We start from the raw sequence: 143,668 nt of genomic DNA, 5'->3' as shown, positions 1-143,668 counted from the left end.
GTTTCAGGGTATATCTATCATTGGGTAAGAAAGGCTTTATCTTAGGGTTAGCCTCTTAAGTGTACACTATATGCTGGGTTAGACGATTTTGACCACTAAAGGTTCTCAAATTATTTCTTACATCATCGTCCATCACAGACTAGTAAGGCAATCCAAACCTCACCCATCACAGGCTACTAACAAAAATGATTAAATTTGAGTGAGAGTATTTTGCTAGCCACTGTGAAAGCATTAAAACCTCATGAAAGCATAGGTACTTTACTCCCTCACAGAGGGACGAAACTTGAGAATAGAGCTCATGTTATGCATATGTATATGAATGACATAGTTTGTAACATAAATAAATAAAATGAATGGAAAACAAAGAAAAAAATCCTTACAAAGAATTTAATTTTATTAAGCTTTTTTAGATAACACAAATTTATTTGCTGGCCTGACTTTCAATTTTTTTCAGTGGAGTCGTCAAACTGTCATAACGTCTAGATCTGTGGACCCATTGCTAGATATTAACTTGAAGAGTCACCACCAATCTTTTTTTATTTGTGTGATTGGCCACCTAACTGAATTTATCCATTTTAAAGAAGATTCCTAAGTTCGACTTAAGTATCTTTAAAAGGTAAATTCAATGTCTGTGAAATCATAACTAGGTTTGAGAGTACGATTACGTGTGAGAAATATTATAGCACCTTCACAACGCCCATTAAAATATGGTACCAACTCGATTTCGTGTTATCCATTAAGCCTTAAAGATTTTATCAAGTACTTAATTATTGAAAATTATTCTTAATTAACTCCAATACTTTTGGTAAAAATTTAAAAAAATTCTATCATCTCAAGAGCATGCAAGAAAACTACTATTTCTCTTGCATAGGCTCCGTCGTCAGATTATTTAACATTAAAAAAAATTCGAGAAAGGAAGAAAAGGAATGATGATTCAACTTTTGATAAAAATATTTTTATTATATTGTTTTATAAAAAGGAAAACTCATGCTTTTATACAAGGAAAAATGGATACTTTTAACTTTTTCTTAAAGCATTTTAAGGTTTTATTTTTCAAGAAAAATTGATACTTTCAATTTTTTCTTAAAAATATTTTTTTATTATTTTAAAAAAATTATTTTATATTATTTTATATATTATTTTAAATTTATTCATGCAAAAATACTCTTAAAAAATAAACAAACACATAAATAAAAAAATATTAAAAAAATCAAAACGGCTCGACTGAAAGATTGGCACGACTCGACTTCAGACACAGAAAACGGCTCGAAGGCTCGGCTCGGGGAAAATCAGCTTAGCTCGGCTCGACTCGACGTAGTAGCAAAGTTTGCGAAAATGGGTTAAAACGGGTTACGCTAGGGGTCGGGTCACCCAATGTGGAAACACGTGGTTCCTGAACTGTTTAAAGGCCAAAATGATGTCGTTTTGGGCAGGTATAAAAGGCTAAAACTGATTTTTTTTCTTTAGATTTCCCTTCTTTTCTGTTTCTCTTCCCTTTTTTTCTCTCATCTTCTCTCTACAAACCCAGAATCTGGTTGAATATTCAACCAAAAATTAGGAAAAGTTGCCAGAAATTGGAGAATGTTGTCAAAAATTTTAAGTTTTGCCGAAAATTTCGTCGGAATCTAGAAAATTTTCAAAAATTTTCTAGAAAAAAAATCTTGAAAAATCTTGAAAATTTTTTAACGCCTTTAACTACTGTTACATGCCTTTTTCTATGATTTTTTGTGCTTTTTCTTTTTCTTTATGTGTGTTTCTAATCTATCTGTTCTATTTTTTCCCCCGTATCTTTGCTCTGTGTGATTGATGATTTATAGGACTAGATCAGAAGAGTTTCTGATCAGATAGAAGTCTCCCTTTGATTGAGTTTTCATATTATCAAAAACTTTAAGATTTATCCCACTTCAAATTAGAACTTACAGGAACTCTACAACCACCAATTCACGGCCAAAGATATTTTTTATTTTTATTTTTATTAAATCTGTTAAAAACTAATGATAAATCTAATAAAAAATAGATAAATCAACTAAAAAAAATAAAGATAGATAAAAAAAATAATAAAATAAAATAAAAATTAAAAGAATTAAAAAAAGGCCAATTGGGCCTACTAACTGGATCTTATTGAGTCAAGCCTCATTAATTTAGGCTTAGGCCTGGACCTTATTGAACTACGCCTAAATGGGCTTGGGCCTAGATCGATTAGAGTGTCTACAAGGAGCTGTGACAAGAACATAAGAGGTTGCATGTACAGGTGCAAGCCAAAGAAATAAACAACATATATCTGGCTCATAAGAATGAAAAGTTGAAAAAAAGTGTACCCAAATGGAAGATGACTTTGTAGAGGTTGAAAATGAGAATTAAATGCTTGCATATTACATTTTGACTCTAACAATGAAGTTGAATGAACAAAAAAATCATGTCAGAACCCTTATCGAAAGACATAGAGAGTTATCCTATCAGGTTTAGTGCGACAAAAGAAAAGGATTGAAAAGATAAAGATACATAGAGCACCTTACAGCTCAGATAAACAAGGCCATGATCAAAACATATGAGATGGCAAAAAGACTAAGGCACTAAAAGCTTTGGTTACACTAGTAGGGAAGCATCAACAGAGGCTGCTAAACTTCTTTAAGAGGTTAAAGATCAGTATGAGCAAGTTAAATACTTTTATAAAGGGACAATATTAGATTTGATGTAAAACAAACTCTTGTGGAATAAATGAAAATTTTCTTTTATTAAATTTTTTTACAGGGGCAAATATTTTCGTTTCTTTTTTTTTTTTTATGCATTTGCATCACACTCATTCATTATCATAACATCATCATTGGATCTTCAATTGTGGTACTAAGGTGTAAAAATAGCTACACATCCATATAATATCCGTGCTTGAGCTAAAAAGATGGAACAAGACAATATAAGTCACCTTGAAAGGATAGAAAAAGCTCAAAAAGCATTAAAAATAAAGTTAAGCAAGATTCTAGAAGCCTTAGAAAAAGTAAATAAAAGAAAATCAATGGAAAAAAAATACTTCACAAAAAGTTACTGAATCAGTATATCCTCCAGGCTTCGATCGATAACAAACTCAAACTGGCCTAATATTCCAACCTCAACAGGCAGTTTTTTCAAAATACAATTATTCGAGAATGACTTATGCACCCAGTCATGAAAATATCCAGAGTTATGATAATCCTATTTTCATCGAAAAGACAACTGAGCCCATTCAGCTCCCTACTTTGAATGATGCAAAGGAGAAAAAAAAGCTACAGATAGCTATGCTTTTGAAGAATTCTAAGACTGATCAGGCAATGAATAAGCTGGAAGAAAAATTAAGGGCTGTAGAAGAAATTGACTTTTATAGATCCATGGATACAGTGGGACTTTGCTTAGTACCAGACGTGGTGAGGCCACCTAAGTTTAAAGTATAAGAGTTTGAGAAGAATGATGATACTAAGTGTCTTATCACACATATCACCATGTACTATCATAAAATAACGATACATGCTAGTAATGAGAAGCTATTTATGCATATGTATCAAAACAGCTTAACTGGATCTATAACAAAGTGGTATGTTCAGTTAGATAAGACTCGCATAAAGACATAGAAGGATTCGACTTGATCTTTTATTAATCAATATCATCATATCATTGACACGGGCTTCGATTATCTTTTTCTACAAACAATGAAAGAGAAGGCATCTGAATCTTTAAAGTAATATGTCCAAAAGTGGCGAGATGTAGCTACCCACGTATAACTTTTTTTAACAGAAAAAGAAACTATGTTATTATTTGTGAGCACTCTAAAGTCACCCTATTATGAGAGAATGATAAAAAATATGACTAAAAATTTTACTGATATGATGATTTTGGGAAAGATCATCAAAAATGTCATAAAAAATGGTAAGCTTGAAGGAGGTGAATCTTTCAAAAGAGCACATAAGAAAAAAAATAATGAGTCATAACTAAAAATGAAAGATGTTACACTCTGGCAACTTTGAAAAAAAAAAAATTGAATCGTAGACTCCAAAAAAAGATACCTCAAAGTTCGTGCCTAAAAAAAAGGCCTGCAAGTTTTTTAAGTTAGTTAAGCACAGTGAATATTCTATGATAGAGCAACTAAATAAGATACCAACTAGAATTTCTTTACTATCACTACTCTTAAACTCTGAACCACATCACAATACCTTATTAAAAGTATTAAATCAGGCTTATGTAGCCCATAATGTATATATGAAGTATGTGAATCACTTGGCAAAGAGTCTAATGGTGCCACATCATATTTTTTTTTTTGCGATGATGAGATTCTACTTAAGCGTAGAAATAACACCAAGGTGTTGCACATCACTGTTAAATGTAAATATCACATAGTAGCTAAGATCTTTATTGATAATGGATCAACTATTAATGTCATGCCTGTGTCCACTTTAGCCAAGTTACCATTTGATATGTCTAGTATCCGAAATAGTCAGATGGTGGTTCAAGCATTTAACAAGACTAGACGAGAGGTCTTGAGAGATGTTAAGTTACCTATATAGATTGGATTGTGTGTATTCATCATAAAATTTTAAGTCATGAATATCTTTACATCATATAGTTGTTTATTAAAAAGACCATGGATCCATAAAGTATGTGCTGTCTCTTCTTCATTGGTGATTGTGGCTAGAAAAAAAAATTTATTGGTGACTCAACCCATAAATGTCCCATATGTGAAAGCAACAAAAAAATCATTGGAATGCTTTTACCTATCTTTTAAACCTACCAAAGCAGTGGGATAAGAACTTAAATTCAATCAGATTGTGATCAATCAGATGGTTAACAAGGGTTGAAGTATCAGGTTCAGCTTAGGTAAAAGCCTTTAAAGGATAATAGAGCTTCCTAAGATAGAGGATCACAGCTACATATCAGGATTGGGTTATGAGATAGATGAGTGGCAGAACAACAATAGAAAGGTAAATAACGAACCAATGATTTTTTCTCATTTGAATAAAACTTTCATTCTTTGAGGATACATGCACCATGAAGCTGAAGAGGACACAAAAAAAGAATCAAAATGGGATAAAGCTTTCCCCGAGCTATCCATTCATATGGTGGATAATGAAAGTTGAAATGAGAAAGCTTTGGTTTTCTCTTTCCCGTCGAGATATGAATTATGAATTAGAGGGTCATCCAGATACCCATTATTTTTTATTTTTTTCAATGTAATCACATCTCCTAACTACTTATGCCTAAAAGCATTGGGATAAACTCTTATGTTTGGGCCTTTTATTTTTCATTACATCAATAAAAGTAGGAGCATGTATTTTGTTCATTTCTTCCATTCCATTCATTACCCCATCAAAGTTTTTTGCCAATATTTCCTATTCTATTAACTTTTAGGTCCCTAAATGAATGCGAAGATAATCATGACAATGATTCGATGTTTAACTTTAAAAATTCAATTAATAGTGATGAATTTGATATTGAAGAAGATTATAAGAAATACACTTTATTTTTGGATTTAATGAGGCTAATTGAATAGAAAGATAAATCCATTGAGCCTCATCAAAAAGTTATTGAATTGATCAATTTGGGTGATACCGAAAATAAAAAAGAAGTCAAGATTGGTACTTCATTCTCAGTGGTTGATCGACAACGGTTCGAAGATTTGTTCTGAGAGTTTATGGATATATTTGTCTGGTCTTACCAAGATATGCCTGAACTCAGCACTGAAATAGTGGAGATAAACTACCATTAAAACTATAATACAAATCGGTACAACAAAAATTAAGAAGAATGAAATTGGATATGCTGTTAAAAATCAAAGAGAAAGTTTAAAAGTAATTTGATGCAGGCTTTCTGCAAGTGGCTAATTATCCTGAATGGGTAGCTAATATAGTATATATTTTTAAGAATAATAAAAAGATACGAATGTGTGTAGACTATCAAGATTTGAACAAAGCTAGTTCAAAAGATAATTTTTCTCTGCTTCACATAAATACACTAGTGGACAATATAACCTGGCATTCAGTGTTCTCTTTTATGAATGGTTTTTTGGTTTTAATTAGATAAAGATAGCCTGAGATGATATGGAAAAGACCACATTTATCACTATATGGAAAATATTTTGCTACAAGGTCATGCCTTCGGATTGAAAAAATTAGAGCAACCTATCAAAGAACTATGGTAACCCTTTTCCACCATATAATGTATAAAGAGATTGAAATGTATGTGGATGACATGATTACCAAGTCTTGAAAAAAAAAAGATTATGTGATTAACCTTAAAAAATTATTTGAGAGGTTGAGAAAGTTTTAGCTCAAATTGAATCTGGTTAAATGTACATTTGAAAGCTAGGTCAGAAAAGTTAGTGGGATTTATAGTCAGTAAAAGAGGGATAAAACCTGACTCGAATAAAAGTTGAACCATTTAAAATTTATCTCCTTTAAGCACACGAAGAGAGGTTCGAGGCTTCTTAGGCAGATTAAACTATATTTTTCGATTCATTTCTTAACTCAGTCTTAAATGCAACCCCATTTTCAAACTCCTTTGAAAGAATAATCCTAAGAAGTGGAATGAACAATGTCAAGAAGCTTTCGACAAGATTAAACAGTACTTATCAAACCCTCAAATATTAGCACCCATGTTCTGAGAAAGCCATTGATTCTATATATAGTGATACATGAGGGATCAATGGGATGTGTGCTGTGCTAACAAGATAAATTCGCTAAGAAAGAGAAAGCTATTTATTACCAAAGTAAGAAATTTATAGAGTATGAGTACAAGTATTCATCACTAGAGAAAATGTGTTGTGCTTTGGCTTGGACAGCTAAAAAACTCAAGCAATATATGCTTTACCATACGACTTGGCTCATAGCTAAACTGGATCCCATCAAATACATCTTTGAAAAACCATTATTATCAACAAGAATTACAAGATGGTAGGTGATACTTTCTGAATATGACATAGTATATGTAAGTCAAAAAATAATCACAGGAAGTGTCATTGCTAAATTTTTGACAGATAGGATCACTGATGATTATGAGCCCATAAAGTTTATTTTTTAGATGAGGAACTAATGACCATCTTAGAGTTAGAAGAAGATGATGATGAGGAAGAGATATGAAGGATATATTTTGATGGGATTGCCACTATCATGGGACATAGGATTGGAGCAATTTTAATATCTTTAATAGAACATTATTATCCTATTATAACAAGATTGAATTTCAATTACATCAATAATGTAGCTAAATATGAGCCTTGTGTTATGAGGCTACATCCTGTTTTGGAAAGAAAAATTAAAACATTAAGGGTGTTTGGGGATTCAGCTATAGTCATTTATCAACTAAAAAGTAAATGAGAAACAAGGGATTCCAAACTCATCTTTTACCACAAATACATCTTAGAGCTGTGTAAACAATTCCCAGTAATTCAATTTGAACACTTGTCTCGTGAAAAAAATTAGATTGCAGATGCCTTGGCTACCTTAGCCTTAATGGTACAGATTAGTGATACTACTAAAATTTAGCCTATCAAATTAGATATCAAGGATATGCCAGTCCATTGTGCTAACTTGGAAAAAGAAAAAGATGGCTGCCCTTGGTACCATGATATTATCGAGATCTAAAGAATCAACAGTACCCACTTCTAACAATAGAAAATAATAAGAGAATCTTGAGAAAGTTGGCTATGATATTTTTTTGGATAGAGAAATTATGTACAAACAAGGTAAGGATCAAGTATTATTACATTATGTATGTGCCTTTTAGGCCAAAAAGATTATTGAAGAAGTTCACAATGATATATGTAGAGTACATACAAATAAACATATGATGACAAGACAGGTCATGTGAGCTTGATATTACTGGTTGACAATGAAAAAAGATTGTACTAATTATACTCGAAAATATCATAAATACCATATTTATGCTAATAAGATCTATGCTTCACCCAATGTTTTACATATTATAGTGCCACCTTAGCCCTTTTCTATGTGGATGATGGATGTCATTGGTCTCATCACGCCAAAAACCTCAAACAAGAATAGATTCATTTTTGTGATGATTGACTACTTCACTAAATAGGTCGAAGCTGCCTCATTCACAACTGTGACAAGGTCAATGGTTTACAAATTCATCAAAAGAAAAATAATTTAAAAATATGAGCTCTCGAAAAAAATCATCTCAGATAATGCAAATAATTTAAATAGTAAGATGATGCAAGAAGTATGTGTTTAATTTAAGATCGAACACTACAACTCAGCTCCATATCGCCCAAAAATGAATGAAGCAGTGAAAGCTACAAACAAGAACATCAAAAACATTCTGGAGAATATGATTGAGACATATAAGGACTGGTACAAAAAATTACCTTTCGCTCTACATACGTATCAAACTTTCATACACACATCTACTGGGGTAACTTTTTTTTCCTAGTTTATGGAATAAAAGCTATACTACTAGTAAAAGTAGAAATTTCATTGCTAAAAGTCTTAAAAGAAGTGGGATTAGAATAAGCTGAATGGATTCAGGAGTGCTATAAGCAATTAAACTTCATTGATAAAAAGAGATTAATGACACTCTGTCATGACCAATTATACCAAAAGAGAATGATGAAAGCTCATGAAAAAAATGTCAGACCTCATTAATTTTGAGAAAGAGAGTTGGTATCGAAAAGAATTCTTTCAAGTCAGTATGATGATAGGGAAAAATGGACTTCAAATTGGAAGGACCATATGTGGTTAAAAGAGCTTTGTAGGATGAGCTTTAATCTTGGCAAAAATGAATGGAGATGAACTTCTTAATTCTGTTAATTTTGATGCCATGAAAAAATACTTTGCTTAACCTAAAAAAAATAAAAAAGGAAAAAGTTCAAGTTGAAAACCAAAAAAGACGACCGGACCCAAAAAAAAGTTTAAGTTGAAAACTCGAAAGGGCAGCTTGGATCCAAAGAAAAGAGTTCAGGTTAATAACCTTAAAAGGTAGCTGGAATTAAATGAAAGCAAATAGAATATGGCATCACTTAAGGAGGTATACCAGGGATAGTGAATTTCAAAGAGCTTTGAAGTGTTGGGGTATCGTATTTTGATTGAGTTTTTAGAAGAGATCCAAGATTTGTTGTCATGGTTATTTAATCATTTGTTTCGGGGCATTGCTACCCCAAATAATCACTCCTGAATATTCTCTTTTTATCTCTATACCATCATTTGTAATTTATTGATTATCTCATTAAATGAAAATCATCTTATTGTGCTCTTTTAGTTTTATACATTGCCAATATATTTGTCATTTCTCTTCTACCTTGCCATAAATGGAAGAAGTGCATAACTTGCATCCCACACTTTGAAATTGAAATAATGATTAATAATTGAATAAAGTTATAAGAAGTGTGTGTTACTTTAAAGGATTAAAGGAGATAAAGATTGAAGATAAACTCCTTCAAAATAAGAGCAAAATAGCTTCCATAGTATTTTTGGGGATAAAGATAAATATTCAGGCTAATGAAAGATGGTTTCTTTGCTAAAGGCGTGCATTCAGATTGATAAAATATGGTTTTTTTGCTAAAGATGTGCATTCAGGTTAATTAAGGATGGTTTTTTCGCTAAAATGTATGGTAAAGATAAATATTCAAGGTAATGAAAGATGGTTTCTTTGCTAAAGATGTACAAAAATGGAATGCAGAAGCCTTAGTACCACAATTAATATTTCATTTACATTCTAGATAGGACATGCACTTGCATTATCCACTTATCTAATCTTGGCTCAGTTCAGATCATTTTTTATGATTCATGATTTTACTCTAATCATTTATTTTTGACCTCGACTCAGTTCTGGTCATTTTATTTTGACTCTTGATTTTATCCCAGTCACTTGATCTTAGCTCAATTCAGATTATTTCTTATAATGGCTTTGTCCCGATCATTTATTGTTGACCTTGACTCAGTCTTAGTTGTTTTATTTTGACTCGTGATTTTATCCTGATCACTTGATCTTTTTTTAGTTCAGATTATTTCTTATGATTCGTGGTTTCATCCTGATTATTTACTTTCAACCTCAACTCGATCTTGTCGCTCATTTTTGACTCGTGGTTTCATCTTAATCACTCGATCTTGACTCAGTCTAGATCATTTCATATGATTTATAGTTTTATCCTGGTCATTTATTATTGACCTTGACTAGGTCCTAGTCACTTCATCTTGACTTATGGTTTCGTCTCGGTCACCTAATCTTGGCTTAGTCCAGGTTATTTTTTAGATTCACAGATTGTACCTGATTCGACTTGAATAGAGTGGGTGTTTAGATCTTTGCAACATCCCTATCTAACAAAGATGTGTAAAGAGGGATAATTGTAAATACCCATTTGTATTCAAGCCCAACTAGGCCCAATTAGGCCCATTTGTGTCTAGGCCCAATTAGGTCCATTTGTGTCCGGGCCTAATTAGGTCAGTCTTTTTTATATTTTGTTATTATAGTATATATATATATATATATTATAATATAGTATACTATTATTAATACTATTATTTGTTATTTATTATTATATTATTATTTTTTCCATTTTTTTCTTTACTTTTTTGTTCCATTTTGCACGTGGATGGAAAAAAGGAATTGGGATCAAACTCTCTTGATCAAACATATAATCATATCAATGTGATCAGTTGGAATTTTGGATCCAAAGATCACGCTAGACAGAATACAATCCTAGGATTCAAGCCTGGGATTGATTCTGTCCATTTTCTAAAATTATTCTTAAGCCCGCCTATAAATTAGATTGATTATACAAAGAACGGATACACAAAAAATTTTTAAGAGAAAAGCTTGGAAAATTTTGGACAGTAGGGATATTCTGGAAATTTTAGGATTTTGGGTTCAATTTGGAGCTTTTAGGTTTGATTTTAGGTTGATTGAAGTTTTGAATTAGGATTCTGAGAGGTTCTGGGAATAATTTGAGTAAGTTTATGAGGAATCTAAGAAAATTTGAAGAAATATGGGTTTTTTTTCTAGAATTTTTGGGTTTTTTTGGTTTTTTTTTTTTAAGAACATGAGTTTTTTTATGAAGTTTTTGACGACTAGTTGAATTTTTTGATCCAATTTCGACCAATTTTTTAGAAACCGATGGGATTTCTAATTTTCGGTTGTATTTTTTTGTGACTTTTCCAGAAACCAATGGAATTCCCAGTTTTCGGTTGAAGTCTCTGATTGATTTCTTAGTAGTTTTAGAGAGAAGGTAGATAAAAGCTGGGGTAGAGAGAGAGGAAGCAGAAGGCATCTAAAGAAAAATGTTGAAAAGTGCTATTTATACCGACTCAGAATGACGCTGTTTTGGAAAACCTTGAACTAAGGGTGACTTGACAATGATCCGCACGTTGACCATGGTTCTGACCTGACCCGATCACAGGTTTTTCTTTTTTCATTTTATTTTTATTTTTTGATTTGATTTGATTTTATTTTATTTTTAACCCATTTTATTTCCTTTATTTTTTATATATTATTTCTTTCTGATTTTTTTAAAAAGTTATTTCTGCCAATTTATTTCTGAAAGTAAAAAAGAAAAAAATAATTCTACAAAAAAATATTAATAATAAAAAAAATCATTTCAATAAAAATAAAAAATCATTTTCAAATAAATAAAAAATAATTTTTATCATCTAAACTATTGGAGGATTGCTTTGAAATTAGTTCTATCAAACTATTAGAAGGCTTTACTAATTTTTTTGAATAAAAGTACATTAATAAATCCCACGATGGAACCTCTTTAAAGTGGGACACTAGTCTTCATGAATACTCTTGAGGTGAAAAAATTATCTTAAATTACTATCAAATTATTGGGATAATTTTAAGATTAATTTTCAATATTAAATTATTTGGTAAATAATAAAATGATCAAAGCTTGGATAATTTGAAATTAAACTAGTATCATTCTTTGATGGACATTGTGAGGTTGCTATAACTTTCTTCATGTATAATCGACTCTCGAACCTAATAACTATTTTCGTAAACTAAAATATGTTTCAGGTGATAAATCATATCTAAATAAAAAAATTGATGATAACTTCTTTAATTTATATCTAATGATAAATTTATGAATTTATAAATTGATGACAATTCTTCTAATTCATATCTAATGATAAATTCATAAATTGATACGTTATGACAATAATAATCTAATCTCTCAAAAAAGCAAAGGGTCCAAATCCGTGCCTGTTTTTTTTTGTGGATAAATAGTTTTACAAATAGTATAAAGATATTGATTTCACTGGCAAAAGATTGATAAATTATGAAAACAGTAAACACCAATTATTTCTCCCCATCCACAATTATTTATCACTGGTAGAAAACAAACAAAATAACTAGGGCAAGTCACATGGGCAATAAAGAACGCTAACTGCAAATCTGCAATAGTCTGTACATGTCAACTAATGGGATCAAACTGATAGAAAGGATTGGACAAATGGAATTAATGTTAATGAAAACACTGATTTGGGACAAAGGTTTTTAATTAATTCTGACAAAAATCTTACAAGCATTAACTGATGTGTTTGGTTAATTGCAGAAGAAGGGAACCAGCCATCTTAATCATATCAAAGTTATGCTGATAGAATCTCAGGCTTTGATTAGTCTAAGATTATCACTTTTTTCACTCAACTTTTTCATAGTTTCATAGCTAAAATATTAAAAAAAATTCTTAAACTATTCTACTTTTATTTTAAATAAAATTTTATATTATTATTGTATTCAAATAAATTTTTATATTTTAATTATTTTTATTTCAAGTAAAATAATGATTTATGTTAAAAGTTTATCTAAATACATATTAAAAATTAAAATTTATTTGGATATAAATTAAAGATTAAAATTTTACTTGGGTGTTAATTAAAATTTAAGGGTTTATTTGAGTGTAATAAAATTATAAAAATTTATCTTAAAAAAGGATAAAATTTAAAAGCTTTTTTTGATTATTTTAGTCTAGTTTTATATAGTAATACCTCTTAGTATGATAGCCGATGCTGGAACATTATCTTAGATTGTTAGTTTGCATTATTTGAGCATTTTATCTGCGAGATTTCTGGGATATGTTACACTCACGAATTGGCATATAGATTAGATGTTGTGAAGAAGCTATTTCAACAACTAGACAAATGGGAAAATTCATGATAATCTATGTCTAAGTTTAATATTATTATTCCGGTTGAAATAAGTTTAATTTGAGAAAATTGCGTTTAAAAAGTACGATTAAAAATTATGTGTTTGATATTATTATGAAAAAGTATAGTTAGTAATTGAAATGTTTAAATAATATTTATAAAATAATAAAATATCAAAAATATAAAAATAATATAACAATTTTTTTATTTTAAACATATTTTTTTCATTGTAAAAATATCTTTAATAAGTTTTTTTGTTTGAGTTAGAAAAATCAAGTTTTGAAACTAAAAAATAATATTTTTTTATTATTTAGCATTGAAATTGAATCAAAAGTATCTTTTAAATGTAAACTCTACTTTCAACAACAATACTAAATTAAGCCTAAATAAATTCACTTAGCAAACCGGCTAATTAGTACAATTAATTTCCTTATCCATTAGATCGTGTACTAAGCTAAGCTAAATAGTAACTGGCCAAAAAAAATACTAAGCTAATTAGTACAATTAGTCTGCTGGATTAGGTTAGTGATGTGATGCCCTCACCTTTTTCTTCTTATACTAGTAGTACTATTATTGCAAATAAATTTCAGGGGGGAAAACACAAAATTTTATAGGCCCCATAGAATACATAATTTCATCCTGGCCAAAAGCTTGTTTTGTTAGGGTTTTTCAAGCAATCGCATCATCTGTGAACAAATAGTTTGATAATAAATGATGAATAATTCATTAGTTCCTTTGTTGTCAGCCCGACAAATATAATTCCTCAATCTCTCTGTCTCCTTTATACAATTTCATACATATACTTCGTACAGGTGACATAATATAGTATATAATTAATAAGATATTTATGCTCCTGCTCAAACAGATTACTAAAAACTATAAACAGTTGACAAACCACTAGAAAGAAAAGAAATAATTAAATTAAATTAAATTATTATATGTAGTTGCATCTCAACTCAGTTTGAGCACTCTCAAGTGGTCCTAGAAACTTAAAATAAAGCATCCAATTATCAGACCAATCCTTTTAACTTATCAACGAAGAAATTAACAAGAAAAAAAACTTTGTTATCATGATTAACAAGTAGGCAATTCAAATTAATTAATGAGATTGAAGCTGAATTGTTCCATGCATATCCAAACAACGGGCAGTCATGGTGTTTTGTTTCATGTTATTGGATTTCTTTGCCGGTCACAGTCTGTTTCTGAAGATAAGAGGGCGAGGGAAGGGGTTGGAGAGGGTCTCTTGCGGCTATGGTTGACGCTATCTTTCACATTGTTTAATTAGGTTATCGAAACCGGTAGGGAGTCGTTATCAGGTTCATCAAGAGAAAGGTTTGAGTTATTTATCATCAGATCGCTGTCATTGGCTCCATATGTTCTTCTCAACCGTCTTAATTGCCACGACCCAAATGGGCGACAGCAACTTATCAGGATTGTACACATAAGATTTTGTTGTTGAACTTTCTTTTATTGTCGGCGATTTCCTCATGTTTTGAGTATCCCATCTGACCCCTAAAAGCAAAAGAAAATTCATAAGCCCTAGGCGACTGAAATGCACCAAGTTTAGATATTTCCCTTAACCAAAAGATGATGCCCCACTTTTCTGGCATATATTAATCAGGCCCTGTAATTTTGGTATGTCAGGAAAATTACTTTTGTTTAATTAACTATAATTATCATTTCTCTTCTAACTCTTTTCACTCTGGATGATTAGAAAATGGCCAAACAGTTGTGATCAGACTGATATTAATTTCTCCCCTCCGATAGAAATGATTCCAAGATAGTCATAAGTTGGGTATTTTTAAATTTTTTTAAATTTCAATTTGGATTTGCTCCGTTGAGGAAGATGATGATTTTTTTAGCTTGCAAGCAGTCAAGAAAAATGAGTAGGATGATGTGATGCAGGCAGAGATATCTGCTATATTTAAATGTTTTCTGGTTTAGTTTTAGGAAAATTTGCATCCACAAGAAACCAAAGATGAAAAGGAACCAAATCCATTATTTTCTTTGCACTAATTACTCTACCCATTAAAACCATCAATGACTCATACCAAACCTATAGCCTTTTAAATGGTGATGTAATAGCCATATTGTTATCAACAAATTTTAATCATGTTTTTGACTCAACAATCTGTCATTTGAACACTTGTACTCTTTCGACTAAATTGTGTCAATGTTTATTGATTATCATCACAGTAACTCAAGGTTTGTTTTATGATAAAGTCAACATTACCAATGTAATATAAGACGGTTGATTTTGACATCCGCCGCTAATGTAAGAGATCTTAATCATGAAGAGTTCATCTTGCAGTAATTTACAAATACTTAAAAACTTATATTTCTATTCTCTTATATATGTTGATGGTATCAGTTATGACTGAGAAAAAGGGAGATATTACTTTGATATTTTGTTCACTATATTAAATATATTAGGTTAATTTTGGATTCGATGAAAGTAGATTTTGTTAAAAGTTAAGTTGAAGATTTTATCAATTTTATTAGATATAAAAAGATCAGGAAATATGAAAATTAAGATTTTGAAATACATTCTGATCTCAAATTAGTAAAATATTTAAAATAAAAAAAAAACGAATTAAAAAAAGATTAGAGTAATTTACATATCATTCTTACCAACTCTTTTTTATATTTTATAAGGTGACGTAATTATTTATACAAGTGATTTATTTATCTCAAAATCATATTTAAATTATATATAAATGTTGATAACGTGACCATCAAGATATGATAGAGGTTAAGAAGTAAAGCCTAAAAAGAGCAAATTTTAGATGGTACCATTATGCTTAACTTGATCATTTTTTTTTATAGTCTAAAAATTAGGGGATATATATGATTAAAAAAGAAATATAGAGTAATATTTGAGACCGGCTTTGTACTTAAAGAAAATTGTTTATTTGGGGGCTAAATAATAACTTATGTAAATATATATATATATACTAATGAGTATTAGCTACTTAAATCACGCATCCATCACATGATGTAATTTTCTTTATATTTTCAACTAAATAAACAAAGTTAATCTTGCCTCTCTGTCCTGTCCTATCAAGCAGTTAAATGGGGAAAGATTTTGTTGTGGTCCAAAAGATTCTAGGCATGAACTGGGAAAGCCCCTTCTAGGGTCAGGTTGGAATGGCTCCAGATAAAAATTGATTATGTAAAATAAATTTTAAAAAAATTATAGATTATATGATCCAATTTTTCATGGTTCTCAACTCAAGAATGTGAATATTTCCAAGTTATATAATAGCTTGTAACACCAAATGATCTTATGAAGAAAAACTATTTATTTATTAATATAAAAAGGAAATTTTGGGGACAAACTATAAACATTGATATCTCCTTCACCATCATCTGATGATGGGGATTAAAAATGTCATTTCGATGTTCATCTTCTTTCCTAAAAAGTTAGAACATGATATTTAATGTTTTGGATTCTTACCGGAGACCAGCCACCATGGCTGGGCCCTTTAGAGTTCACAAACGTGCTGGGTTTTAGCAAGCTGGATTACACTACTGTTGACGCTCATCCACAGGCTGTCTGTTGGAATTTAATCCCAGGAATAGCCAAAGTGATTACTGATTACAGGAGCTAACTTACATGATATATGAGGTAAACTCTTGTCTCTTGGGCGCTTATTTTCAACTTCAAGTTTGGTTTTTTTAGTATCTCATCTTAATGCTTCACCCACCTTCCTCACAGGGCACCTGACTCCCGAGACCCGTGAAAATTTCTGCTAAAACAGCTCTCTTTCCCTTCAAATTTTGGCCTAATAAAGCAAAAAGCACTATCTTATATTAATTTTACAGATACGTCGTTCAACTATATGATTTCTCTTTTTTTTTTTTTTCTTTTTCACGCTAAATCGAATGCCATGCTAGTATTTATTATTAATACTACAATGAAAACAAAAGGGAAATAAGGCTAAATGAAGGCATGTGATAGAAGATTTCTGAAAGCGAAAAAGAGAATGCATAGATCTGCACAAAAGTTCAAACAAAAATGGTATATTTCGATACCATACGCCAAGATTTTATCACGATGCATTCGGTCTTGGATTTGTTCAGATTTTTAATCAATAATGAGGACAGCTCTAAAATGTGATGACCGTTTGTCTTTTCTAATTTTATTACTTATTTTTTTCTTAAATCTTTTGATAATATTACAAGAAAATGGCCTAGACAGAGCAATATAGTACTCTCAGATAGCTTCAACTCTGCTTCATTTCAGCTTCAGGTCGAATTTTTGAAAAACCAATTCAGGTTTTGCAAATAAAACTAGTTTCACAACGAATATTATGTTGTCACTTCAAAATTTATTCTTCCATGACAGGGACTCCAAGTCCTTATATCTTAGTGATATTCGCGTAACAATTTTCATTTTAATTATATAGAAAATTTTATTGAGATTCTCCAAATACACTCAAGAGTAAATGAGCATAGCCCATAGTAGCAAAAATATTGTCATTTAATAACATCAATTCCAAAATATTTGTTAAGATTTTCGTATATCAATATCAAGTATTGAAATTTTCAAATTTGAAACCATATCTATAGATACCTGTCAATTTATTGAAAATACCAGTAATATAATATTATTATTAGCAAATGCTATCTTTTATAAGCAATTAAATGGTTTTGGCATTGTGAATATTTGCTTGTGAAAGTATAAAAAAAAACTTGATCCATTGAACTTGTACTTAATCAAAATTTAATCTTTACCATATACTATAACAATAAGCACAACAAACATTTTTTTGCACTTGAGGTTAATTATCATATATTAAACTTTGATAATTAAAATTAAAATTTTAATATTTTATTAACATATTATAAAACTGATGACACCCACAACAAAAATTTTATCATTAATTAGTTTCAACTCTCCTTCTTCATTGATCTATGCATTTTTTAGCCATTTTCACGAAAGATTGGAGAGTGGCAAATGTTAAGCATAATTAGTTGTCTAAAAACCATGCAAAAGGCGCATTAATAATTAATTCATTCAATATAATAGTAAAAATAGATTATTAACAACGCATTAAAAAGGGGGGGGGGGGGGGGGGGGATAGAAGGAGGAGAGTAATAATACTGGGGAACTAGAGTTACTCTCTCACCGTATTTACAGCGTTTAAAACAACTAAAAACCTGACACTCTAAGAGACACGACCAAGATAACATTATCAAAGGTTTAGATTTTCAGACCCCCTTGCATAAAACTACTACTATTCCATATTCGCTTTCTTAATCTCATTTTCCTATGTGACAATGGTAGCAGTGACCCTAGTGAGATAGGCTTCACCTACGCCTGGGGCGAACTTTAACACTCAAAGGATTGGCCATCTCACAAGACAGCCTTAGAACCTCGGATAAGTCAACAGTATTCTGATCGGACGGTAGCCATTCGAACTCGTGCAACAGGGATGCAACCCAGAAGGTGACGGTGGTCAACCCCAAGTTCTTGCCCGGGCATGTCCGCCTGCCCGAACCGAATGGAGCGAGCCTAAGGTCCGAACCAAGAACAGAAAACTCCACCTCAACCTCTCTAGTCACAAATCTGTCGGGCATAAATTCAAGTGGGTCCGCCCACACTTTGGGGTCCCTTGTGATGGCCCACATGTTCACCATTGCGGTGGTCCCCTCTGACACGTGATACCCATCAATAGTTGTATCAGTGATAGCTAGGCGGGCCCAGGAGAGTAATGGGCCCGGTGGATGAAGCCTCAGAACCTCCTTGATCACAGCCGGAAGATAAATCAAGTTCATTACATCAGACTCATCGACGGCTCTTGATCTGCCAACAACCTTGTCCAGCTCATCATGGACCGTTGACTGGACATCAGGATGAAGCACAATCCTGGCTAGTATCCACTCGATCAGGACCGCAACGGTATCAGTTCCCCTGAATATCATTTCCTACACAAAAATAAATTATCAATAAACAAATGACAGTATTTAGTACCCCCAAACTCAGTAACAGAAATACTATTATTTGATTTGTCATACAGTAGACTTCATTTCTTTTACACCTTTCTTAAACGAGAAACATTTTTGGACTAAAAAATATTAAACATTTGAGCCACAGTAATTATAAGAACAAAAGTACAATTGGATAGCTTACCCACAAAACGGCGATTATATCGGAGTCTGATAATTTATCGGCACCTTGGAGAGAAAGTAAAACGTCAACGAAATCTTGAGTTTTCCCGTTTGTTTGAGCCTTGTGTTCGGATATAATTCGGGTGACAAAGCAGTTAACTTTAGGTACAAGGTTTGAGCATCTAACTCTGATTTTTTGAGGGTCAAAATATGATAGCCAAGGAAGATGGTCAGACCAATTTAATGTTCCCAGTAAATCGTATCCTTCATCAACTAAAGCTCGAAGCTCTTCAACTTCATTATTGGTGGAATCCAACTTATACTTTCGTCCGAATATTGAGACCATCATGTTGTTTAGAGAAGCTCGTTTGAGCACTTCGCGTACGTGAAAGCTTTGGTTATGGTGAACAAACAAGGTGAACATTTCAGAGGCAATCACGCGTCTCTGATCTTCTGCACCTTTGATTTGCTTAGGACAGAAAAGGTGTGCAGCCGCGATCCTCCTAAGGGTTCTCCAGTAAACTCCATAAGGAGCGAAACCAATTGCTCTGTTGAACATCAAGCTATAAGCCGACTCTTTCACTGGACGATCAGCAAATACAGAGCTGTTAAGAATCTCTCTTGCTACATCTGGATTGCACGTGACAATAACACGAGTATCACCAAGGCTAAAGGCCATGAGCCTCTTGGCTTTGCATGTTTCAGCAGCGGCTGCAATCCTGTGGTGAGAAAGGGGGCTGGCCATGAGGTTCATGCTGCCAATTAGAGGCAAACCTCTTGGCCCTGGAATTCGCTTGTTAGCGACAGAAAGAGAGGAATACTTTTTGAAGCTATATTTGCCCCAAGCCGGACCACCGGGGTGAGCCCAGTAGACTAGGGTCATAACTAGCCAGGCAAGAGTAATGATCAAAATGGACCATGCAATGTTTTCTTGAGAAAAAGCTTGGCATTTGGATGCAAGGGCAAAGACCCAGACACCCTCTATGTCACTCCTCATGTGTTGGGTAGCTAGCTAGTACTTTGAGAATTGAAAGAAGCTCGCACACCAAAGCACAGGGCAAAATGAAAAAGGTTTCGGGCTTTTTAATTTTGTGGCGTAAAAAGTATGAGTCTGTCTGCTATTTATATAGGGGCGGAAGAGCTTCGGCAGCGAGAAAATTAAATAACCGTTATAGTAAGAAATAGGACCTTATAACTGAAATTCTTTATTTATATATTTATGTAAGAATTCTGCACATAGAATTTTTTTTCTTATGGTACTTGCGCCGCCTGCAAACACGCTCTAATTCCCTGGGATCGTGCATTCGTGTGCTTACTCGCTGACGATTTTTGTCGGGATCAATGCTGCACAAAACGAACAAGACAGTGCTTAAAAATTGGGTTGACCTAGTTCTAGCCTATGCAAGTAAACCCTCGATGACGATATTATTTCTTTATTAAAGCCCAATTTGGAGTGTGAACTGATAAAAATTTCTCAACGTGAGGATGACATTTCAAGAGCACAAAATATTTGTGAAATATATAAATGAGTAATTCATAGATTTAAAAAGAATTTGCAAGAAGAATGTTCACTTGTTGACCTCATTTGATTGAGTGAAGTAATGAACAAAAATGATGCTAGTTCTTCTATCATTATTAACGTTTTTATTACTAGTTTTATGTCACTTTCAAAAAATTTCTATAAGCCTTTTCATTTTCATTCCCAACCAAGAAATGTTCCAAGGAATATCCTTTTTATATGTAAATTTCATTTAATCTACATTTGAGGTTGTTAGAAAATAAATAAATGATCAATCATTAGCATGCCTGCCAACTCTAAGGAGATAAAATTAAACCGCACACACCAAAAAATTGAGAAATTTCAGGTTGAGCTACCAGCCTGTGAGGTTACTCGGTAGTTGGGAGGGAGGAGCGTGAAAAATTGAGAAATTTTCGTGTGGACGGATGGTGTCGGGTGGCTTTGCAGCGGTTGCACATGAGACCCATGCACCCATGCCTTCCCCCCCCACCCCCCTCCCTACACTGCTTTTAGGCTTAAAAATGCGTTAGATAAAACAACACCCAGCATGGCTTAAATCCGCCGTATCTAAACCCCTTTGGAAAACACCAAAACGTATATGAACCATCGCCTGTCGTCTCGACACGTTTCCGTTTCATGCAATGTCTATGTAGATGATGGAGACAACTCTTTCTCCTTGCGTACCGAAGTGTCTGGCTCTTTTTGATACGTATCCGTCACACGTGGCCTTTCATTGGGGTTTAAAAGAATGATGTAACGCCCTCTTTTGACACCATTAATATCGCATTCCCTTTAATGCCCATACTTTGTTTGCAATTATGGGTCTATGAGGGCTAGAAAACATGGGTATAATTGTCAACTAAAATTTAGACCGTCACACATGAAATGATATGCTGTGGCCTCGGATAGCGTAAACGGGAAGCTAATTGAATGAGGACCCACATCTGTCGGTACCCGTTGAACGGCCTGAATTGCGAAGTTGCAGTATGATTAATCCCTGACCGTTGATCTTGTTGGCCTTGAAGCAACCAGGTAGTCAAAATTTTGGAGTTTTTAGAATTATCAGTTGGCAAGAAAGGACAAGGCCAAGACCGAGAGGAAGACCAAATCTTGGTCAATAATAATGTAATCTTCATTTATAATGCGTTTTTTTCAAGAAAATGGACAAAGCTTTCTGAGTCGACCATCAATGTTGGTAATTAGTTGAATTATTAATATTTAATTTATAATAAAGTTACTTTTTTTAAAATAAAGTTATTTGAAATGTTAAGTTTACAAAAGGAAAAATCAGAGACTAAGTGTAGAAAATTTTAAATATTATTGTCTTAATTATTGTTTATTACTTATTGTCAATTGAACATATTAAAAATTTGAATCTTACTCTTATGTAATTTGGATTCAGCACTTCTAATTTAAAATTAACACTTGAAGGCAAGACGTTGGTTAATATTATCAATAATATATAGATATTAATATATCGAGAATCAAAATTTTATTTTTAAGAAACGCGTTTAAAGTATAATATCATATCGTGAAATATGAAATATAGCTTTAAAATTAAGTATAAATAACATATATATATATATAATAAACTAAAAATAATAATATGCATATTAATAGGATTGAATAATTATGTGACATAAATAAAAAATTTGGTTATTTTTCAAACTTTTAACATGTTCATTAACAGTATAGATTTTTAATAAAAAAATTTCTTGTATTTTTCATATTAATTTAGTAACTAAAAGTATGAAAATTTTGTTTTATTTAAATTAAAAACCTTTAGAAGATGCGTTTACAAAATTTTTATCAACAAATTATTCAAATTATATTTTTTTATAATTGAAATGATTAAATTTTAATTGGGTCTAACTCAAATTTATTGCAAGTGCATTAAAATTTATCATATGTATTATTCGATATACATTGATTTGCTTGCATATCAACAGATATATTATCGATTTATGACAAAATCGATTCGTCATATAAATATATATTGATTGAATTATACCGTGTGATATATCTGAGTATCGTATGATATTAACAGCTAACAATGATTAACAATAGAATTATGTTGCGACAACCAAATTTCTTATCATGGAAGTAAGTCGTAGAATAGCATTTTTTAATACAATTTAATTAGCTAACCACTACATAAATGACATCTTGGTCAATTTTCATAAATATGATAATGGAAGAAAATCCAATATAAAACCGAAGAGAAGTAAGACAGAGTAAATTATACTCTTACTATATGAAAAAATATATAAATTGACACTTAAAATATAAATAATTTGTATTTTGAACTTTTAAAATAATATATTATTTTAATTCAAATTTTAATATTATTAATTTAATTGTTTATATGGTATTTAATTAGTATAATTTTGTTGGATGCATATTATTTGTTAAATAAAAGTGTTAAATCTTTTGTAAAATATTATGTGGATATTACATAACAAATAATAATTGATTGATCCCCTAGATAATTTTTTTTGATTTAGGTAAAAAATATTTTTTAGATCCTTTTTATTAAAAAATGTTTATAATATATGTGATGAATAAATAATTTAATAATATTTGTAAAATACCATATATAAGTTGATATAGTTAACAGGATTAAAATTTAGGTTAACATGATATATAATTTAAAAGTTTATAATACAAATTGTACATTTTATGAAAATTTAGAATGCAAATTATATAATTTTTCAAAATTTAAATACAAAAATATAATTAATTGTAAGACAACATAGGGCTCCAATATATGAAATGTAGGGGTTTTAATTTTAAGAACTTTTGTAATTTATCTTTGATGCAATAACTCATCATTGACTTAGATTTCAAATTCAAATCTTGAAATCAAGTGATAAAATTAACATAAGATGTAGGAAAAAATCTCTCACAATGTAATATTTTAAGTTTCAATATACCTTTTTATGTCAAAAATAATAATTAAAAAAAAGTATTTATAAGAAGCATTTCTTCATAAATAGTATGACCAAAAGAGAAGCTCTAGTCTTGGCATTTAGTAAAATGTTATGCAAGGTGAAAATATGCTTACCATCAATTGGTTAACCTTAATTTTCTTTGGTCCTTATCCTATCTTTATTTTATATCAATTTAGGTTAACATGATATATAATTTAAAATATTAAAATATAAATTAATTATATATTTTACGAAAGTTTTTATCTAAGTAATCTTATATCGATTTTAATTAACATAATACATAATTTAAAATTTTTTATCTAAATAATCAAATTCGAATGATTCTTATGTTTTCTCGAAGTTCGTGTAGTTTAGGCGAAGCACCAGATTCATGGGGTCACCAAAAAGAAAAAGGAAAAGAGGAAATTCTTGGAATTTTTTTTTCTTTTCTTGAATAGGGAGTAATATAAACACTCTTAAAAAATCACTTCAAAGCAAATTACACTGGTTTTGGAGGACCCCTGCCGATCGAATCATTCGATTACTTAGATAAGAACTACAGATTGCGCAATCATCCAATTTGATATAGCTGTAAAGACCCATATAAATTATACTATTAGTACATTAATCCCTCTTCAATGTTACGCAAGTTGTGTAGTTTGTAACTTTCAAAAATAAATAAAAGAAACTTAAACATGGGAATATATATTAAGAAATTATCACAGTTGTCTTAAATTTTACTATCAGCATTAGCAAAACAATACATATTTTTTAGAATATATTAAAAAGAAAAAAGATATGTGATAATTTTTTAACTAATTTGTAAAATTAAAAAATATATATATGTAAGAATGATTAAGATGAAGCACAATTCTAAATCAGAAAAATTAAGCTTCATGTCTCCCACGAAAGCTCCTTTGAATATATTAAAGCGATTATCATAAACCTAATCATATATACCTATATATTCTTCTTGTTGCCATCATAGGTGAGAAAAATAAACCAAACAGAGCTTCAAAGAAGCTTCCCCATGGTGCCATTATAATTGTTATTATTTTTTTATTTAAGTCTCTGCCAAAACCTTAAAAAAAACCAACACCAAGAACATATGTCTTTTACTTTATGTCTGAACAACAAATCAGGCAAACTCCGAATCTTTACCAAGATGCCACTGGCGGGCTTTCAAAGCGACTGCTGACTGACAAATTACCAGATATGCTAGGAAATGCACGTCGCGGGTCATTCAATTCAACAAGTTAAGCATTTCCATATTATATATTTATTAGTAATGATCAGAGAAGATTCCCAGGAAATGAAGTCGACCGTTGCAACTTGCAAGCCAGTTAGCACGGTGTTTGAACTTGGAATTTTTTTTTTTTTCCAAATACAAATCCATACCGACAAACAGTTGCTATAGAAAGAAACTTCCTGTCATTTGTCGGAAGACAACAAAATTGAGTGGCTGTAATACTAGTTTTGTTATTTATAGTATATATATATACATGTCATTTCTGATGGAAGCAGCAGGGGAAGGAGCGGGTGAGGGGTGGGAGGAATCTGCAGTTTGGAGATATATATTGTGATTGTCTTGTACCTCCACGGTAATCTTCTTTAACCCTAGAACTAAAATGAGAAAGCAAAAGAAAAAAAGCCAAAGGAAATATTTGAACATTATATATTGGTGAATATGAGAATCAACTAAATATCATCTCTATCAAGTAGCAGATGCTATTAGAGAATCAAAGCATGAGTATACTTAACATTGATATCATGTAATGTAAAGATATGTTCTAGATCAGGGCATTTCTGATATTCCTTTCTTTTTTTTTCGTTTCTTTTCTTTTATATGGTAGTTCATGTATATAGATAACAAGACATGTAATTAACGATTAATTACTTTGATTTGTATGATTCTACTTTAAATTAATGGTTCCTTTGGAATTCAAATGGAAATGCAGTTTGTCATATTGTGTTTTAACAAAACAATATTTAACTTTCCCATTCTTAAAACAGAACATGCAACTATTTAATCTGATAGGAGACCCTAAATATTCAAATTACTTGCGCAAAGGTATGGATCAAGTAGTAGCTTTTCTTTCCTTGAATACAAAGATCCTTACTAATTCAGGGGACTATTTTTTTAATAAATAAAATTTATAATGTTACAAAAAGAAACTTAAATGTACTTGTGTGTGTATATATAACTGCTATTAAAAAAAAAAGAAAATAGGAAATTACTTCAAAAAATTTTGTTTTCTTGTATTATATATATTAGATTATGTAATTTCAACATTTACCATATATACCCAGCAGAGCAATATTAAATATCAGTATTGGGTAATTGGATTGGGGAATGGAATACCTGAACAAACACATAATTTTGATGGTTCAGCCACAAGGCATCAAACAGTTCCCTTCAACCTTGTTGCTTAGAGACATAGTTTGGACCATAACTAACGTTAAACTAATGTAAATTGGCAATGCATGCAGTGCCACGTCCGTCACCCCTTTGTCTCCATTTTCTATAGTTTTCCTCCCCTGTTTCTCTTTTGTGCTTTCGTCTTTGGCGTGGAAAAACCTGCTCAAGTTGAACAGTTTTTCTTCCAATATTTAAGCGTCACAAACAGATACGAGATTTGTTTAGTAAAACATGAGATTTGTCTGCAGTTACATCATCTTTTGCATAGATTTTCTACCAATTCAGTCCAAAGTCAGGCTTCAAACGATGCCTTCATTTTCCATCATCTTTTGACAAAAAACAAGCGCCATAAACTCTCAAGTAATGAAAAGACGGGGGACAGAAAGGTTTACCAACTTGGTTTCATCCTGGTCAGTCCATGGAAATCAAAACCAAGTGAGCTTAAACTAGGTATATAATTGAATTCAGCACCAATCTTTTTAGCTTGATAAGATAATGAGAGAGCACTAATCAAAGCAACAAATGAATGAAGAAGAACCCATTGTCCAGATTTTAATATTAACAATTTGCATTAAAAAAAATCTCTATATTAGTGGGATAGTGAAGGCCTAACCCACTGTGGCTTAAAAACCTGGACTATGATTGGATTTGATGCCTTGATGTAACGGGGAAATTCTTCTCTGACTAGCCATGGTGGGGTGGGGGGAAGGTCTAATGATTCTTGACTTCCATTATTTATCTTTCTCTCTCTCTTTTTTTTCTTTTTCTTTTAAGTTTTGAATCTTTGAATAGCGAAGGAATATGTTCAGGTTTGAATCCGTGGTCCTTTGAAGAGCCACATATTTGGATTATTTTAGGCCATGATGCACAAATTGTTGATGGATCACATTTCCTTGCCATTGCTCTGCATTTGACTGAGAAAAGTTGAACCCCGGAAGCATTGACAATTAAATTTTGGGCCCTACAGCTAGATATGCTTCCTCTGAAATATCCATTAAAAAACTCCCAACTGACTCTGCCCTCTTACCTATATCTATCAATATTCATATTTGTTAAATTGGGAAAACTTTGCCTTTTGAATGTCAAGTTGTCTGACCAGATAGAAAGTAAGCATATCATGTTTCATTCAACCTCAAAGCAGCCAAACTATAAAATGCATGGTCAAACAGAAACTGCCTACATATTTAAGGATTTGATGGCCACCATTGAATACTTAATTTATTTATAAGTCGATGACAGATTAAAGCTTGCAAATCATTTTGAACTTTAGACCAAGACTTTGATTGAAAAATCTATAAACTATATATATCTATTTGATCACCATTCACCCATTTCATCGTTTAATTTGAACTTGTCAACATAAATACCGTAAAAAGATAAATTACTAAAATAACATAAAGAAGGGATGCTTTAGATGTGTCTTCTTATCAGTGCTTCAGGGAAATCGTTGGTGCATTTACAAAGTGCAACCAACTCAATTGGATAAACAACAAATTAAAATAGAAGTTTTCAGCTCATATTCCTTCTTACTCTGAAGAATTGATTCAAGGCAGAAGTTTTTTTTTTTATAGTTCATTTCATACACCTGAAGCAACTTGCATGTTTTGTGTTGGTAGGCCATGCACAGGGATCTAGACCTCTTTTAGAAAAAGATAATAATAATAAGTAGGAAAAGAATAAGTCTTCTATATATAATCTTTGCTTTTTTTTCTTATTAAAATTGCTCGGTGCTGAACAACTCAAATGCAGTTTCATTAGCATATGCCCAGAACTCATGCTTCTTTGAATCAGCACATCACACTTTATATCAGTTCATATAAATAAATCAATAATAATGCATAAAAAAAATCAATATAAAAACTGATGATATTACGATATTCTCATGAATCTAATCTGATTAATTAACTGTTTGGTTACCATTTAATTCCATATTGAAGATCAATATAACAATAATTAATGATGATTGGAGGACTTCATTTTTGGCTGCATTTTCCACCATATATAACTTTGTTGTTATCTATTCCAAATGTTACATTCATTTTTTTAAGTTATTTGATTTAATGAAATTGTTATAACGTGGAGATCTATCATTAGACATTGACTTAAGGGAGTCGTCACCAATCTTTTTTATCTAGGTGCGATTGGCCACCTAAAGAATCTGTCTTTTCAGGGAACACCTAAGTTTAAGGGTCCCTAAAAGAATAGGTTCAGGTCTACTAACCAAAACAGGGTTCGAGAGTTCGGTTAGGTGTAAGGAAGGTTATAGCACCCTCACAACGCCCATCTAAAAATGGTACTAGCTTGAATTTGTGTTATCCAATGAGCCTTAAAATTTTACCAAGTAATTAATTATTAGAAATTATTCTCAATTGACCCTAATACTTTTAGCAAAAAATTGAGAAAATTCTCTCACCTCAAGAGTATGCAAGAAAAACTAATATTTTACTTGCAGAGGCTCCATTGTCGGATTATTTAACATAAACAAAAAAAATAAAAAAGGAAGAAAAATAATGATTGTTCTTGTGCAGGAAAAATTGATACTTTCAACTATTTTCCAAAATTATTCTTTTGAAACTTTAATTTCGAGGAAAATTGATATTTTCAACTTTTCCTCAAAAATTTATTTTTTAAAAATTTATTTTTAAGAAAAATTGATACTTTCAACTTTTTCTCAAAAACTTTTTTTGAAAATTTATTTTTTTAGGAAAATTGATACTTTCAAATTTTCCCGAAAATATTTTTTGAAAACTTTGATTTTCGAGGAAAATTGATACTTTCAACTGTTCCTCAAAAACTTTTTTTTTAAAATTTATTTTTAAGAAAAATTGATACTTTCAACTTTTCCTCAAAAAAAACTTTTTTGAAAATTTATTTTTAAGGAAAATTGATACTTTCAATTTTTCTCCAAAAATATTTTTTGAAAACTTTGATTTTCGAAGAAAATTGATACTTTCAACTTTTCCTAAAAAAAAACTTTTTTTTTGAAAATTTATTTTTAAGAAAAATTGATACTTTCAACTTTTCCCCAAAAATATTTTTTTGGATTTTATTTAAAGAAAATAAAATAATAAAACAAAATAAAAGTGAAAAAAAAAAGTAAAACAAAAATAAAAATAAAATAAAGATAAAAAGAACATTAAATAAACCTAATCCAATAATATAAAATAAATAAATAAATTAAAAAAAAAAACCTGGAGTGGCTCGAAGAAGGGCTCGACTTGGCTCGACTCAAGGAAGAAAAACGGCTCGGAGAAGCGGCTCGGGACGTCGGCTGGCTCGACTAACGGGCTTGGGGAGGCAGAACAAGCGCGGATCGAAAAGCGGGTCAACGTTCGGATCGGGTCAGGTCGGATCTTGACAAAACGCGCGTATCCTCTAGGTTATTTATCGCAAAAATGACGTCGTTTTGAGAGGGTATATAAGACTATTTCCTTTGTTTTTTTGGCAGAAACCTTCTCCCATCTCTCTCTCTTCCTTCATTTTCTGTCCCTTCTCTCTAAAACAATAGAAGAACTCCGGTTGAATATTCACCGGATTCTAAAATTTTTTCGCTGAAATCTGAGTTTTTCGTCGAAAGTTGACCGAAAAATTGGTCGGTTTCTAGGGATCGTCACCGGAAACTTCAAACTTGGCCAGAATTGTCGCCGAAAAATTCAACTTTGGCCAGAAAATTCAATCGAAATCTGGAATTTTCCAAAAATTCTCAGAAAAAAAATTACAAAAAATTCTCCAAAAATTCTTGCTAATTCCTAGAGCCGTTCTAAACGCACCAAAACCTTCCTAACCTTTAAATCTTCTCTGTATCTCTTTTTCTCTCAACCAGTATCCTTTTTCCTTGTGTTTTTTTATGTGTATTCTTCTGTTCCAGAGGATCCCTTTTTTAGAAATTGATCAGAAGAGTTTCTGATCAATCCCAATTCCTCTTGGGATCGGGATTCAATCATTGAATCCAACATGAACTCTGCTGATTGAATTCCAATCCAATTTTTCATCGGATAAACCAAAAAATAAAAATAAAAAATAAAAAAAATCAGATGAAAATAAATTAGATAAATCAAAAAAATTAACAGATAAATTAAAATTAAATAATACATAATACATAATCTGATATACACAAATATTAATAGGAAAAAATAATAATAAAGATATATACATATTAATAAATAAGTAAATACCTAAGATAAAAATAAAAGAAAAAAAATATAAAAATAATAATAATAATAATAATAATAAATAGAAATAGAATAAAAATAAATAAAAATAAAAATAAAAAAAACATAGACTTATTTATTTGGACTAGGCCCAATTGATCCGAGCCTGGATCAAATTGGGTGTCTATAGAAATAATTAAGCTAAACTGCAAATCATCAACCTTTGCTTCATGGATACAATTTCCATCAATTTGCTAATAGGATTACTTCAGATAGGAAAACTCCATTATCCCTTGAATAATTTGTTGTTTAATAATGTATCTTCTTTAGCCAAAAACTTCTTTGAAAATAACCATATTTTCCAAGAAAGAAAATTTTGATAAAAATTATTTAAAATAATCAATTTTGTGTTTCCAATTTGAAAAGTTAAAATATTAAGCAATAAAAATTAAAAATAACAAGAATTTGGATTTCAAATATTTAGAAAAATTAGACAAGATTTATGATATGAAAATTGTTTTTTCTGATTTTGTTTTGGACCAAGGCCTGGTTACCTTGAATTATGATATGAAGTCCAAAATACACAGCACGACGGGGCTAGACCACCCACAGCCGTAATCTTAAACAAATTTCCTAAACAACCCAAAAGGCCCATTAATTCCGCCGAGATCTATGATTTTCGGGCATTTTGTCTTAATATGGTATTGCAAAAAAAATTCTTGTCATTGAGTAAGTGACGCACAATACATCTTTTTCTTGAATCAAATTTGACAATGGAACCCCCGCTGTTAATACTTTCGGTAGTTTGCAAAACTATCATGAGAACTGTTCTTTACCACTAAATTTCATATTCATATATCAACCATACACTCAAAAATTCATAAATGATCGTTTTTCCTTTTTATTTGTCAATTAATTTTAGTAAATCAATTGATTAATTAATTAATCAAGATGCCTAAACATGAACAATCCAAGCATGGGAATACTCTGACAATCAAACCAACAAACATAGACTAAAGCCAAAATAATAAAGAAAAATTACGAAAGGGGAATGACATGAACTCACGTTTACTGTTGCTAGCTTGAAAGTTTCATTAATCAATAGTATCTGATATGATTATTATATATTAAATAAAGATGCCAAAACATGACCAATCAAAAGCCTGTGCCAGTGCTGGGACAATCAAACAACCAACATTACAAAATCCAAAGTAAAATCAAAGAAAAATTACAAAATGAGATCAATCGCATGGTTCCATATTTCACATACATGAATAGCTTGATTAATTAACATTGTCCATAAAAAGAAAATATAAAGATAAATTATTTAATGAGTACAACACCGGGAACACATTAGTTTGTAGCAGATTACTTAGTCATCATCATGACTCAAAGTTCAAGCTGTAGCAGCGTCTGCAACAACATTGGTGAAACATTTATCAGCAAATTCACCTCCAAAAACAATTTCAAGAACTGCTATGATAATTATAGGTTATAGGATACTCATTTCTTCGTCAGCAATTTGATACTAATAACGAAGGATGGTCAAAGGATAATGGGAATTTGACCCTACCAATCTTATAGCGGTTTCCTTGTTGGATTTCTACTTTGTGTTATTTTTCTAAAGGGTCCCAGTTTCCCGATCATTACTACCCTATCCATGGAAAATGACAGTGAGGACAGCTTCAGCTTCTCTCTTGTCCACGCAACTTGACCTAACCACGCAGAGATGGAGTACATACAACAAGAACCGGCTGCAACCCTCACATATAATACAAGAAGTAGGAATGGAAAGACTGACAGAGAAGCATTTTCCTGTTAGGATATTGACGGTGGCAACTTATGTTGCCACAAAAAAACAATTAGTACCCCCATGTTGGTGCCATGCATCGATCATCCCAAAAGTAAAAAAAAAAATTTGTGGGTTTAAACTTGCTTAATTCTACGTGATTAGCTAGGTCACATCAAAACTAGTCATGGAAGTGAAACTGATAAGCTTTCTGGATATAGGTTGATAAATTTTGTTGATACACCCTATGATTGGAATTTTGAAGTTCGAGACTCATACAAGGATTTGGGTATTTTGCCCAATTATATTACTTTGGAGGTTACCGTTTGGGCATGTTTCACTATTGAGATTTTGTACGTAAAATTATTTTGCAAGTTCATTAATTATGTACAGTGGATCTGAGTCCGACAAGCTAAATTTTGAGCAGAAACAGTTCTAAAATGTTTGAAAACATACCTGGAGATTGAAGCAGAGAAACTGACCGGCTTCATGTTTCTTGCTAGCAAGAACATCGATTACACTAGGCTTGGACTGCCCGTCCAATTTATTACTCTTGCCTTCAAGCTCTGGATGGATCTTCCTTTTCAACATCCTCCTCATCTAATAACCAAATAAAAATTTTCAATCAACTAAATTCTGCTCAATATTTAGGCTTTAATTGTTTAAAAATATGGAAATTTTTGCAATCAAATGGTCAAGTTTAATAACCATTTTTTAAGCATATAACTATTGAATTTAAATTTTATTTACCTTCTCATTTTCATCATTTTTACCACGTAAAGCCTTAATCATACATCATAATCCAACTTTAACCGTGGTCAAAATGAAATTAACACAATGGTGAGTGAATATTATATTTATAGGAAGGGGCAGAACATTTTAACACTCACTTGGTGTAGCATTTTGATCGGACGTGAATCCTCTCCAACTTGAGGAATGAGTTTCTTGGCAAAAGAAAGCCCGTTTTTTGTAGGAAGAGAAGCCTTTGTGCAAGAATTTGACTCCAATTCAAGAGGGCTCGGCTTCTTTTTCATGTCAGAGTCCTCATTGAAGAGGTCTGCAAGTGTAGTTCTTCTTCTAAGCCTTCCAGAATGGCCCTCAGTGATATCCAAGTCAAACTTGATTGTATGACCAGTAGACCCCGCAACCCCATCAACCATCATTATCACATCAGGTTTTCCATATTTCGTGTGATCATCAACGTCCACGAAACTGTGGTCGAAAGTGCTGAACATCAGTGGGTTCACTTCTTCATCACTATTATTGTCATCATAGTCGTCGTTGTCATCTTCTTCATCATCATTGTTATGAGAGTATCGTTCTTCGTCTGCCCCTTCTTCGTCATCGCTTTCCAAGGTTAAGTAGTCTTTTTGTTCACTGAAGGATTTCAAAGGATCAAAACCAAGGGTGCCAATTGTTAAAATGCCATCTCGCCAACCATCCAGCACGTCAACCAGAGCCACTTGTTGGAGTAAAGCTTTTGTATTTGTGTCAATTGCAACGGAATCAGTCTTCTTAACATTTCGAGCCAGCCCATCTGCAAAAAATGGAAGTTTTCTCATGATCAATTCTAAAATGAAAAATTCGAATCTCCAATGAAAAACACTATTCTAGAGAGAATATACTGCTACTACAATATAAAACCGCCGCCAAAATGAATTAAAGAAAACAAGATACTCAAAATTGGACCGTAATAATATAGCAACTTTCTAGAATGCAAGAGATTGGGTACACCCTACAATGGAAATTTGTCACATTCTTAAATTTCCCAAAAGAAATTTTGGTTAGATTACAAAAATTAGCTTTAATAATGTTATGAAGAAATCAAACCTTTGAGAACGTTATGATGGAACCTCCTCTGCACCCAGTTGAAGATCTATTAAGGAAATTAACATTAAACACGAAAACCCAGAAGAATTCATTAGAAAGGAAATCAGAGTTTTAGTTTCTAGAAAAAGAAGTAGTAACAAATTTATGGGTATGTTCTAATTACCTTCATTTTCTCAGCCAAGTTTTAGTTTGGTGACAAAAATCAATGCAAAAGCTCAAGTGTCAAGCGAATGCAGTGAGGGCGAGTGGGAAAGTTTATGATGTAGAAGAAGAGAAGGAATTAGTTGGTAAAAAGCAATGGGACGATGGCTTAAGGAATTACGATGCACCACATGGCGAAAGAAGTGGGACCTAGAAAATTAACATGTAGAGTCTAATAGGCCAAATAGCCCTAATTTAATTAAATATTCACGCTAGTAAAAATATAATCAAATAATTAATCAATCACAAATAAATAATAATTTAATGTGATTTGATTCAACTGATCTACGCTAATGGATGATAAAAAAAATCAATTAATTGGAGAGAATGCAATCATATAATTTATATCAATCAGTATTCAACAATCAATAGTTATAAATCTTTTTAATTTTCTCTAGTCATATGAAGTACTCTCAACTCAAACAAATATATACCTATATACACTCATGCACCCTTACCTATGTGAACCCTCATAATCTCCTCTAGTCTACTTACAAACATTCACACCACCATACTTATGTGGACCATCTCATTCTCAAACATACACACTCATAAGGACATTAATCTCCTATAGTCTTTTGAGATGTCTATCTTATAAAATCTTACAATTTTCTTATATCTTTTTCTCATATCTAATATTGTAAAGACTTAACCTATTTATAAATATACAAACTTTTTTATCAAGAATCATTTTTTTCTTATAATTATTCTTTTACAAGTCTTTTTATCTATTAAGTAATATCTAACAAATCTCAAACAAATCTATTATGAGATTTGAGTCACTATTCTTAGCAATCTCCACATTGACTCAAATTTCATCAATCATCAGTCTTCATATTAGATATACTTAGCTCTACCTACAATGAAAATCTCATAATAATTTTCTCTTATTTATTTGCAAACTTTATGCAAATCAATATTTAAAACACGAACTTAAATTTCTTCATTGAGTCGAGCTCTTCTGGACTTGTCTCTTCCCATAATTTTAACCATGCTTTGATACAACTGTTAGATTAAATAGCCCTAATCTAATTGATTATTCACGTCAACGAAAGCATAATCAAACTATTAATTAATCACATAAGAGATAATAATTTAATATGATTCGGCTCAACCAACTTACATTCATAAATAAGAAAAAAGATCAATTAATTGTAAAAAATTGTAAACATATAACTCATATCAATCAGCACTCAAAAATCACTATCCATAAGCGCTTTCAATCTCCTCTAATCCTATGAATATTCTCAATCCAAACAAACATATACCTATATACACTCATGTACTTATAGCTATGTGAACCCTCTCAATCTCCTCTAGTCTACTTACAAACATTTACATCACCATACTTATGTGAACTATATCATTTTCCTCTAGTCTACTCAAACATACACACCCATAAAAACGTTAATTTTTTGTAGTCCTATGAGGTGTCTATCTTATAAAACCCTATAACTCTTTTATATTTTTTTTTTCATGCTTAATTCTATAGCGATTTCACTTATTTATAAGTATACAAACTTGTTTATCAAGAATCATTTTTCTCTTACAATTATTCTCTTACAAATTTTTTTATTCATCAAATAATATGTAACTAGTCTTAAATAAATTTATTTTGCCATTTAAGTCACTATCCCCTACAGGATCTTCTACTTGATTGATGTGGGGAAATTCTCCAAATGGCTCTCTCTCTTTTTCACTATCAACTACTCTGTTGCATTTGGCCAGTTTCTTCTTTTGAATATAGAAAAAATGCAGTAGGAAAGGAAGAGAGCAGTGAAGGATAAGGGCTAGTTCCCTCACCTATCTCTACCTAATTTTTGTCCATTCTTTTCATTTAGTAGTATCTAATATCTATAACTATAACTATATATGATACGGTGAGAATGAGACATTATTCATCATTGAGAGTTTTGATGTGCCTATATGCGGTAGGAGTTTTGTTTTTGTTACGCTTAGATAAATAGATAGATAGCCCAGAAGTGCTAGGGAGTCTTAATAACGGTTTTGGGAACAAACAATGTCTTTGGTGTTATATGAATTCTAAGATTATGAATTTTTTACTCTTGTCTATGTACCAAAGATGAAAATGATACAGATTAATTCTATGATGTTGATATCACTCTTGAATTTTGATGAACATGATCCATGGTTAATTTGGTCCATCATCTAGGTCAGCAACCTTCAAATATTTTTAGATGTACAAAATATTTTCTCACATAAACTTAAATAAACGGGAAATAGTATTCAAGTCTCATTCCATATTTTAACAAGAGTTCATTTTGGTAACTTTAAGTTGATTGAGTACATGAGAAAATCATCAAAAAAAGATTCCAAAGGATAGTGAGATTAGTGCTTTGTTTTTCTTTTTCTCACATGGAATCAGGATAAACTTTCCATGGATAGAGGGACTGTGGTACTACCTTTCTTTCTTCTTGTTGTCTATGGATTACCTGTTATCCATTTTCGATATGTTTATCCACTTTCAATATATTAATTTATATTATTATATATCATGCTTATTCATGCATGTGATCTTTCATATTCACAACGAACACGAGAAAAAAAAAATCACTCTACAATCCACATGGACGGCCAAACTCCTGGCATGCCTTCCAAGCCTAAAGAAATTTTATTTATGATTTGTATTATAAAGATCAGTATATTAGCTTATAATGTAAATATTCCATCTCCTTAATCAGGATGGAAAAAATCTTTTATTTATCATAAGAAAAAAAATATTTGGTTTATTAATGGTTAAGAGCATGTATTTCCCGTTCAATAAGTGGATTGAAATTCCCTTTACTCAATCAAAAAAAAAAAAAAGATGTGAAGTTTCATAATGGTTTGAACAAAAAATATTTGGTGCTCACATAAAAAGAAATGAAAATCGGAGTGAAATGGATTGTTGGTCACGAAAATGTTTAATAAAATTTTTATTTGGTTTTTTATTATAGATAGCCTTTTAATTGTTTCATTTAAATCTCAAATATTAACAAATAACAATTTAGTCATTATATTATTAAAATTTCCTGTAAAATGACAAGAAATACTTATGTAGGATAGATGACCATAGTATGAAAGTTGGTCACTTTCTATTTATTTCCATGTAGGGTTCTTAACCAAAAAGAGAATTTTTCTATATTGAAATTATTTAATGACTTCAAAGTAGGGATGGCAACGGGTCGAGTCGGGACGGATTTTTGTTCACCCCGAACCCGATCCGATAATTTTTTATAATTTTTTATACTTGAACCCCGATCCGACCCGACATTATATAAAATCATATCCGATCCAATTCGATCTGAAATTAATAAAATATTATTTTTAATATAAATATAAAATTAAATATATATAAATATATATATAAATAATTATAAAATTAAATAAATAATTAAAAAAATTATTTTTATATATATATCGGGTCAGGTAGGATCGGATTTACCTAAAACCCAATCCCGACTTTTTTTTCATGTCATCCGACCCAATCCGATATTCGATTTTCAAAAAAAAAAATCGACCGTAAAAGATCGAGTCGGGTCAAAATCCGTCGAGTAAGAATTTTTTTGCCTTCTCTACTTCAAGGTCTAAATATAACAATTAAGTGGGTACATTAATTGCACAAAAGAACATTTTTTAACATATTTTAATTTTTTTTCTCTTGAAATAATTTAAACAAGACCTGATCTAGGTTTTGGATGTGATTACCAAATAATTTGACCAAACGTTGAACATTTTCATTTGAATTAGAGCATAATTCTTATTCACTTCTAAGTACCTTTACATATGGATGAGTTTGAAATTAGCTATAAAAGTAGTTGAGCTTGAATCAATTGGCATATTATTGAAATTAAAATTTAAAAGTTTTAAATTCGAAAAAAAATTTCATATAATATACTTTTCAATAAGATAAACAGGAAGATATATGAGTTAAGGATGGATTAAGATCGTAAAAAAAAATTGGCTGGGTTCCTTAGGGCAAATCAGACATTCACAAGCAGAAAGTTCTATGAAATTGAAAGCTTATCTGGAAAAAAGAAAAAGAATATGCAACAAAGGCTGGGAGAAAAAACTGAACCATAGAAGTCGTGGAAAAAGTCGTCGTTGGTACTGTCATATGACCTTTTGCAGCTTGTCTGGTTCTATCAAAACCTAAAAGCCTTACAATAATCAAAGGTGGCGACCGTGGAATGTAGGCTTTCTGGGTCTTGTTGCTGCCTTAAAGAAAATAAACATCCACATTTCACCTCCCATAGCCGATGCCTTGGATTCTGATTAAAGCAAACTGATTAAAAAATGTTGGGACATATGCCTCTATATAGCCCGGTGGGTCACCTTCGGTCCCTTCTGATTACAACCAAACATTCTTTCGATTCGCAATAAAAGCAAAACTTGGGCGGGACACCAAAACCGACAGAGAAGAAGAAATTTACTTGATCCGCGTTGCTTTGTAATGATGAAGTGGGTAAAAAACTAAAAAAAGCATGCCCAATTGCCCAGCAGCGTTCACTTTATGCATATATACTGAAGTACTCCTGAGTCCCGAGAAGTTCATTTCCAGGAGAAAAATTTGAGCCTTTTTACCTTGCTGTCAACATATATATCTCATTATTGGAGATCAAATGGCACAATCCTGTCTGCTCTTCTTTATTTTCCTATTCCTCCTGACTCGTTTGCTTTATTATTATAGGTCGCCATACATCTTTGAGAATTAATGAGGACCAGACATTCCTGAGAGCTTGATGAACAAAAAAAGACATTACTCAGAGCTAGCACTGTCAACAGATGACATATCTGTTATCTAACGCACATGCACTCAAAGACCACTTTAAAGATTGATAGAATTAGCTCGTAGGCCAAATCTGGTGGATCAAATAAGCATCCCATTGGCTCATTTTTATTGGAGAATTTAGTAGTATCGTCATATTCCAACCAAAATTTAAGCACAAATTTAAAGAGTGTAGGGACATTGTGGGGGTGTTTTGTTTGGGGCATTAGTCCTCTCCCTAAGCAATGAATGGAACCATTCTAACATGTGCAACTGATGATTCAACTCAGCAATCAGTCCAGAATAACAAATAGTAGGATATTTTATAAAATACAAATGATGGGGAGAGCATATATACTATTGGGTCAATTTTTCTTGTTTTCAGGTCTTACTGAGTTGGTTGGATTCACGAGCTACTTTTAATTTAGTTCTTCCTGCTGAACCTACTGCCACTTCAGTATCAGGGAGCCAATGTATACCGTTGGAATTTGGGTCGATCTCATTTTTTTCCTGAGACACTTATGTTCATTGGTTCACGAACTACTATTAATTTCTTTCCTTCTTCCTGGTGAACCCACTCCATCTCCAAATGGTTCTTTCAACCTTAAAAGTCACGGGATTTTATTCCATTCACGAATCATGGTGAAATTAAGGAAGAAAGAGCAATTATTATCGATCCTCTAATAATTCATCTTCTGTAATAATTTAATAGCATTATTTTTATACGTAAAGTTTATTATAAAGTTGAATATGCTAAAATCTAATTAGAGAAGTAGCATGTTTGTGATCTTTTTAAGAGACACTTGCATATGTCCTACCCAAATCATGTTTGCATTTGCAATTTTTAATCAGCTCTAGCACCCTTATTTTTTTCTAGAAAAAAATCTAGTGTTGTTCAATTTGTTACACCTCAATGCTGCTACCTTAATTATTTGTATTGTATAATGCAATAAAAAATTATTGATTAAATTCATATAAGTGAACTTACAAATTTAGAAATATTTTGAACCAACAAATAATTATCAATTCGGTCGTATGAGCAAATAGTTGGAGAATAAGTATTGATCGGCAAATTCCATTTTTACAGAACCTTATAAGCTTTAAAGGAAGGTTTTTATATCATTGTTACCTTGGAAAAAGACAATTAGGTAAATTACTTGGCCTTTTACTAAATGGTAACGGGAAAATGTTACAATATTTTTTTTTTAGTATTTGATGCTGTTAAGAATTAAATTTTAATTATTAAAATTAAAAATTCAATGCTTTAAAAAAAAATACGAAACTGTTAGCAAGATTTACAATATTTGAAAGAACAATTAGTGTGGGAATCATATTTGAAAAAAGATCAAAGACGTTTTTAAAGAAAAAAAAAAAAAGCAGGCCCGAAATGTTGGATTGAGATGAAGGACTGATAGCGAAATCCAAACTTAAATCAAAATATTTGGGCTCACCCTGGACATCTCGTGCTAAATCTTTAAAGTCTTAGGGATTCAAGCGGGATTATAGGGCCAAAGATACAGCCCAACAAAAACTACTTCTGAAATTAGTTTTACTCATAGCAGTTGCCTTGGGCCAAGAGATTAAGATCCTTGCCTGTAACTGTATTGTTTTTTTTTAGGCCAATCTACTAGCATTCGTTTGGTGGTATTAAAGATTGTTAAAGAAAAAATGTCTCAAATTGTTTTTTTTTTTTAATACATTTTTCTTCAATTTTCTTGTCGTCAATTTGTCTGTCGAACTAACAGAGTCCGGAAAATTTGACGGAAAATTCCTGGACAAGGATACTTTGAGTTCCATAATTCAACCCTCGAAGGAAGAGCAAAGGCATAAAAATAAGAAATGCCCTAGAAAAGCATTCCTGGAACTTTTTCAGATTGGTGATGTGAGAAGTATTTTCCATCTTTCATTTTTCTTTTGGAGCAAGTGTCATGGATGGTCCTGTAGATCCGTTCGCAATAGGATAATTTAATACCAAAGTGTAAAAAGCTGAAAGGTCTCTGTCATCATCTTGGATGAAAAGTTTTCCTAATGCGAATTTCAGAAGTTTTCCACATCGTGGTATAAAAACAGAAAAACTTTGGATTTAACGGAGTATAAATTTGGAATATGGGCAGTTGGCAAGAAGTTTTGAAAGAATATATAAAGGCTAATCGGTGAACATCAAACACAATGGTTTTATCCTTAACCTTTATTGTAATCGGAGTTTAGCATATATACTAATAATCCTCAATGCTAAAAGGCCTGCACATGGACCGTCTTCAATTAGGCCCACAAAAAAAGTGGTACTGAAGAATCCGAATCCTTGTGTCCGATAGCAATCACTCATATAACTTGTAAAGCATTATTTATTCTGAAAAAACGTAAGTACTGTAAGTAATTAAAACCCTTTTGATGTTTTACTTTTTCCCTAGCTGTTGTAACCATTGGTCCGTTCCTCAATATCGAATCCATTACCAGTTTATTTTACGTGGAGAGAAAGGTGCACACCAGGGTCATGGTGAGTGCATGAAGAATTGTAGACAATTGAGTTATTAATGCCTTGCACGTTGCTGTTCAGGAATGCTGTAATAGGCATTGTCTTTGATTTGTTGCTCTTGTCCTTCATCTTACGATCACCTTCCTCGCTGCTGCTTCTGTAGCTTTGGGGGTCACTGCCATCCCCCCCAGTTCGAGAAGAAATTACTCTCTTTTGTAGATGATGAGGACTGCCCTGAAAGCCATTTTTATGGGGTGATCGGATTACCTCCATGAAAGCACCTTTGTTTTCACCAGCAATTGTTATGACCCTCATACCGGCATCCTCCGAGTCCGAAGAAAACTTCTTGCCATGACCTTTCTCCTTTTTCTCACCATCCTTGGACGGTTCTTTCTGTCCATCCAGTGGAATGCTAGGTTTGTGTGTGTCACCAAGATCCTTTTGAGGGGCACCACTAAATAGCCGTTCTTTGAGCTTGTCAATCGTCTTTTGAACAAGCACAGTCTTTTGCTCTGCCTCAACAGGGATTTTGGGTTCAAGCTCAGCTTGAGCTTTCAACTGGGGAGGTGGGAGAGTTAAAGGAGAAGGTGCTGGAGCAGTTGGTGGTTTGATCTTTGGTGATTGACTAGGAGATTGTATGGCAGGTTTGACTGTTGTTGTTGATGCTTTAGGGCTAGGTACGTGAGTCGTGGTGGTCACAAAGGAGTCAGGTTTTTGTGTTGGGGAACTTGTCACTGGTGTTGTAGTTGGGGCTGTCTTGTCTGGAGAAGTTGGCACGGAGGTAGTAGTTGTCACTGGCTTGGCCGGAGAAGATGTCACTGACGCAGTTGTTGCTGCTTTCAGTGGAGAAGTAGTTTGCCCCGCCGCAGCTGCCGTTAAAGTTGGCACTGTCTTCATGGGGGAACTAGGCACTGAAGAAGTTGTGGCACTGACTGGAACCGTTGTGGTAGTTGTAGGTTTTTTATCAGAAGGGGAAGACGGTTGAGAAGTTCTACCAACAGCTACAGGGGATGATGGAACCGAAGAAACACCACCCACAGGTGGTGGAGCATCGGATGTTGCTTGAGGTTGATTTGGTGGAGGCTGAGCCTGTACTACCAGCCTGAATGTAGGTCGGACAGCGGCTGGTCGTGGCGGGGCTGGTGCGGGTTCAGGGCTTTGACTAGGTGCTTGGGGTGCTGGCCTTGATATGGATCCTAAACGAAACCAGGGACGAGTTGGTGCCGGTTGGTTTGACATAATGCGGTAAGGTTTGAAAAGATTTAAAGATCAAACGCTCAAAAACTAAATGTACTAGAAATGATGAAAGAAAGGACACAGGGTTAAATGACTACCAAAATGCGCTTATATAGTAATCCAGGTTCAAGTACAAACAGGAATTGTGGAAAAAGAAAAATCTCATGAGGAAAACGCGCCCAAGCCATAATCCACAAAGAAGGAAAGAGAGAAAGAAAAGCATCCAATCAATAGCATATAACACTATACATAAGCTGACAAAAGTTAACATCTTACGGTAGGTATCAAATGGAGTAATTTACTTTTTTCTAGCCAGGTTTAGACTACTTTACTGTCTGGTTGGGGATTCATTGAAGTTAAAAGTTCTGTCTCAGCAGAATCCTCTACCGACGCCTTGTATTGTCAATCAGATTAATTAGGATAGCTAGAACTGGCATTTCCTTTTGATCAACTTATAATTCTGCAAGCCATTTCTATGAACATTTAACCAGAACCCAGAATAAAAGAACTTGTTCTTATAATTTTGGAATCCTTGGCCAACTGTTCTGGTTGGATAGGTCTATGTTCAATTGCTCATCCAACACGGCAATCTTAATTCCATTCTTTGCAGAAATTGAAAATATTTTTGAATAATAGTTGTGGAATTCATGAAAGATTAATCTGTAGGAACAACATTTTTAAGGAAAAAGTGCTACTCACTTTTTATATTAAAATTTTCTCCTTCACAAATTAAAATAGCTCGGCTAATTTGTAAAATGTTCTTAATTTCTTATGCATTTATCATAGTATTGCGTTTAATGGCTGCTCTCTTCCTCCCACAATTACAACAACCTCGCCTTTTGCTTGAATGATCTGGTTGGAATTTTCAGCCTGTGCTTATTACGGCTGCACTGCATTTATATACATTCTTAACAATTCACAGCATCTTAACTTCGTCAACGATTCTTCATGTCCCGCTTAGATTTCACACGGCTAACTATGACAGATTCTTGCAAGACAAAATTGATGCGGTTGCTGTCTGTTTCTTCCGACTTTGCTTGCTGAGATTGGTCACAACAGATTTGATGCCATCCACTACACCGCTACTGCTTTAGATCTTTCAACTTTTTTTTGTTTTTAGGATCCTTCAGGGTTTTTAACTTAAGAGATGGGGTTGTTTTGATAATTATTATATTAATGAAGAATATTGCTCTATCTAGTAACTTGACTTTAGTAACCAACAACATTCGACAATTGTAGTAATTTACTTGTTGATTGAGATTGAAACATCAACTCTTTGACTCTTTCCTATACCCATTGTCGCAAAAGAGAAGAAACGAATTCTTTAAGGTGGGACCTTGGAATATAAGTCTATTTTTACCCTTCTTTTTAATTAATCAGCTTTCAAAGATAACACCAAGTATTTACTAAGCCGACTTAAAGTATAATCCAATAATTAAATTTTAGTCCTCATAATCTAATCAATATAACTCGTGAGGGCTTACCATCTATTGTTGCAAATATCCAATTCATACACTTTGTTTGCAGGAATCAACACTTTCACATAAAACAAGCTCTTTTGTCATTTTTTTTAATACCTTCGGGGGAACTCAAAGCTTTTCCCTCAAAATCAAATTTAAGGATACATTTCTATCGAGTCGAAATTTTACTTTAAAAATACTTTCTATAAAAATTAAATTCGAGTTAACAAGGAAAATTTTCTCTTTACCGATCACTCATGGTGTGTTTTGTAACCTTTAAATAATGATTTCATGATTATTTATTTACAATAATTAATAATTAATAATGATGTCAAAACCCATGCGAAAAATGGATACAGCCATATACTTAGCACGTCAACCGTCGGCTCTCTCTCAAGTTTCTGTTGGGCCTGACAAACAAAAAGAGCTTGGGCAATAGAGTTTGTTCATCTATAAATTCTTAATATGGACTTATGTATTTCTCAGTGTATTTGAGCATCTAAAAGGAATCAAAGTAACGAAGAAGCATGCTGGTATTAGTTCCTTGAAATGCCAAACTCAATATAAAACGCAATTGGCTGAGGAATGAAAGCACAATTGATTCATTAGAGATTGAAGCACAAGGATCATAATTTCTCTGACGTAGTTCATTATATGCTTAATTGGCATGTTACTTGCTGTATCATACAAGGGAGAAAGACAGGAGCAGAGAAGAAAACTGAAGTTGATGATACAAAAGTTCTAAGCAGAGAAAATAAATACGCTAGCAGGCAAGAGAGGTTATTCTTGGAAGGTCTGTACGTCAAGGCCATTTAGTGAAGTCCAAAACTTTGAAAACTATATCTGTGGGGATTTGCCAAATAAAATGTATAACATATACTGCATTCAATGCAATGTAAAGGCTCCTTGCAGTCTCGCTCGCTTTCTGCTTTGATGGTGCTAGCGCTGCAGCCGCAACCCATAACACTGTAATGGCTGTAAAACAAACACCAAGGCAGCAAGGTGGAGTCAGTTCCTACTAAATTTTAAATATTGAGGTTAGCTACATAAATTTTGAATTCCTATTTGTCATTATATATTTTGTGGAAGAGAACTCAGAATCAAAAAACTACCTGCTCCAGCAAACAAATGGGGGCCCGGGAAGAGCATTCCTGTCCTAAACCTTGTGTTGACACCTCCACCAACAGCCTCAAGAACCCCAAATCCTAGCAGCATGGATCCTGCATTGAAGTGTCTATACCTGTAAGACCCTTTCAGCAACTCCTTCCTCTCCTGAAGTTAAATGACAAATGACCAGATAGTATCAGGAGTTTGCACAGAAACCACATAGTATAGCACGAATCTCGACATGCTACAACTTACAGTAATTAGCTAACACTCACTTATAAGGCATAGCTTTGATACATCACCACCAAAAGAATTTTTGTTATTTTTGTCATGTAGAGTTATATGGTTCAGAGTTTGTTGTGAGCATGTATTAAGGTTGGAAGTGTCTACCTATTGCCAATTGATTTTCGCCTTTTCGGTTGGATGCTTAACAATGTCGAAGTGTCAACTAATAGTCAACTGCATTTAAGGAGAAATCATTATGTATCACCAAGCACTCTCGTAAGGATTCAGTGACAGAATAGGGATATGAAATCTTGACATTATGCTTTAATAATGAGATTTGTGAGTTAAAACTATATAAAGTTATGTTGTAATGAAGCAAACCTCAGTGAGTAGATGAATCTTGAGTTCCCCCGAAGATGGAGCTGCTTCCACTGAGTTTCCCTTCTAGGGTAACTGGGATGGGCTTCACTTGTTTCTTGAGCTCATTAATGTCATTCTGGATGGTCCTGACTCGCCTCCATTGCCAACCCAAGTACAAAGCTAACAAAGCGTAAAAAAACAAACCACCCATGACAATCGGGTATGTAAGTGCAAAACTTATTCCCTCCAAAATCTCAAACGCCCCATTAACAGCAAGAGCATCCTGTTGTTCGTTGGGATATCACATTAATTGACCTCCCAAAAAAAATTCTACACTAAAATCGAAAACAAAGAATGAAGAAAATGAAGGAGTATCGTATTACCTTTGTGCCTAAGAAGAAGGGCAATGCAAGCATTGTACGGGGAAGAGAAGCTTATTTTAAGTGATGGATAGTTTCAGTGAAGAGATTGTGAGGTTTAATTGACTCATTGGAGATAATTTGCTTTGTGGGGTTTGAAAGAAATGGCAGTTTGGATTGCGGATGGTGGGCAATGTGGCTGCCATGCGCTCTTTGTCTTTAGAGAGGGGGGGAGCAGAGAGAGAGAGAGAGAGAAACGGGGACAAGGGACAGAACTGTCTAAGAGAAGAAAAGGAAAAAGAGATTTCAGGTGTGTTTTGCAGTGATGTGGTTCACTCTGTTTTGATTGGCCTTTGCTTGTAAAACGGGCCCTTGCAAAAAACTTTTCAGACAGAGTCCCGACACCCGACCGGGATACTAGTTGGGATGCACTTCACATGACAAGCGTGTGTCAACGTGGAACACTCTTAGAATCTTAAATTTTGAAGAAAAGTACGACATTTGAAATTTTGTTTGATTTCTATAATATTTCGTTTAGTAAATTATGTATATTGATCATAATCTCTTTAATAATTTATAAGTAATTTTTATTTTATTTAAAAAAATAAATGATGCATTTATAAAAAGAAATATTTATTTTTTAATTAAATATATGTAATTATCATATTTAATTACATATTATATCGTAATTAAACAAAAAATTTTCATAATTGAGTGAATATATGTACTTTTTAATGCCTATATTTTAAAAATACATATGTAATTCATAATATTGAATTTTGAAAGAAAATATGATATTTGAGATTTTTTTTATTTTTAAAATAATTCATTTTTAAATTCATTCGTTTAATTAGTGAAATGTCAGTTTAATAAATTATGTATATTGAATAATATCTTTAACAATTTATAAGTAATTTTTTATTTTATTTTAAAAAATAAAAAAATAAATGATGCATTTATCAAAGGAAATATTTAATTTTTTAAAATTATATATATGTAATTACGATATTTAATTACACATTATATTGTAATTGAAAAAAAAATTCTTGAAATTGAATGAATATATATTTTTTAAGGTATTTATTTTTTAAAAATACCGTAATTAAATATGTGTACTTTTTAACGTGATTATTTGAGAAAATACTGTAATTGAGTAAAAATTTTCTATAATTGAATGAATATGTATACTTTTTAAGGTATTTATTCTTAAAAACTTTCTCAATTAAGTGAATACGTATACTTCTTAAGGGTTTTATTTGAAATAACGCCGTAATTCCTTGAACATCGTAGAAGATGTAGCTTACAGCTTTAAATTAAATTTTTAAAAAATAATTTTTTTAAAATTTATTTTTTTATTCATAAAATTTAAAATCAAATTTTTAATTTTATTTATTATAATAATTATCACTTTTTTATTACATAAGCGGATAATCGAGATATTTTTTTATTTATTATAATAGTTGTCACTTGTTTATCGCATAAGCACTACTTTTTATACTATATCTCATTACCGTTTTCTTAACTAGTTTCCATATCAAATGTTCACCTGTCCCCGTGCCTCATTTCAGATTTTTTTAAACATGGGTAATTATGAGGTATGTTTAAAATAATGTCATTGTCGTAATAATTTTGGAGTTGTATGATGAATTTGAAAATGAAAATAAAAGAATGAAAAATAGAATCATCATCAATTTTTTTTAATTAAATACGATTAATCATCTATTAAAATATATCATTTTAATGAAATTTTAAAATTAATTAAAATTTATTAAAAAGATAATTTTAAGGTCTGCATAACAGTCTGAGTTCGAGAATCAGTTATATGTAAAGAAAGATTAGTACCCTAACAGTGTCAATTTAAAACGGTACCAATTAACTACGTGTTATCCTTTGATTTTGATAAAAAAACAATCCCATTTTTAGTGTTTAAAAAATAATTTTCTTGATTTATTTTATTCGAGAAAAATAAATTAAAATCTTTTTATTGAAATAATTTTTAAAATGTTCCAATACGTTAGTAACATTAGAAAAACTTTTTCTCACCTAGAAATTTCTTAGGCATCGCTTCTCAGAATACCTTAGAATCTCATTCTTAAAGGATCAAATTTATTTTTCGTAAAAATTATGTCACGCATGCAATGCAGAATATTACCATGTTGATGCACACATTTTATTCTCTTTTTTAAAAATTTTATTAATTAGTGTATTTAATTTTTTAATTTAAATTTTTGAAGGAAAAAGAAATTTTTATTATATTGAAGTTTTTATATAAATATTTCAATACACTGGTAATATTTTTAAAAATTCTTCTCACTTAGGGATTTCATAAAGTATCACTACTCGGAATACTTTTAGAATCTAATCATTGGATAAAATTTTCTTTTTCCTTATTTATATTATTACTTATTCTTAATTTATTAATTAGTTTTTATTTATTATTTTATAAGAAAGAAAAAAAATTTATTGTATTTAAAATTTTTTATAAATACTCCAATACACTGATAGTATTTAAAAAAAAAATCTTTTCACCTAGAGATTTCGTAGGTATCACTACACGGAGTATCTTTGAATCACATCGTTGAATAAAAATTTATTTTTTTATTTTTTATTATTTTATAAGATTTATTTTTAAAATAACAAAATTATCACAAATTTTTACTATATATTTCATTATTTATTTTTATTTGTTAATATTATAAAACAACAAAAATTTATTCTATCAAATTTAAACATTTTAGCATACATAAATTTTAATAAAAAATATAAAATAACAAAAATAATATTTTTAAAATTTTAAAAATTCAAAAAAAATTTTTTTTACCTGAACGGGATCAGTCAACGGTTTGGTCAACGTCAATCCGACGGTCTGATCACATTTAGCAGTTCGACGCGGTTTGATTCGATCTGGGTGATTCAGCGATTCAGTATGGTCTAGTTTATCTGGACCTATCATGTTCAAAAGGTGAGTCGAGTCATCAGGTCAGATACGTGAATTTCGGGTCAGATCACGGGTTGATGCGTGGATCTTCAGGGGCTTAAAATGACATCGTTTTGGGGTTTTATTGAAACAACGTCGTTTTGGCTTTAACAGTTTCTATAAAAGCAAAAAAAAAAAATTTACTTCATTTCACGCCCTCTGTCAGAAAAAAAATCTCCCTCATTTTTTTTAGACCAATCTAGTGCCGTTGACCGTCCGCCGTAACCGTCGCTTTGGTCCTCGCCAGCAATAAGCTCTGACTGCTGTCGTTAGTGTCAAAAAATTTAAAAAAACACTAAAATGCTCATTTTGATCCCTAGAATATAGATCCAACCTCTTTTCCTCTGAAAAGAAACCCAAAAACCTAGATGTGCTCTTGAAGTTTCGGTTAAACCTCTTTTTTTTTTGTATTCTGACTTCTTATTTTTTTAAACTGACTTTGTTATTTTTTTTGTACAGGGGCTCTCAGCGCTAAGTTCCCCGTTCAAGGGGACTAAGTTTTTATGTTTATTTTTTGGTAGAGTGTTTTTTTTCTTCATTTTTTGGCAACGTCCTCTCTTTCTCTTCTCTTTTTTTGGGTTCAATCAAAAGCTCTATTTATATAGCTTCGACTGTGCCCTATGCCTGAGTAGGTGGCATAGGGCTCGACATGGAGGTGCAAGCACGAGCCCTCATACCCCTTTTATTTCTTTTATCTTATCCGATAGTGGTAGGGTATGATGGCTATGATCAGATTTGCAGGGTATGAGTGACCAGAAGGATGGTTGATCAGAGGGGTAGGTAGCCAGTGGTGCCGTGCAAGGCACCATTGCCATCAACCCCCCATTTTTTGTTTTTTCTATTTTTTGTATTTTATATTTTTTATATTTTTATTTAATTTAATAAAACAAAAAAAATAAGAGGCAACTGGGTTTAAAGAACAAAATGGGCTTCGAGCCTGATCAAAATCAGACTTTAGGCCCAGTCGAATTGAAATCGAGCCCGAAAATCAGTTGAATTGAAATCGGGTCTCGACCTGATAGCTTGAGAACTATTAATTAAAATCTAAAAAAATTTACTGTCTACAGTTGCCTCTCTTTGCGCATTACTGAGAATCAATAATATGGTAAAGATAAAGACAACAATTTTATCAGAAATCCAAAGGGATTTTTTTTTTAACATAAACTACTTAGAAAGTTTTTTTCGTCAAATCGAAAATGCTCCTCTCACTTAAGGCTCAATAACTTTTAAAAGTTTAAAATTTGAAAAAGGCTCATTTCAGCAAAGGCTTAAAAACTTTAAAAAAAAAATTCTCATCTTGAAAAAGCTCATCTCAGTAAAAGCTTAACAACTTTTAAAAATTTAAAATATGAAAAAGGCTCATCTCAGCAGAGGTTCAACAACTTTAAAAATCTCATCTGAAAAAGCTCATCTAAACAGAAGCTCAACAGCTTTAAAAATTTCATATGAAAAAGCTCATATCAGCAGAGACTCAACGACTTTAAAAAACTTAAAATCTGAAAAAAGCTCATCTCAGCAGAGGTTCAACAACTTTAAAAATCTTATCTTAAAAAAGCTCCTCTAAATAGAGGTTTAACAACTTTAAAATCTCATCTGTTCTCCAAATCGAGTTCTCATCTTTGAACAAGTAAATTTTTCTTTTTTGAAATCATTTGTTTGATCTTATTTTTCATTAGAAAATGGAAGTCTCTGTCCTTATTATTTATGGATGCATGTACCGAGTCTCTAAATGCAATCATGTAATGCAATCAAAATTATTCATTATGGTAAAAAGGTTCTCGAAATCTCTTGCTTTTTGGTTTCTTTTATCAAAATTGCCATATGACCAATCTATTCTTAACATCTGACCATTGTATTCTTCCCTAAAAATACTTCTCTTCTTTGAATGTTTGTAACATTAATACTTGTCATGCTTTTCTCATCCCTTTTCATTTGCCTTTATCAACTTTTAAAAAAGTAATGCTGAGACCTTTTGTGTTCGTTTTTCTTTTCATCATTTTAAGTTCAAGACAAACAAAATGCAATTACACATTTCTTCTATTTGTACGGTAAACAAAAATATCAAATGAGAATAAAGGAATGGATAGGCATTATTTTTAAAAGAAAGATAGCATATTTCATTAGACTAATAATAAATGCATGGCAAAGTGTTTGAATCTAAACAAAGGTGCCTAAATAATGATCATAAAATAATCATGAACAAAATATTTTCAGATTTTTTTTTAAAAACTAAATCAGATAACTTTCTTGATCTTTCAAAATTCGTCAAACTACAGTTGCCCTTATGTTGTGGGATGATGCTTCTCTTTCGTATCCAAGCTACCTTTTTAAGGTTTTCAGCTTAAATACATCATTCCTTTTCACTTTTTATTTTTATTTTTTTGTTTTGTTTTTTTTAAGTAAAATATTTCTTTATAGCATCTGAATTTATTGAAGTAGATATATCACCTCCATCCATCTCTGTTAAGATAAATGCCCCACCAAAAAATGCTTTTTTCACCACGTACGAGCTTTTTCAATTTGGTGTCCATTTTTCTCGATTGTCATATTGACTTAGAAAGATCCTTTTCAACACTAAGTCTCCTTCCCTTAAGCGACAAGGACAGATTTTTTTGTCATATGCTTTCATCATCCTCTTTTAATATAATTGACCATGACAAAATGCTGTAAGTCTTTTCTCTTCAATGAGGTTCAATTACTCATAGCAATTTTAAACCTACTATGCTTCCTCTAACTTTACCTCCATCAGGACTCTCAATGAGGGAACTTTCATTTCGATCGGTAACACAGCGTTCATTCTATATACCAAAGAGAATGGAGTGGCCTCGGTAGATGTTTGAATCAATGTTCTATAAGCATGCAAAGCAAAAGTAACTTCTCACGCCAATTTTTGTAAGTATTAGTTATTTTTTTTAATTCTTTTGATATTCTTGTTTGTAGCCTCTACTGTCCCATTCATCTTTGGACGATATGGTGCTAAATTACGATGATGGATCTTGAATTGAGTGCATACTTCATTCATCATTTTACTATTTAAGTTTTTGGTATAATCAGAAATAATCATTTCTAAAAGCCCATATCTGCATATTATCTTTTTTTTTATGAACTTGCATACCACCGATCGGGTCACACTGGTATATGATGCAGCTTTTACCCACTTGATAAAGTAATCAATCATCACAAAAGATGAATCTATGTTCATTTGAAGCTTTTGGAGTAATAGGACCGATGACATCCATGCCCTACATAGAGAATGGCCATGGAGGAGCCAAAACGTAAAATGTTATTGAAGGAGAGTGGATTTTGTTAGCATAGATATGACACTTATGATATTTTTTGGCATAATTAATACAACCACTCTCCATTGTCAACCAATAGTAACTAACCCTCATAATTTACATAGTCATCATATGACCATTTGCATGTACTTCACAAACTCCATCATGCACTTCTTCAATAATCATTTTCGCTTCAACTGCATTCACACATCTTAAGAATATTTGATCTCAACCCTTTTTATAGAAGATATCTTCATCAAGAAAAAAACTCATAGCCAACCTTTTAATAGTCCTCTTATCATTTTTTGTTGTATGTTCTGAGTATTGTTGGCTTTTAATGTATTGCATAATGTCATGATACCATGGCTTCCTATCGACTTCTTTTTCGATACCTGAACAATGTGTTGGTTCATCCTTTACATCCAGCTTGATGGGTTAAATTTTAGTATTTGTATCTATTTTAATCATTGCAACTAAAGTAGCCAGTGCATCAGCAATTTGGTTTTTTTCTTTAAGTAAATGCTCAAATTAAACTTCTTCGAATTGCTTGACCAATTCAGAGATACTTATGGTACCATATTAACTTGAAATCTCTCATTTTTCACTCTTCTCATAACTGATAGATGACTAAAACTGAATCTCCAAACACATCTAACACTTTGATTTTTTTTTCAATCGCTGCTTGCAAACCCATAATGCTGGCTTCGTATTCAACCACATTGTTTGTGCAATTAAAATTCAACCTAGCCGTGATGGGATGATAATGCATGTCGAGAGATATTAAAATTATCCCAATATCATGGCCTAAAGCATTTACAGCTCTGTCAAAATACATTCTCCAAGATTCTTCGATAGGTTCATTTTCTTTAATAGCCATCACATCCTCATAAGGGAAATTTAGGTTCATTGATTCATAATTTTTTACAACGTAATCGAAAAGGAACTCGGCTATTGCACTTCCCTTTATAGCCTTTTGAGTCCCATAAACAATATCATATTCTAAAAGCAAAACTTACCACCATGCTATCTTTTTTGTCAATAAGGGTTTCTTGAATATGTATTTAATGAGATCCAACTTTGCTATGAGCCAAATAGTATGATAAAGCATGTATTGTCTAAGCCTTCGAGCTGTCTAGGCCAATACATAACACATTTTCTCTAATGGTGAATACTTGAACTCGTAATCAGTAAATTTCTTGCTCAAGTAGTAAATTGATCGTTTTTTCCTGTTAGTTTCATCTTTTTGCCCTAGTACACATCCCATTGAATTTTCATGCATTGTTAAGTACAAAATCAAAGGTTTTTCTGAGATTGATGGCACCAACACAAGTGAATTTGATAAGTATTCTTTAATTTTATCAAAAGCTTCTTGGCATTCATCATTCTATTCTCTTAGATCATGTTTTCTAAGAAGTTTGAAAATAAGATCACACTTGTAGGTGAGTTGAAAAATGAAACGAGTAATATAGTTCAATCTCCCTAGGAAACCTCACACTTCTTTTAAGGTACGAGGAGGAGATAAGTTTTGAATGGCTTGTATCTTATCCAAGTCCATTTCGATTCCTCTTTTACTAACCACAAAGCCCAATAGTTTTTTTGATTTGACACCAAATGTACATTTAATAAGATTTAACTTCAGCTGAAAACTTCTCAACCTGTCAAATAAATTTTTTAGATTGCTAACATGATCCTCTCTTTCACGAGATTTTATGATCATATCATCTACTTATACTTCTATTTTTTTATGCATCATGTCATGAAAGAGAGTCACCATTGTTCAACATTTTTTAACCCAAAAGGTATGACTTTGTAATAGAATGTCATCCATATGGTCACAAATGTAGTTTTTTTCATATTATCTCGAGCCATCTTGATCTGATTGTAACCTAAAAAACCATCCATAAAGAAAAATACGGAATGCCTAGCAGTATTATCCACTAAAGTATCAATGTGAGGTAAAGAAAAATTATCCTTAGGGCTTGCTCTATTTAGATCTCGATAATCAATAAATATTCTCACTTTTTCATCCTTCTTTGAGAACTAGCACTATGTTGGCTACCTATTTGAGATATTTTACCACCTTAAAAAATCCAGCATTAAATTACTTTTTCACTTCTTCTTTAATTTTTAGTAGCATCTTCAGCTTCATCTGCCTTAGCTTTTGCTGCATCAACTTACATTCTGATTTTAAAGGTAACTTGTGCTCTACAATATCAGTGCTAAGTCTTAATATATCTCAGTAAGTCTACGTGAACACACCCACATATTTTCAGAGCAATTTTTTTAGCTTTTACCTTTTAGTTGGTAAAAATGATGTACTAACTTTGACCTTTCTTTCATTTTCATTGTTTCTCAAATTCACTAATGCGATAGTTTTCTGGTTGGGTTTAATTGGCTTATCTTCATGTTCTATTAATTTTAGCAAATCAAGAAGCAGTGTGTAATTATCCAAATCTTCTTCATTATCAAGTTCGTCAACATGAATTAAATTTTCAAAATCAAATCCGAGATTATTGTCATAATTATCTTCGTGTTCATTATTTGAAACCCTACAAAGGGTAAGATGAAAAGAATATTGGCACATAAAAATAGAATGGAAAAAAAATGATGAAAAGAGAAAATGGAAAACAAAATGAAGATAAAAATAATAAAAGAAATACGGATGCATCTTCTAAGTCTTTTATTAAAATGACAAACATAAAGACACCACAAAAGATCACCCAATGCTTATAAAAGCAATTAGGGATTTAAAGTTTCATAATACATTACTTTTCAAAAGTTTTAAAGACAATAGGCAGCTCTATGACTTTTCAATTATCTAGCTCAAAATCTAAAGGACAAGGGTGCATGAATAGCTCTTTAACTTGACTTTTTTTTTCATCATCCACCATTTGAATGGTCAGCTCTAAAAATTCATCTATAAATCTTGCATTTATGGCTCCAGACAAATCTGAGCAAATATATCCTTCCGAACGAAAAAAATTATAGAGGTATGAAATGATCATAGGCTCTTACTCTGGCTCATATCTCTCAAGATTAGCCAATCTCTTATCTTTTTTTTCATTCACCATTTTCATTTTATCTTTTCTTGTTGGCTTATATCCTAAGTTGAATCTATCTTTCTTGTCATATATTACTGGTGGCTCTATAATTCTTTGTAGATTCTTTTCTAGTCTAGTTTCAGGTTGTCATCTCATTTTGGTAAGCTATTTGACTTCCATTTTAGTTGTCGTAGACAAATGTGACGAATATAATTTAGATCTTTTAGCCATATAGGTTGTATTAGCAATCTCGAAAGATCTATAAAAACATTTTAGTGCTTCATCTACTAATTCCACATAAAAAGTATTTACTGATTGAGTTACTAGTAAATCTTTTTCCCCTACCACACATGTCAATTTTTTATCAATAATGAATTTGACTTTTTGATGCAATGAGGATGGAATAGCACCCGTCATATGAATCAATGGGATTTTCAATAAGCAACTGTATGAGGAAAATATATCCATAACTTGGAATTTCATGTTAAAAGTGTACAGACCAATTTGTAATAGCATTTTTATGTCTCCCAACACCTCTTTTCAGGTCTCATCGAAGGTTCAAACTATCATATGACTAGGCTTCATATAAGATCCATTAACAGAAAGTTTTGTCAAAATAGTCATAGGCATAACATTGATGAATAAGCCATTATCGATCAAAATCTTAGCCATTATATGACTCTTACACTTTACAGTAATGTGAAGAGTCTTGGTACTTTTTTTACCTTCAAAAGAAATCTCTTCATCACTAAAAAATATATAATTTAAAATCATCATACTGCTAACAAGCTATCCACATATTCAATAGAAACATTGTGAAACACATATGCTTGATCGAGCACTTTCAGTATAGCATTGTAGTGTGACTCTGAGCTTAGCAATAATGATAATAACAAAATTTTAGCTGACATCTTGTTCAACTATTCTACTATACTATACTCATTATGTTTTATTAACTTTAAAAATTCACAAGCTTTATTCTCAAAGATTGACTTTTGACATTTTTTTTTTTTGGAACTGCAATAGGATTATTTTGACTTTCTTTTTCTTTTATGACCTTTACTTTTTTTTTCCTGGTTTTCTCTAAAGCTTCTGGAGTATAACACCTTTCACTTTGAGTTATACCTCATACGCCCGTTATGTTCATAGTATCTGGATTGACTATGACATCACAATCATACTTTCACGAAACTGCTTTGTCATTTTTGTATGAAAAAGAGCCAAGAACTTTAATTGTCACTATTGGTCGAGAGATGGGTTTTTTTGGCCTCGATGTTGACTTTTCATCATAATAAATTATTACTGGTCTGAAATAAAAACTTATTCTTTGAATCAATGGTAGACACTTCAATTTTTATCAACTCTTCTCTTTCTTCGTAAAACTTTATCTGATTCATATCCATCAACTTTTACACCTCTTGATGGAATTGGTGACAACTTTCGATAGAATGCCCCAAAGCACCTTTGTGATAATTACAACTTTCAGTGGGGTTAATCACTTTAGAGCAATGCTGAGGTTCTATTGATTTCAGCATATCAGCCTTAACTAAGGCTTCAAACACCTTAGCCATCATAGTTTTAACCTCCTCTATCCTTTTCTTCATATAGCTTGCTTGCCTATCGATTAGAGCATTTATTGATGATTTGGTATGGTTCAGTAAAAGGTTTTTATTAACATTTAGAGTTTCTCGTTAACTGGTTTTAAAATTTAACACCCTTTCATTGATTAATCCTTGTATTTTTTGCTTTAAAGTAGTACAATTTACAATAGAATGGCTTGGGTTTCCATAATGTTAATCACAATGTGCATTAGGGCTAATACCATTTGAAAAATAGAGGTTTCAAAGGCTTAACAATAATAGGGGCTAGTAAATGTTTCTTAACAAGTTAAGGGTACAGATCTATGTATGTCATGGGTATGGGATCAAAAATAGTTTTTTTTTTTTTGTAGTTCTTGGAGCTTTTAAACTACTATTAAGATTAGGCATCCATTCTGGTTTGGTGGATGTAGTAGAACGATTGTAGGTGGGTATCCGAAAGGATGACTAAAAATTATGTAGATAAACTGATGGTTGTAATGGCTGGTATGGTTAATATACATAAGAGATAGATATAACATTGTTTACGAATGGGTAATGGGTTTGGTAGACTGGTGCAAGGTAGGGCGTAAAACTTCTAAACTGTTATCCCATATAGTTCATCGTTTGAGCTTCATTTTTTTTTTTTTTTAGAGCTTCACCTTTTATTGCTCCACTTATCTCTCATGCATCGAGCTTACCATTCTTTATGATATTTTCAATGATTTCATTTGATATCATCATATTTGTAAACTTTTTGGTTGTATTACCTATCAATTTTTTATAGTATAGTACTTTCAAGGTGTTCACAAATAAGATAATTGTCTCTTTCTTGGTGAGAGGAGATTGAATTTGTACAGCAACATCTCTTCATCTTTGTGCATATTCTTTGAAGCTCTCAGTTACCTTTTTTTTCATATCTTGTAAAGATAGACGATTTGGAGCTAGATCCTTGACATACTGATATTATGTAAGAAATGCCCTTGTGAACTCTTGCTAGGAATGAATACTAGTTTTATCTAGTTGAATATACCATCTGGCTACAGATCTTGTAAGGTTATCTTGAAATATGTGTATTAACAATTTCTCGTTATGAGCATGTATTACCATCTTACAAAATACATAGTGATATAAGTCATTGGGCATTTTGTACCATCATATTTTTTAAAATCAGAGATCTTAAATTTTGGTGGAATGACCACATCTGAGATTAAACAAATGTCAGTTACATCTGTAGAGCCATAAAAATTCATTCCCTCTATGTCCCTAAGCCTTTCTTCTAATAACTTCATCTTCTCTTGGGCACTGGTATCTTTCATTTTCTCTAATATCTTTATCCCTAGCTTTTCTCTCTATTTGGGATCATCCAAATCAGGAACTAAGATTGGTTCAGGTGATTTTTTCATCATAACGGGATTAACAAAATTTTAAAATTGTTCTGGAGTAGGTGTGGATGTCATTCTTGGATAAGGATTGGGATATCCACCAGGAGTAAGAATTGGTACTCTAGTTCTTTGAGAAGGTTTGGTCGATCGTGACTCAAATCTTAGAGGGTAAACAGGATCTACCATATCTGACGATTGCTCTTCAAAGTTAGGATTTTTTTTCATTGCTTTTCTCTTGTCAAGTTTTTTGAGCATATCTATTATTGTACTGAGATCTCCTCTTAGTTCTTCTTGAACTTTCTTGATTCTCTCAAATCGACTAGTCTATTCTTACTCTATAATTCTTGTTTAAATCTTAATATTGTATGAATGACGAGTAGGTTGGGTCAAAATTTTTTATGAGCAAGCTATTCTTGAACTTTTATTACCACAAAATTTTTTTTGAAAAAAAAATCAAAATATTATGTGTTGAAAATTTTATTTTTGAAAATGATGTACATGATTCATGAATGCAAGTAGGAGATATTTTCTCTTGGATAAATTTCAACACTAGAAATTTTTATTGATTCCATACAACTTTTATTACATGAGATTTACCATCCTAATCTATAGAAGCGTTTGACTTGTTCATAATGGTCATTTATCTCATCTAAAAAGTTTACTAGGCACTGTCCATATTCTTCTATGGGATTAACTTCTCTTCTTAATGCTTTTACCTTTTTAACCATCTCTCATGCTTTCTTTACTGCCTTGCAAACTTGATTAGTCAGGTACTCTATGTACTGTTACCTTCCTAAACTTTTTACTTTCCACCTCATGCAAGCATTCTTTTTTGAATCGCATGTGAAGATCCAATCTTTTTTTCTTCTATGCCACTCATCTATTATTGCTTAAATATGGCTCTTGTGGTCTTGTAGTTGCGTGTCTAACCCTTGGATCAATTGGTAAAGTGATTCTTTTTCATTCAGTACTTCAAAATGTTTTCTTCTCTATTTTGCAAGCATGACTTTCAACCTTTTCTTTTTTTTTTGGATTCCACCAATCTTGCTGAGGTTGTAAAGTATAACCCCTTTCAATTTTAACATTCTTAAGAAATTTTGGAAGTCTCCTTTTGCTTTTCTTGAGCTTTACCCTTACATCGGTTTATTTTCTCTCGGAGCTCATCCGTTTCACGTTACCGACTAAGGTAAGATTTGATGAATTTTTTTATTTTGAATTAGACTTGTAACCTATTGTTTTCTTGGTATAGATCTTTCAAATCACTATTGGTCACATCTCATTCTTTTATGAATTTTTCTAATCTACTCACTTGTATCTCTACTTCATATTTCAATTGTCCTACCTTCTCACAAAGTCTTAAATTTTTTCTTCTTATTTATTCTTTTTCAGCTTCTAATTCTTTCTTAACAAGCTCAACTTCTGATAATTGTATCTCTTTTGAAAGATTAACCAATTGATATGAGCTATAATCATAATGGAGTATTATGTCTCTAAGTCACTTTACCTTTCAAATTTGATAATCAGGAGTAACTTTGTCGATGAGAGGTCCTAACCCCATTCTTCGTGCTTTTTTCCATACTTGGATCAACTGCTCGAGGTTCTTGATAAATTCGGTTCCCCATAAATGAATTCTACTTGAACCAAGCCATGAGTGGTAGGAACATAACTTACAATGCCCCATAGCCCTAACAGCGAAATCTATGGCTCATTTCCTCTATGATACAACAATGGCACTCTAGACATCCAAGGTGTCATCCATTCAATTTTATCCCTAGTAAGCCTTCATAAGAATAAAATCCACTTTTCTTTGGTCATTAATATCGGCCATTGACTTTTACAGAACTCTTCAATTGGTGTCTTATTTCGAAGATACGACTTTGAAAATGCACTCTTCTCGCACTTGAAATGACTTCTAACTCACACATATCATAGCGATGCACATCTTATGAACCGTCCTTTTTCATTCCATTGACAAAAATTCAATGACCTAATGGTTTCAGCTAGGACTACTGGAGCGGGATTAATTGCTTGAGCTTTAATTTGCTCAAAAAAATCTATCACAATTATCTCAATGTAACCCAAAGTCTTCGAAAAGATTACCATACCATACAATGCTAGAGAAAACATAGTCATACCTTGATCATCATTTAAATACCCTGAATGAAGTTTCAAAGAAAGTTCCAACAGATGTCGAGATGTTCACCTTTAGGCTTCATAAAGAAATCAATGGTTTCTACTTTAACCCTCATAAGCTTGGCCAACTTTTTACAACAACTTAATTTTAACTTTCGGGTAAATACTTTATTTGGATACTGTAGTTCTATCCTAAGTAAAATCAAATACTCCTCAATAGTCGACACTAAATCTTTTTTATTAAAAATGGAGTATCTATAGGATGGATCTCAAAACTGTATTACTGTCATGATCAACTATTTATCAATCACTACCGAAATGAGGGATGTAATCTGTTTGTACTTTTTATAAAAGCTTTCTTTTCTTTCTTTATTTAATTGACCCCAGATGGTGGCTAAGTCTTCTAAATCATTATATGCGAGATCTAAATACATTTTCTTAAATAATTCAGACACATAACCGTTAGGTAAATAATCTTCACTCTTTTGTTGGACTTCTTTTGACCAAATATGTACTTTATTATATGGCTCACATGGGACACTAACTGAAGATGAATAAATCTGTAGTTCTTTGAGATCCATAAAAACTTCTTGAAAAAAATATGTCTTAGAGCAAATATCTCGATACAGAACTGTATGATATGATTAATACAAAAAAAAAAACAAAACAAAACAAAATTGAGTTAAAGTGAGGATGCAGTTTGAGAAAAAAATATTTTTTTGTAAGCTTTAAGATTTTTTTTTATTTTGTTTTATTTTGTATTACACATAACTTTTATTCTTAGGTATTTCCTACAATAAGGTGGATGAGTTGTACCTAAAGTTGGTTTTTTAGGCTTATTACATGCTGAGTTTGGATTGATATGTGTCTAAAAGTTCTCAAATTGTTCCTCACTATCGTCCATGCTGGACCAGTGAGAGATCCCGATCCTCACCCATTACATGCTACGAACGAAAAGGGTTCAATTTGAGTGAAAGTATTTCGCTTACCATTACAGAGGTTATTACCTCACGAGGGCATAGGTACTCTACTTCTTCCTATAAGGGACGGAGCTCGGGTGTAGAGCTCATGCATGAGATGCATTGTGTTATTGTGTGTGTATATGTTTCCTAATTTATCAAAAGTAATATATATAGAAAAATAAAGCATAAGAGGCATAGTAAAAGAAACGTGTGTGAATTTTTTTTCTTTTTGCTTTCAATTTGATTTTTTCTTTTGACCTTTTTTTAAGTGAAAAATAAAAATCTACAAAATCGATTAGGACTGTTTAAATCAAAATTTGAGGATAATACGTAGTAATTTTGGCCTGAGTCTTAAAAATAAAAGACGTCCCTAGCGAAGTCGCTAAGCTGTCGTAACGATTTTGGAGTCGCTTAACGAATTTGGAAACAAAAATAAAAGAATGAAAAACGGAGTCAATTGGCCACCTATTAAAATATATCATTTTAATAAAATCTTAAAATTAATTAAAATGATAATTTTAGGGTCTGCGTAACAGTTTGAGTTCAGAAGTCGATTACATGTGATAAAGGATTAGCACCCCCACAGCGCCCGTTTAAAACGATACCAATTAATTACGTGTTATCTTTTGATTTTGATAAAAAACAGTCTCATTTTTAGTGTTTGAAAGATAATTTTTTTGATTTATTTATTAGAAATTGTTTTTTTGATTTATTAATTATTGTTTCATTTTTATTCAAGAAAAATAAATTAGAACCTTTTTATTGAAATAATTCTTAAAATGTTCCAATACGTTGGTAACATTAGAAGAACTTTTTCTTACTTAAAGATTTCTTAGGTAACGCTTCTCGGAATACCTTAGAATCCCATCCTTAGAAGCTCAAATTTACTTTTCGTAAAAATTATATCGTGCATGCAATGCAAAATATTACCATGTTGATACACACATTTTATTCTCTTTTTTAGAAATTTTATTAATTGTTTTATTTAATTTTTTTAATTTAAATTTTTGAAGGAAAAAGAAATTTTTATTATATTGAAGTTTTTATATAAATATTTCAATACATTGGTAATATTTAAAAAAATCTTTTCACCTAGAGATTTCGTAAAGCATCACTACTTGAAATACTTTTAGAATCCCATCATTGGATAAAATTTTTTTTTCTTATTTATATTATTACATATTCTTAATTTATTAATTAGTTTTTATTTATTATTTTATAAGAAAGAAAAAAAAGAAAATTTTTATTGTATTGTAAATTTTTTATAAATACTCCAATACACTGATAATATTTAAAAAAAAAATCTTATCACTTAGAGATTTCGTAGGTATCACTACTCGGAGTACCTTTGAATCTCATTGTCGGATACAAATTACTTTTTTCTTATTTTTTTATTTTTTATAAGATTTATTTTAAATATAACAAAATTATCACAAATTTTTACTATATATTTCATTATTTATTTTTATTTGTTAATATTATAAAACAACGAAAATTTATTCTAGCAAATTTAAATATTTTAGCATGCATAAATATTAATAACAAAATTTAAAACAACAAAAATAATATTTCAAAAAATTTTAAAAAAAATTTTTTTTTACCTGAATCGGATCGATCAACAATCCGGTTAATGCCGATCCGATGGTCTAATCACGTTTAGTGGTTCAGTGCGGTCTGGTTTAGTCTGAGTGATTTGACGGTTTAGCGCGGTCTGGTTCGGTTTGGTCTGATTTATCTGGATCGGTCAGGGTCAAAGGGTGAGTCAAGTTAGTAGGTCGGATGCGCGGACTTCGAGTCGGGTCATTGGTTGATGTACGGATCCTCAAGGGCTTAAAATGACGTCATTTTGGGGTTTTATTGAAACGACGTCGTTTTGGCTTTGGCAGTTTCTATAAAAGGTAAAAAAAATTTTACTTCATTTCACCCTCTCTGCTCAAAAAATAAAAATCTCTCTCTTTTTTTTAGACCAATCTGGAGCCAGTGACTGTCCGCCATGACGGTCGCCATGGTCCTCGCTGACAACGAGCTCCGACCATCGTCGTCGATATCAAAAAATTCAAAAAAACATCAAAATGCTCATCTTGATCCTCTGAATACAGATCCAACCTCCTTTCCACAAAAAAAAAATCCAAACAACCTAGATCTGCTCTTGAAATTTTTATTAAACCTCTTTTTTTGTATTTTAACTTTTTTTTTAAACTGACTTTGTTGTTTTTTTTTTGTAAGGGCTCTCCGCGCTAGGTTCCCTGTTCCAGGGGACTGAGTTTTTGTATATTCTTTGTTTTGTGTTTATTTTTTGGCAGAGTATTTTTTTTCTTCATTTTTTGGCAGCGTCCCTTCTTCCTTTTCTCTTTTTTTGGGTTCTACCAAGAGCTCTATTTATAGAACTCCGACCGTGCCCTGTGCCTGAGTAGGTGGCACATGGCTCGGCATGAAGGTGCAAGCACGAACCCTCTTATCTTTTTTATTTCTTTTATCTTATCTGGTAGTGGTAGGGTATGATGACTAGGATAAGATTTGTAGGGTATGGGTGACTAGAGGGATGGGTGATCAGAAGCGTGGGTAGCTAGTGGTGCCGTGCAAGGCACCATTGCCATCAGCTCCCTTTTTTTGTCTTTTCTATTTTTTTGTATTTTGTATTTTTATATTTTTGTTTAATTTAATAAAACAAATAACATAAGAGGCTGGCTGGGTTTAAAGAACAAAATAGGCTTCGAACTCGATCAAAATCAGACTTTTAGCCCAGTTGAATTGAAATCGGGCCTGAAACCTAGTTGAATTAAAATCGGGTCTCGACTTGATAGTCCGAGAACTATTAATTAAAATTCAGACAAATTTGGTGTCTATAGTTATAATTGTCTATTGTAGAAAATATCGAAAAATGAATTTAAAAGTGAATCAATTACGGTGATTTATTCAATAAAAAATGTTATAATTGAGTTAAAATAAATTTTAATTTTAATTTCAAATTTGTTTTTCAAAAATATAATATGAATAAAAAATTTTATTTAAATCAAATTTAGAAGTCAAATAACAATTCGTTTAAATTTTTAAAATATCACAAAAAAATAAATTTTTAATTTCGAAACTGTAAATATTATTAAAATTTTAACATTTTTTTTAAGAATTAAATAATTTTAAATTAAATGTAAAAGTGAAATAATCACAATTAAAATTTTAAAAAATAATTTTTGAATTCTCTCAAATCAAATGCATCCTTGAGCTAATCACAAAAAGCGTCCATCATCTTTGTAGTGTTGAATCAAATCATATCTAAATAATAGTAGAAAAATTCTACAGGGTCATTCATGTTACTACTGATTTTCATGATGAATTGTTTCCTCCATCCTGCTTTTTTTTTTTTTTTTTTTAAATCTTTACATGTAATCCTTCGCAAGAGGTAAAATCAAAGAATCAAATTTGTTCCCAAAGGGTCTATAAAGAAAATGTTTTAGAGAATCTTGAAAACTTAGCCAATGCCGCTAAACCCAGAAAAAATGTTTTAATCCGATTCTTCAAAATATAGCCAATGAGCCAAAAACCCTTGTATGTAACCCGGGATTTTCAAAACAATTACTAAAAAGAATTTCAAAGACTAAAATCCACTTTAGAGCGCACTGGAAGGTTGGGCCGGCAAGAGGTTGCAACATCAAACTGCAGTGTGATTTTTAATGTGGTTGGGCCCATCATGTGCGTCTGCAATAGGACTTGTGGGGTTGGGGATTTGTTTTCTCAAGCAGGCCAAAAGCCTATTATCCATCCATTTTTATATTTTCCTCTCGAGTGATGTTATGATGATGGCTAAAAAAGTTGCCAACGTGCTCTCTACCTTTTTTCAGTCGAAATCGGCAGTGTTGTGTAGATAACAACAACCAGACCATATTTAAGCACTAGCCGCCATGGTTTATTTTTCGATTTGAAAGCAACTTATTAATTAAACGCAACTCCATGCACTTTGCAGTTTGTACCTAGCATTTCGAATATACTTTGTTTCAAACTATTAGGCCTACCTAGCCAGGCTGCCAAAAAAAAGGGTTGGTTTTAGTCAGCTAAATTCTAAATGGAAAAATCAATCAGTCAAAGGCATATTCCACACTTTCTTTCTCATAGAGTACTAATTAAAATATGACTCTGGCAGTAGCGGATAAAGAATTGGTGCATTTTTTTATATATAAAATAAGTCGTAGTTTAAGATAAAGAAAATAATTATAAATACTAAAATATAAATTTTGAATGTGTTGAATTTTAAGCAAAATTGGTCTATTAACACAAACACACAACAACACTGATCAAAATTCGTAATAATGTATTACTACTAATCAATTCCATTTATTAATTAATTGAACAATCAAAATCAAGCACAATGTCCAAACAAAAAATGTAAAAACAAAATGTACCTATTAAGATTAGCTAGCCTCTCTTAATTAGTTAGTTTACATTATTTGGTTGTCTTGTTTTGACAGTAATGTTTTGTCTCCTTGAGGTTTAAGTGGATTTTTGTTTTGGTAAGACATTCAAAATATTGCCACATTGCAGAATGGTTGCCGATCGTATCATGTGTTGATGAGGGCGCCCTGTTGATTTTCTTTTGTTTCTACCTTGTTGGTCGATGATATTAGGTGACCCGTAGCCAAAACCATCTCAAATCTGAAAACTTGTCATTCTCGTCATATTTCACTTTCAGCTTTAGAGTATGTCAAATTATTTCCTCTAGTCTGCATGTTTGGTTCATAACCACATCTATTGCAACAATGGAAGAACTGAAGAAGCAACAAAAAAACCTACAACAGGAACAATCATGCCATGATATAACAAGATTAGGGAAAAAAGAACAATAAAGGAAGAAATAGTGTTGCTGACTGAAATTACCTGAACCCATAAAACCCATGAGTGGACAGCATGAAATTGAGACGAGCATATGGGCCGTGAGAGCCAGGGAACCTATGGATGGTGATCGATCAAGAACTGCTGGATGTCACGTCACAGGGTTCAAACATTTCAGTCCAGAGGTTTTGGGATTTGTATCCATTGAATTGTCGCATGCACTGTACATGTTGTTCAGATCATCTCTCCTGACAATAAAGTTATCAAGTCCAATGGTCCAGTTAAGACTCAGATGTTTTTAGCAAAAGACGTATCAACTAAAACTGGTAAGTTAGCTGTTGCTTGTCTATAAAATACAAGCAAAGTTGGATATTGTTTAGGCTACCGATTTTGACTGTATAATTTCTATTAGGTTGGAAGAGCGAGATATTAGTTTTCATTTCAATCGAGAAAATTAAGTTTAATATCAAATTAATTTTCAATTATATTTTGACCCATATTCATATTAATTAAGAACACATGTATATTTTAATACATACCGATCTCCAGGATTAAACTAGTAATTTTTTAGAGTTTGCCCCAACATGCATAAAAGAGCTGTCCGTATTTGCCCCAACAATAAGCACAAGCAAGTCCAAAAACTACCAAGTAGGAAATTCATTGGAGCTAGCAAAGTTAAATTGAGTTTGACATCTCACAACTTGATGGAGAATATATTTATTTCAAAATTTCAACTAAGCAATGCCGTGGTAATTTCGTGAGCATAAAGAAGTTTGAAATTCAAGCTCAGACAAAGAAATTGCTTAGTGCTTTACCTTTTAGGTTTTATCATGTTACCACAAAGTTGCTCTTGTAAAAGTTCATTTTCCCCGATATTTTATGGTTTCATGCATAAAAATAAAATCAAAAGGCAAAGTAATCAAAAGTTTATGGGTTATTAGACCATCCCAGCCACACAATGTTTTTATTAAGAAATAAGAAAGCTGAAAGAAGAGTTCAAATAAAAAATAAAAAATAAAATCATTCTTATTCCGCATAAGGAAAAAGTACTAACTGTAAAAAAAATAATAATAATAAAGTTTAATTATAAGTATTTAAGGTTCATTCGAATAGATGTTGAAATTAATTTTGATAAAATTAAAAATAATAATAAAGATTAATATAATTGTAATTAAAAAATTATAATTGTGATTAAAAATATTCATAAAAAATTTATATTAAATAAATTTTAATAAAATTAATAGTTAAATTTAATTGATAATATGATAATTTAAATTGTACTGTGGTGCGATGAAATCCATAAAGACCTTTTGAAAATATAATATAGGGGTAATTAAGTTTAGCCACTATTGCCTCTTAGACTTTGAAAACTTTTTAAAATTGAAGTAACTTTTCTTGTTGGTTTGATACTTTGATGCCAGTTCGTTTACAGTTGATGCTTTTTTTGGGGGGTAAAGTTTTAGTCGGTGAAGTATGATCCGTCAAATTAGACAAGCAATTGAGTAGGCTAACTCTGTATATGTAAGATATCAATCCACACGGAGAAATTCCAAGCAAAGATGATCAATGTCTTGTCTTTCGAGTATTTGGAAGGAATATTATGGAGAAATATTGGAATCCTCAGTCCTCCAATGTATTTAAATTACTAAAAAATAAAGTGCTCTGATAAAAAAAAAAACATAAAATTAGGTTTCTTAAGCTAGCTTGCTTAATTAGTTTAATATTTATATTGGACTAATCTAATATTTTAACTTTTTGAGCATGCTCTTTCATCACTCGTGTGGTCATAAATTATATTTAGAAGATATTTTTTTTTTATGTTGCATGATAGATTTTTTTAAATAAATTAACTATGTTTAATTAAAATTTTAGCTTAATTGATTACTGAAATGATTTTTAAAAATAATATTTAATATATTTAATACTTAAATCCTAATCCGAAAAGCTTTTTTATCCTCAAATTATAATTTTTTATAAAAAAAAATATTTTTAAAATACTTTAATTTGAGTGTCACATGTAAATATTATATATATATATTTAAATAACAAGCTCACAAGAAATATCTTCATATTTATAGTGTGAAATTTCATATTAAAAAGTTTGTGTCCATATATAAGGTAAGAAGTTAATTTATGGAATGATAAAATGCTATTTTTCATTATATCCAATGTCATATGATATTCTTCTCAAAAAGCTTAGCTTGAATAATACTATTTTTGGAGTTTGCAGCCACCATAGCATATGTCACCATTTAGGTGGTCTAAATTGTGGTTGAAAAAAAAAGTTGAGTTTAGAAAATTATATACTTAATAAAAACGACATCTTGAGTAGAAAAACCTAATTAAAATTATCAAAAGACATGTAATATTCCAAGTGGATGGGTGTTAGCTATAAAACTTGAGAAATATCAAAATAAAATCCTATTATATATATATTGGAGATACCTCATAATTAAAACGAATCATGCCTAAGCTATCGTGGTATCATTAAATCGTGGCATCACATACTGGTCAATTATATTTTGCATTTTGGCAAACCGAAGGCCACAAAAACAAAAACAAAAACAATTCTATATGTTTTACGTGGCCAAATCGTGTTGGGAGAAGCCAACCCAAGCAATTGGTGGTTGAGTTATATATTTACACGTTTGTTTTTTTTTTGTTGTCGCTGACAAGTAGGCTTGAGCCTACGACTAAAGTCTAAGGAGACCCTAAAAGAGAATTCCAATTCCTCGTCATCCTCGATTCCAAATTCCTACAAATACAGTAGTTGGATTAAACAAACTTCCGATTGAAATCCCATTCCCCTCTGTTTTTTCTTCTTAAACGCAATCTTTCTCCCATTGCTTTCGCTTTTGAGTCATCAGATTTGCCGGCTAGTGGTCCTTTCTCGCCAAATTTTATTTTTTATCTTTTATCTTTCCCTCACGGATCTTTAAACCCCCCCCCCCCCTTCTTAACTTCGTGTTTTCCTATCTTTCCTTTTCCCCAGAAAACATGTTTTTGTTTCCTGGAAGTAGAAAAATTCCCTTTAAAATCCTCCTCCTCTAGGTTTCTGCTCTGGATTCTGAAAAGCCATGGCGATTCTTTATAACCCATTTTTTCTCTTGTTGATAACTTTCATTTTCCTGTTCCTTTTCCGGGTTGTTTTGATCAAGACCGGTTTGATTTATGTTGTCAAGAAAAAATGGCGATTTATCGAAGATTGTTTCCATGTCTACCAGTTCTTCAAAGTCCCAGAATTCAACGAAAGCATGCAAAGAAACCAACTTTATTACAAAGTTTTGGTTTATCTGAATTCTCTCACTTCCATTGAAGATTCGGATTTCACCAACCTCTTCACCGGAAAAAAACCAAATGAAATCGTCATCCGTCTCGACCCTAACCAAATAATCAAAGACGATTTTTTGGGTGCCAAGATTTTTTGGATCAACGAAGACAAAACTTTGGTGTTAAAGATTCGGAAAGCCGATAAACGAAGAGTTCTTCGGCCTTATCTCCAACATATCCACACAGTTTTCGATGAATTCGAAGAGAAGAAACGAGACTTGAAGCTTTACATGAACGTCGTTAGTCATCACGATGATCAAAAGGGACGGTGGAGATCTGTTCCATTTACGCACCCTTCAACGTTTGAAACTATAGCTATGGAATCTGACCTTAAGAACAAAATCAAATCTGATCTTGACTCTTTTCTCAAAGCCAAACAGTATTATCATAGGCTGGGTCGTGTTTGGAAACGAAGCTATCTCCTTTACGGTCCTTCGGGTACTGGAAAATCAAGCTTTGTCGCTGCCATGGCTAATTTCTTGAGTTACGATGTTTACGACATTGATTTGTCCAAAGTTTCAGATGATTCCGACCTTAAATTTCTCTTGTTACAAAGCACGGCCAAATCCGTGATTGTTATCGAGGATCTTGACCGGTATTTGTCAGAGAAATCAACGACTGTGAGTTTATCAGGAATTTTAAATTTTATGGATGGGATTTCATGCTCCAGCTGCGCCAACGAAAGAGTCATGGTCTTCACAATGAACGGCAAAGATCACGTTGACCCAGCGGTTCTTAGACCGGGAAGAATCGATGTTCATATACATTTTCCTTTATGTGATTTTACCGCTTTTAAAACGCTGGCCAATGGTTACCTAGGGCTCAAGGATCATAAGCTGTTCCCACAAGTAGAGGAGATTTTCCAAAACGGGTCGAGTTTAAGCCCGGCTGAGATTGGGGAGTTAATGATTACCAACCGGAATTCGCCGAGCAGGGCTTTGAAATCGGTTATCAATGCTTTGCAAACGGACGGCGATGGGAGGGGGGCTTTGAATATCGGACGGCGGTTGTGTGAGAATGGTTCGAGGAAATTGGTTGAGGAAATTGGTGAACCGAGCGGGCTCTTTTGTAAGGAAGGTGCAAATGCGGTTAAGGAGTTTAAGAAATTGTACGGTTTGATGAGGGTGAAAAGTAATAGAAAATCTCAGTCGTTCGATCTTAGTAGCGGCCAAAGGGAGGGCTAATGATGAACTCTGATCACAGTTTATAGGAAGCTTATCTTGTAGTTTTAGTGATTTCAGCTAGCTTTTTCCCCTCTTTAACAGCGGAATTAGGATTTGGTTCAGTTAAATGGTAGAAATAGTAAATTTTCTTAGCCCATTTTGTTAATTTTACAGCTTGCATTGAAAACATTTGTTTTGTAGTAGCTTGTAATTGCCTCTAAACAGGTACATAATACCATTAGATTGATGGTTGTTTTGTTTATTTTTAATAGGAAATATGATTAAATTCACTTCAAAGCTTTGAGTAATACTGGTAATGACAAGTCAACCTTTGGCCTACTTTCTTATGAATTGAGAAAGAGGGTATCTTTATCAGAATTAATGCAAATTATAAGTTTTAAAAATAATTTATAGTAAATTTATAAATTATTTATAAAAAATTACTGACAATAAAACTTGAACTAAAATTTTATAAATGAAATATTGAAACTCGCCAACCCGATCAACCTTTGTTGTCGTTAACTGTATTTATCTATTCTATCTCCAATCATTTGGGGGGCGGATATATTGCCTGTGCAAGCATTTTATTTGGTTATTTTTATCTTTATTATGTACAATGAGTAGTTGAGAGTGAGAGAACAATGAGGAAATTTGTGCAAAAGATTTGGTCTGAGATGGGCCATGGCATGGTGGATCTGAAAAAAGAGAAATCCAGGATAGCCCTTTAGAAGTTGACCGGGTTTATATTTTTTCTCAGTTTCCCTGTTTTCAGCGCAAATGTCGTTGTTTTGCTGCTGTACAATTTATGGAGGAGCAATTTTCTTGCTCTCTGATCACTCATCATAAGCCATGATGTGATTGACCCTGTAATGCCAATGGGCTGAGTTTGTCTCCAGTCCTTGGACCAGAATTACAACAACAAAATGACATTCAAAAACAGTATTACTAATTCATATTGCGAGCAATATTTTTATTCTAATTATGCAATGCTCAAATCTTTACAATACATCGTTTTCCTGGAAGAATATCAGTAGAATGGATGCCAAAAGAAATCCCAGCTCTTTTTCTTGATCATTTCCTCATCCATGACTGAAAAAATTACTCACCATTTCGGATTCGGGTTTGAGTTTTGGTGACGCAATGTTTAATGTAATTTTTTCCCCACTCTTTTGTTCTCGTGTTATCCTATGGATTTGCTGATCCCATGCCTAAGTTTATAATATTACCTCAAACATACATCATTTGTTTTTTCTTTTGTATAGAAGGTACAATTATAAGGGCTATATTTAATTCAAGCCAGCTAGGTCCTTTGAGATGGAAATTATGTTCATTTGCCTTTGAATGTGGATTGGTAATTGCGATACCGTTGGATCCTGAAGGCATGTACCAAACTGCCTAGCTAGCCAGTCGTGAAAAATGCTAATTGCTTTTGTCCCCACTACACCACGGCGCTGCTTGGTTCCATGATTAATTGCCTCGATAATGAGCACGACTACGTTGAGTAGTAATTACACAATCACGAATTAAATGCTACAGCTCAACTTATAACTCATTTGCATTTATTAGCTTTATTTCGATCTTTTCGTTTTAAAGGTGTCTTAAAGTGATTTAGTTGCTAGCAGCAATACTTAACTTGTTAAAACAGTACGGGATCTTAATATTTAATTTTAAAGAGATCAATTAAAATTATATTTTTTTATTTATTATGTTATTTAAATTTTAAAATAATTGTCGAATATATATTCATATTTAATCTGGATATACTTCTTTTATTTTATATATATTTTCAATTTTCAATTTTCATAGTTATGTTTACAATATATGTGTGGACACATATTTCAAGAAAATTAAAAAAATCTAAATAATTAATTTAGTTCATTTAAGATTTTATTAAACAAAAAAATTAAAAACGGCCACAAAATATAAAAAAATGTAAGTACAATAAATTTTAAAAAACATATTTTTAGTACTTGATTGAAGATTGAAATCTTATTGAAAAATTTTTTTTTTCTTTTAAGTATAATGAGTGTAATTTTATATTTATGACAAATTTATTATTTTTAAAAATTTATAATAATGAATATTATCGTAATGATTTTGGGATCGTCAGACGTAAAAGATGATGTTTTAAAATTGAAAAAAATAAAAAGAAAGAGTCGCCACCAATCTTTATCAGAGTGTGATTGGTCACCCAAAAGTTTATATTTTTAATAAAATTATAAAAACGGGTTTAAAATTTATCAAAAAGATAAATTTCGGTCTACGAAAAATCAGGTTGGGTCCGGGAGTCGGTTACGTGTGAGAAAAGATTAGCACCCCCATAACGCCCATAAATTGATACCATTTAATTACGCGCTATTTTCGATGTTGGATAAAAATGATTTTAATTTGAAATTTAACACTAATTTCCTTAATTTAAAAAAAATATTTTTGCTAAAATTTTTATTTATGAATATTGAGAAAATCTTTAAGTTAAAGAATTGTCTTGAAATTCTTCAACATCTAGGCAGAATTTGAAATAACTCTTTTCGCTTAAGATTTAACACAACAATCCTTAAAATGAAATAACATTCTTTATAAAAAATTGTTTGTGACTCTCCAACATCTAGGCAGAGTATCAAGAATTATTTTTTTGAAATGTTATTTTTATTTTATTTTGTAATATCATAATTTTTTTAAAAAAGAAGTACAAATAAAAATTAAAGACAGAATAGTACAAATAAATACTAATAATAGCATGCTAATGTGTGTATGTCAATGAATGTTATGTAAAATGAAATGTAATTTAAAAGTTAAAATCTTAATTATAATGAGACCACCCTAACTCTTCAACATCTAGGCAAAGCTTAGGTGCAACTGTTTATATTTAATATCCTAATTTACTATTATACTTTTTATTTATTAATCTTATTATTAATACGAATTAAGAAATCGTGTGAAAATACTTAACGAAGTAAAATTTTCTAAATACCCCATCATCTAGGCGGTATTCAGGAACAAATTGCTTCAAATAGAATTTTCACACGTGTCTTTAGAATTTTTAGGATGTTTTGAGTAAGAGCTTGAGTAGAGATTTTGAAGGTTTGGTTTTAAGGTTTAGAGGGTCTTAAAGCTTGAATTTTAGGATATGGAAGGTTTTGGGTTTTGGGTTTTGAGTTTGGAGATTTTAGGGTTTGGGTTTTGAGGTTTGGGGTTTTGATTTAAGGGATTGGATTTTAGGGATTTTGAATTTTGGAGTTTGGATTTTAAGGTTTCGGATTTTAAGAGATTTGGATTTAAGAGATTTTGAATTTTTAGAGGGTTTTAAAAACTTAGGATTTTGAAAATTAAAAATTAGTGTTTAAGGTTTAAGTACAACGCGAACATCTCTAAAAATCTCTATCATTCAGGTGGACCTTCGAAGCAAGTTCAATTTTTTATAATTTTTAAAAATTAATCAATAATTTATCATATATTTATTTTTTTATAAAAATTTATTCATAATAATTCTCCAACATCTAGGCGGAATTATTTTTTAGAAAAATATTTTTTTATTCCCTCCAACATCTAGACAGAGAAAATAATAAAAATTATTAATTTTTTTTTAGTATTTTTAATATATATTTTTAATTATTACTTGTTTTTAATTTTATTATTATTAAAACAATAAAACATTTATTCTAACAAATTTAGAAATTTATCATGCATAAATATAAAAATATACTTAAAATAACAAAAATAATAATATAAAAAATTCAAAAATTAAAAAAAAAAAATTTTTTTTACCCGAACTAGACCAGTCAACGGTCCGATCAACGTTAGTCTGGGTCGGTCTGACCGGTTCAACGGTTCGATAAGCGGTTCGGGTGATCCAATGGTTTGGACCGATTCACTGACGGTTCTTCTGGACCGGTTCAAGGTTGGCTGAAGCGAGTTGAAGGGTCGGTTCGTGCGGATCTTGAGTCAAATCCAGGTCCACGTGCGGATCCTCCTTATATTAAAACGGCATTGTTTTGAGTTTTTCCCTAAACGACGTCGTTTTGAGTTTTGCTTTCATATATATAGCTAAAAAAATTTTTTTGGTTCATTATTTTTTGTTTAAAAAAAAAAAGAAAGAGAGAGAGAGCTCTAGGGGGAGAGCTCTGATCATCTTACCGTCCGATCGTCGGAGCACTGTGCCGACCGCCGCCTAGTCCACCGTAGTCGGTGACCAAAAATTTTAAAAAGTGACCAGGAAGCTGCTTTCGATGCGATCTTTCCAGATCTGAAGTTTGTTTTACTAAAAACAGTCTCGATCGGCATAGATCAGGGTTGAAGCTTTCGGTTTCTCTTTTTTTTTTTTTTAGAAATGGACTTTTTGTTTTTTGGTTTTTACAGGACTTGCTTGGCACTGATGGTTCTTTGCCGTAGGCGAGGACTGTGTTGTTTTTTTTTTTGTTTGTTTTCTTTGGTTTGGGTATTTGTTTGGTTTTCTGATGGGTAGGAGGTTGCGTGAGAAGTTTGGATTTTTTTGAGTATGAGAGGCTAGGATTTTGGATATTCAAAAGAGGGGGTTGTGTGTCAGAAAAAGCTTTCGAAAGGTGGGTTCCAGAGAGAGATTGAAGGGGATTCGAGTTGTTGATTTTAAAGAGCTTCAATTAGGGGGATTTGGGTGGCTATAAGGTGGCTGTAGGTGGGCTGAACAGGGAGCTGGTCAGGGGGCTGATAGAGTTGTAGGGTGGCTGGTTGGGGGCGACAGCAGCGCCAGCCACCCTACTTTTTATTTTTTCTCTTTTTGTTTTGTTTTTTGTTTTTTTTTATTTTTCTTTTTATATGTTTTTTTATATAATTAATAATTATATATTTTTTTAAAATTATTATTATTATTATTATTAAAATTAAAACAGTAGACCCGAATAAAATCAGTGTCTACAGCTGCCCCTCTTTGCACATTACTGAGAATCAGAAATAGGACAAAGACAACGATTTTGTCCGAATCATCATTTTTTTATTTTTTTTTAAAAACACAAAACAATTGAGATGACACCGTAAGTCAAAAAATAATGAATCGATCGAGATAATATCGCGAATCGAATTTATGCTCGAAGGTCTTATAAAATAATGCCCGAAGGTCTTACAGAATCGACTGGGATAACACCGCAAGTTGAAAGATAAAAAATTGATTAAGATAACACCGCGAATCAAAACTATGCCAGAGGTCTTTAGAATCATGCCCGGAGGTCTTTAGAAATCATACCCGGAGGTCTTACAGAATCATGTCCGAAGGTCTTACAAAATCGACTGGGATAACATCGCAAGTCAAAAGATAAAGAATCGATCGAAATAACACCACAAATTAAAATTATGCCCGAAGGTCTTAGAAATCATGCCTGGAGGTCTTACAGAATCGATTGAAATAACACCACAAGTCAAAAGATAAAGAATCGATCGAGATAACACTGTAAATCGAAATTATGCCCGGAAATCTTAGAAATCATGCCCGGAGATCTTAGAAATCATGCCCGAAGATCTTACAGAATCATACCCGGAGGTCTTACAGAATTACCCAGAGGTCTTAAAAATCATGTCCGAAGGTTTTACAGAATTGACTGGGATAACACCGTAAGTTAGAAATAAAGAATCGATCGAGACAACACCGTGAATCAAAATTATACCCGGAGGTCTTAAAAATCATGTTCGAAGGTCTTACAGAATTACTCAGAGGTCTTAAAAATCATGCCTATAGGTCTTATAGAATTGACTGAGATAACACCGTAAGTCAAAAATAAAGAATCGATCGAGATAACATCGTGAATCGAAATTATACCCGGAGGTCTTACAAAATTGACTAGGATAACACCGTAAGTCAGAAATAAAAAATTGATCGAGACAACACCGTGAATCGAAATTATACCCAGAGGTCTTAAAAATCATGCCCGGAGGTCTTACAAAATTGCTCGAAGATCTTAAAAATAATTTTCAGAGGTCTTACAGAATTGACTGGGATAACACTGTAAGTTAAAAATAAAAAATCGATCGGGATAACATCGTGAATCAAAATTATGCCCAGAGGTCTTACAAAATTGCTCGGAGGTCTTAAAAATCATGTCCATAGGTCTTAAAGAATTGACTGGGATAACACCATAAGTTAGAAATAAATAATCGATCGGGACAACATCGTGAATTGAAATTATGCCCGAAGTTTTAGAAATAATGTCCGAAAATCTTACAGAATTGACTGAGATAACACCGCAAGTCAAAAATAAAGAATCGATCGAAACTACATCGTAAATCAAAATTATACTCGGAGGTCTTAGAAATCATACCCAAAGATTTTACAGAATCATTCTCGGAGATCGTACAGAATTGTCCGGAGGTCTTAGAAATCATACCCGGATAACACCGTAAGTTAAAAATAAAGAATCGATCGGGACAACACCGCGAATCGAAATTATATCCGAAAATCTTAGAAATCATGCTCGAAGGTCTTAGAAATCATGTCCGGAGGTCTTACAAAATTACCCGGAGGTCTTAGAAATCATGCTTGAAGCTCTTACAGAATTGGCTGGAATAACACCGTAAGTCAAAAATAAAGAATCGATCGGGACAACATCACGAATCAAAATTATGCCTGGAGGTTTTAAAAATCATGTCCGGAGGTCTTATAGAATTGACTAGGATAACATCATAAGTCAAAAATAAAAAATATATCAGGACAACATCGCGAATTAAAATTATACCTGGAGGTTTTAGAATTGACTAGGATAACACAGCAAGTCAAAAAATAAAGAATCAATCGTGATATCACCGCGAATCGAATTTATGCCTGGAGGTCTTCGAAATCATGCCCGGAGGTCTTACAGAATCGACTGGGATAACATCACAAGTCAAAAGATAAAGAATCAATCGAAATAACACCGCGAATCGAATTTATGCCCGGAGGTCTTACAAATCTCAAAATCTTTGAATGCTCCTCATAATCAGAGGCAATAAAACTTTAAATTTTAAAAATCTTTTAATCTTGAAATTCATACACAGAGGCTTTTAGAAATTATGCCCGGAGGTCTTAGAAATCTCAAAATCTTTGAACGCTCCTCATAATCAGAGGCAATAAAACTTTAAAAACTTGAAAATCTTTTTAAACATGGCTTTTACCTGATCAGAGATTTTTGATACTCTAAAGGTATTTTTCTGAGGAAGGTTCCCTCTAAACAGAGGCTTTGAAATCTTGATTGAAATTGATTCCTCTTAAACAGAGGCTTTGAAATCTTGATTGAAATTGATTCCTCTTAAACAGAGGCTTTGAAATCTTGATTGAAAACGATTCTTCTTAAATAGAGACTTTAAAACTTTAAAAACATGCCTTTTTTTTGTTTTTAATACTTACAAAGTTGATAAATGCAAACATGATACAAATATCTATTCTCATCAAATGATGCTAATAAAAATGTTAATGCAAATGTCAATGCCAATGTAAGAATGCAAATGCTTGATACATTTGACTTTTTCACAATGTAAATGATAATGTCTTTTTCATGTAGATGGCCCTACAAATACCTTTTCTTAAAATACAGATGCCATGATGCAAATACAAATTCTTCTTATGGTGTGAATGCAAATGTCTTATACAAATACCAATGCAAGTGATACAAATACAAATGTCTTTCTTATGATGCAGATGCAAGCGATGCAAATGTAAAAACTATTCTTGGCCCCCTTTTTTTTGAAAAATTTTTGTTTAAATTTTTATTGTTTCATTTTCACCCAAAAAATGATCTCAGTATTATGTACAAAATGCTTCAATAATCTTAAAAATTTTTAAAAGTAATAAAAAATTACCCCACATAAAGTATTTTCATAATTAATGAAAAATTTAGAATTCAAGACTTCTGAATCTCTTGAAAGTTGGTGATCACTATTTGGAAAGCTTATGGATGGGAGGGTAATTAACAATTCAACTCATTTTACTAATGGGCATATCTTGTGGAAAAGCTCGACAAGGGTTGCAAAGATTTCATCTTGGGCTCACAAAAAGAGATAATTTTTAAAACACTTTTTTTTTATTGAAAACGTGATACTCTAATGTGAGTCAAAACTAGCCATTACTTTTCAAACAAGATTTGAGAAGAAGATAAAGCTGACCATTTTTTTTTTAAGGAAGGTCTTTAATGGGTACTAGTCCTTCAAGAGGCTTTGTATCGAGACCTTTTATTTCGGATAGAACCTTGAAACTATGAAATTCATTATGAGGCCTCAAAAATGACTTTAGCTCTAAACTACCCTTTTAGGGTTTTCACCTTAGAGCTATATATATATATATTTATCAATGAAGAATTCAACAAGTATATACAAATTCAAGGATATTGCTCTTCAATCCAAGTATCCACATTTGATCAAAATGGGCTTTTCAGGGTATGTAATGTAGGCCGAGGTTAAGGGTTCTGAAAAAATGGATAAATAGGCTCAAAATATGTTATTCAGGGTGATTAGGCCAAGGATCCTGATGAACACTCTCTGACTTTCTTCTTTTACCCTTTTTTTTGAAACATTTGGCTTTAATTTCATCAACTTTACTCACCCCTTTTTTTTACCTTGAATTCTCATTTTCAAGGTACATATTTTCTCTTTTTTTTATTTAATTTTTTTCGAATTCTAAGTAAAGCTTCAGATTCTTATCTCTAAGGTTTCTTTGTTTTGCCTTAGAAATACTTAACTTCATCTTTGGCTGTTCACTTTCTTGAATCTTGAAATTCCAATTGAAGTCTTGTTCACTTTTTACCCCAGACTTTCACCTCCGAAGGGCATGTTAGATGCTTTCAATATTGGATACTTTTTTTGAAGTTAATCTTGAATGTATCCCAAATTTACCCCCTAATGTAGAAAATGATCCTTAGCTAGGGTTTATTTTGAAATAAAAAATTTAATAGGCTCAAATGGGTAGCAAATGGATAATTTTTATGTACAACAAGGATAGAGAAAGATGGCCATTCATCATTCAAACATGATCACTTAGCTAGAAGAGCAAATCATTGAATATGTCCATTTTATTTTTTTTATTTTTTTGCTTGTTTTATTTTTTTATTTTTTTTATGCCTCATCTTTTTTATTCAAGGTTTCAACGACGACCAAGTCGCACATGATCAATCGTATAGTTCAAAAGGCTCTTTGGGCTCTAAAATTTTTTGACATTTTCTTGGTGAAAGGAAGAGAAAAGGTATAAAGGTATGAAATAAATTATCTTAGGCAGAAAGATATTTTTTTTTCTTTTCTCAATGTGGCTTAAGACATGGAACAAAGGTTATTTAAGAAAAAGGCTTAAGTGTTTTTGTATCTATGATCATAGTAAAATTTTGACACATATTGAATTATCAATTGAAAAATTTGAAAGAATATCTGATTTTTGAAATTCAAAACAAACTTTCAAAATTAATCTTTTTTGTTCTTTGCCCAAGAAAAGATTATCGCCCCTTTAAGGTCTGAACTCAAATTCACATTCCTTGAAAGGTTATGGTTGATGAGTCCAATCATTTAAGTGATTAGGGACATGAAAGTATTTGAAAAGGTGTGGACATATTTGATGAGCTTTTTTCTAATAGTCATCACCATTTTCTTTAAGAATCCTTTCATCTTTATTACAAAATAAAACTTTTTTTTCTTTTTTTTTTTTTGAAAGTTACTTACGTGGGACTTTTATCCAAACAAATGTATAAAGAAAAAATTTCATGAAAAAAAATTCAAAGTATTCAATTCTTCCAAAATAAGTTAAATAACTCTTAGAGACACAATGTACATGTCCTACATACATAGTAAAAAAAAATCATCATATCTTGATTTTTAAAACTTGACATCTCCCTCTTCATCTCAACTTCTCACATTTGACAATTGAATGGAGTAAACAACTTTCATTGTTCTATTACCTCCAGAGTCAGAATACCATTCTTGATAAGATCTTCAATATTTTTCTTTAACTGCCTGTATTTTTCAATTGAGTGACCAATTACCCTCATATGGTAATCACACTTATCATTGAGATTGTAACTCATTGCTGATGGATTTGATGTTATTTTCAGAGGCACAAGAGTAAGATATCGACCTTCTATTAGCAAAGATAAAAGGTGAAAAATAGGGATGGGTAATTTCTCTTGATCATTCTTTGGTCTCTTTCAATTCTTTGTTGGTCGGGTCGTGGATTCAAATGTAGGAATAAGATCATGAATGACCACTTGAGGATGAGAGTTTGCTGGAAAGCTCAAATGCTAGCTTGGTTGGCAAAGATATAGGTTTTGAGATATATGGCTTATGACAGAGTGATGGGATTGATAAGCAAGATAAGGATTGTACGGGATAAAGCTATTAGGTAGATGCTCTTCCAGTGTGACTGCTTGCACATCTTCTTTATTTTGTTTTGATGTACTTTTTTTTTCAACATCTGTCGTATCTTTTAACTTAATCCTGTCACTCTTAATTGCATTTTCTATAATTTCACCAGAAATCACCATGTCTAAAAAATTTTTAGAAAGATTCCTAATCATTCTTTCATAATAGAGAGTGTCCAAATAATTGACAAATAGAACAGTAATTTCTTTCTCTAACAAAAGTGGTTGTACTTGAGCTGCTATATCTCTCTATCTATGTGTATATTCTTTGAATATTTCAGTTGATCTTTTCTTCATGTTATGTAATGAGAACCTATCTGGCACCATATCTTCAACATGCTTGTATTGTGCTAGAAAGGCCCTAGCTAATTCATTCAAAGAGAAAATCTTACTTCGATTTAACTGAGCATACCATCTTGCTGCAGGTCCAGTGAGACTATTTTGAAAGTAATGGATCAATAATTTATCATCATAAGTGTAGCTTGTTATCTTTCGACAGTACATGATAATGTGTATTAAAAGGTATTTCGTTTCATCGTACTTCTCAAAATTGGGCTTTGAATTTTGATGGAATAACAAGATCAGGTACTAGACTAAGTTCACTGGTGCCAACATTCTTGTACACATCATGGCTTTCAATTACTTTCAGTCTCTCTTCTAACAGATCATACTTATCTTTCATCACTATATCTTTTGATGGATCTGGCACCCTTTTTAATTTTTTTAATTATTTATGATCATCCATATTAGGCACAGTAGTGAAGTCGCGAGGAGTATGCCCAGGATTGACATTTATCTAAACTGATGGTAACTTGACAAAATGGCCAATATAAGGTTGATGAGTTGTTGGAAGTGCTTGTGACACATGGGGATCTTGAACATATGTGAACCCAGATGGATACAATGGTGTCTCGATAACTGTTTCCTCTCTTGTCCTGTGCGTCTCAACAACTTCTTTTTCTTTTGTCAATTCCACTATCATCTGTTTTAATTCTGCCAGTTGTCTATTCATGTTTTGTTGCATTCCCGTAACTATTTCACCGATCTCTCTTTGGGTTTTTTTTACTCTGTCCATTCGACTGGCACCTTTATTTTTCATGATTATGGTACTGGCTCGAGTGCTATAAATGTGCAGACTCAACTGACCTTATTTCCTAGAATAGCTATCCTTGAACCTTTTATTAATTACCAAAAGTCAAAAATGCATGGCATGAATTCTATTATCAAAAATCTTTTGGCCTTGAAGATTTAACAAAAGCATATTCACAATCATCATCTTTTGTCTTTAACTAGCATGAAAAATAATGAATTCAAATAGATGATGCATGATGTGCAAGCCATAATTCCTCTTGATTCAACTTTAAAGCACTAATCCTTGCTTCCAATTGATCTCTCATTTTTGTCACTCTGATTCTCACCAAGACAGACATTTTATTCCAAGACTTAAACCAAAAATTCTAGACTATTACTCTTATTAAATGAATATCACAAAAATAATGGCACACAAAGTATTTTATAAACACATGAATATGAGAATGTCACGGAATGCATATATACTTATGACAATGGATTTTTATATGTACAAAGACCCAAATAAAAATTTTCGTCAACCATGAATGCATATGTAAAAAAAATGTAATGTTATGTTGCAAGAATGGTGGGATATGAAATGCAATGTACGTTCCATATGACCTTATTATTCATGAATCTATATGCATGAAATGCAATGACATATTTATATGAATGGTGAGATGTATTCTTATGACTAATGCAACATACTTGTATGAAATGCACGGACCTACTGTATGTATGAGATATGTATGTATGAAATACAATGCATGTATTATGCTGGCTTAATAAGATAAACACTGCCTTAAGATACGTAACGAGATAGAATGCATGCACTATTTTTCAAGAAGTGCATGGGATGCATGTGCATGAAGTAAAATACGTGTGCTACCTATTGATATGGATGGGATGGAATACACGTATTATCCTATTATAATGCGCATGGGATGAGATATATGTATAACGTATGAAATGCAAAAGATGAAATTTTTTGTTTTGAGAAGGAAAAAAGAAAGAAATAAGGCTTGAAAATTAGTCTTTATTCGGCCAATAAACAAAGGATTTAAGAAAAATCTTTAATCTTTGAAAATGTTCTTTTGTCTTTTTTTTTTCTTTTCAATGATTGACCTAAAATAAATACCACATATTCAAATATAATGCACACAATCAAAGAATATATAAAATAAAAAAATAAAATGACTCGAGAATTCAAAACAAACAAGTAAGAGAAATAATATAACAACCATACAACCAAATAATATAACGTATAATGTTCTAATTTTTGGTAATTTTTTAAAAAGGTGGCATGGCTCTATCCTAGGCAGGCTTCCTATGGCTCACGATATGCTGGGTTAAGATTTATATGTCTAAAGGTTCTCAGACTATTCCTTACATCATCGTCTATTATAGACTAGTGAGGTTCCCCGATCCTCACCCATTATGGGTTATTAACGGAAAGAGTTCAATCTGAGTGGAGTATTTTGCTAGCAAATACGGAGGTTATCACCTCACGAGAGCGTAGCTACTTCACTTTTTCCTAAAAAAGATGGAGCTCGGGTATAGAGCTCATGCATGCGAGTGAATATGCAAAGTGTGTGCAAGGTAATGTATTAATAAAAAAATGAATAAATCAAAAACAAAATTAAAATGAAGTAATAACTAACACATGATTTATTTTATTTATTAACATGAATGTTTTCAAAAAAAATAAAATAAAAAAATTAAATTAAATATCAAATAAAATCAATTAAATCCAACCATTGTCAATAGTGCATAATTAAAATTTTGGCTTGACTCTCAAATATGTCTCCAGTGGAGTCGCCAAGCTGTCGTAACAGTTTTGGGATCGTCAGACGTAAAAAATGATATTTTCAAATCGAAAAAAATAAAAGGAAGAAGTCGCCACCAATCTTTGTTAGGGTGTGATTGGCCACCCAAAAGTTTATCCTTTTAATAAAACTATAAAAACGGGTTTAAAGTTTATCAAAAAGATAAATTTTGGTCTACGAAAAATCAGGTTGGGTCCGGGAGTCGGTTACGTGTAGGGAAGGATTAGCACCCCCACAGCGTCCATAAATTGGTACTATTTAATTACGCGTTATTTTCAATGTTGGATAAAAATGATTTTAATTTAAAATTTAACACTAATTTTCTTCATTTAAAAAAAATATTTTTGCTAAAATTTTTATTTAAGAATATTGAGAAAATCTTTAAGTTAAAAAATTATCTTGAAATTCTCCAACATCTAGGTAAAATTTGAAATAACTCTTTTCGCTTAAGATTTAACACAACAATCCTTAAAATGAAATAACACTTTTTATAAAAAATTGTTAGTGACTCTCCAACATATAGGCAGAGTACCAAGAATTATTTTTTCGTAATGTTATTTTTATTTTATTTTGTAATATCATAATTTTTTTTAAAAAATAGTACAAATAAAAATTAAAGACAGAATAGTACAAATAAATACTAATAATAGCATGCTAAAGTGTGTATGTCAATGAATGTTATGTAAAATAAAATGTAATTTAAAAGTTGGATTCTTAAATATAATGAGACCACCTTAACTCTCCAACATTTAGGCAGAGCTTAGGAGCGACTGTTTATATTTAAGATCTCAATTTACTATTATACTTTTTATTTATTAATCTTATTTTAATGCGAATTAAGAAATCGTGTGAAAATACTTAACAAAGTAAAATTTCTTAAATACCCCATCATCTAAGCGGCATTCGAGAATAAATTACTTCAAATAGAATTTTCACATGTGTCCTTAGGATTTTTAGGATGTTTTGAGTAAGGGCTTGAGTAGAGATTTTGAAGGTTTGGTTTTAAGGTTTAGAGGGTTTTAAAGCTTGAATTTTAGGATATGGAAGCTTTTGGGTTTTGGGTTTTGAGTTTAGAGATTTTAGGGTTTGGGTTTTGAGGTTTGGGGTTTTGATTTAAGGGTTTGGATTTTTATGGGGTTTTAAAAACTTAAGATTTTGAAAATTAAAAATCAGTGTTTAAGGTTTAAGTACAACGTAAACATCTCTAAAAATTTCCATCATTCAGGCGGACTTTCGGAGTAAGTTTAATTTTTTATAATTTTTAAAAATTAATCAATAATTTCTCATATATTTATTTTTTTATGAAAATTTATTCATAATAATTCTCCAACATCTAGGCAAAATTATTTTTTAGAAAAATATATTTTTTTATTCCTTCCAACATATAAGCAGGGAAAATAATAAAAATTATTAATTTTTTTTTAGTATTTTTAATATATATTTTTTAATTATTACTTGTTTTTAATTTTATTATTATTAAAACAATCAAACATTTATTCTAACAAATTTAGAAATTTATCATGTATAAATATAAAAATATACTTAAAATAACAAAAATAATAATATAAAAAAATTCAAAAATTAAAAAAAAAATTTTTTTTACCTGAACCGGACCGGTCAACGGTCCGGTCAATGTTGGTCTAGGTCGGTCTAACCGGTTCGACTGTTCGATCAACGGTTCGGGTGATCCAGTGGTTCGGACCGATTCAGACCGGTTCACTGACAGTTCTTCTAGACCGGTTTAAGGTTGGCTGAAGGGAGTTGGCGGGTCAATTCGCGCAGATCTCAGGTCGGATCCGGGTCCACGCGCGGATCCTCTTTAGTTAAAACAGCGTCGTTTTGGGTTTTTTCCTAAACGACGTCATTTTGAGTTTTGCTTTCCTATATATAGCTAAAAAAAAGTTTTGGTTCATTATTTTCTGTTTCAAAAAGAGAGAGAGAGAGCTCTAAGGGGAGAGCTCCGATCGTTTCGCCATCCGGCAGTCGAAGCACTGTGCCGACCATCGCCTGGTCCACCGTCGTCGATGACTGGAAATTTCAAAAAGTGATTAGGAAGCTGCTTTCGACGCAATCTTTTCAGATCCGAAGTTCGTTTTACCAGAAATAGCCCCGATCTGCGTAGATCGGGGTTGAAGCTTTCGATTTCTTTTCTTTCTTTTTTTTTTTTTTAGAAACTAACTTTTTGTTTTTTGGTTTTTGCAAGGTTTGCTAGGCGCTGATGGTTTCTCGCCGTAGGCGAGGACAATGTTTTTTTTTTTTTTTTTTCTTTGGTTTGGGTATTTGTTTGGTTTTCTGATGGGTATGAGGTTTCGTGAGAGGTTTGGGTTTTTCTGAGTATGGAAGGCTAGGATTTTGGATATTCAAAAGCTTGTTCAAAGAAGGGGGGACTGTGTGTCCAAAAAAGCTTTCGAAAGGGGGGTTTCAGAGAGATTGAAAGGGATTCGAGTTGTTGATTTTAAAGAGCTTCAATTAGGGGGATTTGGGTGGTTATAGGGTGGCTGTAGGTGGGCTGAACAGGGAGCTAGTCAAAGGGCTGGTCAGGAGGCTGACAGGGGACTGGTCAAGTTGTAGGGTGGCTGGTCGGAGGCGGCAGCAGCGCCAGCCACCCTACTTTTTGTTTTTTCTCTTTTTGTTTTGTTATTTTTTTTTTGTTTTTCTTTTTATATGTTTTTTTTATATAATTAATAATTATATATTTTTTAAAAATTATTATTATTATTATTATTATTATTAAAATTAAAACAGTAGATCCGAACAAAATCGATGTCTACAAATATGATTACAATAAAAGACAGATAAAAATATAATTAATTTTTTAAAAATTATAATGCATAATATTAGATTGAAGATAAAACTAAAATTAAAATGTATCAATTTTAATGTAAAAATCAATTTAATTTAATAGAAATATATAAAACAATTATAGTATATATTATATATAGTACATGTTAAAAGGATTTTGAAACTTTTGGGGTCAAGCCCCCACTAGCTCAAACGGCGGTCCGCCATTGCATTTTTATTTATTTTTTCTTTGATTTTGAAGTGTTAAAGAATAAAGACAACTCTGCCCAACAAATTTCATTAAAGAGGTATTGGATGTTTGATTGTTTGAAGGTTTGTGGCTTTAATTTGGACAATAATCTTCCTAACAAGTTTTGGGCATGTTTAATTTGTTACAGGCAAAGTCTGTTAGATGTGCAAGTCAGAGATTTTGTGGATATTTTCCCTTTTCTTCCTTTCATAATGGTAACACTTGCCCACTGCCCACTGCCCACTGCCCACTGCATTTATTCTCATCAATACAATCAAGAAAAATAAAAAGAAGAAGAAAAATATTTGGTTTACAAACCTATCAAATTGCTCACCAAACTATCCTAACCACTCAAATTGGTTGCGTTTCAGCATTTCTGGCAAGTTCCTACCAGCATGTCAAGTAGTAATTGTAAGAAAATTTATGAACCTTTTAGAAATTCCCAAAACCCATTCATATCTTTCCTCTAGCAATTAACTATTTCACTTGTTTCATTGAAAATTTATGTACTTGTTTTAATTATTATTTTAATTACCTGTTTGATTGAATCATCTAGAGGTGTAATTGAGTGAAGCCTTTTATTTGTAATTTTTGGCTTGGGCCAAGTTTCAACCGTTTGTACAGAAGATAGTTAAGCCCATAAACAAACTAGATCTATGAGTATCTATTCATAAATTAATATATCCAACCCAAATTGGTTTCCCGTATATATATACCTCCACGATTAAATTTTAATATTAATTTTTATAGAACTATTTCCCTGTTTTTAATTATTTATTCTTTTTTTCTATAAATATTTAACCATATGTAATTGCTAAATGCATGCTAATTTAGTGTTGACTTTTATTTGTATCAGTTAAATAGATATGTATCATATTCAATTTTTAAAATATTTAAAATTATCAAAAATTGAATTTAAATTTTTTAAATAAAATATTTAATAATTTATCAACAAATTACACAATCATTGATAAAAAATTATTACTACTGCTTAAATTTAACAACACATAAAAGTAGGGGGAAAGGCAATATCACCCAAATACTTAAGATGCATGGTTTTCTTATCACAAATATATAATTTATAATGTGCTATGATTTAATTTAAAAAATATAATGAACAACCCAAGAAAGAAGGGAAAATAAACCAGACATTCTCGTCCTTTAAAAACAAAATCAACAAGAGCATGTAGATAATTTTTTCATCTCACTTATTTCTAAATCAGAACCAGCGATCAACTCAATCTTTGATCCTTTCAACGCCGTGGCATGATAGCCACCGTTGGATTTCCCATTTCCGCTTTCCAAAGATTTTTTACACATCACATCGTAAATTTCATCCAACAGCTTGAAAAATGCTTTATCCACGTTGTCACCGCTAAGAGCGGATGTCTCGGCGAAAAATAGGCCCTGATCCTCTGCGAACTCAACAGCGTCTTCAGTTGGAACCGCCCTGTGGTCCACTAGATCAGCCTTGTTTCCAATCAGCATTATCACAATGGAATTGTCAGCGTGGGCCCGTAGCTCCTCAACCCACCTCGCTACGTGATCAAAGCTCTGTCTCTTGGTGATGTCATAAACTAGCATTGCCCCTAGTGCACCTCTATAGTATGCGCTTGTTACTGCTCGGTACCTACCGACATGAAATTGCAAAATGTAAAACAAAAACATTGACATTTGCTTTTCCTTAGTCAAAAGTGGCATCAAGCAGTCCAAAATTCCTACTGGTAGGTCCAATTGTAGGCCAAAGCACCGAAATCATGTAATTAAATCCAAAGCCTAGGATAAGACTATTAAGTAAATTTAATCCAATTTATTAGAGAATAAACCAAAGTATAAGATAAGACTAGGTCACTTACTTGACTGGCTTCATAATATAATGACATCAATTTATTTTGTCTTTTTCATTATATTTGAATTCAAGATTTTTTTTAATTTTAGAATCGTTTGTGATATGAAAATTTAAAGCTAGTAATGGAAACATGTTATGTCATAATTTTATTGAAACCGAAAATTTCACTTAAATTAATATACTTTAAGTTTCACTCTTATCAAATATAGTATTGATATTTTTTACTAAACATTTCCATGATTTGCATTTACATATCTTTCTGCCTTTGTCTTCCACATGACAAAAATAAAAATTATTTGATGGAGCAACCGGACAACGTTGAGATGGTCAAACTTTTAATTTATTATTAATACAATTTTGATAATTTTAGATACAGATTTTGTAATAATTAATATAATTTTTGTAATATTTTATATGATTTTTATAATTATTGATACAATTTTGATAATTTTTTATATTTTTTTAATCATTGATATAATTTTGATAACTTTTATAATAATTTTGATAACATTTTATATCATTTTGGCAACCTTTTGCATAATTTTGGGAACTTTTAATATAATTTTGATAATCTTTCTTATCATTTTAGTAAGTGTTGATATAATTTTGGAGACCTTTTATATGGTTTTGATAACATTTGTTATAACTTTGGTCACTTTTCATACAATTTTAGTAATATTCGATAATTTTTTAATAACATTTATATGATTTTATTAACTTTTTATATATTTTCAATAATTTGATATAAATTTGAAAACCCTCAATATTATAAACCATTCATACAATTTCAGTATCCTCCAATAAAAGTTTGGGAACCTTTTACTTAATTTTCATATAATTTGATATAATTTTGATAAATTTTTTAATAGTTTTTGTAATATTTGTTATAATTTTTTGTAACCTTTCGTATTGTTTTGGTAACCTCTAATATAATTTTGGCAACTTTAGTAAATTTTTGATAACATTTAATATAACTTTGATTAAGTTTTGAAGCATGACTCAAATTTTATACTTGGATATTGACCAAATTCCACCCTAATTTTAGTCTTGCTTTATTGAAATTTTGAAGTAGTACAATTTAAATCAAAATAAATGAAATATTGAAACGCTGACAGTGTTATGCTTAGCTGCACTATTAGCTTCAATGAAGCACCATTTAAATTCAAATTCAGATAACGCTTACAGAACCACCCAATTCAACTATGGAATTTCAGCAAATCTAAATTCAGGTTCAGAACCACAATTTAATATTTGACCATAAGCAAATGATAAATTATGTTTTCCTGCAGCATTTGGAAATACCATCTGACCAATCAACTAGATTTTGATTAATTTGCATTATTAACTCAGTGATGAAAGTTAAAGATATCTCAGGTAAGGTAAAGTCAAAGAAAGAAGAATTCAGAGAGCTTCAATCTCAAAACAGAGAGGGTAGAGGGGAAAGGGGAGAGAAGTTAACCTTTCTTGGCCAGCAGTGTCCCAGATCTGGGCTTTGATGACTTTTCTCTTAATGGTAACAGTCCTGGTCTGGAACTCAACCCCAATGGTGGACTTGGAATCAAAGCAAAACTCATTCTTGGTAAACCTGGAGAGAATCTGAGTCTTGCCAACAGCTGAGTCACCGATCACCACCACTTTAAACACGTAGTCTATTTTCTCAGGAACAATTTCTTGATGCTCGACGCCAACTCCATTCATCTCTTCGTTCATTTTCACTCCTTACAATCAATCAACCACTAAAGCCAAGAAAAAGAATGAAAAACACTTTTTTTTTCTTCTTTTGCAGAGCTGCAAAAACAACTACTAGTATAAAACTAAATATGATGCTTAAATCTCGGTACCGTTCTTGGCCTCTAGTGTTGCGGGTAAGAGGGAGTCAGTAAAGAAAGAAAGAAAAAAAATATAAAAAGATGTAAAAAAGATGATCAGACAAGATTTGGGTTCAAGGGTTGTAGCCACCAGTCACTGATGAAAAAGAGAGAAAGTCATGGCAACAAGGGTCCCGTCCTTGTCTCTCTATTAATGCTTTATCGTGAGTGTACCAATGCTGTTTTCATTAATTTACTTGAAAGAATGATGAAGGCTAAAGGCTAACCACCACTCGGCAGAAAAGCTATAATATAAAATTTCTTTGGCTAAATGGGGTGGCGGATTAGGATCTGTTAAATTGAAACTTAGCACCACATACACAGAACAATAATCTCATAGTTCCTGGCATAATCTCCGGATGAAGCTGTTTTCTTGATAGTCAGAAGTGGATTTGCAAAGTTGATTGAAAAGCAAAACTTGTTGTTTTGTTCCTTAAAATCCTATCATCGAAATTTTTGAAACCTTGGTTTGTAACTCATAACTTTTAATTAGGATGATGCTTGGCTTATGCAGATGATCGAGAGTAGTTAATATGATCAAAGCAAATATGCGGTCTGCCAAGTTATAAAGTTGACATTAAAGGAGAGGGCAGACCCACCATTTTATAATGACCCCAATTTAATACGTTGGGGGTACAAAAAAAATGCAGTCTGATTGGCAGGCTTTAATTTTCTGGTGTTGAATTAATTTGCATTTTGGAATAGCAGTTGATTTTTTTTTTCTTAAATCCTGCCATGGTCGAACGTGATCCATCTGATGGCATGGCTATTGTATAATATTAATTTTGGATGCTAAACTATTGTTCTTTGTGCATAATTATAGAGTAGCAATAAATAACAAGTGAGAAAATAGAAAGGGAAAAAGGAAGTGAAGCTTCTAAATGATCTTTTGCCTTTACAGGAAATAACGTGGACCGTCGTATGTTTTGCACCGACAAACTTCAGCATATTATCGTTCCCAAGAATAATGATGAAGGACCCTCGTCTCTGAAGGAATTCAAAATTGAATCGATTGATATATCCTTGAATAATGGAATTCTGCCACCGACAGAAATTCTTTTTATCAAAATTATTGAATGAGTATCTTCCAAAATTTCCAACCCCAAACCGATCGTTATGTCTTGACATTGATTTTCCATCAATGTGGCGTCCCTAGCAACTGAGCAATGTTTTTTTTTTCCCCAAAATACCGTTGCCCCAGGATTATCAGCAATAACTGCATTTGTTTAGTACTGTTAGAACGACCTTTTTCAAGGTTTAACGTGATGACGCTCGCATGTAGGTAATGAAGCTTAGTGAAAAGGGTAAATGTACAGGAAAATAAAGAGAGTAAGAAGGGGAACACAATGGAAGGGAAAAGATCCTGAAACAGTGAGCAAAGGATTGGAGGCTTCACTGGTTATGTTCTCCAAATAATGTTTGCTTCGATGAAATTCCCATTCAATCCCAGACACAAAGACTCCGTACATTTGAACTTTAGTGGACCATGAAATATGGGTGTATATTTGAAGGGTTTCGAGCTGGGTCCCAAGAGGCCTCAAACAAAGAGCAAAGGGCAGAATACAGCCCAGGGAGTACAATTGGTGTCTTCTATTGATTTTGAATTGTGATCTCGTCTTTTTGGCAGTGTTAATGGGCTGATCCCATTGTATTTTACAGAGGTTTTGTAGGCCTTAATGAGGAAGAAACAGGTGTACCATCATGGGCCATTTTAGTGAAGTCCAGACTCGGTCACCAATCTAACTCTCTCGTTAACTTCCTCATCGTAAGTCCCTTTGACTCGCACTCCAACACTTGTTCCTCTCAATCAGCATCTTCAACAAGCTAACCGGGTGCTTATTGAACTTCCCTTGGGCAGAGCATCAGAGTGGCTTGTGGCCATCTTTTATTGCTGCGAACGCAGACAGCTGTTGCCAGGTGGATAACGAATTAACGATTGCCCGGTGGATTCAGCAAAAGTTAACTAGTAGTTTTAGCTTGAATCCATACTCTGAAACATGAAAGACTAATGACGATACCTAATTCTTTTTCTATGAGCATGAAAAACGCCAGGGCTTCGCTTTCTCGCAACAGTTTTAGCATAACGTTTCGTTAGTACATCCTTTCTAGCCAACCTATAACAGATCAGCCTAGTTCTGAAAGATGTCATGAACCAACTGAAACAATCCCTTGCTTACACTCTTAAAAATGGCCTGGACCAAAACCAAACTCAGCTTCTCATCATCCAACTTCTCCAAACCTCAAATATCCCTTACGCCCAAAAGCTCTTCAACCTCATTCCAAAGAAAACTGTCTTTCTCTACAACAAATTCATCCAAGCCTACTCCTTAATCAACCAATCCCGCCAATGCCTCACTCTCTACTCTCAAATGTGCCTCAACAACTGTTCCCCCAACGAGCATTCTTTCATCTTCCTTTTCCCTGCGTGTGCTACACTTCCTTCCCTTCTTCACGGTCAAATCCTTCATACCCATATCCTCAAATCTGGGTTTGGTATTGATTGCTATGCCTTAACCGCTTTGTTGGCCATGTATGCAAAACTTCGTATGTTGCCGTTGGCTCGGCAAGTGTTCGATGAAATGCATGTTAGAAACGTGCCCACTTGGAACGCATTAATTGCTGGGTATTCGAGGTGTGGGGATATGAAGGAAGCCTCAGAATTATTTAAATCGATGCCTGAGAAGAATGTGGTTTCGTGGACCTCCATGATATCTGGGTACTCGCAGAGTGGGCAATTTTCGAGAGCCTTAGATATGTTTCTAAGGATGGAGAAAGAGCGAGGAGTTAACCCGAATCGAGTAACTATTGCTAGCGTACTACCAGCTTGTGCAAATCTTGGAGCATTGGAGGTTGGAGAAAGGATTGAAGCATATGCAAGAGAGAATGGATTGTTTGAGGATTTGTACGTTAGCAATACTGTCCTGGAAATGTATGCGAGGTGTGGTAAAATTGAGGTGGCGAAGCGGGTGTTTGATGAGATCGGCCAGAGGAAAAATTTGTGCTCTTGGAACTCAATGATCATGGGTTTTGCTCTTCATGGAAAATGTACTGAGGCTCTCGAGTATTATGATCAAATGCTGGTTAGCAGTTCCTTGTATAGTTAAATTGTTCAAATTGTTTTGAAATATTTTTTGCGCTTCTATTTAGTTCTTTTTATGTTTATTTCAATGATGATAACAGTATGAAGGAACTGCACCTGATGATGTTACATTTGTGGGAGTTCTCTTAGCATGCACGCATGGAGGATTGTTGGCCATAGGACGAGAATTTTTCGAATCGATGGCTGAAAAGTATCATATTAATCCCAAACTGGAACATTACGGATGCATGGTTGACCTCCTAGGTCGGGCTGGAGCATTGCAGGAAGCTTATGATCTTATAAAAAGCATGCCTATGAAACCCGATGCGGTGGTTTGGGGAGCTCTTTTAGGAGCTTGCAGCTTCCATAACAATGTCGAACTTGCAGAAAAAGCAGCTCAACCTCTCTTTCAGCTTGAACCATGGAACGCGGGAAACTTTGTCATTCTTTCTAATATATATGCATCTGCGGGCTGGTGGGATAGGGTTGCGAAGCTAAGGAAGTTGATGAAGGGTGGCCAAATTACAAAGACAGCAGGATTTAGTTTCATTGAAGAGGGAGGTGAAATGCATAAGTTTCTTGTGGAAGATAAATCACATCCTAGATGTGAAAAAATATACGAAATTTTAGATCAGGTCTCAACAGTGATGAAGATACAAGACAAATTCATTGACTCTGAATCCGAACTTAACGAATCATTGATAATGGAGTAGATCTGAAATATTATTTCCAGTAGACTATCAAGTACCAATTATTCATTAGCTTTCTTACAAAATGAAGGACATGCCAATCATGAATTTGGATTTTAATTAATTGATTCATTTAATCATTTTTTAGAGAAGAGATGCTATAAATTTAAAATTTAAATTTCAACATCCCTAATTTTTTTAAAACCTTTTCTTTTGTAAAAAAGTAAATACGTCAGTCAATGGAATGGAATAAACCAATGTATTTCTTTCAGATGATTAAGCAAGGTATTATCGGCCAAAATGAAGATGAGCTAAGAATACAAATTAACGTAGTCCCAGTATTTTCCTATCTGTCAATACTACCTCGCAAAAATCCCTTGACCCAGATATAGACCTGGTGCTGTTTTATGCTGTCTTCTCCTTCACCCTATATCTTTGACTCCTTCCAACAAATTTAAGAATCTCATCGATGAATATCACGGGTATTGAGAGCAAAATCACCAAAAACCACTCATTCAGACTCAATGGAACAACACCAAACATTTTTGCCAGGAATGGAATGTAGAGTACAAAGCAATGGAGTCCAAATGAGACTAACATGGCAACCAAAAGCCAAGGGTTCCTCCAAGGTGGCACCGTAAGCAGGCTGCTGTCTTCAGAAAGCGCGTTCAGGGAATTGAACATTTCGATTGCAACTAACACAGATAGTGACAGAGTCATTGCTTTCACTTTACCAATGGTGAAGTATTCACATGGGTTTGAGAAAGTGATCAGGTGACCTCCACCAACCATATATGGAGCCACGGAGAAATTTGACCATGTAGAGCACTCTCCCCAGTTGCGAAGCTGAGACAGTTCAACTAGTGTGTGCCCATCACTCACAAGGTTGATACCCAAAAAAGAAGCCTGAGTGTACCACAAGATGAAGATGCCAACAGTTGCTATCCCCACATAAGAACCTATTATCTGCAATTGGAAAAAAAAATGTAAAACGCTAATCCATTTCAGTTTTTGCTTGCTTCAAAACAGAAGCACAAATTCACGGATAAACACATCCATCTTTTGCATCAGACAAACATAAGTTGTGAATAGTTTCTGTTACTCTTGATAATATTACAAAAAAAACCCACTAAGACTATCACCACTACTGCAGTGAATATGTGCCTGCTTAATGATATGAGAACACTGATCCAAGGGGGAAAAGAAATTGGCATTCGTTAAACTATTTTGATGCTACCAGAAAGAGAGAAACGGAAGGATGATTCGGAAAAAGAATATGCCAGATGGAAGATATTATTATAAGTCAGGATAGACGATTCCTCTTAACCATTTTAAAAATTCAGTACCTTGCCTTACCTAGATATTAGTAGGCACAAATTAACATAAAGTATGGCATACAGAATTTCAAGGGGGAGATAATAAGTGATGATGAACACAAACCAAGTAACGGAAAAGAACCCAGGAGTTAATGAGAGCATCATCACTTCTGCCGGGTGGCTTCCGCATTACGGCAACATCTGGAGGATTAAACCCAAGAGCTGTCGCAGGAGGACCATCAGTAACCAAATTCACCCACAAAAGTTGCACAGGTATCATACATTCTGGTAACCCCAGAGCAGCAGTCAAGAATATGGATATTACTTCTCCAACATTGGATGATATCATGTATCTGTGAATTTAGGAAATGACTAAATAAGGGATATCTTAATTGCTCAGAGTAAAGTAGAAGAACAAATTAACATACCTTATGAAAGCTTTCATGTTATTATAAATTGAGCGACCCTCAGCAACAGCTGAAACAATGGTGCTAAAGTTGTCATCTGCCAAAATCATATCCGAAGCTTCTTTTGCAACCTGGAAAATTGAACAATGAGCATGTTGAGTCTAAAAGGTTTTAAGCAGGATTGACATCCTTTTCTTTCTCATTTTCTTTCTGAAGTAGCAAGGACTTATTTGATGGACATTAGTAGGGAAGAATATAAAAATATTAATTCCCAAAAATGGTACAGATTTATGTCAAGTGATAGGAAATGCCTAAACAATCATAGAGTTTGCTCTAGGAAAAGTCACATGCAGGCCATAAGAATCAAGATTCCATTTTCAAGAGAAAGAATCATAGTGATAAATTTACCTCAGTTCCAGTTATGCCCATAGCAATTCCAATGTCAGCCAATTTGAGGGCAGGTGCATCATTCACACCATCTCCAGTCATTGCAACAATTTCCCCCATCTCTTTTAGCATCCTAACAATTTCTTGCTTTTGCCTAGGCTCGGCACGAGAGAAGACCTTCCCCCCTGGCTTTGTCAAAGTTTCAATTTGTTGTGAAGGGGAAAGAGCCATGAATTCTTTACCAGTAAAACTTTTTCCTCTAAGATCCTCTCCATCAGTAAACATTTTGATTTCACGACAGATAGCCTCAGCTGTGGATTTATTATCTCCAGTTATCACCATAACTCTAATCCCCGCTCCTTCACAATCTTCAATTGCTTTGTGAACTTCATCTCGTGGAGGATCCTATAAGATGGACATGGCAAATTATGTCTCTGGAAATCATTAACTTGAAAATTTATTAACTAATATGAACGACAAAAGCTGTCGACATATGCTTACCCTGATACCAACAACCCCTACAAAAACCAAGTCACGTTCAATGGAAGAATAGCAAGTTGGATCAAGCAACTTCTTATGAGCAGAATGTTTCTCAGAATAGTAGTCTGAAAATTCTCCCAGTTCATCCTTATATGCCAGTCCCAAGCATCTCAATCCCTTTGAACTCATCTCTGAATGTCTTGAAAGCAATAATTGCCTACAAGGTTCATCCATTGGAACAAGAGTTCCATCTGCAAGTTGAACATGCGTACTACTTTCCAGTAAACTCTCAACAGCACCCTATAGATAATGCACATTAATTTAATGATCAAAGAAGAAAGGACATAACAAATCATTTATAATATTAAAAAAATGATGTGAAAGATTAATTATAGTTGATAGGGCACAGTAACAACTGCAAATAAAGCAATATACATAACAAACACAAAATGTATATAAATATATCTATACTGTTTACTATTTCAATCTATTTATGCTTCAAGTTTAACATAACTGCTAATTTCAAATTGGAGGAAGTTAAATTCTAAATAAACAAAAAAGATGGTAGTCATAATAATCTAATCCACTTAACCAAAAGCAGAATAAATTGTAGACAACAATATGAAGAATATGGCCATTTATCCATTGATGAAAGCTAGGAAAAAATTTTGAACCAGCTTAAAAAATGGGAAAAATATGACAGATACCTTGACAAGGAGCCGATTGAGCCCAGTAGGCTCTCTGACAATAATGCTCATAGACTTTCGTTCCCGATCAAATTCCAATGTTGCAAGCCTTTTTGATCTTTTGGACCACCACTCGCAGCAATCTATGTTTTGCAATAAATCATAAATCAAAGAAGTGCATCATAATGCCTGACATGTGATGTACATAGAACTAGAAAGATTCAAGCTCACCTAGCTTAACTGTGCTTCGGTCAATCAAATAGTTTGCAACAAGTTGTGAGTCACGGATTTTGTTCCTCATCTTGGCATCTGGAACTCCCATCTTTTCAACCAAAACCTTCAAAGCTGCTTCTGTGGGCAAACCTGTAGCTCGGAAAAGACGACCATCACAGAAAATCCCAGCATCATTGCAAACGGCACATATTTCAGCCATGACTTGTAAGTTAGGATCCATATTGTAGCAGGTCCAATCAACAATTCCACCATCCTTAGGATCATAGGTTGTGCCTTCAACATGGAAAATACAAGTAGTAGTGGTTTTTCCACCCAGGGTAAAGAATTCAGCAACAGACATTTGATTCGTGGTTAAAGTCCCAGTTTTATCTGAACAAATCACAGTGGTGCATCCTAATGTTTCAACACTAGGAAGCTTCCGTACGATGGCATTCTTCTGAGCCATTTTTCTTGTACCAAGAGCTAAAGATGTTGTGATTACAGCAGGGAGGCCTTCTGGAATTGCGGCTACAGCAAGGGCAACGGCTATCTTGAAATAGTAGGTGCATTTCTCAAAAGAGAAACGGACATTTGCAGGCCATCCATCCACCATATCCCAAGAAATGAAGTTTTTGTAATTGATAAGCCACACAATGAGACAAACAAGCCCGATTGCAGTTGTAAGCCTGCTCCCAAATTCATCCAACTTCTTTTTCAAAGGCGTGTCACTCTCTTCCAAAGAGGCCTCATGTATTTGCGTCTGTATTTTCCCAATCTCGGTGTTCATTCCAGTGCAAACAACGATACAGACACAGCTACCATTGACCACAGTCGTGCCTGCGAAAACCAGATTTTCTTTTGCCTGCAACTCACATTCCTCCGGGAATATAGGACTTGTACCTTTCAAAACAGGCATTGCCTCTCCGGTCAGTGCACTTTGCTCTAATCTCAAAGTTGAGGTTTTCAGAGCCGCTATTCTCATATCAGCAGGAACCTTATCACCAACCTGCAATTCTACTATGTCCCCAGGGACAAGCTCCCAGGCTGGAAGGTCTGGTACAAGGAACCCATCTCTTAAAACCTTTCCAGATTCGCATTGCATCTCCTTAAGGGCCTCAAGTGCCTTCTCAGCATTGGTCTCTTGCCACACTCCGACAATGGCATTAAGGCCTAAAATCAATAGTATCACAAATGGCTCCACATAGGCCTCAAACCCGGACTCCTCAGATTCACCTCCATGCATATACGCTAGAATAAAAGATATAAAAGCTGCAACTAGAAGTATCTTTACAAGCATGTCATCAAATTGTTCTAACACAAGTCGCCATAAGGGCTTCCCTTTCTCTTTGGCAAGCTCATTCCAGCCATACTTCTCACGCTGCTTTTCTACCTCATAACTACTCAAACCCTTGTCTAGTTTCACATTATACTCTTTCAAACACTGCTCAACAGACCATGACCACGCAGGGAAAGGTCTTTCCTCCATCGAATCCTCAACTTTGGTTATCACCGCAAAGTAAAAATTCCTTCAATTTTCACTTAAAACCATATCATTTTCCTGCAAAGCAGATCAAAATATATGAAGCTTGAACTACAATTAAGTTATAAGAAAGAGATAAAAAGTTCCCAAGTTTCCACCAATAGCATCATAATTAAACAAAGAAAATAAGTAAGAAATGCATAAAGTTTAAAACCGTGGTTCAAAAACAGAACAGAAGCAGAAGCAGAAACAGAAAGCTTGCATTAACTTCCTCTAACTAATATGAAATTTTGTCGAATTACAACAATAAAGAGAGCTATTAATTACCCAACAACAAAAGGCAATGTTCTTTTTCCACTTTAGCTATAAAAAAACAACCACCTACACGAACTAACTAGCCACCATAACAATTATTGATCCAACTGAACAGAGGAATTACAAAACAGCAGTTTTAACAAAGACCCAAAAACTCAAAAAAAAAAAAAAAAAACTGCTCAGAGTGGCAATTAACTGCAAACAAAAGTTAAAAAACTGTAACTGCAGTTACCCATATGACAAAGAAACCAAAAAAAAAAAAAGAAAAATGTGTAAAACTTTACCTGTAAAACAAAAAACAGACATGAAATGACTAAACTCCATGACACATAAAACTTCTTCTTATATGAAAACCAAAAAATAAAATAAAATAAAACCTTTGAATAAGAGTTAGACCAAGAAAAAAAAATGACTTGGAGAGCGAGTAAAGTTCAAAGAAAAATCTTTCGTTCTCTTTTTCTTTTTTCTTTTTTTCGTTTAAGAAAGAACTCTTAAAATATAAGGAAGGAGAAGCTGTTATTGGCCAGCCTTTCTTTTGATCTTCCTGTGGCTCCGCTTTCTTTGGGAGCGTGCCCCTGATATGTAACGTACTGTAGCTCCATGTGTTGACCAGATGCGGCCGTATCATTTGACCGTACAGCGCTCAAGAAATCCTTGTGTTTCATTGAATAAATACCAAATACTAAGAACGAAAACAAAAACATTACTTAAACAACAAAAAAGTTTGGCTGCTTGGCCTGAAACGGCACACTCCAAAGACAACATTGTTTGAGGTGGTCTTACACAAATCTTTTTATAAATTAATATATTGTTTATTGCATTTAATTCATGAATTCTTTAAAAAAACCAATGAGGCAGCTAATCGTGCATGGTTGAGATCTTAACTAAAATTCCAATTTTCAAGAATAATTTTATTTTCAACATTGTTTATTTATTATTTAAATCCTCACTTATAAAATATATTTTTCATAAGAGTGTTTTAAATTAAACTTTTTGAACCGTTGATTTTGATGTTTAAAGACTAAAATATATATTTTTTATTTAATTTTTATAATAAAATATAGAGCACAAAAGAATTAAAAGTTTTTGAATGGGATTCGAAAGTACTAATCTATTTTTCATTATTTTGATATGAAATGTTTGCTTTGAATTAATTTGTTTGCTCCCATTATTACAAGAAAACAAATTAATGGGGCCTAAATCAATTATAGCATTTGGTTGGCAGGCAAATTAAAAAAAAAAAAAAAAGGTTGGGAAATACAGTAAATAAAAATATTTTTAACCTCACATTGCAACTTTTCAGCAATTAAATTTGTATTGCATGCTTGAAAGTTTTTCTTCTTTCACTTTTTCATTGTTTCCCAAATTTTAGCGGTAAAAATTTTTGAAACTACTATGATGAAACTAGGTTTACATATTAATTACCCAAAAAAATCGTATAAAGTCCATTGGTGACATAACAGAATAGCTGGTATAGCTTGTTAAAAGAGAGTTTAATTTTCCTACTGCAAAAGCAATGTCTGTATGGAAAGTTGGGAACCAAAATTCCAGGAAACTTCCTTGTTTCACCTGCCACCCAAATCCATGCTAGTGATCTCATCATTTCAGCCTCCGAATCATTTGACAATAGCATGGTTTTGGTCAATGGGAATCGATGGCTTATCAATACACTTCATTTATTTATCTAATTTACTCAATTAACAATGCTTTGATATAACATTGTTCTTTGTGCTCTGTCCATCTTTTTCTGCAAGTTGGAGCCTCTCCTCTGTTTTTCTTCATTTTTCCCATCCTTTTTCTCTGTTAAGATTTGAAAAGTTAAGGTGAGTCCAAATTTGCTAGTACTACTAATATTTAGATTTATTCATGGCTTAATGGAAAAGCAGTCCAAATTTGTTAATAATGGTGCTTTACAGAACTTTGTGAAAACGATTACTTTGTTTTCTACTGTCAAAATATCACGAGAAAATAATTGGGTTTTACTTCTTGCTGCTACTAGCCCGTAAGAAATGCATGTATTATCAACGCATAAGTGATAAAAAAAATCTGATTTTTGCTTTATTATTTAAGTTTAAATTTATTAAGATTATGATAAAATAAATTTTTTTATAAATTTATTAAATTTAATGTAAATAAATTTATTTAAATCGTTCCAATAAAAATATATATCGGATAAAATCTAAAAATCATTTTTCGTTAAATAAAAAAATATATATATCTATGTATTAACATTATATTTTCCATATGAAACGGTTGAAATAAGAAATATCACCTTTTTCGATCATGAACTATATACTTACACATGTAAAAATTGACAAATAGGAATCCAAGGCAAACGCTTTTTTGTTTTTAATATTAAAATGAAAGAAGATTTTTTTTTTATTTTAAAAAAATTTTAGGTATTACATTGAACAAGCAACTGTCTATTTTCCGACATGTGTCGTATGGCAAGATTAATAATTCAAACATTTGATAAGTTTTCCAGCAAGAGTCCACTCACAACTTAAATAAAATAAAAAAATAAAAAAGACGAGGTTTTCATTTTTCACGCATGCACGAGTATAACATTAGATAATTTATATATATATATATCTATATATTTTATATAAAAATTATATATTATAATTTATATCGATATAAAAATATAAAATATTTTTTATTTTATTAAATTTATATAATTTTTTTAAAAATTTTAAATTATATTATTTTTATATTTTATTTATTTTTTTATCGTATTATTATATTATATTTTAAATTATCAAATTTATATCTATCAATTGATTATATTTAAATGAACAAATTTTTTTTATATAATCTTAGGAAGCATGAAATTTAGGGTAATATTTTTTATTAGAAATTACCAAAATTTAAATCTTAATCAATAAAATTAAGAATTTAACATTTTACTAAATATTATTTGAAAATAAATGAAATTAATTTTTTATTTGAAGTATAAAAGGGCACTTTTGTCAGCGCAAGTAATTCGACACCAGGTGAGTCGCGGATTTTTTTTTGTTTTCCTAATAGATCATGTTTGACAAAATCACTATAATGTACTTCTTCGTGACTTCAGGTTTCATTATCCGTACCTAAAAAATCAAAGACTTTAATTTTAAATTTATTGAAAGTTATTAGTTAAATAATTATATAAATTAATTTAGCTAAATTTCGACTTCTTGTATTATTAACAATTACATAAAGTTATTTTTATTGTTGTCCTGTAAGCGGTATAGTACTCAAAATCTATTGTTGGAATTGTCTCATTCATAACAAGTCAAATATTTTTATAGGAGTATTGGAGGTTAGGGTTTAGGTTATTTTATGATCTTGTTTGGTATTTTTTATACAATTGTTATGATAATATAATTATTGAAGTGATTTTATTATCGGTGATTTGAAATTATTTTATTTAGTTAATAATTATTAATTTTTTAAAATTAAAAATTATTGTATTTTGTATTATTAAAAATTAAAAAATATATATTTAAAAGTATGAAAATAATCATATATATTATAATAGTTACACAAAATATTAATTTTAATATTATTTATTTATTAGTACTATTTTTTTATTTTATAATAAAATATAATTAATTTATTATATTGATAAATATATTTATTAATAGGTAAATTAAATTTTATAATATAAATTATGTAAAAGAATATTTGGATTAGAAAATAAATATAATCTATTAAATTCATAATAAAAAATTATATATAATATTAAAAAACAAAAAAATACAAATTATTTTAAACTTGTTATAATGAGTATTGATTTAAAAATGTAAAAAATTATAATATAAAATAATTACATCTTTAAGATGAAATAAAAATTTAATTTACATATTAAATGAATAATATTAAATATTATTAATTTTACGTATAATTTTATATCAATAACAAAAGTTTCTCATTTTTTTATATAAGAATTAAATTATACCTCAAAGTAATAATATGATCACTATTAGTAATACAAGATCACCAAATGTTTATTAAATACAATAATTTAATTATCATGATAAATTATTGTGATTTTTAAAGTGATTACCCTATATCAAGCACCGGTTAATATAAATATAATCTTCAAATATTTTCCTTTCTCTTCAACTAATTTTACAAATTTATTCGACAAAAAAAACCAATATTGCAAATTTACATGAAATCCACTCATTCACGTTGTTGTTGGTTTTTTTTCAAACGCTTTTTTAAATGAACTAAACGGGAATTTAATATTATGGTAAAACAAAGAAAAAACCCAGGAAGATAAAAAGCAATATTCGATTCATCAACAACTCTCGATATTTATGATAATATTTCATGAACATTCCAAATGTAGCCATTTTAAAGCATATTAAAAAAGAACATCTAGGTTCCAAATTAAAAAATTATAAAAATCTTAAATGTGACAAAAAATTATTATTCTATCGTGGCATGCATCAATTAATCCAAAGTTGATGATTTTTTTAATTAATTGTTCCAGTAAAGAGTATTACTAAATTTATTGTTAAGAATTTTGGTGAATGAAAAGAATTGAACATATTTAAAAGTATTAATAATATTAAGTTTGATTTTTTAGATTACAATTGAGATTTAATTTCAAAACTTCTAATATTAAAGCATATTAATTAACTGACAATTCATTGGTATAATACTATTTACATTAATGATTAGTGTTAAACAATATTATTGGCGTTCATTTTTCAAGATTATTTTTTAGATTTGTCTAACAAAAAAATTTAAATCCTCCTTGAGTTAAAAAAAAAAAAGAAAAGAAAAGAGGAGAAATGGTTTGGTCCATTTTGTTCAGCGTCGCTTCTCAGCTTTGGGCCCAATGATCCACATTCAGATGGGCCAAGTCTGATTCCGTATTGAGAAGAGGCTATTTCTTTGTCGGGCCGAAACAACCCATTTTGGCCCGCCCTGAGTTTACTTATCAAGCTACGCTCTTTACATTCCAACGAATATTGTGTTACGCTGGATGGAGTAATAATCAAACGGCCAAAATAGACCAAGCCAGCGTTGACTCTTTGACTCTTTTAGGGCTTTCTTTGAGACTAGTATAAGTAGAATTTACGCCCTTGTTAGTTATTTACTTCATCTTAACTTTCAATATCCTATTTTCCAAACACGCTTCCTCCCTCTTCTAGGGTTTTAGATTGAGGTTTAATCGCAACTTCGCAAGGCACTTTCCTTACTTTTTTCTTGAAACATCTTGTCTCGTCTGTTTGGTTCCCAAGCAAACGAAGGAAAACGTAATTAAACGTTGTCCATTGTATGTTAATACTAGTGAATTCTTTTTGTTTTTTGTTTGTTCTAGGGTTTTATAATTTTCTTTTCTGTTTTTTGCTTTGATTTAGGTTTCAGTTGGGGACAAAGGTGCTAACACTTTTGGGGGGCAAATGAGGCCTGTTTTCGTTGGGAACTTCGAGTACGAAACTCGGCAGTCAGAGCTGGAACGGTTATTTTCAAAGTACGGGAGGATCGAACGAGTTGACATGAAATCTGGTAAAATATCTATTCCAATGACTTAAAAACAATGAATGTGTCCTGTTTGGACTATAGTTCAGTGCTATTAGCTAATTGGTATTGCTTTTATGTTATATTATATCGGGCCCTGACTGACTTGAAGCCTTTCTGAATCAAACGGATTTTATTATTTTGGTGGGGTGCACGGTCCCTTTTACATTTTTTTTGATAGTTGGTTGAGTGTGGTACATATATCCTTTCCTTATTTTAATTGATAAAGAGGATTTAATTTCATTGTTTTTGAAACCGTTCTGGAATCTGGATCATTTGGAAATGCTGGTGTCTCATCAATTCTTTTTCCGATTTAACTCCAATGGAGTTTCTCTTATAACTAATACACTGGTGTAGTTACGCTTTTGGATTTCTTCTCCCTTCAGGTGGCTAACATATCATTAATCTTTTTTCTTTTGTTCATTTGTAAATGAGAACAGCTCATTTGCTAGTTTTGTGCTTTGCCTTTTTGCCTGCCAGCTGAGCATCTTGTTAACCCGTCTCATATCGTTTCGTTAATAATGTCTTAACTGTGAGTATAATGAGGAGGATGTTAGGACTGATTTTTCAGTAGTAGTCCTGCCTATATCCTGGCTCGAGGATGCATGTGGCACTGATTTTTGAATGAATGGAAATTGTTAAATGGGCCGTTACCTTGTTTTGGAATTGGATGTCAGATATGCAGCATCTGCTGGGGTCTGTATATCTGATTACACAATCCAGGAAGAAATTAAAATGGGACCCGCAGGTTTTCAGTTTTTCTGGAGAAAACCTCCATATTAAGTGTTTGTTTTGACGCAGGAACTTCTACTAAGGGAAAATGAGCTTCTATCTGGGCTCGCCAACTTTGTGCAAAAAACTTCTATTGCAATGGAAATATTCCTGCCTGCCTGCTCTCCTGCCACTCACAGATGGCATCATCCTGCATTTTCTTCAATCGATTATGTTACTCACCCTCCTCAATGGCTGGTGTGGACTTTTCAAATTATCATGTCATGCCACTACCACCGATTATAGAGGATCACTGAATTCTGTCATGCCATGCCTTCCTTCCATTTCTGAACTGCTGTCTGAATGGCGAAGCATGCTTTGCAATGTCTCAGACCTGAAAACTTGGCTTTTAACCTTTAACATGCCACTATCTTGATTTAGTTCATCATGCAACGCTTCTACATCCTTATGTGCATCAGCCCTTCCTTCACATATATGCAGGTGTCGTATATTTTTCTTAGTTCTTGCAGGGAAAAGAAATCCTGTGATTTGGCTGATCTACCACTAGTTGTGTGGGTATAACACCAATGGTACAAACTGTCATTTCTTCCTCTGATATGAGTTTATATTGCAGGGTTTGCTTTTGTTTATTTTGAGGATGAACGTGATGGTGAAGATGCTATTCGTGGACTTGATAATATCCCCTTTGGTTATGACCGGCGGCGACTGTCCGTGGAGTGGGCTAAGGTGTGTTTTTGTTCTTTCTGAGTTACTCATTTCTAGAGTTGCTGGTTTTGGGTTTTAATGGGTATGGAAGCAATAATTTCTGATTTTAAGATGTATAATTTATTGTCAGGGTGAACGTGGTCGGCATCGTGATAGTTCTAGGTCAATAACTAATCAGAGGCCCACCAAAACCTTGTTTGTTATCAACTTTGATCCAATTCGAACAAGGGAACGAGATATACTACGGCACTTTGAGCCATATGGGAAGGTTCTTCATGTTCGCATTAGGCGAAACTTTGCATTTGTGCAGTTTGCAACACAAGAGGATGCTACCAAAGCCCTCGAGGCTACACAAAGGAGGTAGAAATATACTCTTTTTTATTGATTTCATGGTAAGATGGTATTGCTTCTAAGGTATTATGTTGTGCCTTTGCAGCAAATTACTGGACAGAGTTGTGTCTGTTGAATATGCTTTAAGGGATGATGATGAGAGGGATGACCGATATGGTAGACGTGGTGAGAGTCCATATGGGAGGTCCCCAAGTCCTGCATATCGAAGGCGACCAAGTCCTGATTATGGTAGGGCTCACAGTCCTGTTTATGATCGCTATAATGGTCCTGCTTATGACAGGCGCAAGAGTCCTGAGTATGGGAGGCACTGGAGTCCAGAGTATGGCAGATACCGAAGGTAGTGATTAAAGCCATTCATTGTTGGTTGCTGGTTTTTTTTTTTTTTTTTAATCTCTGTTTTTCAAGTTTGTTTTGCGAGCCTATTATGGCATGTTTCAAATTATTTATTTATTTTCCGTAAATAATTACATCCTTATTGTTCATTGAATTTGCAGCCGATCACCTGCTCGAAGGTCATAAATGGCTGTCAGATTAATGGGGAAAAATTGTTCAACACATGGGTCCTTAAGTATTTTGTGGCTCTCTGCGTCTCCTAGAATGATGAATTAGCATTTTCCTTCTCTTTCCTGTTGTACTTAAAGTCTATAAGTTGGGAGATTGTTAAAGTTAAACTACAATTAACACTCGGTTGTAATTTTCAGTCTTAGTTGGGGTTTTAGCGGCTGATCATTTTGGTACGCACTGGAGAACCTTTTATTCGTGTTAATATAGATTGCTGTTTCGATAAAAATGTGATGTTTGCACGATTTTCTTCCCCTTTAATATCTTCTATTGCAATTTAGTTGATATATGATTTTCTTTCATGACTTTAAACTATTTTCAAATATCAGGATAGAGAAATCATCGTAGAGGAAGGGAACCGAGGAAGGGAACCATGGAAGGTTACCCTTTTATTTGAATTTATGAAACGCATGGTTGTCTATCAGAGATCATTTCATTTGACCAGGCTGGACAACTTTTTGGTCTATTTTGTAGACGCCGAAGAGTCACAAAATAGCTAATGCTAAAAAACAGGGCTTTTAGGAGACCTGCCTGCAAATTTGAATTCCGTATTCAGTCTGATGTTTTTCAGCTGCAAGTTAATATGTGGTAAGAAGTTTGGCTTTTTCTTTACCCAATACCCACTAATAACTCAGCGTGCATGTTCCCTACCCAGATCATCAACTGGATCATAAGTCATAATCATTTTAATTAATAATAAAACCTTGCAGTACAATATGATAAATGTAATGCGCCAAATACAAATACAGTTAAAAAAAAAAAATCAAGACGAGGATTTGCTTAGTTCCTGATCAATCGCCTTCTGAAGCCAGGTCTCAGCATCCTCCATCATTCCAGGACTAAGTCTCACCATCAGGATGCAGAACTCAGTCTGGTTAAGTGCCCCATCTCCATCAAGATCACCTTCTCTAACCATCCCTTCTGCTTCCTCTTTGCTCATCCCTTCCGTCCCTAGAAGTGCTGAATTTCTCCTCAGACTCTCAGGCGTTATCAACCCTTTTTCCTGGTCGGCTAGAAGCCGAAACCCTCCACATAATTCAGACACAAAAGCTTCCACGTCGAGTTTTTCGGCCATCACAGGTAACAAATCCTCGTACTCGCATCTTGTTGTTGTCGTAGTTCTTCCGTTAATTCCCTTGTTTTCCATGAGAACCTTTTTTTCTCCTCGAGTGGTCTAACAAAAACAGAAAAAACAATATTGAGGGACAAGGATTGCGCACTGTGGACTTTGCACCAATGGAGCGGGTTATATAAGAACTAGCGAAGCCTTTACGAGCATGCAAAGTTTCATCACTTTCTCTAGCTTTCACACCATTCGATGGGATGATGTGACACCAGAATCCATTTTGCCCAAAAGGAGTGTAATAATCAAGTCTCTAAGATCATCTTCTATTAAAATGGACGGTTCGATTCATTATGATGTGAAGATTTTATTTTTTCTATTTTATGGTGGTGTAAAGTGTAAGTATAACCGCTTTATATTTATTCCTAATTGGTATTACTATATATATTGTTTTTTTTTTTGGATGGGTTTATATTATTTATTTTTATTTTCTCAATCTAACAGTTTCTAGGAAGGTGCAGATGTAGGAGCGATAAGGGATTCGGTGGATAGACGTAATCCTTTTGGCAGAAGGGAATTGCTTAAATTGTCCGGTGCTGGCTTTCTATGAAGGTTCCTATTCCCTATCTCCCTCTTAAATTAGACATAGACTTCGTTTCTTTCAATGTGTTGTCAGCTCTATTGTCCATGATATCTGCCGTCCAATTTTTCACTTCTTCGTAACGAAACAAGAAGATTTCTACACCTCGCCCAATCCTAGCTTTCTTTACTTTTAAAAAACATTATTTTTTATTATAATATTATAATTATTTAATCATAATAAAAAACTATATAAAAATTTAATATTTATAAATATGAATTTTATATAAAATTTGATAAATCTCATCTAATTTTAAAATATGATTGATAAATTATAATATAATAATTAAAAATAATATATATTTTTTAGACATACAGCGTCGAACTACCATGTGTTATTGTCCTCGCTGTTATGCTCATTCCTTGGTGTTTCTCTTCTTATTGAATCCCTGATGGTTCTTGGCTCTTCCTGCTAATAAAATTACAGTTGTATTTCTTTTGGTTCCCCTCAATTGTTTTTTTTTTTTTTGGGTATTTTGTTTTTTTAATCTTCATGCCGTTTAAGAAAAGATATACTAGTACTTTCTACGTATTTTTGTATTCATTAAAATAGGCTTTCGTTGTATGTCACTAAGATTTGTAATATATTTGATAGGAATTGTCGTCAATGTCGCCCTCATCACACATCGATTATGTGATTGCCGTTTGGAAAGAAATTTTTTTAATGAAACACGGGGCCCAACCCCAAGGATCATTCTCCATTAATACAAAGACATTAAAGTGGGAAGGTAAAAAAAGCCGAAGGAAGTTTCTTATTTCTTTTCTCCGGTTTCTCGAATCTTGGCAAAGCCCAGTGTAGTTGGCATGTCAAGGCAATTATAAAATGGGTTCATACCTTATAAATATACGTTTATAGGTGCGTGATGAGTCCGTCTCCTGGGACATGCCTCCCCTTGTACTGCAGACATCAAAGCTTTTTTAAGGTATATTATTTCCATTTTTTTTGGTGAGAGTTGTTCCCATGATTTTGTGGCAGTTAATCATCTAAAATGTTAATTAAATTGATTTTAGTTTTACCCATTTTAAAAAGCAACAAAGCACCTTGGCAATCTTAAATTTCTGCAATTTTGCCTTCCATTAACTTCTCTATTTCCTCTTAAACTTTTATATACCTCGAACCCAATCACACTCCACAATCAGAGCAGTAAACATTTCACACTCCACAATCAGAGCGGTAAATATTGGTTATAGCATGGAGACCGGTCATAATCACACTGCACAATCAGAGCAGTAAACATTAAACATTTCACACTCCACAATCAGAGCAGTAAACATTGGTTATGGTATGGACCGGTCATTACTTGACAGTCCTTAGGATCATCAATAACGTTTTGCACATGGCATCCTCTGTGTCTAAGGTTCGCATCAACCATAAAAAAGATCCGATAGTGTGAATACCTTATATATAAATTGATACAAATTGAAGGTAATGTGGATATCTTATAACAACTGACATGGAATTTATGATCTTTTATTAAGATGATGAGATCATTCCTATTTTATTAAAGATCTATCATCCTTCATATATTAAAAGGTGATTTGAATACTTATATTTTAAGATAAATTTTAATATACAGTTGATGTGATGTTCATGATTTTTTTAAAAAATTATGATATTTTTTTTCATTTCAACGAGAATTTATTATTTTTTGTGATACATCGTTAGTATACCAAAACTAATTTTGATACAAAATGTCAGAATTCATATTAATTTATGAAGTATTGTCCGCTTTGATTCTGTTATATCTTATAGTTTTATCTCACAAAAAAATATTTTTCAAGTTGTAAGCGATTTAATCACTTATATACGAAAATCAATTTTAATATACTACTGATGTAAAATTCATGACTCCTATCATAACACCTTCCCTAACTCATTGGTTAACATTGAAAATCAAGCGGTTTCATAACTTTTGGAATTCAGATTGAGAAACACTACCAAGCAAGTTTACATGAATACTGATTATGATCATTGAAGAGATTATCAATTCAACTTACAAAAAAAAAAAAAAAAGACCAAAATGAAGAAATAATAAAAAATCATAAGTAAAATTTACCCGAAAATCTTTAGAAACATTATTGTCGTGACTAAATAATATTTCCACATTTTTTTCTATAGTATAGCCTTGGCCCTATCATGCAGTCCGCCATTGAAGAACATGCTGCTCGCTTTTTTTTTTTTTTTTTTTTTGGTACAATGGAGGGTCAAAATCCCATACGATTAACTAGAAACAACACTGGGGTGACAAACCCATGGCATCTCAACAAGCAAAATAACTTGTTGCTATAATTATCACTAAATAAACATAAATTTTGATCAAGAAGGATCACGACTGTCAAAAAAGAGCCGCATCCAATGCAAGAGGTTTAAGTTGATGACATCACAATTCTTAAAGGGGGAAAAACGACAAGATAAACAACAATGAAAACAGAATAGTAAGAAGAAAATTGTTCATGTTCCTTATCACTGAACAGCCAACTTTTTCTTTGCCATCCATCTCTTTTTAATAGCCTCCAATGCTTCCTCTCTCATCCTGGAAAGCTCTTGAAACCAATGTTGATACTGTGCCTCAACTGCATCAAGCTCCAATTTTAGTTCAACATCTAGATCTTTGTCCACTGTATACTGGGATGAGCAGCTACTTGGCAAGCTCATAACTAAATCGGTGAAAGAGAACCCTGAAGTCTTCAAAAATTCATTAACTGGTATGCACTCTTCTGTACTGCTATCATTTCTTCTTGAGTTGCATTCATCATAACAAGTATCCTGAAGGTCTTGCTCAGATATATATCCACCTAAATCTTTACAGATTCCTTTTATTTTTGAGTCAGCAGCCTCAGACGACTTAGCATTCTTAGTAGAAATCTCCTCAACCAGTATATCGGAAATGACTGATGCTTGTGACTCTTGATCTTCTAAAGAAGAAAGATACTCATTATTGAAACCATCTCGGGCTTGTATGACACCTTCTTGGAGGCTTGTATTTAGTGCAGAGACACTTTCTTTCGCAACCACCGCTGTAGGATCACTAGCTGGAAATGCATCCGGCGGGCAGGGTATTGAGGTTTTGCAGCTTCCAAAAACTGAAAACTCACCACATGGACCTGCAGTTCCACTCAATGGATAATCAGAGGAGGGCTTCCAACCAGGTAGAAGTTTCATTATCAAGTAATCGATAAACTCAGCTATGAAGGCAACATCATGGTCTGTTAAGTCTAGTTGTTCAACCATCTCAGCAGCAACTGAGAGTGCCGTATCGCTATCAAGGTAAAAGAGAAAATGTATGTTTCTGACTCTACCTGCGAAATAGCAGTTAACTTCTGTGTTATTATACTTTGATCAGGAATCAGCTCAATGTTTGAAGGTACTCCAAGCACTTACCGCAAGAATCAGCAATTCGCAAGGTCAATGAAACTGAGTTATCATCATCCTTTTTCCCTCTCAACCTGAATTCATTGTTCTTATGCATCCTCTGGAACTCCAAAACAGGACACTGAGGACTCTCACTATTGCTTCCAGTGCATGTGCTTATAGAAAGCTGCTTATAGTCAGTATCTATGTCCATGGAAGAAGGCCCTGACGCAGGTACGTGTATTGCTTTTGAACTTGGGTTGGGTAGTTGCAGGGGAAGTCGGATTGGTTCCTTTGGGTTCTCTACTTTAAGAAATGGATCCTCCAAGAGCTCCTTAGCTGACGCTCTCTCAGATGCTGGTACCAGACATTTCTCAATGAATTCCTTTATTTGTGGATCAACCACCTTACCCAGGGAAGCAGGTTTAATGCCCTGAATGAAATTCACCGAGATAAAAAAACAGAAGTTCACAAAAATTCAAAAACCAAGTCCAAAATAAATAAAAAAAAATTCCCTGTTCATAATGTGATAACAAGCAGTTGCATGATGTACTTACAGATATAACTTTCTTATAGATCTGTGCTGGATTTTTGCATTCGTTATATGGATACTCGAAAGTAACCATCTCTAACATACACATTCCAAAAGAGTATACATCTATCAGTTCATTATATTCCTCCTCATAGAGCTCTGGAGCCATAAATTCAGGGGTACCTGATATAAAAGGAAAATTAAAGATTAACTTGGTTAAATCTACTGCAGCATTTTGACAATAACTATCTCTTACCAATAACACTCCGAGCAGTTGGCTGCTGCATGACAATTGCCAAGCCAAGGTCACCAATTTTAATTTCTCCATTATTCCCATTAACAAAAATATTATCACACTTTAAATCCCTATGAATAATAGGGGGGGCACGACTGTGAAGATACACTAGGCCTCGAAGAATCTGCCTTGCCCAGTTCTTTATGGCCTTCATATCAACGTTTCTATGCTTCTTTCGATATCTAATAACAAAAAGATATAAAATTACTTCATACAGAACAGGATTGAACAGAAAGAACAAAAAGAAAACAATCAACAAGTGCATACATCCTTAAACTCCCAGACGTGAATAGCTCAGTGATCATGTTAACAGTTTTCTTCTTGTCATCCACCCATGAATTGTACAACTTGATGATGTTTTCATTTTTCAATGATCTCAAGAGATGAACTTCAGAATACAGTTTTTCCAAATCTTCTGGCGACCGCAAGACATCATCGATCCTTACTTGGTTCCAGGCAACTTCTATTCCATCAACTTCATCAAATGCCCTATAACTGCAACATTGCAAACAAAAGCCTTAGGGTAAACAATCCTTAAAACAGTATCCAAGTTGTTCCTAAGACCATAGAAGATTAGGAACCATACACTGTCTTAAATGCACCCTTGCCCAAGACTTCATCTGACTGTAATATAAAAAGAAAAAAAATTAAATAAACATTAACATTTCTTAAAAACATTCCACTACTAACTTCTGGCGATAGCTTCCAAATCTTTGTCTTAAATGTCAAACATTTTACATAAAAAAAAATTCAACTTTATCTTTTTTAAACTATTGCATTTGTGAATAAAATAATATTGGAATAACGTAAAAATAGATCCATACCCGAATGTAACGACCCGTAGGATCTCTTTCTACGAAATCGGGTTCTGCTTTAGAAGTATAAAACATTCCATCATTCGCTGGCATTACCAATTCTAACCCAGAATTCATTCCTGATAAGAACCAAATAGCTACCGAAAAGAAAAGGAAAAAATTGTATTTCTTTTTTTTTTCAAAATTTTAAATTTTTTCACTTTTTTTTCTTAGAAGGGGTGTGCAGAGGGTGAAGAGAGATTGGTACTAAACAATCAAAGCAATGGCCGTTAAAAGGACCAGGATGTGAAGGAAACGACGGCGTTCTTGTTGTTGCTGATGCTGCTCAGAGAAGGCTTCGGAGGCAATGGAGAAAGAATCGAATGCCGACCGCGAACGGAATCGGCATTCGAGCACGGCAACAGCGACGTGGTTTCGAGGCAATGAACCGTGTTTACAATTCATAACCCCAAATGCCTTATCTCGCAACCCCCTCATTTCTTTACACCAAACCCAGCTTCTCCAATAGCATTTTGTTTCTCAAAAACAAATTCTCTTTCAGAAAACAAAAAAAAAAACAAACAAAAAGATAGGAAGAGTGCGATTGGGGATTTCTTTTTTCTTTTCAAACGGATATGGAAGGAAGAAAAAAAAAAAAGTAAAGAAACGGTGATTGTGGCTAAAATGGGGGAAAAGGAAAAGCGGTTGAGACATGAGAGACAGCTGTTGGCGTGGATAAAGATATTATGGAAATCCGAAAGACAAGCTTTGAACAAGCACTTGTACGGATTGAATTCAAGGAAAGCTTATACTAACGTTTAGACTTTTTCTTATCGTGTATTTGTGTGGTACAACGTTAGCGCTTCCTCGATTTCTCAATTATATTTTTTTGGGAGTTGTTTTTTTATTATTATTAAATTCTGCGACTGACAGCATGATGTTTCATGGCGCCGCCTGCTCTGATTTGTTTTTTTAATTTAGTCTTCGTAGGTAACTAGCTAACTGCCCGCCCGTTTGCAACGGCCTGGATTTTGTCTTGCCTTAAACCGCACTGTTTTAAGCTGTCTATTTCAAGCGCTCGTGGGCCGGTGGCTATCAGTTTGGCTGTCACTATGAGATCCTGTTTTTTAGAATCCATGAGGAATCAACTCTCTTTGATCCAAATTCCTTAAAAAATAATAATAATAATAATTTTCTTATTAGCTTCTGCATTTTTATATAATATGAGTAAGCTCTACTTGGTCTTTTTTTGTTAAAATTATATTATATATAATAAAAGATATTATGCTGTATAAATAATTTTGAGTATACTATAAATATTAGATTAGATTAGATTTTCATTGACACAAACACGGTGTCGTGGTGTAGTTGGTTATCACGTCAGTCTAACACACTGAAGGTCTCCGGTTCGAGTCCGGGCGACGCCAACGTTACTTTTTCTGTTCACCTTAACTTCCCCTTTTTCCATTTTGTTTGTCAAGGCAATCAAAAATTAGATCTGACAGCAGAGGAAGGAAGGAGCATGGTGGACCAGAAAGCCACCCGATCTTTACCCCAACCTCCCACTCTTCTTCTTGTCTTTAATAAAAACAAGACAGTTATGGTTAGTCCAGTTAATCTTTATTCGTTCCACGTTCACATCACTTCTTCCACTCTTTCAATCTCTTGGAACACTCTAATTCCCCCCGATATCTAATGGAACCAAACCCGGATACAGTATTCTTGAGAACCAAAAGGAAAGCCGACTTAACCGCCATCCTCCGAAAATCATGGTACCATTTAAGGTTGTCGGTGCGCCATCCCACTAGGGTTCCAACATGGGACGCCATTCGTGCTAACAGCAGCTAGCCCCGAACAAGCCCAATTGTATGACTGGCAACTCAAACGGGCCAAGCGAATGGGTCGAATCGCTTCTTCCACTGTCACTCTCGCCGTGCCCGACCCGCAAGGTCAACGGATCGGATCTGGAGCTGCCACACTTAATGCAATTTACGCCCTCCCTCAACATTACGAGAAAGTTATTCCATTTGAAAATGGAGGGAGTTGTGGAGATAGTGCGGTTAGTTTGATGGGTAAAAAGCATATTTTATTGCTTCACGCTGGTGGGGATTCTAAAAGGGTTCCATGGGCGAATCCAATGGGGGTTCTCGCCGCTTCCTTACTTGGCTAATTATGACCCTGATGGTCCCGTCCCGTTGCTTTTCGATCATATTCTTGCAATTGCTTCTTGTGCCCGACAAGCTCTTAAAACTGAAGGTGAATTTCAGAGAAAATTTCAAATACTATGAAATTCTGGAAAATCCTCACTGTTAGTCTCTGCTTTTAATTGTTGGTTTTACTGGTTCTTTTCAGTTAAACTTTACACTTGCTAAAAGGTAAAAGTTGAGCAAACAAGTTGGTTGCTCTTTCAAAGTATGCCTTTTTTTCTTTTTTTTTTTTTATCTCCGGAAATAAATAAGTGTTCCTTTGGGTACAAAAGTAAACAACAGTTTTGAGAAATGTAAGATTTTAGATTGCAAAACGCATTAAAAAACACCTTTTTTTTTTTAAGTAGTAATCCTTTCTTTACAAATTTTGTGTTTATATACCATTTTTTTGGTTTTATCTTGGACAGGTGGAATATTTACTATGACAGGAGATGTTCTCCCATGTTTTGATGCCTCCACTTTGATTCTTCCACCCGACGCATCTAGCATTATCTCTGTGCCTATAACTCTTGATATAGCTGCTAACCATGGTGTCATTGTGACATCTAAAAATGAGATCCTTGAGGAAAGTTACACAGTCAGTTTAGTTGAAAACCTCCTTCAGAAACCTAGTGTAGAGGAGCTTGTTAAGAATGAAGCAATACTAGATGATGGTCGAGCATTGCTTGACACTGGAATAATAGCTGTTAGAGGCAATGCATGGGTGGAGCTTGTCAAGCTTGCTTGTTCTTGCCAACCATTGATTTCAGAGCTTCTGAATAGCAAAAGGGAGGCAAGCTACTAATTCTTATATTGGTACCTAATTTTGTGGTAAATATTGAATGTATTGAATTATGAAAACTTCTATATCCTTTGATAAAGAAAACAATATTTATTCAATTTTATATGTAGCATTAGAAAGTCTTAAACTTCATGTAATTCTAACAGTTTCAAGCTTTTAACACATCCTTGTACTTATGCAGATGAGTTTGTATGAAGATCTTGTGGCAGCTTGGGTACCTACAAAACATGACTGGTTACGACATTGCCCCTTGGGTGAAGCATTGGTTAGCAAATTGGGAAAACAAAGGATGCTCAGCTATTGTGCCTGTATGTTAAACAATAAACTTTGTTTTAAAGCATCAAAACCATGCTATATAGTTATCATTTTGTTAATATTTATGTGGTTTGGTTTATTCTTGTTATTCCTTATCATTTTTCCACTACAGATGATTGGTTGTTTCTACATTTTGGAACTTCAAGCGAAGTTTTGGATCATCTTAGTACAGCTGATTCAGCACTTTTAGGTCGAAGACACCTATGTTCCATACCAGCAACCACCATGTCAGATATTGCAGCATCTGCTGTTGTTCTTTCTTGCAAAATTGCAGATGGTGTCTCAATTGGTGAAGATTCTCTAATATATGACTCAAACATTTCAAGTGGAATACAGATTGGTTCCCAGTCTATAGTTGTTGGTATCAATGTTCCAGAGGCCAGTGATAGGAAGATAGATAATTCAGTTAAGTTCATGCTTCCTGATCGTCATTGTCTTCGGGAGGTTCCCTTGGTAGGATGTACTGAAAGAGTAATCGTATTTTGTGGCATCCATGATAACCCAAAATATCCACTTGCTAAGTATGGGACATTTTGTGGGAAACCCTGGGAGAAGGTCATGTATGATTTAGGTGTTCAGGAAAACGACCTGTGGAGCTCAACTGGCAGTCAGGAAAAGTGCTTGTGGAATGCAAAATTATTTCCCATTCGTTCTTACTTTGAGATGCTTAGTGTTGGAATGTGGTTGATGGGCTTGAGTGATGTAAAAAACCAATACTTTCTTCCCTTGTGGAGAAACTCACAGCGTGTCAGTTTGGAGGAGTTGCATAGATCAATTGACTTCTCAAAAATATGCATTGGCTCCAGTAATCATCAAGCAGATCTTGCAGCTGGAATTGCTAAGGCTTGCATTAACTATGGCATGCTTGGGCGCAACTTATGTCAGTTATGTGAAGAAATTTTACAAAAAGAGATTGACGGAGTCAAAATATGCAAGGACTTCCTAGCCCTTTGTCCCAAACTTATTGAACAAAGTTCAAAGATTCTTCCCAAAAGCCGGGCATATCAGGTGCAAGTTGATCTTCTTCGAGCATGTGGAGAGGAAATGAAAGCATGTGAGTTAGAGCACAAAGTTTGGGCTGCAGTTGCTGATGAAACTGCATCAGCAGTTAGATATGATTTTAGAGGTCTAATCAAGTGCATTTGCCTTAGATATTATTTGGGAAATGTTTTTAAATAACTAAAGTTGTTAAATACGACTCTAAACCATCACTCAAATCTTTGTAAATTTGCTTCTGTATTTCTCAATTTTCTTTTTCTGTTGAGATGCTTGCTTTATTTCTGAATTTCACATCTAATTCCATTGATCTTTCACCTTGGTTTAGTAATTGTTTTCTCCCCCCTTTAGAAGATCTCATGGACTCCTCTGCCAGCAAGTCTGCTTCAGCCTGTGAGAACAATAATCATGATTGCTCCATGGATCAATCTTTTTGTTCAAGAATAGTAAAAGTTGAGTTACCAGTTCCAGTAGATTTCGTTGGTGGCTGGAACGATACTCCTCCATGGAGCTTAGAGCGTGCTGGCTGTGTTCTGAATATGGCAGTGAGCTTGGAAGGTTCTCTTCCAATTGGCACTACTGTAGAGACAAAAAAGTCAAGCAGAGTGTAAATTAGTGATCATTCTGGAAATGAGTTACATATTGAAGAGCTTCCTTCGATCACTCCTCCCTTTGATGGCAATGATCCTTTTAGGCTTGTCAAATCTGCACTTCTGGTGACTGGAACTATTCATGAAAACATTCTAGTATCTAATGGCTTGCGAATACAGACATGGGCTAATGTACCTTGTGGCAGTGGCCTGGGAACTTCGAGTATCTTAGCCGCTGCTGTTGTGAAAGGACTTATCCAGATTATCAATGGTGATGATAGCAATGAAAATGTTGCCAGACTTGTTTTGATACTCGAGCAGCTCATGGGAACTGGTGGTGGTTGGCAGGATCAGATAGGAGGTTTGTATCCTGGGATTAAATTTACTGCAAGCTACCCTGGAATACTATTGCGAGTCCAAGTCTTCCCACTTGTGGCATCTCCTCAATTGATTTCAGAATTGCAGCAGCGGTTGCTTGTGGTGTTTACAGGTCAAGTAAGTAATTAAGCCTTCCTTGCAGTTTTATTTTGCCTTCATATATTCTTGCATCTTCAAACCTGATGATCATTTTATCATTTATGTTCTAATTACTACTTATGACTTAATTTCTGATAGATTTTAACTTAAATGTTATTCTATCATTATCGCGAAGGTTCGACTTGCACATCAGGTCCTACAAAAGGTATTCCTTTGGTACCTTAGACGAGAGAACCTTCTTATATCCAGTATCAAGCGACTTGCTGAATTAGCTAAGATCGGGAGGGAAGCTTTAATGAACTGTGATGTAGATAAGCTAGGGGAGATAATGTTGGAGGCTTGGAGGTTGCATCAAGAACTTGATCCTTACTGCAGCAGTGAATATGTTGATGAACTTTTGCATTCGCTGATCGCTTCTGCTCTGGCTACAAGCTTGTGGGAGCTGGTGGTGGGGGCTTTGCATTGTTACTTGCCAAAGATGCCACATGCGCCAGAGAATTGAGAAGAATGTTAGAGAAAAACCCAGAATTTGATTCAGCAATCTACAATGGGAGCCTCTACTAATTATATTCTACACTCTAGAGATGTTATATTATAAATAGAAACTTGTCATTCTTTACCACAATCCATAGCTAGTTTTTTTTAAGTTTTAGATGATCTACTTCTTTGTCGCATTATAAATATTATTATTGTACAATATTTATAAAAGGATTGCTAGAAGATGAATTGCTTCATTGAGCATTCAAAATGTAAGGTTAATAAAAGCATTATTTGTGTCATATATATTTATATATTCTTCCAAATGCTGTTCAGGTTTACATATAAACGCATAGAAAGGCAAGGAATGAAGGAAACTTCCTAATGTAGGAAGGAACCCAAAGCCCTTTACTTCGTTGTTTCCTTGCCTTTTTCCCTGGGTAACGGCAACCCTTTATCTTTTCATTGTCTTGGGCCCTTAAACATGCTTAAAATCCTAAGCTTGATAAACTTCCTCTGCCTCATGGTGGTGGATTTAAATTCCAAACTTACCCTTTCTTAGTCAAGAGAGGAAAGGAAAGGGAAAGAAAAAAGGAAAAAGCAAGAGAATTTGTTCATCATCAATGATCATTTGTATATTCCCATTACAAGAACAATGATGGTGACTTTTTAAAAAGAAAAAACAAATAAATCCAAAGGCACCGATGTATGGTCAATTTAGCAACCGTTGTTGAGGGAACGACTCGGTCAGCCAATAAGATTAAGCCACGCTACTAAGAATACAAAGGCTTAATTATGTCGGGTCTACCATAAGCTGTGTTTTGCTTTACCAAAGCAGAGCTACATTATCCGAGGCAAAGAAGCAGAGCAGAAGAAGGAGAAGGGGAGGCAGGCGAAAGAGTTAAAAGGGTGAAAAATGGGTCTGCTTACAAACAGAGTAGAGAAAAATGAGATCAAACCAGGAGATCATATTTATACTTACAGAGCTGTTTTCGCCTATTCTCACCATGGTATCTGCTCTCTCCTTTGACTTGAATTTGGACTTCGGAAATTATGGTTTTCTTCTTTCCTTTTAAAAACAAAAAAAAAAATGGAAACTTTTTTCATTGTGATTTGTGCATTTATCTCGGTTTCTGGGTTTCATTTTCTTATTTTGTTCCACCATTTTGCCTGCTTCAATTTACCTTCTCTTTGTTGTAAATTTGAATAATGTTTGATAATTTGCGGCGATTCCCTCTTGCAAGCCTTGTTTATGGGTCTTTTTGACCATTTTTGTGCCAATATAATTCCCGTGTCTTCGTAACGTGCTGGAAAAAGTTACTCATTTCTCTTTTTTTTCTTGCATATGTGAAATTTGCTTCAAAAGTTCTGAAACTGAAAATGGTCTTATTAATTAGGATACCTTTCCTCGTCATTGGCTGTTCTTTGGATGTCTAGGAATTGACATATTCTGATTTCTGTCTGTTGGAGGTGTTCTAAGTTGATTTTTTTTCTTTTCCTACAAGTAATGGTGCAGATCGATAATATTTAAGGTAAATGGAGTAAATAAAAAACTTTAATCCCTTTTTAAATCTGGTGAATGGAGTTCTTAGCAGTTGAAGATATATAATGGTGGTTTAAAATTTCACCATTCATAGGTGGTCTCTTTCTTAAGCTGCTGGAATGTTATCATTGGCAGTTCATCTTTTTTTGACTTTTTCTTTTGAATCAAGATTTGGCTATGGTCGAATTAGCTATTGTAAAGTCTTCTGTAGAAAGTAATTTTTACAGAGATCAAGTAGTTGCTTGATAGTGGCGTTGAGGATAATCAAATAATGTCATGTCAGTATGAAGAGGTTCATTTACTAGCACTTTGGAAAAGTCTACAGTTCTTAGCTTGCAAAGTCATGAGGACAATCTGTCTCTGCCACTAGCCCACAGCCAGAATCCTAAATGGTGCAGCTATTTGAAAAATATTAGATGTGTTTCACTCTCTCCTCTCTTGTTGTTCAGAAGTAGCATTGTCATTTTAATCCCAATAATGATCCCTTTAGCCATAAAGTTTTAGGGCCATTCTATTTGCCCCATAGGTTAACGACTTAAAACTTGAAATTTAGCTGATATTTGTGGACTCCCCAGTTATTCATTTGTTGGTGGTTTAAGACTGAACTTACGGCTTCATCAACTGAATTATGTTTTGAGGAGTCGTATCATCTTTCTCAAGATTTCTTCACTTTGTAGGATTACTGCCGTAATCTGATTGTTAGGATTCCTAAGGATATCTATGGTTCTTGCTTCTTATTCCTATATTTGTAAGACTGAAGCAATCTTGTTCGATTTCCAGGTTATTATGAATTAGTAAGCAAATATAATTATGATTCCATGGTCAAAATCCTCAGTTACCCAATCCTTGCATAAATCCTTTCTTTATCAAGTTTATGATCAGTTTGTTATTCGACCATTTTTTTTTTGGCCAAAAGTTTGTTATTCTAACTTAATACCTTATGGCTTTGTTCCACGTAGTTTAGAGGTATCTTCAAACTTTTCAAGGATATATTACATTGATGAAAACAGTACTTAGACAATAGATGAGGTTGTGAGATGTTTACTAAAGCAGTTCCTTGTATGCACATGGTTGAATAAATTAAGCTCAATATTATGCATGCACTTGTTGAATGTCAAATCATGTAGGTATCTTTGTTGGTGGAAGCAAGGTGGTTCATTTTAGACCTGAACGTAACTTAGATTCCAGCATTGAGACATCTTCTGATCTATATGATCCTATATCCCCCGGATCATCTTGTCCAACTTTTCCTGATTGTGGCTTCCGGCAGCCAAACAGTGGGGTAGTACTCTCATGTCTGGATTGCTTCCTTCGAAATGGATCTCTCTACTGCTTCGAATATGGGGTGACCCCATCCGTTTTCCTTGCCAAAGTGCGTGGAGGCACATGCACCACAGCAGTGTCTGACCCTCCTGAAATGGTTATCCATCGGGCCATGTATCTTCTTCAAAATGGATTTGGAAATTATGACATATTCCAGAATAACTGTGAGGACTTTGCACTGTATTGCAAAACCGGTCTTCTGATTATGGACAATCTAGGGGTTGGAAGAAGTGGTCAGGCCTCTTCTATTATTGGTGCCCCCTTGGCCGCTCTTCTTTCTTCTCCGCTAAAGTTGTTGATGCCAAGTCCTGTAGGTGTAGCAACAGTTACAGCTGGGATGTACTGCATGAGCAGGTTTGCAACAGATATAGGTGTTCGAAGTGATGTGACCAAGGTGGCGGTCGAGGATTTGGCTGTGAACCAAGGCTGGGCGGGGCATCATGATGAAGCAGCAGAAGAAAATGAGGCTTCTAACAGACAACTTGTGACATTGTGACATGATGTGAATTTCTTGTGCATGGGATGCTGCTGGGTACATACTTCATTTTCCAGCACAATAAATCATTAGCTGAGATCTTGATTGAACTCATAATGTGATTCTCTCCTCCAAGTCTCTCTCTGCTCATGACTTTTATCATTTTTTTAGACTACTTTCTAGCTGTTTAAATTGTGTTGTATTCAGAAAGAACTTGAACTAAAGATTAATGAAGCCAGTGACAGTGGTTGCTTGTTATTTATTCTTTCATACCTAAGGTGAGTATGAGGTGTATAAAAGTGTGCAAATAATGTTTTCCTAACATATATATATTGATTCTAGTATCTTTCATACTTAGGCATTTTAAATTGAAATTACGTTGATGGTATTGGGGATAAAGCAATCAATTATAAGACGAGATATAAAGTGTGGTCCATTCTTCAGGAATTTGACATCAGAAAATTTGAGGAAACACTATGGCGAAATTTCATAAGTAATCCACTCCTCTCCCATGTAAGTTCAAGGAGGCTTCCTCCTCTATTATTATTCTAATAAGCCCACTGACCACCTGCCACATCTTCTATATTTTCCAAGCTCAAGCAACTGCATCAACGTTATGGGCCATAACGTTGTTGTCGGAACGAACGAACGAACGAACGAACAATTAAGTAATGAGATCACTGGGTCAGCTTGAGCCTAGTGGTCCTGAGCGATGAACATCTAAACTGGCTCCATTGCAACTTTTAACTGTAAAATCCGTGGGCTGAAGTTGAGCCCAAACATATCAACTTATCAAATAAGAAATTACTATTAGTTAAAAGAGCTTGACATAATGAATACCGATATTGATATTACTTCATTATTTTTTATTAGAAGATTATTTATTTGTCATCAATTATTATTTAAAATTAATCACATTAAAATTAAATATTACATTAATTAATATAATTTAGATATTATATTAAAAATTTTTAAAACTTAAATATTTTATTAAAGTTTAAAATTTGTTCATAAAATTAACAAAAAAAAAAAAAAAATCCCGCACCAATAACTAATCATTCGTGGAAAATGAGATTTGTGAGGAAAGAGCCTTATCCCAAAATTAGTCAAAGAATTTTAGAAATAGTTAGAAGGTGAATCTTTTGGCTAATAATTAAATGCTCCCTCTTTTGGTTGCAGCCAAATAGATACTAATTTTTTTTTCCCTTCAGTAATCACATGGAAAACTAAAATTGGTCAAAATTTATGCCCATCTAACATTGTATTCAAAATGATATATTCTTAGACACACAGCTACAAATTTTGGGATCAGACAGACTCTTGCTTTGTAATGTAATATGTAATCATCATTTCCATTCTTTAAAAAAAAAATGGAATTGTCCCAAATAATGGTCATAAAAGAAAACAAATTCAAAGTAATAAACTAAACCACAGAAAATAGATGTAGCCATGGAGGGGACATTCTTAACATAAATAAATAGGGTAGCAGCTACAACAAATTTCAGTGGTTACCTATTCCAAAGGAAGAAGGAAAATAAAAACTCGACGTAAGTCGTTCATTTTGGGGGGTAGAGATCACAGTCATTGTTGCCACGCCATCCTTTTATTCTTCCTTCATCGTCGTCTTCTACAAAAAGGAAGCTCTTGAGGGGTCTCGGGGTTTTTTGCCTTTCAGATTCCTGAATAAATCAAATACCCAAAGAAGCAAAGTCTTTCAACTATTTTTTATATAAATCGATCAAATCCAAAAGGACAGGGTTGCTTGAGAAAGGGGAAGTCTGGTATTTGGTGGGTATTGAAAATAAATGGCGAATCTGTATGTGAAAGCGGTGCCACCGGCGGATCTGAATCGGAACACGGAGTGGTTTATGTACCCTGGAGTATGGACTACCTATATTCTAATCCTCTTCTTCTCGTGGCTTCTTTTTCTCTCCATCTTCGGTTGCTCTCCTGGCATGGCTTGGACCATCGTCAATCTCTCCCATTTCCTCGTACGTTTTCTTTTTTTTTTTCTTTAATTTTCTTATTGTATTGAATGTTCAATTGGGTTTCTTTTTATGCATGCAAAATCCCCTTTTTCTTTTTGGATTTTATTCTTGTTGAAATTGGCTTTGTATGGGTTGTTTTGAAGGTTTTGAAGGGTGTTTGTTTCCCCCTTTTTTTATACTTTATGTTTCTTAATAATATAAAACGGGATATGTTGTTGCAATTTCCTTTGGTTCTTTTGTCGTTAGTTGATTTATTTTTGTTTTAAGCTGTGATGAGACTGTAATTCTGAATCGCTGCATCATTTTTATCATTTTGTGTCTTACTTGTCATAGAGCAATTGTTTAAAGATTGAACTTTGCCTTGTTTTGCTGCCTGCACATTTTTGGGAACTGAATCCTATCTAGTGATGTAGTGTTTGGGGATATTTGATGAGCATCAGATGGATCATTCTCTGAGAATCTGTTTTGAGTTGAGATATAGGGTGGCATATATTCAAGTTCTTGGTTCCTACGCATTTCCACATGTCTCTACACCATAAATTATGCTTTTGCTAATGCAAACTTTGTCCAGGTTGAACAGTTTGGCAGCTTGGCTAAATATTTGACCGATACTAGTATTTTTGGACTTTCTTATTCATCTGTATATGTCTGTTTGTGAAGTGCTTTATCTGCTGGTTCATTTTCTATTCTACATTAACTTATTAGAAAGTCAGCATCTTTTTAATCAATTGAAGTTTTTTAATAATGACAATGGATGAATGATGACTAATTAATTTCTGTGTTTAAAATCCTCATGGTAGTTTAATCTAGCAGATCTTATGCTTCTTTTTTCTGGTGACGCTCTTATTTACTTATTCTTTCACTTTTTATATTCAGTTCCAGAACCTGACCAATATGCTTAACAGTTATCTGAACCAACATTTTGGTATTGGTCATATTTTCAGGTCACATACCACTTCTTTCACTGGAAGAAGGGAACCCCATTTGCTGAAGATCAAGGGATTTACAATGGCTTGACTTGGTGGGAGCAGATAGACAATGGAAAGCAGCTTACACGTAACAGAAAGTTTCTGACTGTTGTACCTGTTGTGCTGTAAGACTTCTCATATGATATTTTACAACTTTTCTGTAACTTGCTGATGAGCTTATTCTATTATTTTGTGTTGTATATCTGTAAATTATGTGTATGCGCTTGATCATTCTCAATCATTAAATGTTGATTATTCAGCCTTTTCTTTTTTTTTTTCCCATAATTGAATGTTAATAACAATAATTTTATGCACTGATGTCAACTGGTTGTTTTTAGTAATTTTTTCTCCCCGTCATCCGTATATTAGCCCTTGACACTAAGATTGGTGCTAATTTTTGCATCATTGTTTAGACTAATACTACTTGTGATGCTTTTTTTTTTTATAAGACATTCATCAAGAAAATCCTGCCTTATTTAAATGGTTTATCAGCACTTTTTCTTGGAATTTATTTCAATACTCAAGATAAATTGGAAACTTGGTCCATAGGTAAATGGAATGGCCAAGGCCTTCGAGGTAATAGGTTTAAATCTCCCACCCTCTGTGTGTGTGTGAATAGATTGTTTGGTATTGAAAAGACAAAAAGAGAAGAACCTCTATCCTGCAATTAGATTTTAGTTTTGCTATGGGATCCAGGAGATTAAGATTGCAGACTCTGTTCAATTTGGTGCAGACTTGCGCAATGCGGTTTCCTCAGACAAGTCTAATTAATTGCCCTACAAACTGGACATCGACTATATTTGGATAGATAATAGCAACAGCTTTTCATCCTTGATTCTCGTGCTGCTTTTAGGAACCACCTTGACATGAGTTCATGCATAATTCATGGTCTTCTTGTTTTGCCGTAGAAAATTTGCTGTTTTTATTCTAGTTGGATTTATTTGCTGAAGTCAGACATTTAGTCACCATTTTTGTTTTCTGACAGGTACTTGATAGCCTCTCATACAACCGACTACCAACATCCTATGCTCTTTTTGAATACACTTGCAGTGATTGTGCTTGTCGTTGCCAAGTTCCCCAACATGCACAAGGTCCGGATCTTTGGAATCAATGCAGACAAGTGATTGGGCCTCGTGTTTAAGCATCGTTGGTTTTACCGGCTAGAAAGCCACCCCTCCTTCCCCTCTGTTAAAACAATGGGTATATCTTTGTATAGGACATTTTGAAGGTGTAATGTATTTTTTTTCCCTGCTGAATTTGCTGACTGCATTTACAAGTTTTCTCTGATCATGAAGGAATAAAATATGTATCAAGTTATCTTTGTACAGTATAGAAATCTAATGTATCCGAAATATCATTATACTCTTATCAGCGTATCACATATCTTCATACTGTTATTTTGTTGTATTTTCATATCTGTGAATCTCTTATTGCAGCTGATCGAACATACAGGAGAGCCGGGTGTTAAAATGCCACGGCTCAGCCTGGACTCACCATTTCGTTTTATATATTACTACTTTGAAAATGGGTGTTATTGTTATTGGATTGAAAATGCAGTCGCCTTTTAAGGGAGTTTTCAGAAACAAAACCCTGCAGGCATCCTGAAGAAGAAAGGCATATCAGCCAACAGAAAGAGTTGAAAGAGCAGAGCAACATAGATTGACTTAATACTGAGCTTTACCTTAGTGGCCTTTCTATCGTGTTATATGTCCATTTCTAAATCAGTTTTTAGTGTAAAAGAATATGCAATTTACTGCTTGGAACCTGTGTAATCACAAGATTGTATTGAAAAGTGAAACCAAGAGCTGTTCAAATTTAAAAACAACGAATTATCAAAATATATCTATACTTCACGCATCTTGTGACAGGCTGCTTTTTTTTTTTTTGGGGGGGGGGGGTGGGGGGTGGGGAAGGAAATGAAATTTCTTTTCTTTCTACAAATTATCCTATTTTAACTCCCAATTGAAATACAAATGATCTTACTTTGTACACAAAATGGGATTAATCTTTCTTCTAAAGAACAAAGATACTCACAAATTAAATAAAAAAATAGTGGCAATTGCTTTCAATCTGATGTATTTGTAGGAATTCCACCATAACTGGTATGGCATAAAAAGTGACGTGATTCCAACCACAATTTTTTAGATTCGAGAAGAATAAATAAATAAATAATTAATTAAATAGGAGCCAACAACTAACGCCGTGGAAGAAGCCAAATTTATGAACAAAGATTTGATAACGTGATAAAGACAACCATCGTAACACTAGAAAAACAAAACATTTTTTTCTAGATTTTCTAGATGGGATTGACTTCTCAGAATGGAATGTTTCTGTAACAACAAAGTGTGGGGCAGCTTTGTCACATTTTTCTTCCTCTGAATATTTAAATTGGATAATTTTAAATATAATATAATAATACAAGATAATAACATGATGTAAAAAATATAAAAATAATATAAATTTAAATTTTTAATAAAATTTTTGTTATATTTAAAATATTAATATAAATTTAATATAATAATTTTATTTAATATATATTTAATATAATATAAATACACAAATTATCATATTTAAATTATTTTCATTCTTAAAGAAATGGGATATAACGTTAGAGCTGCTAGCTGCCTCTTCAAATGGCTTTAAATTAAACTTAGTGGGCATCAAAAAATAAAAATTAAGTACTATAGTTGGAGTAGGTAAACTGGTTTTTTCAAAGTACAATTTGCTAATTGTTCCCAAATAAGACTTGGGTGGCACATGGCAGGTGGGATGCCTTTGTATTGTAGTTTCCTATTCAAAAGGTTCACCACCGATCTTTAATTAAGGTCTTTCAATGCTGCCAATGAGATGTTAGAAGCATAAATGGAGTGAATTTCATAGGAGCCAGTCATCCGGAAAAGGAAAAAAATTTAAGGCCATCACCCACGTTGGAATCTAAGTGAAGGGCAAACAGCAATAATAATTGGCCTTGCAATTAATAGTACGATGGAGCGTCTTCAATGGTATGTCAAGAAACTCCGAGTTTTGAAAACAAACTTTCCCTCTATGCCTAGCCTACAAACTAGAAACCAATTATTTGAACAACTCTTTAGATTCAGACACAACACTGTAGCAGTCCTAGTTCTGATACAAAATCACAGCCCAGTGTTCACTTTTCTTTTTCTTCCATCCACACGTAAACATAGGACAGCCTATTGAAACCAAACCCAAATGGCTCCAATCCGTTTACGTTGTTCAGAGGTGAGAAGGAAATAAAAGCAAAGAAAACCATTACGTATCCTATAATCTGTTAGTTCTAAACAACTTTAAACGGGGAATCAACCATGTGAAAAGAGTGGGAAAAAGCAGTTCCTTCTTTCTTTACCATGATCCTCCACCTAACATTCCATTGTTCCAATATCCAGCTGAATTGCAATGTCCCTTATTTTGGTCAACTTCATTTGTGCTTGAAATTGGCTTCATTTCTTCAAAAGGGAAGAAAAGCCTTCCTCCATTCTCTTGAACACCATGGATACCAGCCCTACTTCCATGTCCATCAATTGAAAAACCAAGGATCGGTTTATAGTCTTGCATAGAGAATCCAGTTGAGTACAGTGTAGTTGAGTCTGGTGTCGGTGCTGGAATGAAAGAATTCAATCCCCTTGGTGCCATTCCAGTCCTGAGCAGTTCCAAAGCTGAAAGGGGGGATGAAGTATTGCAAGAAGAGGAGTAGTTGTTTTCAATTTTAGATACCTGTAGATATTGGGACATACCATGACTCTCTTGCATAGCAGGGAAAGCCAGATTAAGATCCTGGCTTTTATGGGACTTTGGCTGTGAGAAACTTGGTGGGTTTAGATCAGGAACTTTGGCCGCAGCTGAAGAAGATGACGAGCTTGATATTGTAGATCTTTTGTTCTTTCTCGAACCACCTCCAACAGGAACATTCCTGAGCGACCCACCTTCAGTCCAGTACCTTCTGCAAGTCTTGCAGAAGTATCTTGGCTGAGTGAGGCTGTAATTGTTGTAGTAACAGAACTTGGTGTTGGTAGAGTTACATCTTGGGCAATTCAATTGCTCTGGTGGCCTTGTCTTTCTCTCTAACATTCCCCTTGTGCATGTATTAGAAACCATCTCTTCCATGGGCTTCACCAAACCAATATCCTGAAGACCCTAGACATATATGAAAGAGAGAGAGCAGTCATTTCACTAGCAAGACAACAGGCCAGGAAGAACATAAATACCAAAATTAACCTGAAACAGAAGAGAGAAAACAAGCAAACACACAAAACAAGGTAGGCTTTTTACCAGCTAAATTTTATTGAAAACAAGAAAATTAATAATAACAAACAAAACCTTTTCCATCGCTTTATCAGCCATATCACAATAAAGAAAAAAATATGGAAAAAAATAAAAGAAAAAGTGCAGCCTTTTGTGTTCCAAGAACAAAATTAAACTTCACCTTCCAAAAAGGATTGATCATCCTCATACTTATGGTACTTGCACCCTCCATGAATATAATTGAGAACGAATGAAAAGAGAAAGAAAATATAGCTTTTATTGTCTGAAAAAGATATCGGAGCTTGATTTTTATTAATCTATAAAAAAGAAAAAAAAAAGTACAAAAAAAAAGAAACTCTAGAACAGAATAAAAGCTCAATTCAATTGTGAGAAAAAAATTCAGGATCAAATCCACCTACCTGTGACCACTTAACAGCATCCATTAACTCAGAAGATGAAAAGTGAGGAGAAAAAGAAAACAAAGTGATGATTTCACAGAGAGAGAAATAAAGATAGAAAGAGAATTAACCTCCTTTGTTTGTCTGCAGCTCCTCTCTTTAGTGCAAGAAAGAATGTTTTAGACTGTTTCTCTGCTCGCTTTATGTGTCGTTTTCACTTTATGAATGACGAAAAGAAGAAAAGAGAGGTGCGTTTGTTTTGACTACTCATAAATATTAACATTAATTCTGTTTTGGTCATATTTTATATGAGGAATTTCTGCTTGATTTTATTTAAAACGACTAAATGTATATATTTGTTTATTGACTGTTGGTGGAATTATGAGTGTGTGTACTGTAGTGGGTTTCTCCTTTTTGACCTGATAAAGGGAAAAGTCTTTATTCTTGTTCCTCTCCTGTCGCTTCTTTCAGTGTTTCTCCGAAGGACCATTCATGAGTAGTAAGAGGTTTGGTTTTGTTTTGTTTGATCTATCAAAAGTATAAGATTTTGATCGCACAACCACTCCCTGTTAACTTGTCAAAAGATCCTCTCCGCTGCTTCTACTTTCTCATGTTCTTAAAAGCAGTTCCTTTAGTTTGCTTGCAGTTAAAGTAATCTATGATTCACTTAATTTTTTAATCTACATTCTCTTATATAGGAAACCGTTTCTCTTCTTCTTTATATAGTCTGAAAATGGTATTAGTTCATCAAAGCAACAAATTTTATCAAGTTTCCAAGACCATTTCCGTCTCTAAAACATAACTTCATGGTTCTTTAAGTCTAAAAGTATGCCATGGCAAGTAAAGAATTAATTGAGTCTCCAGGCTCGGTTACAAAATGAAACTACTCCATACCCTTGTTCGAAGTTGCTTTTTCAGTTTCAGGATTATGCCTTGTAATTTAAAAGTAATAGAATTTCCATTTGCAAAAAAATTCCACATGTAGAAATCCAAAATGAAAATGATGGCATAACAAAAGTTACCTCGTCAAGAATACTTTTACTCGATCAAAAGAGAGAAAAAGAAAAAGTTTTGTACAGAATAAAATTGAATGTTGATGGAGGGAGCCGACAAAGGGAAACGTGGGGCCCAAATAATGCGATAGGATGAGAAAAAAATATTTGTTGTTTCAGCAGTAGTAGAAATGGTAACAATTTTTTTTTTGCTTCTTTTCCTGTGATGATGACATTTGGTTTCGAATTCTTCGAAACAGCCAAAGACTCAAAATCTCAGTGCCTGTTCCAGTTTGGTTACAACTTACAATCAACCGCTCTCTTCCCCGACACAAATGAACTTGGAAACCCCCTTGCATTTTCTTCCTTCTTTCGTTCATTGTAGTTTCACATTGTTAAGACATGACACCACTACTAAAAGATTATATCCTTCTTTTCCCCGTCATCACTCCGCTTTCATGTACGAGACACGTGAATAAACCAATTTAAATTGTTCATGAACGCGTTAAGCTTGTCAAGTTACACTTGAATGAAAAAAATAAAATAATTTAATTAACATGTAAATTTATCGGTTTATGAATAAAATCTACTTTAAAAATTAATTTAATTAATTTATATGATTATTTTAATAGATAATATTTAATAATTTTAATTTTTAATATGTTTAATTTTTTTCCTATCCTAAATTAATGCTTAATAATTTCAAAATTCACAAAGACGTTTATATATGAAAATGTTTGGATTATCTTTAGTGATTATACAAACGAAGCTACACAATAGTAAATGATAGAGTAAGATAATTCATGGAATTTATCAATTTATAAATGAAAATTATGTTATTTAAAAATGAGTTTATATTTGATATATTATTATAATATAAAATTTATATATTATTAATAAATCATATGATATTAATTTATTAATAAATTTTTTAAAAATAAAGCTTTTGTGATTTTATTTTAAGAGTAAACAAAATTTCATATTTAATTATTTATAAAATATTATTATCTGATTTATTTTAGTGATCTAATTTAAATTCAAAATTTACTCTTGATTCAAATTTAAAGTTTACACGTGTCAACTTATATATATATATATATATATGTGGTTGGGTTATCTATAATGATTATCAAATTTTCATTTTACAACCAAAAGCCAAATCTTTGTCTTTGAATTTCAATTTTAGCCAAAACTTTAATTATTTTTTTTCTCAAAACAAAATGATGTATGTCGTTTAATTGCAGCGGAAAAAAGGCTCTTTCTACGTAATTATAAAGAAACCTTTTTATGTCCCCTAGAAAAGATAAATTTGTGTGTACTATCCAACCAAACAATCAACAGGTAAAACCACTTTCTAGTTTCGAAGAAAATAGAAGAACAGGATGGAAATGGAAAGTAGCGTTTCAATGCACAGATGCTTTGGTGGCTAAGCTATGAATAAAATTTATTCGCAGCGACAGGTTCAAGGTTGATGGCTTCATTTGAATGATTTTAACGTGTAACACATGGCTGTGGTGCTCTACACGTCATTGGCGCTTTTTTCGACCGTTCACTTAATCTGCTCTACACTTGTTTCAGTCAACCTTCGTAGTAATCACGCCAATGAATGAACGTATTCACATGGCCTTTTTCCTGGAAAAAATAACTCTAAACGCCCCTGTTTTACGGCTTCACTGTTTCCAGGGTTGGTGATCAGCGGTTGAAGTTTTTAGTGCGTTTCGAGCATTTTAGATGCTACTGGCTACACTCTTGACCAAAAAATCACTGGGACACTGTCCTTTCTTGGGTAATGATTTGCCAGGGAGGAATTAGGGGCCAATTCCGATGAAAGGCCTCAACGAAATAGTTGGCAGGCCGCAGACAATAAACTTAAAAAGATAAAAAAAAAAAAGAAGAGAAAGAGAAGAACCATCCATTAAAGTCCCAATTCTCTGGTTGTTTTCGTTAACCTAAAAAGTGAGTCAAGAAGAAAGACCCATTGCTTTACACCATTAGAATTACATAACAATATCTATGTTTTATTGATCTTTTGTCCAATGATTCAAAATCAGTAATAATATGGTTTCTTTATTTTTTTTCCCTCATACATCTAGCTAGAATGAAAAAAAAAATCATTTAATTTGAAAAAAAGGTGTAAGATTTTTTATTTGGACGATATGAATTTTAACTGTAAATCTATTACTTATAATGTTAGGTGTTTACGGAGCTGTAAGGTTTTTCCATATGTTTAACCTTGAAAAATATGGACTGGAACCCATCAAATATTGGGTCCAGTTTCGACTATCACTCAACTGAGCCAGGCTAAAGGATTTCAAATACTTCAGCCTGAAGCCTTGAAACTAAGCAGGCCTGGGTTATGTGGCTTTCGATTTGAGCCCTGATTAGGTTTGACCTTGAGCGTGCCAGTTCCTACCCTTATTGACAGCAAATCAAGTGTGAAGGTAAGAGGAATCTGTGAAAATTTTCTGTTTGCATATCAACATTCTTCGGAAAATGTATATAATGGTTCTCGTAATAATGAGAATATAGAACACAGACTATTAATATCGATATGAAAAATGTATATAATGATTCTCATAATAATGAGAATATGGAACACAGACTATCAATATCGATGTGTGTATATATATATATATATATATGTAGTTAAAGGGGAAGCAAAAGTGACGTTAATGTAACCAGATAGGCAGATGTGCCACGTGATAATGATTTATTTCAATCAGTAACCCAGAAATGCTTTTTAAATGATCATGATTCATGATCGGTGAACAGTGGATGGGATCTATAATTTTGGACCGAAGCAAGAGAGTTTTCTCAACAGTTCATTTCAGTTGTCGACATCACATTCATCGTGAGGCTTCAGCAACACTTTTTGCAAGAAAATCGCATTTGTGAGAGCCCCAGTATATATGCTTTTGTATGGTTTACCACTTTCGAAAATTTTTTTCTGTTGGTTTCTGATGTGAAGCAGATTTTAGAGTAGGGTGTTAAGGCTATTCCTGGTTTCTAGCCTTGCCTCTGTATTATTCCATTTCTCTTGACCCAATATTTTATGCTCTCTGCTGAAACAAAGAACACAGAAAAGATTCATTGACTCCAAGCTAAAATGAACTTCTGGTTTATATTTGCCATGTTAACATCCTAAATTTGTCATGGCCGTGAATAGTTTATAGTACCACATTTTAGCAAAATGTGAATAGAATCATCCAAATTTCATATTAAAATGCAATGGTTAGAAAGATGAAGTTTAAGATTCAATTGAACTAAGCAACAGCCAACAAGCGTTAAAGTTATTTTGGTGGTTAGCATACGTGGCTAAACCCATTTGCTCCCTTGCCTTATTTGGCTCTGGCAAAACACTTTACTGAAAATGCGATTTTTTTGGCCTAAATTTCCCCCTCCTCTCTCCCATAATGCGGAGATGATCAATTCAAGCCTTTGTCCGGCACAAGTGGGAAGATCAGCAAACGCAGCCAAGCTGGATTGAGAAAGACAGCAGGCCTTGCTCTCTGGCCCGGCATGTCCTGGCGGCTGGCGAATCTTTTACGATGCTAAATGTGGTTAATTTCCATGCTTTGGCATTTATTGATAACCGTCGTCAACACACCAACTCTATATCGTTCTTTGGCCCCTTAGTTAATATATTATGGCGGCTGCTTGCATTCTCTTAAGTGGATACATTCGAGTGATATGCGACATTTGGATTGTTCTACTGTCACTAAGCCAAGCTAAGTCTTCTGTCTTCAACCTAGGAGAAGTATTTGGTTTACAAGACGTTGGCTTGCTAGCCTCAACCCTTGTGATGCAGGCAAGTCTTAAGTAGTCATAATTAACTAATGCACAAGCTTTGTATTTAATTTTTTATTACCCTTGAAACAATTGCAAGGGTTGATTATAGAAAAGAAAATTTTGCACAGAGGATCTGATGTTTCTCTTTCTTTTTTTTTGGTGAAAAATTATCCCACGTATCATTTCAAGTGTAATATACTTTTGTGAAAAGAAAAAAAAAAGAATTAGTGTTTGAGGTAGAAGTTACTGGGGTGCCAGAATTTGTAAAATATATGCAAACGCATTAAATTTGAATGGTGAATGTACGATCAAGTTTTGATGTATGTTTTTATCTATGCTTTCAGAGTAAGAATTAGTTTTTGCGAGGGCGAAACGGCATCAATTTTTCCCCTTTTGTTAGTCGTAGTTTTGGGCCGAGTTTTCCTAGGAAAACGACTGTTCTTTTCATTCTCTTTTGAGGCTTTCAGCAAAATGTTCATCAAGGGAACAAAAATGTCAGAGGAATTGATTAGGATAGCAGAACCTATCTTCTTTGACTGCAAGTGGGCTAGGAGGCTAGCCCTGCTGCTAAGTAAATGAAAGGCTGCATGCAGTCGCTTTGGCTGGTGGATTTTGACCTTTCCTTTTTGGAGTCTCATTACTCAGTCAGAAACCAGAATCAATTATGGGGTATGATCAATTCAAGGAGCACAAATTTCAATCACTAAAATGTCAGACTAATATAATACTTACCAATGTTTGAAGAAATAGAAAAAGAGAGAGAACAGGGAGTATTACACTACTACTGGAACAGGAATGGTGATATTATAATAGTTCTCCTGACCAGTAACTTATATGCGCAAAATTCCAAGTAGTACAATTTTTTGGCCAGACAAGTTGTGGGTATTCTTTTTTTCTTGGTGTGCTGGTTGGGGGTGAAAGTAAACTATCAATCGTGTTAGCTAGTCCATCGCTTTACTGCAAACGGGTCATGGAAGGAAATTAAGACTCTTCTTTTTTTTTTCTTCTTCTTCTTCGTTTGTCTTGTTATTACTCAGTCAGAAACCAGAATCAATTATGGGTTATGATCAATTCACGGATCACAAATTCAATCACTAAAATGTCCCACAAATATAATACTTACCAATGTTTGAAGAAATAGAGAAAGACAGAGAACAGGGAGTATTACAATAGTACTGGAACAGGACTGGTGATATTTATAATAGTAATGTTTACAAGTACTTTACAAGTGCAAAATTCCAAGTAGTACATGTTTTGCGGCCAGACAAGTGGTGGTCATTCTTTTTTCTTGGTGTGCTTGTTGGGGTGAAAGTAAACTATTAATCGTCCTAGCTAGTCCATTTCTTTACTGCAAACGGATCATGGAAGGAAATTAGGACTTTTCTTTTTTTTCTTCTTCTTCTTCGTTTGTCTTGTTCTTACTAGTACTAATTTTTCTGGTGCATATGGGGGTAGCATTTTCAGGGCGGTCAATGGCGTTCCATGGCCTTCAGCTGGGGTAACTCTACTTCTAGTGGCAATTTTGTTGTCTTTTATTGCTTGCCAATTGCCAGATAGGAGGAGAACATAAAACTGTGCAAGACTTTTGGAACTTCCTACTTCACATCTGCTCGGCTTTTCTCGGATCCGCTCTTGATTACAAATCGAACTCTTAGTGCTTAGGTGGAATTTAAATGCATTAATTTACCATGATGCGGAAGGTTGGAAATCATGGAAAACATTGGAATATTATATAGTATTAATTTTTGTAAACAACCTTCACCGGTTCTTTATCAAGTTGCCAATGAAGAATGAATGCTTGGCCTATTCGTGGATGGCCTGTCACTCAATTTTCAGATAGTACTCTTTTCTTTGGTCACTTGGAGTCTACAGTTCCGAATATGCTTTCCCTGGTAGCTTTCATGAAAGGCAAATTTGAACATTAATTCATGTTGGGTCGTACCTACTACAATCAGAATGAGCGGTGAACCATATTTGCAAGGGTAAGGGTGAGTGATCCAGATGTACTACTTTTATTTTTATCTAGTTTTCATGTAATAACACTAGTTAAGTGTACCCAAAAAACCTAAAAGAAGCCCGCGTCTCAATTAGAATGGCGCAACAGAATAGATATTCGTTAAATTTTTATGCATTTGTAATAAAATTTTATTAATTTTTATGGTATTTAAAATTATTAAAATATTTAATTAAATTTAATATTATTATTTAAATTATATTTCAACTAAATAAATGCTATCTATTAAATATTTGATTCTTTAAATTTTTTCTTAAATATAAAATAAATAAGAACTAAAATTTAAATTTTAAGTTTACTTTTAATTAATAACAAACAAAATTTATTTATTATAGTTCAAATCTTTCATAAACATAAAATTTTACATATTTTACATATTTAAATTAAAAATAAATTTAGGCATAAATTCAAATACAGGATATTATTCATTAAAACTTAAAATATTTGAATATTACAATGATTAAATATTACTATTAAAACTTTATCAAATTCAACATAAATGATAAATTTTTTATCTAAATCTAATAATTATCATTTATAAATATTTGAATTCGATGTAATCAATCGAATAATATAGGATCTCTATTTATTTAATTGGTATCATCAAAATAATCAAGAATATATATATATAAAAGAGGAAGAGTTCGAGGAATAAATTTATATTTTTTTAATTATTAAATTTAATATATTTAAAAGATAAGATTAAAATTTTTATATTTTTTTAATGTATTAAAATTAATAATTAAAAAATATTAAATTAAAAATTTTCTCTTTCTATATATACATTAACTAGCATATGGCTTGGCTGTGGTCATCCGGGCAAAGACGTGACCTCCAATCATCAAAATTGCACATGTTTTAGGTTTTTTTTTTAACTACAGTCGATGAGCTGCCGACCACTGGTTTCCTCTGCAGTAGCGTCACGGACTCGAGGTCAGAATCATTTGGGATTCCAATTCCCATTTATGATAGTAGTAATATCTTACCAAAAAAAACAAAAAGATAGCAATAATATAATACAATAAAGAACAGAAATCAATAATTACCTCCCATAATTAAGGACGTTGGATTAATTATTTAGAGCTTCAGCAAGCTAACTATTCAACAGTTGTATGTTTCTTATATGAGTATTTAATTTAGTTTCATGCACGTTTTTCTTTTCTCCTCTACGATCTTTCCCTTGTAATTTATTCTCTTGTTGTATCTCTAGGGAACCTAAATTACAACATAATTATAAATTATCAATGTAAAATCAAAAAATTTGTCAGCATTTAGATGAAAACGCTGGAAAATTTAGATAAAAGGATGTGATACGGTCACATGTGATTCAATAATATATGGAGCGGGAGAGCCTTTCAATGCGTCAAATTTAAAAAAAAAAATGCAAAACAAGCCAATTAAATTCTTGGGATTTAAATGTTTAAAATTCTTGGGTTTTCGAGGCATTAATTAATATTTACATACATAAAAAATTTAATTTTTTTATTTTTCTTGTTGATTTATTAATAACATACAACTAAGTAGATAAATGAATTAATAATATGGATAAATGGCTGTTATTATAATATTTATATATTGATGATATATTAAATATAAAACCGTTAATCACTCTCTTTTTAGTTGAAATTTAATTTAATTTCAAATATTTATATTTGGAAAAAACAAAAAAAAAAACCCAATGTAACTTGAAAATGATGGTGGACTCATATATATTTGTAAATAATTTACTGTTTCAATGCTTAATTATGGCTTAGTGCACCGCTAGTATGTAGCTATTCAGTTTAGTAATTAAAAAGCTTCCTTAAATCGAAGCTTAAACCCTTAATTAACAAAGGGTCCCAAAATTTTCCTTCATTACTATTTCCATTAATTAATTTTCATTTCACTAATTTATGATACTATATTGTCCCATCCATCGGTCGGTTCATTGAAGTGTCAGGTTGTATAAATTAATAAATGTGATAATTTAATTTGGATCAGATTCAATTTTTTTAAAATATTATTATAAAATTTGTAAATTTATTTTGAATTCAAAATAAAATTTTATCAATTTTATTCAATTTGATTTATTAATTTTTAATTTTTATATATTATTTTAATATAAAAATTTAATATATTTAAGTAGATTTTAATATAAAATTATTATTTTTATTTTATAAAAATTTAATATATATAAAAATTAAAAAATATTTTTTTTATTTGATTTTTTTTTTACTTTTAAATCCATATGAACTTAATAGATATATTGAATATTCAAACTTAATCAAAACCAAATAGAAAAAATTCGAATAGAATATTATAGCTTTGAATTGATTTTTGAAATTTTAGATTATTTTTCTCATCTTTATAAATTAGGACCCCAAATATTTCTTTTGATAGGAAACTTTCTTGTTTCATGAATGAATAAACAAATTTCGGAATTTCCTATATAAAAGAAAAGGAGAAAACCCAAAAAAGAAAAAAGTTACAGCTATTTAGTATTAGTGTAGACCAAAAGAAAATTAAACACAAAAAGGAACGGAAGATTAATAATTTATAAATAAACATAAAAAATTAGTACTAAGTAAAATTGAACTTCATTGATCATTTAATTAATATGGACCTTAAACTTGATCATCATATATGTTTCCATTGATCAGATGACGATGAAGAGGTGTATGTTTTGAATTTAGCATCTCCATTTAAAGCTTAGATTTGGTCAAAATACTCCATGACATACCATATTGAAAAGAAATTAAAAAAGGAAAGACGATGCAAAAGGACGGCAGGTAGCAAAAAAAATGACGAAACTAATGAAAATTTTGAAATGGAAATAATTTTGATTTTGACCTTACACTTTCCACGTGATGGACGGCCGTAATTGAGGAGCAGCCATGTAAGGATAGCAATCTAGTGCGAGCCAGGGACGTACAGTTTGGGTGCGAGGGATTGAGGATTGAGAAGGGCAGGTAGGGGGAAGGGTCGTTGAGTTACGTGTGAAAATTTCACTCGAAGTATAATTTTGATCGCGTGCTTTGTAAATGATAGCATACCGGACCAACGGCTCTTCGACTGTAACCCTTCGTTTACAACCAAATCAAGTTTGCCAAAATGCAAATATATATTTTAACTTATAAATATTCATATAAATATTTTAACGCATTAAAATATAATAAATAAATTTGTCATATAAATATTCATTTATCTAGGCGGTTTTAAAAGGCTTGAGCCAAAGCTTTTGGGACTCGTGGTGCTTAGACCATCACTCTCTCTCTCTCGAATCCTTTGCTCTGTCTTCTTGCTCTCTCTCTCTCTCTCTCTCTTTCTCAGTTGTTTCAATGTTTGAAAAGTATTTGAGACAGATACAGAGAGAGTAAGTGAGTTGAGTTGCTTGAAAGCAAAAAAAAAAAAAAAAAAAGGGTAGAAGAATAAAAACAGAGAGAGAGAGATGGGAAGGGCTCCTTGTTGTTCTAAAGTTGGGTTGCATAGGGGTCCATGGACTCCAAGAGAAGACACATTGCTTGTCAAGTACATTCAAGCCCATGGTGAGGGTCACTGGAGATCGCTTCCTAAGAAAGCTGGTAATTGAATTCATTAATTATAAGTTATGATTAATAATTAGTTCACTATTTCCTTTGGAGAATGATTTCTTTTTCTTGTCAATTGTCATGTGCATGTTTTTTTCAATGGTGAATTTGCAGGGTTACTTAGGTGTGGAAAGAGTTGCAGGCTGAGATGGATGAACTATCTAAGACCGGATATTAAGAGAGGGAATATATCACCAGATGAGGATGATCTTATCATCAGATTACATTCCCTTCTCGGCAACCGGTGGTCTCTCATTGCCGGGAGACTTCCTGGTCGAACCGATAACGAGATTAAAAATTACTGGAACACCCATCTCAGCAAAAGACTTCTAAGCCAAGGAACTGACCCTGATACCCACAAGAACCTATCAGAGCCAGTAGTTCAAGAAGTGAAGAACAGAAAAAAAAGCCGAGGCAGCATTAACAAGAAGCAGAACAAGAAGAGCAAAACAAAACAAATAGTTGAGCCTGCAGAAAAGCCCAAAGTCCATCTCCCAAAGCCCATAAGGGTCACTTCTTTCTCTTTACCAAGAAATGACAGCTTTGACCAATGTAATACATTTAGCACCGTGTCTTCCACCCAAGGAGGGGAGGGAGGATTAGAACTTGTACGAGTCCCTTGGTCAGAATATATCAACAACAATGAAAATGGAACCGGCTTTCTTTCTGCTTATGATGATCATGATCTTGTTAACGGCTCAGATTTCGAGTGCCACTCTCATGTAGCAGCAAATGAAGATGATACTTCTCTAGAGAAGCTTTACGAAGAGTATCTGCAGCTTCTGAAAACAAACGAAGATCCAGCGCAGTTGGATTCTTTCGCTGAATCATTTCTGATCTGATAGAAAACAAAAAGAAAAAAAGAAAGGTGGGATATTGTTCTTATCAAGTAATTATGTGTGCATGTCAAATAGTTCAAGCTTAATTTTCTCCCAATAAAGTTGGTTGAAGTTGAATCTTAGCTTTCGTGTCACGTGCTCACCTTCTAGCCATAAGTATTTAGTAATAACAAGGGAACATATCAATCTAACATGTACTTATATATATATATATCCTAATAATTGATCGACATTTATATTACTTATATTCTGTAACATGTGGGCCAGAAGTTGATGAATATATTGATTTGTATATGAGAATAAAGAGTTGCATGGTGATGAACAGATCAAGCCAGAGTTGAAACTTCTTGATTTGTTGACATGATAATCATAAAACTCGAATTCCAATATCATAAAGTCACTTCCCAAAAGTCTGACTCCGGTTGTATAGTCCATTGGAGAGGATCTCCCTTCCTCGTCTCTGAGCAAACTTTTTTCAACTGATCATTTCTAATAAAATTTTATTAAAATATTCTGATTTATATATTAATCATCTTTGCAGAGTAAACGAAGGTGTTTGTCTTTATATGTTTCAAGGAAAAACAAATGGCGGTTAATTTTTCCTTTAGGAACATTGTGGGGGGGGGGGGGGGGTGTTGGGATCTATATAATCATGTCATGCTTATTTGTTGCAACAGTAACAGTACTCTCGATCTGAACACTACAATCTGCAATATTTCAATTACATCTTCAGGAGATTAATTATGGTTGCTTCCCATCAAATGGTCAAAACTAATGTGGACAATACATTACTAATGCACTAAATATAGAATTTATAGAAGTGTCATTTATCTTTGTTTATTAATGAAATTTCACCGGCTTGATTAAGTTAGGGAAAGTTTTCTTGCATATTTCCCTAGCTACATGCTTTCGTTGGAAAGAATTATACTTAATGATCATTCAAGCATATATGTCTATACATACAAGATCATAGACGAATCCGAAGGAGGTGGGCATGGTATCAAGCCCTCCATTTTTTTTTGTTTATGTCATTGTATTATACTAATTCAGTCCATCTAACATCAGTATTGATCTTCCCTTTTTCATTAACTTCATTGTCTGGCCCCCTCTTTACCTTATGTCTGGCTTTGCCCCTTTACAGAGTTAAATTTAAATTTGACACTTGCAAAATTTGAAATTAGGTCATTCCAATTTAAGGATTTTATGCAAGGCAAAACCAAGAGCAATACATTAATTTCATTATAATATGTATTATTTCACTTGAATATTTGACTAAATGATATGTATATATGTTTTCAATTAAATAATTAATTTTGAATCTCTCATTTTTCAAATAAAAAAATATGTATAGGTTATGAAACAT

At 32.9% G+C, this 143,668-nt stretch overlaps 12 protein-coding genes, 1 non-coding gene and 4 pseudogenes across 31 annotated transcripts; 8 read left to right on the top strand and 9 right to left on the bottom strand.

Moving 5' to 3' along the window:
• Positions 1–18,434: 18,434 nt before the first annotated feature.
• On the bottom strand, positions 18,435–20,322 carry LOC111313350 (cytochrome P450 78A9-like). The gene is made up of 2 exons (XM_022914015.2): positions 19,258–20,322; positions 18,435–19,052 (listed from the first exon to the last, which is right to left on the bottom strand). The coding sequence occupies exons 1-2, from the start codon at positions 20,230–20,232 to the stop codon at positions 18,435–18,437; spliced, it is 1,593 nt and encodes a 530-aa protein (XP_022769750.1). The 5' UTR covers positions 20,233–20,322.
• An 11,080-nt stretch (positions 20,323–31,402) lies between these two features.
• On the bottom strand, positions 31,403–34,135 carry LOC111313038 (protein TILLER ANGLE CONTROL 1-like). Its single transcript, XM_089752621.1, has 5 exons — positions 34,037–34,135; positions 33,874–33,919; positions 32,934–33,580; positions 32,500–32,643; positions 31,403–31,667 (listed from the first exon to the last, which is right to left on the bottom strand). Exons 1-5 carry the CDS (start codon positions 34,040–34,042, stop codon positions 31,644–31,646), a joined length of 867 nt encoding a protein of 288 aa, XP_089608747.1. The 5' UTR covers positions 34,043–34,135; the 3' UTR covers positions 31,403–31,643.
• Positions 34,136–40,996: 6,861 nt separating this feature from the next.
• LOC111313349 (uncharacterized) lies at positions 40,997–43,064 on the bottom strand. Its single transcript, XM_022914014.2, is given in 1 exon segment — positions 40,997–43,064. A coding segment is annotated over 1 exon segment (1,308 nt). The 5' UTR covers positions 42,558–43,064; the 3' UTR covers positions 40,997–41,249.
• Positions 43,065–44,816: 1,752 nt separating this feature from the next.
• On the bottom strand, positions 44,817–49,018 carry LOC111313037 (uncharacterized; annotated as a pseudogene).
• A 19,683-nt stretch (positions 49,019–68,701) lies between these two features.
• On the top strand, positions 68,702–71,032 carry LOC111313970 (AAA-ATPase At2g46620 pseudogene; annotated as a pseudogene). The gene has a single exon (XR_016332644.1). The product of XR_016332644.1 is annotated as an AAA-ATPase At2g46620 pseudogene (transcript).
• Positions 71,033–87,964: 16,932 nt separating this feature from the next.
• On the bottom strand, positions 87,965–90,841 carry LOC111313348 (ras-related protein RABA3-like). The gene is made up of 2 exons (XM_022914013.2): positions 90,306–90,841; positions 87,965–88,627 (listed from the first exon to the last, which is right to left on the bottom strand). Exons 1-2 carry the CDS (start codon positions 90,554–90,556, stop codon positions 88,171–88,173), a joined length of 708 nt encoding a protein of 235 aa, XP_022769748.1. The 5' UTR covers positions 90,557–90,841; the 3' UTR covers positions 87,965–88,170.
• Positions 90,842–92,496: 1,655 nt separating this feature from the next.
• LOC111313347 (Pentatricopeptide repeat (PPR) superfamily protein) lies at positions 92,497–94,551 on the top strand. Its single transcript, XM_022914012.2, has 2 exons — positions 92,497–93,794; positions 93,895–94,551. The coding sequence occupies exons 1-2, from the start codon at positions 92,862–92,864 to the stop codon at positions 94,504–94,506; spliced, it is 1,545 nt and encodes a 514-aa protein (XP_022769747.2). The 5' UTR covers positions 92,497–92,861; the 3' UTR covers positions 94,507–94,551.
• Positions 94,552–94,722: 171 nt separating this feature from the next.
• Positions 94,723–100,411, bottom strand: LOC111313346 (calcium-transporting ATPase, endoplasmic reticulum-type-like). 2 transcript variants are annotated; one of them, XM_089752482.1, is made up of 8 exons: positions 99,779–100,411; positions 97,990–99,529; positions 97,780–97,901; positions 97,094–97,372; positions 96,614–96,997; positions 96,227–96,336; positions 95,923–96,151; positions 94,723–95,448 (listed from the first exon to the last, which is right to left on the bottom strand). In XM_089752482.1, the coding sequence occupies exons 2-8, from the start codon at positions 99,455–99,457 to the stop codon at positions 94,888–94,890; spliced, it is 3,153 nt and encodes a 1,050-aa protein (XP_089608608.1). In that variant the 5' UTR covers positions 99,458–99,529; positions 99,779–100,411; the 3' UTR covers positions 94,723–94,887. The 2 variants fall into 2 exon arrangements, with proteins under 2 accessions (XP_089608608.1, XP_022769745.2); XM_022914010.2 differs by having other exon boundaries at positions 100,051–100,411.
• Positions 100,412–104,857: 4,446 nt separating this feature from the next.
• LOC111313968 (serine/arginine-rich splicing factor RS31-like) lies at positions 104,858–110,284 on the top strand. Of its 12 annotated transcripts, none has more exons than XR_016332401.1 (11): positions 104,858–105,038; positions 105,124–105,271; positions 106,629–106,741; positions 106,851–107,080; positions 107,157–107,408; positions 107,566–107,805; positions 107,962–108,220; positions 108,343–108,712; positions 108,843–109,093; positions 109,200–109,307; positions 109,930–110,284. XR_016332401.1 is itself a non-coding variant. In XM_022914888.2 (6 exons), exons 2-6 carry the CDS (start codon positions 105,166–105,168, stop codon positions 107,588–107,590), a joined length of 726 nt encoding a protein of 241 aa, XP_022770623.2. In that variant the 5' UTR covers positions 104,858–105,018; positions 105,124–105,165; the 3' UTR covers positions 107,591–107,861. The 12 variants fall into 12 exon arrangements, 2 of the variants coding, with proteins under 2 accessions (XP_022770623.2, XP_022770624.2); XR_016332400.1 differs by having other exon boundaries at positions 108,820–109,093; XR_016332397.1 differs by having other exon boundaries at positions 108,343–109,093; positions 109,930–110,062; positions 110,191–110,284.
• Positions 108,297–108,779, bottom strand: LOC111313969 (calcium-binding protein KIC pseudogene; annotated as a pseudogene).
• A 1,340-nt stretch (positions 110,285–111,624) lies between the features above and the next one.
• On the bottom strand, positions 111,625–115,526 carry LOC111313345 (serine/threonine-protein kinase WNK8-like). Its single transcript, XM_022914009.2, has 7 exons — positions 114,338–115,526; positions 114,100–114,137; positions 113,781–114,008; positions 113,475–113,695; positions 113,244–113,401; positions 112,717–113,119; positions 111,625–112,634 (listed from the first exon to the last, which is right to left on the bottom strand). The coding sequence occupies exons 1-7, from the start codon at positions 114,443–114,445 to the stop codon at positions 111,799–111,801; spliced, it is 1,992 nt and encodes a 663-aa protein (XP_022769744.2). The 5' UTR covers positions 114,446–115,526; the 3' UTR covers positions 111,625–111,798.
• Positions 115,527–115,660: 134 nt separating this feature from the next.
• TRNAV-AAC (transfer RNA valine (anticodon AAC)) lies at positions 115,661–115,734 on the top strand. The gene has a single exon. It is a non-coding gene; the product is annotated as a tRNA-Val (tRNA).
• On the top strand, positions 115,676–120,452 carry LOC111313967 (bifunctional fucokinase/GDP-fucose pyrophosphorylase-like; annotated as a pseudogene). The gene is made up of 6 exons (XR_016332501.1): positions 115,676–116,563; positions 116,922–117,286; positions 117,477–117,603; positions 117,723–118,736; positions 118,958–119,691; positions 119,849–120,452. The product of XR_016332501.1 is annotated as a bifunctional fucokinase/GDP-fucose pyrophosphorylase-like (transcript).
• A 69-nt stretch (positions 120,453–120,521) lies between these two features.
• Positions 120,522–123,749, top strand: LOC111313344 (protein LEAD-SENSITIVE 1-like). Its single transcript, XM_022914008.2, has 2 exons — positions 120,522–121,160; positions 122,821–123,749. The coding sequence occupies exons 1-2, from the start codon at positions 121,067–121,069 to the stop codon at positions 123,510–123,512; spliced, it is 786 nt and encodes a 261-aa protein (XP_022769743.2). The 5' UTR covers positions 120,522–121,066; the 3' UTR covers positions 123,513–123,749.
• A 1,167-nt stretch (positions 123,750–124,916) lies between these two features.
• LOC111313966 (uncharacterized) lies at positions 124,917–127,815 on the top strand. Its single transcript, XM_022914886.2, has 3 exons — positions 124,917–125,482; positions 126,424–126,572; positions 127,433–127,815. Exons 1-3 carry the CDS (start codon positions 125,297–125,299, stop codon positions 127,569–127,571), a joined length of 474 nt encoding a protein of 157 aa, XP_022770621.1. The 5' UTR covers positions 124,917–125,296; the 3' UTR covers positions 127,572–127,815.
• A 1,482-nt stretch (positions 127,816–129,297) lies between these two features.
• DAG2 (Dof-type zinc finger DNA-binding family protein) lies at positions 129,298–131,383 on the bottom strand. Of its 5 annotated transcripts, none has more exons than XM_022914885.2 (3): positions 131,127–131,293; positions 130,200–130,599; positions 129,657–130,121 (listed from the first exon to the last, which is right to left on the bottom strand). In XM_022914885.2, exons 1-3 carry the CDS (start codon positions 131,148–131,150, stop codon positions 129,808–129,810), a joined length of 738 nt encoding a protein of 245 aa, XP_022770620.2. In that variant the 5' UTR covers positions 131,151–131,293; the 3' UTR covers positions 129,657–129,807. The 5 variants fall into 5 exon arrangements, with proteins under 5 accessions (XP_022770616.2, XP_022770618.2, XP_089609249.1 ...); XM_089753122.1 differs by lacking the exon at positions 131,127–131,293 and adding an exon at positions 130,889–131,070; XM_022914881.2 differs by having other exon boundaries at positions 129,298–130,599; positions 131,127–131,376.
• A 9,716-nt stretch (positions 131,384–141,099) lies between these two features.
• On the top strand, positions 141,100–142,427 carry LOC111313342 (transcription factor MYB123-like). The gene is made up of 2 exons (XM_022914007.2): positions 141,100–141,460; positions 141,581–142,427. Exons 1-2 carry the CDS (start codon positions 141,328–141,330, stop codon positions 142,306–142,308), a joined length of 861 nt encoding a protein of 286 aa, XP_022769742.2. The 5' UTR covers positions 141,100–141,327; the 3' UTR covers positions 142,309–142,427.
• The last annotated feature ends 1,241 nt before the right edge of the window (positions 142,428–143,668 follow it).

Source organism: Durio zibethinus, chromosome 23 (assembly GCF_047325235.1).
Source record: "Durio zibethinus cultivar Kanyao isolate XHJ-2024 chromosome 23, ASM4732523v1, whole genome shotgun sequence".
NCBI classification, from domain to species: Eukaryota; Viridiplantae; Streptophyta; class Magnoliopsida; order Malvales; family Malvaceae; genus Durio; species Durio zibethinus.
The sequence above is the reverse complement of the archived record's forward strand: the minus strand, read 5'-3'. Positions and strand labels throughout refer to the sequence as shown.

Excerpts from the sequence above, each read along its gene's own strand:
- DAG2 (XM_089753123.1), bottom strand. The coding sequence starts at position 130,939 with ATGGAGGGTGCAAGTACCATAAGTATGAGGATGATCAATCCTTTTTGG. Across the intron at positions 130,600-130,888 it reads TGATCAATCCTTTTTGGAAG|GGTCTTCAGGATATTGGTTT; the intron begins GTGAAGTTTAAT and ends ATATATGTCTAG.
- LOC111313350 (XM_022914015.2), bottom strand. The coding sequence starts at position 20,232 with ATGAGGAGTGACATAGAGGGTGTCTGGGTCTTTGCCCTTGCATCCAAA. Across the intron at positions 19,053-19,257 it reads ATATAATCGCCGTTTTGTGG|GAAATGATATTCAGGGGAAC; the intron begins GTAAGCTATCCA and ends ATTTTTGTGTAG.
- LOC111313038 (XM_089752621.1), bottom strand. Across the intron at positions 33,581-33,873 it reads CCATCATAACGTTCTCAAAG|ATGGGCTGGCTCGAAATGTT; the intron begins GTTTGATTTCTT and ends CATTTTTTGCAG. Across the intron at positions 31,668-32,499 it reads TTCTCTGCTTCAATCTCCAG|ACGCTGCTACAGCTTGAACT; the intron begins GTATGTTTTCAA and ends ATGTTGTTGCAG.
- LOC111313968 (XM_022914888.2), top strand. The coding sequence starts at position 105,166 with ATGAGGCCTGTTTTCGTTGGGAACTTCGAGTACGAAACTCGGCAGTCA. Across the intron at positions 107,081-107,156 it reads CTCGAGGCTACACAAAGGAG|CAAATTACTGGACAGAGTTG; the intron begins GTAGAAATATAC and ends GTGCCTTTGCAG. Across the intron at positions 107,409-107,565 it reads GAGTATGGCAGATACCGAAG|CCGATCACCTGCTCGAAGGT; the intron begins GTAGTGATTAAA and ends TTGAATTTGCAG.
- LOC111313346 (XM_089752482.1), bottom strand. The coding sequence starts at position 99,457 with ATGGAGGAAAGACCTTTCCCTGCGTGGTCATGGTCTGTTGAGCAGTGT. Across the intron at positions 96,998-97,093 it reads TAGGGGTTGTTGGTATCAGG|GATCCTCCACGAGATGAAGT; the intron begins GTAAGCATATGT and ends TCCATCTTATAG. Across the intron at positions 95,449-95,922 it reads GGGTTCTTTTCCGTTACTTG|ATAATAGGTTCTTATGTGGG; the intron begins GTTTGTGTTCAT and ends TTCCAATTGCAG.
- LOC111313345 (XM_022914009.2), bottom strand. The coding sequence starts at position 114,445 with ATGAATTCTGGGTTAGAATTGGTAATGCCAGCGAATGATGGAATGTTT. Across the intron at positions 114,138-114,337 it reads CTACGGGTCGTTACATTCGG|TCAGATGAAGTCTTGGGCAA; the intron begins GTATGGATCTAT and ends TTTATATTACAG. Across the intron at positions 113,120-113,243 it reads TCTATAAGAAAGTTATATCT|GGCATTAAACCTGCTTCCCT; the intron begins GTAAGTACATCA and ends AATTTCATTCAG.
- LOC111313966 (XM_022914886.2), top strand. The coding sequence starts at position 125,297 with ATGGCGAATCTGTATGTGAAAGCGGTGCCACCGGCGGATCTGAATCGG. Across the intron at positions 125,483-126,423 it reads TCAATCTCTCCCATTTCCTC|GTCACATACCACTTCTTTCA; the intron begins GTACGTTTTCTT and ends TCATATTTTCAG. Across the intron at positions 126,573-127,432 it reads ACTGTTGTACCTGTTGTGCT|GTACTTGATAGCCTCTCATA; the intron begins GTAAGACTTCTC and ends GTTTTCTGACAG.
- LOC111313347 (XM_022914012.2), top strand. The coding sequence starts at position 92,862 with ATGAACCAACTGAAACAATCCCTTGCTTACACTCTTAAAAATGGCCTG. Across the intron at positions 93,795-93,894 it reads AGTATTATGATCAAATGCTG|TATGAAGGAACTGCACCTGA; the intron begins GTTAGCAGTTCC and ends TGATGATAACAG.
- LOC111313344 (XM_022914008.2), top strand. The coding sequence starts at position 121,067 with ATGGGTCTGCTTACAAACAGAGTAGAGAAAAATGAGATCAAACCAGGA. Across the intron at positions 121,161-122,820 it reads TTTCGCCTATTCTCACCATG|GTATCTTTGTTGGTGGAAGC; the intron begins GTATCTGCTCTC and ends CAAATCATGTAG.
- LOC111313342 (XM_022914007.2), top strand. The coding sequence starts at position 141,328 with ATGGGAAGGGCTCCTTGTTGTTCTAAAGTTGGGTTGCATAGGGGTCCA. Across the intron at positions 141,461-141,580 it reads ATCGCTTCCTAAGAAAGCTG|GGTTACTTAGGTGTGGAAAG; the intron begins GTAATTGAATTC and ends GTGAATTTGCAG.
- LOC111313348 (XM_022914013.2), bottom strand. The coding sequence starts at position 90,556 with ATGAACGAAGAGATGAATGGAGTTGGCGTCGAGCATCAAGAAATTGTT. Across the intron at positions 88,628-90,305 it reads GACACTGCTGGCCAAGAAAG|GTACCGAGCAGTAACAAGCG; the intron begins GTTAACTTCTCT and ends TCATGTCGGTAG.